The sequence below is a fragment of the Tenrec ecaudatus genome, chromosome 1, assembly GCF_050624435.1.
Source record: "Tenrec ecaudatus isolate mTenEca1 chromosome 1, mTenEca1.hap1, whole genome shotgun sequence".
NCBI lineage: Eukaryota > Metazoa > Chordata > Mammalia > Afrosoricida > Tenrecidae > Tenrec > Tenrec ecaudatus.
In genome coordinates, this window is record NC_134530.1 from 25098642 (window position 1) to 25220537 (window position 121896).

General features: G+C 58.4%; 9 protein-coding genes and 1 long non-coding RNA gene across 17 annotated transcripts; 4 read left to right on the plus strand and 6 right to left on the minus strand.

Moving 5' to 3' along the window:
• Window positions 1-12412: 12412 nt before the first annotated feature.
• C1QTNF12 (C1q and TNF related 12) lies at window positions 12413-16024 on the minus strand. The gene is made up of 8 exons (XM_075538005.1): window positions 15607-16024; window positions 14402-14518; window positions 14183-14294; window positions 13905-14056; window positions 13329-13437; window positions 12947-13037; window positions 12753-12831; window positions 12413-12605 (listed from the first exon to the last, which is right to left on the minus strand). Exons 1-8 carry the CDS (start codon window positions 15781-15783, stop codon window positions 12507-12509), a joined length of 936 nt encoding a protein of 311 aa, XP_075394120.1. The 5' UTR covers window positions 15784-16024; the 3' UTR covers window positions 12413-12506.
• A 3128-nt stretch (window positions 16025-19152) lies between these two features.
• Window positions 19153-29495, minus strand: UBE2J2 (ubiquitin conjugating enzyme E2 J2). 4 transcript variants are annotated; one of them, XM_075549691.1, is made up of 7 exons: window positions 29320-29495; window positions 25610-25740; window positions 23427-23467; window positions 20950-21052; window positions 20737-20875; window positions 20114-20281; window positions 19153-19806 (listed from the first exon to the last, which is right to left on the minus strand). In XM_075549691.1, exons 2-7 carry the CDS (start codon window positions 25738-25740, stop codon window positions 19522-19524), a joined length of 867 nt encoding a protein of 288 aa, XP_075405806.1. In that variant the 5' UTR covers window positions 29320-29495; the 3' UTR covers window positions 19153-19521. The 4 variants fall into 4 exon arrangements, with proteins under 4 accessions (XP_075405806.1, XP_075405815.1, XP_075405797.1 ...); XM_075549700.1 differs by lacking the exon at window positions 29320-29495 and adding an exon at window positions 28978-29175; XM_075549682.1 differs by lacking the exon at window positions 29320-29495 and adding an exon at window positions 28568-28922.
• A 13864-nt stretch (window positions 29496-43359) lies between these two features.
• Window positions 43360-58664, minus strand: ACAP3 (ArfGAP with coiled-coil, ankyrin repeat and PH domains 3). Of its 3 annotated transcripts, none has more exons than XM_075549731.1 (24): window positions 58507-58664; window positions 54761-54818; window positions 53683-53802; window positions 53462-53515; window positions 52535-52593; window positions 51672-51855; window positions 51306-51350; window positions 51108-51203; window positions 50947-51021; window positions 50140-50151; window positions 49277-49389; window positions 49125-49176; window positions 48801-48901; window positions 48608-48719; window positions 48194-48402; window positions 48037-48106; window positions 47844-47938; window positions 47502-47725; window positions 47219-47326; window positions 46316-46414; window positions 45989-46209; window positions 45594-45703; window positions 45405-45515; window positions 43360-45263 (listed from the first exon to the last, which is right to left on the minus strand). In XM_075549731.1, the coding sequence occupies exons 1-24, from the start codon at window positions 58551-58553 to the stop codon at window positions 45116-45118; spliced, it is 2523 nt and encodes an 840-aa protein (XP_075405846.1). In that variant the 5' UTR covers window positions 58554-58664; the 3' UTR covers window positions 43360-45115. The 3 variants fall into 3 exon arrangements, with proteins under 3 accessions (XP_075405846.1, XP_075405836.1, XP_075405855.1); XM_075549721.1 differs by lacking the exon at window positions 58507-58664 and adding an exon at window positions 57871-58114; XM_075549740.1 differs by lacking the exons at window positions 46316-46414; window positions 58507-58664 and adding an exon at window positions 57871-58119.
• Window positions 58665-59643: 979 nt separating this feature from the next.
• Window positions 59644-62733, plus strand: PUSL1 (pseudouridine synthase like 1). The gene is made up of 8 exons (XM_075549773.1): window positions 59644-59801; window positions 60032-60089; window positions 60225-60412; window positions 60521-60670; window positions 60759-60926; window positions 61712-61766; window positions 61856-62027; window positions 62180-62733. Exons 1-8 carry the CDS (start codon window positions 59728-59730, stop codon window positions 62269-62271), a joined length of 957 nt encoding a protein of 318 aa, XP_075405888.1. The 5' UTR covers window positions 59644-59727; the 3' UTR covers window positions 62272-62733.
• On the minus strand, window positions 62730-70837 carry INTS11 (integrator complex subunit 11). Of its 2 annotated transcripts, none has more exons than XM_075549751.1 (17): window positions 70565-70837; window positions 69374-69471; window positions 69138-69211; window positions 68405-68633; window positions 65828-65926; window positions 65715-65749; window positions 65263-65401; window positions 65024-65088; window positions 64717-64906; window positions 64436-64519; window positions 64166-64255; window positions 63921-64083; window positions 63705-63812; window positions 63542-63603; window positions 63308-63450; window positions 63109-63238; window positions 62730-63004 (listed from the first exon to the last, which is right to left on the minus strand). In XM_075549751.1, exons 1-17 carry the CDS (start codon window positions 70590-70592, stop codon window positions 62939-62941), a joined length of 1803 nt encoding a protein of 600 aa, XP_075405866.1. In that variant the 5' UTR covers window positions 70593-70837; the 3' UTR covers window positions 62730-62938. The 2 variants fall into 2 exon arrangements, with proteins under 2 accessions (XP_075405866.1, XP_075405875.1); XM_075549760.1 differs by having other exon boundaries at window positions 64169-64255; window positions 70565-70836.
• A 140-nt stretch (window positions 70838-70977) lies between these two features.
• CPTP (ceramide-1-phosphate transfer protein) lies at window positions 70978-74908 on the plus strand. The gene is made up of 3 exons (XM_075549786.1): window positions 70978-71058; window positions 73127-73260; window positions 73591-74908. Exons 2-3 carry the CDS (start codon window positions 73139-73141, stop codon window positions 74111-74113), a joined length of 645 nt encoding a protein of 214 aa, XP_075405901.1. The 5' UTR covers window positions 70978-71058; window positions 73127-73138; the 3' UTR covers window positions 74114-74908.
• A 1271-nt stretch (window positions 74909-76179) lies between these two features.
• TAS1R3 (taste 1 receptor member 3) lies at window positions 76180-79449 on the plus strand. Its single transcript, XM_075557371.1, has 6 exons — window positions 76180-76388; window positions 76547-76847; window positions 76965-77747; window positions 77873-78076; window positions 78250-78370; window positions 78464-79449. The coding sequence occupies exons 1-6, from the start codon at window positions 76180-76182 to the stop codon at window positions 79447-79449; spliced, it is 2604 nt and encodes an 867-aa protein (XP_075413486.1).
• A 766-nt stretch (window positions 79450-80215) lies between these two features.
• On the minus strand, window positions 80216-92715 carry DVL1 (dishevelled segment polarity protein 1). Of its 2 annotated transcripts, none has more exons than XM_075549799.1 (15): window positions 92401-92715; window positions 87111-87180; window positions 86723-86844; window positions 86418-86530; window positions 86054-86189; window positions 85546-85639; window positions 85385-85454; window positions 85141-85280; window positions 84911-84987; window positions 84769-84836; window positions 84493-84645; window positions 83260-83391; window positions 83014-83181; window positions 82720-82926; window positions 80216-81518 (listed from the first exon to the last, which is right to left on the minus strand). In XM_075549799.1, the coding sequence occupies exons 1-15, from the start codon at window positions 92568-92570 to the stop codon at window positions 81139-81141; spliced, it is 2100 nt and encodes a 699-aa protein (XP_075405914.1). In that variant the 5' UTR covers window positions 92571-92715; the 3' UTR covers window positions 80216-81138. The 2 variants fall into 2 exon arrangements, with proteins under 2 accessions (XP_075405914.1, XP_075405922.1); XM_075549807.1 differs by having other exon boundaries at window positions 84568-84645; window positions 92401-92709.
• Window positions 92716-95333: 2618 nt separating this feature from the next.
• On the minus strand, window positions 95334-100117 carry MXRA8 (matrix remodeling associated 8). Its single transcript, XM_075549820.1, has 10 exons — window positions 99689-100117; window positions 98626-98649; window positions 98251-98544; window positions 98064-98165; window positions 97415-97888; window positions 97040-97201; window positions 96752-96791; window positions 96596-96672; window positions 96428-96508; window positions 95334-96244 (listed from the first exon to the last, which is right to left on the minus strand). The coding sequence occupies exons 1-10, from the start codon at window positions 99735-99737 to the stop codon at window positions 96219-96221; spliced, it is 1329 nt and encodes a 442-aa protein (XP_075405935.1). The 5' UTR covers window positions 99738-100117; the 3' UTR covers window positions 95334-96218.
• Window positions 99704-104168, plus strand: LOC142448207 (uncharacterized). Its single transcript, XR_012784510.1, has 3 exons — window positions 99704-100096; window positions 100926-101033; window positions 103760-104168. It is a non-coding gene; the product is annotated as an uncharacterized LOC142448207 (long non-coding RNA).
• The last annotated feature ends 17728 nt before the right edge of the window (window positions 104169-121896 follow it).

Here is a 121896-nt window from a genome sequence, read left to right on the forward strand (position 1 = left end):
CGTTGGCGAGCTCACCCGGTGACCGTTTATTCCTCCTCACACAGTGATCCTTTCCGTAACTCAGAGACCCGTCTTTCTCTCCAGACTTCCTCCTCTAGCTCACGTGCAGGTGAGACCATGGGAAATGCCAGGCACCTCTGTCCTCCGAGTGACGCCTCTGCTCGTTAACTTGAACGAGTCAGCAGTTCGAATCTATCAGCAGCTGCAGGAAAGATGTATCGCCTTGGAAACCCACCGGAGCAGCTTCCACACTGCCCTGAAGAGTCCATGTGAGTTGGCATAGACTCAATGGCAGTGGTTCCTGTTTGGGTTTGAGTTCTTGTAGCGCTCTCAGTGAGTGAGCAGAAATCCGGGGTTTATCTGTGAATTCCTCATCTCGGCCTCACACGCTAAGGCCAGGGTGCTGTCAAAGACGAGTCTGCCTGGCTGGTCTTCTCTTCAGGGTCAGGGCTGATCTGCGTGTGGAGTCTTCTCTTTAAGGCGAGAGACTGGGCAGTGCTGTTTAGCTTGGTGTCGAGAGGCAAGTTTACAAGGATCAGTTAGGGCGTGTAAGCTTTCATCACAGCATGTAGGGCCAGGCCGACTTGAAGGTTGTTTAGCACGGTCCATTATCTTGTACTGGGGTAGCAGAAATCCTCCAGATGGATACCCTGAAACAATGTGCTCCTCCGAGGGCTGGCTCCAGGGGAAGGCTTTCTCTCGCTGGGTGTTGGCTCTAGACGAAAGTCCTGTCTCCTTCCCATGTCTAAAAGCCCAGCAGTCCTGGGTGATCGTGTGTCTTGGCATCTGTCTTCCCTGGGTCTAGGAGGTTCTCCGCTCAGGGGCCCCAGGTACAAAAGAAGAGCCCCCCACTCAGCCCTGTCGGGTCCCTCCTGTCCGCGCCCGTTCTTTCCTGTATCTCTTGTGAGATTAAAAGACGACTGTGCTAGTCTGAGTTGACTACAGAAACAAATCCATAGACACTCTTACGTGTATAACAAAGATACAAATGAGCTTTAAAAACAAAATGTTTGTTGGTGGCCTGAACTGGGATACCAGCAAAAAAGACCCGAAAGACCATTTTACCAGATTTGGAGAGGTTATGGACTGTACCACAGACATGGATCCTAATGCTGGACGGTCAAGAGGATTGGGGTTCATCCTCTTCAAAGACGCAACCAGCGTGGAGCAGGGACTAGACTGGAAGGAGCACCAGCTGGAACGGCGGGTTGACCCCAAAAGGCCATGGCCATGAGGAGGACCCTGTGAGGAAAATCTTCGTTGGAGGTCTGAATCCTGAGGCCGAGAAGATTGGGGCGTCCTCTAGCGAATTTGGGGAGATGGAGGCTGTGGCGCTTCCCGTGGAGCCAAAGTCCAACAAAAGGAGAGGCTTTGTTTTCATCACCTGTCAAGCAGAAAAAAGTTCTGGAGAGAGTCTCACACAGTCAGTGAGAGCAAGTGTGAAACGAAGGTGGCCCAGCCCAAAGAGGTCAGCCAGCAGCAGCAGTGCGGCTCTGGGGCCCGTGGAAACTGCCACGAGAGAACTGAGGCAGTGAGGGTCGGGATGGAAGTGGAGGTCAGGGTCAGAGTTGGAATCAGGGCTACGGCTACCAGCAGGGCTACAGGCCCGGCTATGGGGTACAGCTGCTCACCCCATGGCTGTTACGGCCCCACTAAGACTACAGTCAGGGTGGTACAAATCTCAGAAGAGGCAGTGATGTGGAGGCCATCAGAATAACTACAAGCCACACTGAGGCCGCGGCAGGCATGACACCTGACCACGCTGCTCCGTTTGGATGTCAGTGAACAGAAGTATGTACCGAATTTGGCACACTTTCTATAGCCTGTCTCGTCCACGTCTTATTTAAAGTTTTCCCCTGGAAATCACTCTCCTGTTTACTATTTCCACAGCCAGTTGTGTCAGCAGCGTGTGGTCTCTCAGAGCTGATTTTAACACCAGGTTCCCCAGAAGCTGGGGGGTGAGTGTGCACCCTGCTCACTCTGGGGCCAGGCCTGCAGGCCCTGGGAGCAAACTTGTCTCCTAGGAAACACCGTTTCTCACCTTTTAATGTTATATTATCTGTGCCATATGTTTCCTGTAATGGCAGTGTTTGTTTTACTGTGCTTTGGGCTCCTTTAGGGAGTGTGATGTATTGTAAAGTATCTTACAGTACATATCCTGATTTTGCCATGACCTAGATATTGAAGCTATCCAAGGTTTTGAAATAAAAATGTAACACCTCCCCACCAAAAAGAAAGAGCTTTATATACTAGAGCAATTGTATGTTGAGAAGACATCCCATCCCAGTCCAGATCAAGTCCATAAGTCTGATATTAACCTGTTTGTCTGATACCAGTCTATAAAGTCCTCTTCAGACTTACGCAACACATGCAATGACACCAAGTGCAGGAAGATCACAGGCCAGTGAGTGGAAAGTCTTGTGGATCCGGTGGCAGTGGAAGCATCTCAGCGCTGGCGTGGGTCTCCATGTGGCTCCTCCAGCTCCCAGGCTGACTCCTTGTCAACAAGAATGTCTCCCAGGGAAAGAGTGTGTCCCGCCTCCAGGGAGGAAGGCAGGAGTTCCCAGAATCCTCAGGAGAAGGCCATACCCACACAGAGGCCTCATTGGCTATGACCTGATTGACAGGCTAGACTCCACCCCTTCCTCAAGTGGACAGGAATGTAACTGCCACAGTGATCCAGGTCACACCCCAGAGGGAACACGCTCATGCATCAGCTTGGGGTTCTGACCTGAGAAAGCGTGTTGCATCCCCAATCCCCTTACAGCTGGTCGATCACATGAGACCCCATCCCGGGGTGATGGCATCAACACCTAACTGCCAGACAGCTGAGGATCACCCTCCCGCCAAGCTGGCGAGTATTTTTAGGAGACACAATTCCATCTTCATCTACTTCATTCTACTTTCTGTGTCTGAGCTCAGAAATTTTTTGCTTGTAAGTCACATTGTATCTAATTGTATGCACTTGTGGATTAAAAAGATTCATTAGGTGATACTGTTGCGTGCTCTTGGGTCCTCAAGGAGAAGGTGGAACCGCCCCTAGTGTCTCCTGGGTTACAGTCGTTATGGTAGCAAATCACCGGGTCTTCTCTCGCCCAGGGGCTAGTGGGTTCAAACCACCAACCTTTGGGCTGGTAGCTGAGTGCTTAGACATGGCTCCACCAAGATTCCTTGAAGTGGCATTGTGGTTTTAGTAGGGCCGCCACTCCTTCGTTGTCCCCCCCCATCCGGAGGCCACCTCTCTTTAGACAAACCTGTCTTTACCCAACCTGTGTCCCAAGGCCTGATGTAGCCCCACCCCTGATGTGTCCTGGGGTTCCTCATCCGTGAGTCTCTTGCCCCTACCCCCCCCCCCACCGAGTCCAGAACTGTTCTGCGATGGGTATGCTATGAGGTGCTCAGCACCGCTCCCCAGTCCAGCTCCCTGGATCCATCTCCGTGTCTGGGAAGACCCAGGGGAAGCGTGAGGAGAGAAGGCCGGCGAGGAGCAGGTGGTGAGGGCTCTGGGGGCTACCTGAGCTAGCCTCTGCTCTCTCTGGCCTCCTGGCCAGCGGCTGAATCTGTTCCAGCCATAATGGCCAGGACAACGCTGCAGCATGGCCTTGCTCGGCCTGGGCATCCCTACTTCCCTCCCCATTATCCAGCCATCCCCTTGGCCATCAGAGAGGCCTGAGGTATAACAGGAGACCAAGCGGTTTTTTTGCTGTTGTTGTCTTCTTTAAATGTGTGGCACATGTGTGTACACGTGTGTTAAAATACGCATGCAGTTCAGTAGTTTGTACGGACACTCACAGGTTATGCAACTAGTGCTTCTGTCTAACTGCAGCACACGTGTACATGTTCATCACGCCAACAGGAAACCCCGTGCCCAGGCAGTCATAGCTGCCACCGCCGGAGCAAGAGGACACAACCGTGCTTGCTGAAAGTGCCGAGGCCTTGAGGCGCTTGCTGATGAAGGCCGAGGACTGCAGCCCGCGTGACGGAGGACAACTCAATGCCAAGAACACCTGAACCTTCACCACGGGACTCACAGACAACATCGTGAGAAACGGAGGGAAGAGTGACGTAAAAGATGTCCGTTTTCTTGGATCTCCAGTCACAAAAGCAGCAGTCAAGAAATCAGGGGACACGTCGCACGGGGCACACCTGCTGTGCCAACGTGTTAAAGAGCCAAGATGCCCTTCTGCGGACTGAGGCGCGCCGGACCCAGGCCGTGGCCTATTCCATCGCCTCGGCTGCGCGGGGAAGTTGGACAGGGAGGACGAAAGGCTATGGAAGACTTAGCACACCTGAACGATGGGGTCGGGAAGAATGCTGACAGGACCACGGCCTGCCAGGAGAACAAAGCAGCGAGTCTCAGCCAGAGCACTCCCGACGGAGGATGGCGGACTTCTCTCATGTCCTTTGGACCTGTTTCCAGGAGAAGAGGCCGGTCCCTGGCAAAGGACACCCTGCTTGGGCAAGGGAGAGAGCCATCAGCAAGAGGAAGGCCCTCAGCCAGTGGGACTGACACAGCAGCGGCCGCAATGGGCTCACCCTGGGGAGGGGGCGAAAGACCGGGCAGTTGACAGGAGTCAGAACTGACACCATGACCTGGCGACAGCAGCTGCCAGCCCACTGACCACGATGCTCCCGAGCCAGGCTTCTCCTCCATGTGTCCTGGCAGTGGGCTCCTACGATCTTGCTGGTGGTGCCTGGCTTCTTTCACCAGTTTCCTCCACGTGGCAGTGGCTGTGCGGTGGATGTTTCATTCCGCATTACGGCGGAATAGCCTTCCACTGGACACTCCCTCCTCTCTCCTGTGGGGGAGCGCCCGGGCTGTTTCCACCTGTGGGCTGGCGTGAGGCACGCTGCCGTGAGCAGGTGGGTGCACGTGTTTGCTTCAATACCTGGCTTCCATTCTCGGGGGCAGGTACCTGGCGGAACCACGGGGACACATGGCGAGTCTGTGATTGACATTCTGAGGAATGACCAAACTGTCTTCCACCAAGGCTGCAGTTTCAACCCTCCCCGCAGCAGCAGGCAGAGGGTCCAATCCCTACTTTCTCCACAATCTTGGCACCATTGGGTTTTTTTTTTTTTGTTGTTGTTTGAAAAAAAGAAAAGCTGTCTTTAGAAGGAGAAAAGACAGCCAGGAACGTGTGTGTGTGTGTGTGTGAACTATTGAGGGGATTGATTCTCATGGAAACAGTTGACTCCAGAGTTAATGAGGTGAAAGATAACAACATACATAATGTACAATAAAATTTTTTTTTAAAAAGCTCTTTTTAGTGTGATCCTCCGTGAAGGTGTTGTTTGGGACCTGACTGCTTTCAAGTTGAGATCAAGACCGCTGAGCAGCAGGGCACCCCAGGGACCTACTCTGGGAATGGCCTGGACCTCCATTCGGAAGATGGGCCACCCCAAGCCAAGCTGGAGCCAGCTACCTTTGTACTTTGGCCTCATTGACTGTGGACTGGGCAGGGCAGGGATTGGCCACCAGCCTGGGGTGCAGGGAGGGGTGGTGATTGCCCTAGCCTGCAGTAAGCAGCCTCTAGCTTGACCCTGGAGCCCACCAGTGTCCTGGGTAGGGTCAGGAACAGGAAGGACCCTCCATCTAAGGGTTGGATCAGCCCCAGTTAGTTCTCTTCTGCATCACATGACTGTGGAGGACGGGAAGGGAGTGAGGGTGTGCAGGTCCGGCTCTGTGTTATGCGTGTCTGTATGTGCCTGACTCCTCCTATGCACACCTTCACCAGTGGGAGGGGCCCTTCCCATCCACCCTATCCAACCGCCACCGCCGCCCCCCAGCTGGCTGCCAACTGGAGAGGAGCAAGTCTAGGAGTGGGCTGGCACCCACGATGGGGCTGATGGATATAAGGAGTTGGGCACCGATGGGACCTGGGAGAGAGTGAGGGGATTAGTCAAGGCCTCTCTGGGAAGAGGGGAGGAGAGACAGTGGGGTACAGTCAGGGACCACAGCCAGGATCCAGAAGGGGGCTCCAGCTGCCCAGGGACCCAGTCATGGGGGTAGGCAGGCAGAGACAGTGGGGGCTGCTACTGGCCCCTCAGCAGGACAGGCAGGGTCCCCTGTGCCGCTCCCACGCCCTCCCCAGCACTTGCTCTCTGCACACAGGTGGTGACCACAGAAGCCTCTGGTCCAAGTAACCCCATGACCAGCCCAGCCTTTCTATAGTTAGCCCTTTATGCTGCCCGCCCCAGACTCCAGACGAATCGACAGGAGCCAGATGGAGGGGGGAGAGGGGAGAAGTGCCCTCCCCCTCCAAAAAAAGCAGGGCTTTCTTGGTGCCTGACTCTGCTGAGGCTGGGGAGAGGCCAGAGGCCACAGAGTGTGACCATGGGAGCCGCGGACTGGCCTCCTCAGCCTCCTGAGTAAACAGTGCGGGCGTCGGCCACCAAACCTCAAAGGCAGCTGTCGGGACAGGAGCCCAGGGCGGGCGCAAAGCCAGCTCGGGGATGGGGCCTTGGGGGCCACAGCGCAGCCAGCAGTCTCAGCCCCTCCCCGCCAGCCTGCTGACCCAAGCCTGACCCAGCCTGGTGACCCGAGGAGGAAACCCAAGCCCCAGCCCCTCCCTCCCACGGCGTCAGAGGGTCTCGGCCTGCCTAGCCATCCCCACTGGGCCCTGCATCCCTACCTCAGCATCCAGCCTGACACCCAAGCGCACAGAGCCAGGCTCCTGCTGGCCCACTGTGCCAGAATGCCGGTCACTGCGCTCCAGCCCCCTGACGGAACCACAGACTGGAGGACTTGTCAGCCACACACAGCCTCCAAACCAACGACCTTGGGGTGTCCTGCTGCGGAGGTGTGTGCCCACCCCTGCCCTGCTAGGGACAGACTTGGAGATAGGATCCCCCCCATTTCTGTGAGCCCACATTGAGGGGAGCCTGTGGGGGCCAGGGAGGCCACTGAGGCTCTGGAGAGAATGCAGGGCACTGATGGAGACGCCTCACTTCCAGACCGGAATGATGCTCTGTCCTGACAGCGGCCCCCACTTTCTCCTCACCCCACACTCAGGTCCCCTGAACCATCCTGTGACACCAGTCTCCCAATTTCTCCTCGCTCCATTGTGGTCTGGCAGTCAGGGCAGCCTCTGGGGGCCCCGGCCAGGCCCCTTCTGCCTCAATGCTGTGCAAGGGGGCAGCAGACCCAGGTGGCACCCCTGCCCCGGGCTCATGGCTCACACCTCAGCTATTGCTAAACCGATGTTATCACTCAGCTCCAAGAGGAACCCATGAGTCACTGCCCCAGAGCGGGGCTGCACCCCAAACCCTCCCAGACAAAAGCCTATTGTCCCTGAGTCCTCCTGTGTCAGGCCCACCTGGGTGCACTTCAAGAGACTCAGGCTGACAGGCAGAGGTGGCAGCAGACACAGGCTGTGCTGAGTGAAGGGGGCACAGGGACAGGCTTCCAGGCCACACAGACTCACCTCCAGGAGCCAGGCAGCAGACACCCCAGGCTGCAGAGATCTGGCCTAAGCCCCCATGGACCCTGAGCTGCAGCAGATCCCTGGCTGGGAGAGAGAGGTTTTCAGAGACACGGATGCCCAGGCCCACACACCTGCCCAGCACAGTGAATTATTATGTCCCCTTCTCGCTAGTCTTTGCAGGAGCCTCGGTGGCAATGTGGGTACATATTCGGCTGTTAACTGCAAGATCAGCAGTTCGAAACCATCAGCCGCTCCTCTGGGGCACGACAGGGCTTTCTACTCCCATGAAGAGTCACAGCCTCAGAAACTCACAGGGGCTATGCCTGCCTGTCCGATAGGGTTGCTGGGAGTCACCATTGAATCGGTGACAGTGAGATGGGTTTTGGTTTGGAACTAGTTTTTTCAGGAACCTGGTGGCCTGGTGGGTGATATGTCAGGCTGCTAACCGCAAGGTCTGGGGTTTGAGCCCACCAGCCGCTCCGAGGGCAAAAGAGGAGACTTTTCTACGCTTCTCAACAGTTACAGTAGGGCTGCCGAGTCAGAACAGACTCATTGGCCGTGAGTGCGCTAGTCTTTGCGACCCCCACCAAATGACTGGGGGAGGAGCCATTGCAAATGAGGTGCTGCGCCACCCCCCCAAGGGGAGTAGATAGCTTGTGACACCCAAACAAATGTAAGGAGCTCTAAGAAAGGGATTAGCAGCGTTGGTTTGGTTCAAAAGCAGCCACCCCAGGGGCAGGAGGGGCCTCGTGCCCACTCAGAGAGAGCCAGGCGTGGGGGCAGCCTCGAGCCCAGGCCCCTGCACGGCTGCCTTCCTGGGCCCACGAGGCGGAGTGGGAGAGCTGTCACTGGAGGCAGAGGAGACGGTAAAAAGCAGCGTCTGAGAAGCCGAGGTAGCATGAGACCAGGAGGAGACCTCGGGATGCATGGGCTTCCTGGTCCACAGTGCAAGAAAGCCGAGCACCTTGAGACAGGAGACTGTGTGGGGGTGAAAATTGGGGTGTCTCTGGGCACTCACTGGCCGAGCTCAAGAGCTTTTTAACATGTGTCTGAACAAGACAAAGGCCAAGGGGCCAAGAGACCAGGGGCAGAGAGGCGTGTCTGGAGCACCATTGAGAAAAGACGCTTCCGACCAGAGATCTGTATCCAGAACCATTCCTGATCCCGAATTGTCACCTGTTGCTTCCCTGATAAAACCCAAGACTGTAAGTGTGATAGAAGCCAGCAGAGAAGTCGGGTTCTGTGGGCGGATCGGCCGGCATCAGAGTTGAGCAGAGGCCGGAGAGGGGAGGCCAGCCTTGCCTTCCCTCGGAGGAACCAGCCTGGGGGGGTCCCTGATGCAGCCCCACTCTCGGCTTGTGAAGTTACAGGAGGACCTGCTACCACAACATTTTCACACAAGTCACACGGGGTCTCCCAGAGGACCCCCCAAGTCAGAGTCGCCCAACACAGCCTACTGAGAGTACCTCCTAGCTCTGTGGCCAAAGTGCAGGCCTATTGGTCAAGTGGGAAGCAGGAACTGAAGAAGGGGGGGTGAGGGTGGCGTGAACACCCACGTCAGACCCCAACACCCCAGATGTTCTCAGGCCAGCTCGGTCTTCAGAGTGCTGAAACGATCGTGGGGCAGCTCCCTCCCCCGACACAGGTCAGGGAATGGGGCTGGGGGCCAGACTCGAGAACCCCTAGGCCTATGCTTACTCCTGGGGAAGGGCCACCCTACTTTGAGCACATCCCAAGGTCCACACCTCTCCCAGGCACCCCAGGGCCCATGCTTGGGTGGATGGACCTCTTCGACAACCTCCCTCCACCCCACCGCCCACCTGGCATCCGGAAGGGAAGACCACAGGGAAGGGAGGGGCCCACCCAGCAGCATCAGAGCCCACAGGCTTCCTTGGCCCTGCCCCCGCCTCCCCAGGGTTGGCTGATGCTCCTGGCCAGCGAACATTCCAGCCGCCCCAGCCAGACAGTCTGTCTGCACCCAAACCCAGGGAACTGTACGGAGGGGGTGGGGTGGGGGTCCCTGGCTCTGACCCAGCACACTAAGGAATGTCCACCAAAGCAGGCCCCTGGGCCATGGCAGGCTGAAGGGGCTTGGTCAGCCTGGCCAGACTGCAGACCTGAGACCGGGGCCAGCCCTGGACGGCAGTGTCCAGCTAGATGGGTGAGATGGGTGGAGCCTGTGCAGTACAACATACAGCAGATCCACCCTCCAGTCCCCAGCTTGGCAGACAGTAGGGGTCAGACAGTGCTTCTGGGAAGTCAGCCCTGGGGTCAAGCGGTGAGGCCAATCCAGGCCCCTGCTGCTCAGGGGCGCAGATAGGTCAGCATGTCAACCTGAGGCCGCCTGGCGCCATGCCGGCCACTCTGGCTCTGAACTGAACCCAGTCATCCTAAAGCTTGGAACCTGGGGGTAAGGGGTGCTGGGAGCTGTAGGAGTAGAGGGAGGGGCTCCCCCCTCCCCTGGCAGCAGCAGCAGCAGCTTTGGCCTTGCCCAGTGGTCGGGCCCCCTGCTCAGACTGGATAGGTGCAGGGCAGAACTGGAAGCAGAGCCAGGAGGATGCCGGGGAGCCACCAGGCCTCGCTCTTCATTGGCTCCTGAACTAAGTCCTCTAGGCTGACCACTCTTGCCTGGCCCTGGCCCTGCTCAGGCCACGTTCCCGAGCAACTGCCCAGACAGGCCCACCAGGTGCCCCGCAACTACCCCTGAGATGGGATGGGAGAGGATGGGGTGGGGGAGGAGATGAGGCATTCCAGGGGAGCCACAGCAAAGTGGCTAATGACCCCAATTAGGAGGGTGGAGAAAGGGGAAGAAGGAGAGGAGGAGATGGGGATGACAGACAGGCTGTGCTGTACCTGGCCCCCTGCCCACAGGCACTGGGCTGGTCCTACACCTCTCTCCCCTGCAGCTCCTCTGTCTCTCCCTCAGCCTGAGCTGCCAGGCTGCTGAGCCTCTCCAGGTCCCTGTCCCTGTTACAAGTCATCCCCCTGGACACAAGAGCCCTGCCCACTTAAGGATGGCTGGTTTCCAGGGATGACCAGAGGGGCACCCCCCTCCCCCCACCATCTTGGGGACTGGCCCTGGAGGGTGGGGCTGTCAGGGACTGGCATCAGGCAAAGAAAGAACCCCTAGAAACCCCAAAGCTTTACCCAGGGTTTATGCCCCCCACTCAAAGTCAACTAGCACACGCACACACACACACACACACACACAAAATATGCACACACACAACATACACAAAATGTGCATACACAATACACACCAAACATACACAGATGCATACACACAAAACATGCACACACAATACCCACCCACAACACACAAAAAACCCATACACAGCACACACATACATACACAAAACACACACAGCACACAACCAAACATGCACACACATGCACACAATACATATATACATACACATTCATAAATATGACCACACACATGTATGCACACATACATCTCACACACATACATATATACATGCACATGCACATCCTGGGCTCCTCACTGCTTCAGCCCCTGCTCACTCTGGCACCTCCCCTGCAGCCCCTATCCCCCCCCCCCACACACACACCATTGTGCCCTGCTTCACTGCTCGGTGCAGACTCCATGTCCCCTCCTATGGAGGGCATGGCCCCACCCCTCTTACTAATGAGTGCAAAGGAGACACCAAGCTGAGGCCAGACCCCAACGCAGGGCTTCCCAGCTGAGGCTGCTCAGGCCCCTCGGTCTACATCTTGTTCTTGCCTGGTCTGGGAGTCATGATCATGGGGGAAGATAACAACCAAGAAACTCACTGCCATCAAGCCGAAGCCAACTCACAGAGACCCCAGAGGGCAAGGCAGAGAGAGCTGGCCCTGTGAGTTTCGGAGGCTAACTCATTCCCGGTAGAAAGCCCCGTCTTGCTCCCGAGGAGCAGCTGGTGGTTTTGAACTGCTGACTTCGCGGTGGGCACTGCGGCTCGTAGCCACTGTGCCACCAGAGTCCTCATGATCATGGCCGGATGCCAACATTGGGAGTGGCAAGGCCGGCACCCCTTTCAAACCTCTGCTTCCCCTGTGTGCCCCTGCTTCCCCTTTCTTGGGGACACTGACCCTCGGAGGTCATGTGGACACTCCCATTCAGATCAGGAGATCACACCCCAGCACCCGGTCCTGCATCAGCGAGCTGTGTGGACCGGACCCACCCTGCACAGCCTCAATACCCTCATTACACAGCAGCCACTTGGAGGAGGGCCCTCCTGTGCTCCTGGCAGTTAGGAGGGTGGGGGAAGGCTCCAGCCTGTCATCCAGCCTCCTCCTGACCCCTCTGGCCTGGCCCCTTAGAATCCCTGCACCCCTAGGATGATGGGTCTTGAAAGTGGGCTCTCCAAGCCCTCCTACTGCCCGACTCCCACTAACCGCCTTTTACCCCTGGAGTCCCCCAGCCCCGTGTGTCTGTCTGGGAACTCAGGTGCCAACCAGAGATGCTATCTCAGCGGCTGGAGACCCAGGATGCCCCTCGGCCAATTTACATTCTTTGTCTAAGTTTGCTGGAGCCAGGGGCAGGGGGAGGGGGCTTTAAACCCCAAGAACTTCAGGCCGCCATCCCAGCCCCAAACATGTCGCCTGCTGCTTACCCATGCCGTGCACCTACATGTGACCCACCTCCCCAACTACAGACATGGGCCTCCCAAGAGCCCTCCCACAGGCGAGCACACCCACAAACCTGCCACCTGCACCCCAGATAGGGGCATGTCACCATACCTGCATCTCAGGAACCAGGGGATCCCACCTCACCCCGGTCCTGCTGGCCTCTGTGCCCAGGCACAACAGCTGAGTTACGTCAGGTCACCTTTCTGCTGGCTGACCACTGTGGCCTCCAGGTGACATTGGGGCACCAAGTTCTCAGTATGAGCCCCAAAGACACAGTATGAGCATGGGACAAGGAAGTCCCCAGGGCCCCTAGGCTGTGTGTGCCCGAGGGTAGAACAATGAGCAAACAGGACTGAGGATGATGGGGCTCCGTCGCCCACTTTTTATTGTCAGGACCATGGGTGAGGACAGAGGACATTAGGGCAGCGCTCCTTCTCCCTCCTGGTGTCACACGCCCAAGAGCAGGCCGGAGAAGCTGGAGCTGCCCTGGATGGTGAGGGCAGCGCTGGAGCCGTTGTCCACGAAGACAGAGGCTGACTGCCCAGTCTAAGGATGACCCCAAGAATGTCATGGATGCCAGGGACCCCAGAAGTCAACCACCCCACCCAAAGGGGAAACCCTTTTGTGCCTAGCAAAGTTGCCCCACTCCCTACCAAGGAGCCACTCTCTGGGCACTCTCCCCCCGCTGCTCACCTGCAGCTGCAGCAGCCCCTGCACCTGCACCGTCAGGACCCTGCTGTTGCTCTCGAGACCCGAGATGGCCTCCAGGGACCTGGGGGGACCCCACGGTGGCACAAGTGAGGCACAGTGGCCAGCTGGGCCCCAACCCCCACCAAGAGGGCTGACCCCCACCCCTCCTGGCACCTGGTCTGGGAAGCCCCACTCACGCGTGACGGTGGCACAGGGACTCAATGCAGATGAGGACACGGACTGTGTCCCGAGCCCGGAGCCGGGGCTTGCCCCTCACCTCACTGAGGTCTGCGGAGATGGCGGGGGCTGCAGTGGGCCCTCCAGGGAGGGGTGCAACCAGGGAAGGGAGGGGAGAGGCTCCAGGGCCCACTGCCTGAGAAGCATCCCGGGAGGGATTTCCAGGGGGGACAGGAGGCCAGTGGCAGGGCAGAACAAGGAGGGCCGTTGTGCCCCACCACGCCTCCCAAAGCAGAGATATCTCAGGGGGCACTCCCCGTGGTGGGTGCCCAACCCGCCTTCCCAAGTGGGACTCCTGGGTAGTGCTGCCCCTCCCCTCTACGCCCCATCCCTCCCGCTCACCCACGTGCAGGCTGGCAGAGAACTGGAAGATGGCAGACACGGGGGCCGTGAAGCGCCCTGAGGCCAGGCTCAGACCCGAGCCCCGAAGGAAGGCACCCTGGGCTGCAGGCTGTGAGGGGAGGACACCAGCATTGGCTACAGGCCTGGCCTGACCCCTAGCCCTTGGCCCTCAGTCCCCATGCTCCAGGCCTGGCCCTCACCCCACACCCAGTCTTTTAGCCCTCCGAGCCTAGCCCCTGACCCACTCCTTCCTCAGGCCCTCACCCCCAGGCCTGGCCATCACCCAATACCCAGGCCCTTAACCTTCAATCTCACAGGGAGTAGGAGCCACCTGCAGGGTGTCTGTCCCCGGTTTTGAGGCCTGAAGGCGGTAGACAGGCCATAAGCCCCCACCTCCAAAGGGGGGTACCTGCCTCTAGCCACTGCTGGGTACTTTTCCTAGTCCTGCTACAAGGAGATGGTCTGCATAGGCAGAGCCCCTAAACCTGATTCAGGATGTCCTCACCTTCCAGGTCTGGTGCCCCACCCCATACTATATCATCCGATTGTCCCCAGTCCTCCAGCTCCCTCACTCACTGCCTGGAAGTCCTGCAGCTCCACCAGCGTCTTCTTGTCCACCAGGACAGGGGCCCTCAGCTGGCAGTGAAAGGCTTCGGCGACCAGTCGTCTGCCTGGCCCCTCGGGCAGCAGTGGGCCCAGCAGCCCCAAAAAGCGGCGCTCTGTGGCCTCTGTGGAGACAAGCACAGATGGTTAGGGCTTCCCAGGCCCTGTGGGAAAAGCACAGGTGGCCAGTGCGGGACAGGATGTCGTCAGGGCTCCCCAGGCCTGTGGGAAAGGGGCATCAGCAGCCTCACCTTGCAGCATCTCCTGAAACTCCTGAAGAAGAGCTTCCTGGGTGATTTCAGCACCTGGGGGCCCTGGAGGGCCAGGGGGGCCAGGAGGCCCTGGGGGTCCCGAGAGGCCTCGCTAGGAGCAGGCAGAGGAGAAAGTGAGGGCTGGGAACAGGACACTGAGCAGGCCACAGAGGGCCCGGGAGGGCTGGGGTTGGGAAGGGGGTACTGGACGGGACACACCGACTTCTTGTCCCGGGCGCGGCATCGTTTCTTCGAGGCTCCATCATCAGGCCGGCGCACAAAGTTGAGCCATGTCATGTGGGCGTCTGAGAACTCAGACCCGGAGGTCCCAGGAGGCTGTGGGGGGTGGAGGGGTCTAGTATGCTGCGCCAGCCGAGGGGAGAGCAGCATCGCTGGGTATCTGACAGCCATGGCGAGGCCAGCCTTCCTGACCCTGAACTTGTCCCTACTGCCTGTCACATGGCCCCCAGTCCTGGCCTGGCCTGGGCCCTGGCTGAAGGATTAGGCTGTTGGGTGGAGGGGGTTGGCGCTCCTACTGGCCCTGTTCCTCAGTGCTCAGGGGAAACTGGGAGCAGGAGGACCCAGATGATGGGGACAGGCAGGGGACAGCCCACTCCCACAGTGGGAAGAGCCTGGAAGGGCCAGCCTGGAGTACCAACTTCACATGACCTGGTGGGGCCTCTCAGAGAGACCTAGAGGGGAAACCACAGCAGGGTGGTGCTACTCAGGGGTCAGGTAGGACCAGGCCCTGGACTCTGATGTCCCCTGAGGCCCTGACCCTCCTCAACTTGATCCTTCTGAGGCTGCCTGTCTGGAAAACGTGGCCTCGGGCCGAAGGGCAGCGTGGGCCGAGAGGCAGGGCAGGCCGCCACGGAGACGCCCTGGGAGGCGGTGCGGGCGGGATCAAAGGCTGCCAGGGCTGGCCAGGACCTGCCAGGTGCCCTGGGGCCTGAGCTATTGGGGTCAGGGCCAAGACCCCCCTTATGAGACCCTGGTCCAAGGGGCAAGGGCCTAGGGTTATGGCCAACATGGTCTCTGGTCTCAGAAAGACCCCAAGCAGGCTGGGTACTTGATGTCAGAAGGGCGGGGGCTGGGCAACAGCCTGGGTGCTTCCCTTGTGGGTGAGCTGGGCTGGGTCAGCTTGAGGAACCTAGGAAGCAAGGTCCAGGCTGCCCAGGGTCTCTGTGGCCCAGGCTGTCTCTATCCCCCACCCACCCCCATTCACAAACACAGCTATAGCCACTACACCTTGTAGCAGGTGGTTCTAGGCACGCCTGGAGCTTCATAAAGTTAATGCAGCCCGAGTGGGAACCCACCCCTCACAGCAGGCTTCCCGGGAGGAGGGTGCTCCCTGCCTGAAGTCCCTCCCCAGTCCATGGGGGCTGTCAACGGGGTGTTCCTGGGGCCACGTGCACCCAGCCTACCTTGGGAGAGCTGAGTGGCTCCTGGCTGTTGGGGACAGTGGCGTTGAAGGGCATGGTGCTCTGGTCAGGCTGCCGTGGCCGCTTAGGCTCCCGTCGGGCCCCAACACCCCCAAAGAGCAGAAGCTGCGGCCAGAGGAGGGCCATGACCAAGGCCCACGCCCACACCCAGCCCCGCATGGCCTGCGGCTCCCCACACAGACAGACGAGATGGCGGCTGGTGCTCAGAGCGGCAGCACTGGGACCTGGCGCGGGGTCCACTCAGGGCAGCAGTGGCTGCAGTACTGGGTGCCCAGAGCCCCCTTGCTTGGGCGAAGGCCCGGGGCGCCCTTGCATGTCTGCGCAGAGCTGAGGTGGGTTCCAAAGGCTCCCGTCCCCACAGCCACACCGGCTCAGCCTCCTCTCTGCACACTGCCCTCCCCGTTCCACCCGCCAAATAAATCCTCCGCTCCCTCCCAAACCTAGCCAGCTCCAAGGGGGAGGGCTCACGCGCCAGTGATCCTCCGTCAGCCGCAGCCGCCCCCAGGCCGCCCCACAGGCGCCCCAGAAGGGGTGGGAACCAGAGACCCTCCCCACTGACCCAGCGCAAAGGGGCTGCACCTCCACTCCCCCATGCCCCCCTTCTCCTCCCTGAAGAACTGCCCTGCCCCCTACCTTTGCCTGGAGGGTCCTACTTAGCCAGGGACTTGGGCGGGATCACCAACAGTTAACCCACCCTGCCCCCACCCAGCCACACTCAAGGGTCCAATTTGCTAAGAACTTGAGCCCCCTCCGGCTGCCCCAGGGTGGGTGTCCTCCAGGACATGCTAACAGCCCCCTGCCCCAGCAGCCACCCACCCCCACCCGGCGCCACAGAGCAAACAGCCTCACAAGCCCCGCCCCTCACACACCCCACTGCAGGCTTTCCAGAGCCTTCCTGGTCTCTGGCACACACCCAGGGGTCCATCTTAGCAGGCGTGGGTGACACTGGGTGCCACCCCTCCACTGGGAAGACTGACTCACTGGGAGCTCAGGAGTGGGTGTCCGGGCTGCCCTCCACAGCCTGTCCTCAGACCCCTGCCACCCTGAGGCTGGCACAACAGGGAGAAGCCCCTGTTGCTGCCCTGGTAAAAAGCGTGGGCCTGGACAGTGCCTGGCCTGTGGGGTCTCCAAGGAGAACATAGCCCAAAGCAGCCACAGGTGATGGGGTTCCCTGTGCACAACAGGAGGGCACTTGGCTGTTGGGGCCGTGGCCTTGCAATGTGAAGGGTGGGGATTGGAAGGAGGCTTAGCCGGGCGATATTGCCGATGCTAGAGGCTACTGTGAGGTGTGCACCCCTCCCTGATGGTAAAGTATCTCCCTGACTGGCCCCCACCCACCCCATTATCAAACACCAGCCAGAGGGATGAAGGTAGTGAACTAGCTGTGTCCACAGGCCAATCTGCCCCTCTTCCGTCCAGGTTCCCAGCCAGCAGGCAACGCAGGGACCACATGTGGAACCAGCCTGGCAGTTCTGGGTCACAGCAAGACCCAGACCCAGCCCCGTCAGGAGTTGGTCGGCACCTCCACATGCCAGAGCCTGTGCTGGTAAAAGGAGCCCCAGTAGTTGCTTGCTTGGCCAACCTCGCATTCACCCATCCGCACCAGCCCCAGGGACAGACAGCAGCTCCAGGAAGGGGCTGGCAGGCCAGGCTCCCTGAGGCCATCAAAGCCCCAAACATGGACCAGCTAGGAAACCTTGGCTCTCAGTATCCGCTCCAGGGTCTGAGAGAAGCTAAAGGCCTGGATGGAACGGTCCAGTGAGGCTGGAATCCCCCACTCCGTGAGCAGTGCCTGCCCAGGCAGTACTCCAACCAAGCTAGGATGCACACCACCAGCACAAGTGGCACCCCCAGCTTGTGCCCAGGGAGCAGGACAGGGCCACCCTGGTCCAGGCCAGACACAAGACCCGATTCTCTGCCTTAGGCCCCTGAGGTCCACTCCTGCCACCCCAAGGGACTTAAGGCCAGCTGCTTGTCTTCTTCACTCATCCTCCCAGCCCAGCCCTAGCTCTACTTCACCCACCCAAACCTCCACCCTAGAGCCCTCCACCCCTCAACACCCTCACCCTACCCCAGGTCCACCAGCCCTGCCTCAGCTCTGGAGAAGCAGACTGGGTGTGTCCATCTCCTGATAGGCTGTCCATGGGGCTGGCACACAGGCCCCTCTTCTGCAGGATGGGCCAGGTGAGGACTAGCCCTACCCCCCCAGGTGACACCAGGCCAGAGAAGGCAGAGGCTCCCGCAAACACGTGAGAGGTGGATACAGTACCATTGGTCAGATAGCAGGTGGCCACAGGGAAATCCAGTCCCAGACAAGGCTAGAAGAGGAGGCCCATCTCTGACGGCCACCTGAGCCCCACGCTCAGCCTCCTGCCTGGAGTCCCAAGAAACACATGTGGACTCACCCTGACCCCAGAGATGGCCCTAACAAAGCTGCAGAGGGCTGGGACAAGGGGAAGGCAGTCACTGAAGCCACAGCTGGGGGAGGAGGGGGTTTGACACCCAGTGTCTACACATCCGACTTCCTGTCAACCATAGGCAGCTGTCCTTGGAACAAGGTCTCATGCTATGGACACACCACCTGGCATATGCCCAGCACCGTGGGCCAATCGAGCCCGGAAAGGGTTTTCAAGGCAGTGTAAGCTGGCCAGGGGCAGAGACAAATACCCAAGCCACGCAGAACCAGGTAAAGGCATGATTCTTTGCACAAGATTCAATCATCCAACCCAAAGACAATGATTTATTACAAAGACACCAGCTCCCTTTCCAGGGCACCGCCTCGAGGGACTATTATCCACTCGCCTCTCAGGTGGGGAAGAGTCCTGGACGGATCGCCATCAGTGCAGCCCGGAACCTCAGGGAGGAAGCAGCTCACCCCCCACCCACCTCCACCTCTGCATCCCTTTCTGGCCCAACCCAACCTTCGTACCCTGTAGACACAGCCACTACCACCTCCCCAGCCCTGCTCCCAAGTCCCCTGCCCTCCCCACCCTGTAAACACAGCGCCCTCCAGTCTGGGGACTGGACATGGTCAACACATGGCAGCCCACCCAAATCTCCTAGCCCTGGTGGGATGTAGAGGCCTGGGAGGGCGGGGGCGGGTAGGTGCCGAGCGCTATGTGTTCCCTTGCAGGGGAAGTGCACTCTTTGGGGAGTTACACCCCCTAGTGGTCAGAGTGGCCCCACTGACTGCAGACTCCTTTGGGAATCTTCTCACTCCAACAGCAAGGTCCCAGGGTCCCAGTCATGGGGTCAGAGGTGTTCCCAGGTGACTGAACCCCTAGCTCCCAACCTCATCCAGACACCATTTGGCAAACACTCCCAGGATGGGGCCCACCATCCAGCACAGCGAGGAGGCACCAGTCCCTTCACAGCCCATAGCCAGTGGCACTGAGACTCAGGCACACCAGGAAGATGTGGAGAACAGAAAAGAAAATGAGAGGACACGGGGGATCTAAGGAAACAAGGACATCGCCCTCCATCTGACCATCTATGAAAAGGCGCCCCCCTCCAAGATACACACAGAGCTTATGACAGACTTTGAGATTTGTATTTTTAAGTGACCAAATCTAATAAAATGAAAAACATGTTTACTAAAACAAGTCCAAAGACAAAACAGGAAATGTGCTATAAAAATCAAAGCGTGATGGCCCCTGTGGAGGACAGCGCACGTGAGGGGCCTCCCAAACAGCTCCGAGGTCGGATCCCGCTGGGAGAAGAGGGTTCCGCTGGCTCACTCCGCCTCCTCCAGCCACCTACGCTTTTGTCCTTTTTCCTGGTTGTAAAGAACTAAACGTGGGATCCAGGTGAGGCCCGGCACCCAGCTGCACGTCTTGCCTGCCGCGTGGCCCTGCTGCAGTCTGCTCCCGGCCTGGCCGCCCCGGGACACCGCTGTCGTCACTCTTGCGCTATGCTCCGCAGCACGTACTTGACTGTGTAGGCGAAGGCGGCAAACCCCACGATGACAAATAAGTTCGCCAGTGCACCTCCCAGGAGTCCGTGATGGCGGTTGGCCTGCTGCAGACCCGGGGGGTTTGGTCCGGCTGCTGGCACATGCCCGTTGAGTAGTGGGGCCCCAAGCTGGCCAAGGTGAGCCTCACCATCTGGAACCACGTCCGGCAGGGGCAGGGTTGGGGGCCTGCTGCTAAGTTCTTCCTGGGCTTTCTGTTTCTGCTTAATTTCCTGAGAGAGGAGACAGCAGTGGCGTGAAAAGCACCTGCTCACGGCCGCCTGGGGCCTCCATCTCGTGCCCTGACAGCCTCACTGACCCTGACCTGGTCCTGTGAGGTAGCCAGCACTCCTAACCCCCTCCCACAGACATAAAAACTGGAAGTATTCAAACTCCCTGCTGCTTCCCCCTCCCACTCTGGGTCCATTCAGAACATGGGCAGATCCATCAAGACAGGCCTGCCCCTACTCCTCTCCTTGCCCAGCTCCACACCGCTGTCTTCAGTGGTGCCTGGCCCCCATCTTTACACACATGGCATACCTGGCCCTCCTCTCCCATGGGCCTGTCACCCGTACACCCACCAGCAGGGACATGAGGGCGCATCCAGTGTCGGGAGGAGGCACTGACCTCCACAACGTCAGGAAACAGTTCACAGAAGACTTTGTCTTTGAGGTTGAACACTAGGCTCTGCACAGCCAGTTGTCTTTTCTAGAGAGAGAGAGAGAGAGGGTGATGCCGGACGGGAAGCAAGCTGAAACTCTAGAAGCGATGACATACATCTGGGGCTGCGGCTCCCACATCGCAGGAAGCACCTAAAGGGCTCCTGTGCCACAACCGGGCTCAGCCTTACAATGAAGGCACCACTCCCACCTGGTCCACTTGGATCCCATTGAAAACAAACACTCTTAGGAGGGAAGCCAATGCTATCACTTCAACAGGCCCAGTGTGGGTGCAAGGTTGACTCTGAAGGTGACAACAATCACGGTCATGCCCCCAGGACTAGCCTTCTACTGACTCCCCAGTCTCTTTAGCCCCTACTGGCATCAAGCAGCTAAGTCCAGGTACTCAGCCCAGCAGGGACCCCAGGGCATAGGTAGGGCCAGGGAACATGAAGACCTCCTGCTGTAGCCACCTGCTTGCTGCCAAGGGTGGTGCCTCCTCACCGTGAAGTCAGAGGTCTCAATGCTGCCCAGCGTGGGGCCCTTCTCCACCATGAAGCTGAGGAGCCCGGTGAGGATGGTGGAGACAGACCACGCTGGGTTCCACGTGTCCGGGTGGAAGTCCGTGATGGAGAGACAGAGCCTGCAGAGAGGGGCGTTCAGGAGGGACAGGTGGCCTGGGACCCCCTACAGCAGCCCCTGGCCCATAGACCTCACCTTGTGTTGCACTTAAACCTTCCATTGGGGGTGATCATATAAATACTAGGAGGCTTAAAGGGAAACTCGCGAGGGAAGATCAGTTTTCCATGATAGTAGCCCCCTGCGAGACAAAAAAGAAGCCGTCAGGATCCCATCCCCACAGCCAGGCCTTAGCAGGGGGCACTCCCAACTCCCTGCTGCCTTCCAGCATTCCAATTGACCCTCAAGCCCACATAGGATACACATACCCATCCCCCACTCGTCACTCCCTGTCACCTGTTTCCAGCTGCACATCACACTACTCAGGGTACAGGCCCCACCCTAAGTCCAGCCCAAGCCCGCTGGACTCCAACTCCAAGAACCCCCAGAGTTCCTTTACCCTCCACCCCCCTCCTCCCTCCCGCACTATCCCGCTCTTCAGACCTGGTCTCACCACCATTAACTACTGGTCACCCAGCGCACGCCGCTTGTGGCTGGGTCTCGGTTTCTCTTTTCCTTCGTGCTTTCTCATTAAGTAATGATATTTTATAAGTTTTGTAACCAAACACCCTCCCAAACCACCATCACACTCCCAGCCACGGTGCTGCCTGTCAAGATGCTAATGGAGGCAAGCTTTCACCCCTGGGTGGACACACGTGTACATGTGTGTAAACTGACAGATATGCACACACATATACATGCTCACACATGAGCCTGGGCATGTATCTCTGCCTGTTGGAGGTGGCTGAGGGGCCTCCCATGAACCACAGGGTGTGCAGCCTGGAGTGGCCAGCTGAGGCAGGGTGGTTTTGCAGCAGGTGCTGCTGGGAATTACTGAGGAACTGGGTGTGGTGTGGTAGGGTCGTGGACAGCGCTAGATGAGATTGAACCACTGGGCAGTGGTGGAGCTAACCAGGTGTGGGGCAGACGTGGGAGTGCTGAGTGGGCAGATATCCAGGGTGGACAAGCAGGACAGAGGAACATGATCTATAGCCACGAAGCACAAGGACCCCAGGAGAATGGTCTGAGGTGGGGTCAGCAAAGTGAAAGAAGGGGCTTAGCTGGCAGGGGCCTGGGCAGCCGAGCTATGAGATGTCCCAGGACACCAGAGGGGTCAGAAGGTGCACCAGGGGCTTTGGAGGAGAGGTTCTGAGGGGCTCTCGTGTGTTGCCAGCCTGACTGGTGGAGGGGGACTGGATCATGCAGGAGGGCTAGGGCAGGGCCTTGAAAGCAGGGGCCGAGGAGTGTCCAGGGAGGGGCTTCTCCAGGAGGTGAGGAGACGAGGTCTGAGCCAGGAGCAGTGCGTGAAGACGGAGGTGGAGGGTAGAGTATAGCTGTGAGGGCTCTTGGAGTTGGGGTCCAGCAGGCTTGGGCTGGTCTTTCAGGGGAGAGGTCTGTGCCCTGAGCAGTGTGATGTGCAGGGGACAAAGGTGACAGGGAGTGACGAGGGGAGGCTCTTCTTCTCGTCTTTTCTGCTGTACCCACACCGAGGACTTCTGCACAACTGTCCAAGTTGGCGGCACCCACCTCAGGCCCCCATCCTGACCTCAGCTACAGGACCCCAGAAAAAACAGACGCCTGCCTGTCCAGTGAGATCTGAGGGATGCCAGGATATCACCCCCAGCCCCTGCAGCTCAGCAGCCTGCATCCCCTCTTCCCAGACAGGTCACCCCACACTATGAAGATGGTCCTTCACACAGTAATTATGGGAGAGCCCGGGCCCCAGCCCTCCTGAAGACCCCAGCAGTGCTGCAGGCCAGCTCTGGAGCAACAGCCAATTCCTGAAAGGAAATCTTGAGCTGAGTTCCCCCAAGCAGAGGGCACTGCTCTGGCCACCTAAGGTGGGGACCTGGCTGGTAGCTTTGCCCTGCAGGACAGAGCCCATGCCCCTTGTCAGGGCTTACTGAGCCCAGAACCCCACAGCTGGCACAGGCCCTGGTGACACTAGGCAGCTGCACAGGTTCATAGCTGGTGGCTCAAGGTCTAGTTGGTGATCAGTGGGCAGGGCACTATACATGCCACCAGATCAGGTGGTTCAAGTGACAGTGGGACGGCTGTGGTGCTGAGCAGGTCAACCACTGGTGACAGCTCCTCTGACAAGCTCTTTAACCTTCCTGAGCCTGGCCCTGCTGTCGACACAAGGGCACCCTCCCTCAGCTCTGAGGAGAACACAAACAGTAAAGTGCCTGCTCGGGGACCAGCACAGAGCAAGCCCTGGGAGCACACCTTCCTCCCCTTGCCAATGCTAACTCTGGCTGAAGGGCAGCAGGACAGTGGAAACCCACACTGCAGGTGGGCAATCAACAGGAGCTGTTTGCCTAGTACAGATAACCCCGCCCTCCCCCTGGTGCCTGGGGAAGCACTGAGCAAACACTTGCAAGACCAGAGCAGCCCTAAGTTGAGCGCAATCTAAGTGCATGCTAACTAGCCCACTCTGGAGCCAGACTATCATAAAAGCAGGCGAAGCTGGCAGGCCCAGTCTGCTCAGACATGGAGATAAGGACTGGAGCACTCACCCTCATACGGAGTCATCTCAGGGCCTCGGACAACATAGTGCCTGAGGAAGAGAAGACGTTAATTGACATTTGGGGACTGCACATTCGTCAGAACCTACACACTCTAGACTGGGCTTTCGTCGACCAGCTAGACCCAAGAGCTCCTGCACAATGAGTGGCCAAGTCAGAGGTGGCTGGGAGTCAGGCCATGGCTAGTCTCCACGCCTGTGGGACCCGGACTGTAGCAGCACAGCCACTCTGGATGCCATGGTCAGTCCACAGCAGGGCCTTGAGGCCCAGTTGTTACTCAGAAAGCACTGAAAACGCTGCTGCTCCTCAAACACAAAACCCAAGAGGCAAATCCCCTCCAACCACTAACATCTGTTGAAATCTGAAATGAATTTCCAATTTTATAATATATTTGTTCGTGAACTTGGAATTTTCTATTTTCTGACATGCACATGTAGCCCAGAACAAAGGTGGGCTTGGCGGGCATGGTGTAGATGTGCCTGGAAAATCCAGAGGGAACCACTGACAGATAGCTGCCCGTGAGAATAAGGGACAAGAGAACACACAAGCCTCGCTGAGCTAAGGTGCGCTGAAGAACCTCCCCAGGCAGAATGCACACGCCCCAAAGCAGGGGCGGCCACATCTTGCCTCCACCTTCTCCCCGAGAATCGGGATTCCCACTCAGAGAGGGCTGGGCTTTCGTAGCCTTTCACACAATACAGAGAAGCACAGACAAAGTAAAACTCCAACCCACACGCCAGCCGCCTGGATCATCACTCTGGCTATCGCCTTTCCCCAAGACACACCCACCCACCAAAACCACAGGGAAACACATGCCAGTGCCACCTGCTGCTGCAGCTTTCACACCTGTACCAGTGGACTAGCACAAGCAAGGGGCACAACCCCGGTGAGGCCTACAGATCCAAATAGTCAGCTTCTAAGCAGGACACGCCAGATGGAGCCTCAAGTGTCACCTGAGAACATGGATTTCGGGAAGGCTGCCCCCACCCGAGGAGGGTGAGGCACCCAGTGTGCTTGCTACACTATGTGCAGGACGTGGTTGTTATGGGACACCTGCTTTCCTTTGGGGTCTGGGGTTCTAGGGTCAGGCAGAGGGTGCCCATAAACCCCAGGTTGCTCCCCGTACTGACAACCTGCCCCATGTGGGTGGGAGCTCTGACAGGTGTTCTCACAACTAGTGCGGGGGGTGAGGCCAGGCCAGGAGACAGGACTCTGGGTTCCCTGGGCCTCTCCCACATGCCTATTCCCTTGCTGATCTTGCTCTGTGTCCTTGCACTGTAGGTGGCCCTAGGCATCAGTATGACTGTCCAGTCCTGAAGTCTTCCTGAGGCTCCAGTGAGTTCTGACCAGATATTTGCAGGGAGGAAGAGCCCTTCCTGCCCAGAGGGCTCCCAGCCAGAAAGACGGAAAGGCATGGTGCAACCTACTGCTCTACCTGCCAACTCTGCCCCGGGGTCCATGTTTGCCTCTGCGGCACCTGGGAGCAGGAGGGCTCTGAGAGGTAGCCCACACACCTGGCCCTGCCTGCTTTTCCAGGGTGAGCCATTCTCTACCAACTGAGGAAGATGAACTCAGATTCATTAAATACCCGAAAAACATTTCTTCTTAATCCAGTCTCTTCTGGAATAGAAAGAACCTTAAACTTTTTGTTTTGTTTTTCCCTCGAAGAGTAAAACATGAAACACTTCTCAACTGCAGAAAGACAATGTGCAACAGCTCTGCTCCAGCTCTCCCAGTCACCACGCCCGCCACACATGGAACTCACAGAGCAGCAGAGTCCCCCACTCGGACCCAGCATAAGAGCAGCTGGGCACATGTCTACAGCTGGGGGCCTGGGCTAACCTGGTGCCAGGAACTGGCATTGAAGACCCTGCCTCTCGTGGCACAAATGCTCCAGGTAGGATGGTCAGACAGGCTCACTCCATGTGAGGTCGCCAGGCTGAAGGAGGGAGGGGCGGTCATCTGAAAAAGTTTCTCCTCTCACCATGGCCCACAGTGACAAGACCCTGAGCATCAGATCTGAAAATCCCTCCAGCAGCACAGGCTCTGGCCTTCTGCAGAGAAGACCAAGGGAGCGTGGTCCCTGTTGCCCACTCACCCCCGAGAAGCACGGGCACCTCTCTCCACCTGACCAGAACCCCAAGCCACCCAGCAGCACCGGCCACAGTGCTCACCATTCGAGGATGTTGGAAGGGAGGGGCTCAGCGCAGATGTAAGGCACTGGGTCCTTCTTGATCCGAAGGTAGTCCTGCTTTAGTCTCTGGGTGGCCGTCGTGGGAGCTCTCTTGCTGCTGTTGCTGCTCATCTATGAAGAACACGTGCACAGGTGACAAGGAGCAAGCCAGCCACAGCTCCTCCCTCCCCAACACCAGTTTTAGCAGCCCTGAGCCTTCGCCCTCATCTTAAATAAGTTCACTTCTTAATTGCCCCCTGATCCTTCAGGCCTCTTAATCCTAATGGATCCCTGACCACCCTCACCCCTGATCCATGACCTCCCCCCTGGCCTGTGTCCCTTGCCCTTCCCCCACCCCCCTTGCTGGCCTCCGACCCTCCCTCTCCACCTGACAACTGCCACCTTCATTATGCAATACACATTTACCAAGTGCCTGGCACCCCTCCTAGCCCATAGAGAAGTGCAGTGAGAGGCAGACCTCCGATGGAGAGGGTCCTGGATGGGGGCGCTCTAAGGCTAGCCAAGGGCAGCTCAGCTCTGCGGGGAGGCCACACTGAGGGACCCTAATGTCACAGAAACCACTACCAAGCACAAGCAGGGCCAAAGGCACACAACGGCAACAGTAGAGGGGGTGTGGGGGGGCAGCCACTTGAGGGATGGCACCAGATCAACTGGAAGGTGGGGCTATAACTGGCTCAGGGGCAGAACCTGGCTCACCCTAGGGGGCTATACCTCCCCCTTGAGGAGCTGGGGTGTCCAGGAGAGTGCAAGACCACAGGACAAGCACACAGACAGGACAGCACTCCTGAGTGGGGACTGGACAGCAGCCTGGATGGAGGGACCAGGAACCTTCCACAGCTGACAGGAAGGAGAGTGGTGGCAGAGGCAGCAGAAAGCCTTGCTAAAAATAAAGTGTGAAGACGGAGGACAGAGCTCCAAGGGGACATGTAGGACCAGGATCAAGGGAAGGAAGTGCAGATTTCAGCATCTAAGTTGAAGAGAGTGTGGGATGCGGGCAGTGAGCTGGGGCCACCCCCATCTCCACATGGCCTGCCCGCTGCAAACCTCCTACCAGCTCCTCTGCCACGCAGCCGCCCATGGAGCCCCACGCAGTGCGCTCTGGCCAAACACATCAGGAATAGCCCTGGACAGAACACCAGGCTGTCCGCCTGGCCCTCCCAGAAGGCAGACCTGTAGTCAAGTCAGTCCCTCTTCCAGTCACAGGGCCTTTATCCCTACAGCTGTTCCTTCCCTCTCATCTGTCCCCTGCATGCTCTCTGCACCCTGGCCCCTCTACCTGCTACGTGTCTCCTCACAACACTTTTCTAGCCAGTCTCCCTGACCAGCATGCTGCGAGGGACGCATTGGCCTGATCTGTGCACCACCTGTCCCCGAGCACAGAGGATGGGTCTGCTCTCCCTCCCCATTTCTTCCCCTTCCCACTACAGTCATCAATCACAGACCCACAACCGCCTCCCAAGTGACCCCCCAGTTCCTGGGCTCTTTTACTCTTGCTTCACCTTGTACACTCAGATCTGAGAAACTTTCTCCACCCTTTTCTGATTCATTCGTTCTCCCCTTAAAAAAAGTTCTTCAGGACCCGCAGCACAAAGCAAAGAGCACCAATGCCCACCTACCCCACCTGCTACACAGCACCCAATAACCTTCCCAGTTCCCAACTCCCCAAAGAGACTACCTGCTCCCCGCACCACCCTTTCTTCAAGATACCCTCCCCGCTGCAAATCAGCACAGCCCAGCTCAAGTCCTCGAGGCCTAGCTTTTGATCCAGCTGCTCAGAAGGCAGCCTGGTCTCCCTGGTCCAACACCTCCTGTGCCCTCTAGCCACCTTAGTCCCAACCTGCACAGCAGCCTTTCAGCCCCAGTGGCTACAGCTATCTGCCTGGTACTGTCCACACCTCCAGACCTGGCACCAGCACTGAGGACAAGGCAGGGACCTGTGTATGTTGTCTCCATAAATAGCTCAGCCCAGCTCTGGGCCCCAGAAGCCAAATGGACCATGTTACCTGCAGGCCAACACCTTGTAAGCCACACCGCACCCCACTGGCAGCATCACTGCAGGGATCAGCCACCCTGAGGATAGCTCATTTGACTGCATTTGTGCTTTGGGTCAACTAAGGACCAGGCTGGATGTTTCTGTGGCGGCCTGACAAAGCAAATCAATCAAGTGGGGTCACGGGGTCCTTGTCCAGTGACCTCTCTCTTGCCTTCTTTTCAGAGACATAGGTTTAACAAAATCCTACTTACAACTTAACCCCTCAGTTCAAAACCAGGAAGAGACTCCTCTAACTACCCTTCTTGGCCACATTCAGAGCAGGTTTCTCATTTCCCCTCTAAGTAAAGCTGTTTCTCCCACTTCCCCCCACTAAGAGCAGGAAGGAGAAAGGGGGCCCACAAAGGGATGCCATTGTGAAAGCAGAGTCCACAGCACCAAGTGTCTCAGGGCCCACAGGGGTTTTCATGACCCAAGACATAAGGTCAAAACAGAAACAGGTGGAGCACGGTGACCAACAAGGAGGGGGCGCCCAAAGGGAGTAAGAGCCCCACACATCCCAGCCTTGAACTCCCTCTTCTCCCGGGCACCCCACTCCCACGCTGAGTCCTGGGAACTCAGGTGACAAGATAGTGTGGCACCAGACTTTGGCCTGGCCAATGGGATGGCCACGTGCCACGCCCAGGATACTGAAGGAAGTCTCCCTCTCCCAGCAGAATTGCTTCATACCTGGAGGGAGGAGTGGGTTGGGGCAGGGGTGGTGGGACCCTACAGGCCACCACCACCCGGCTTCTCCCATAGTCAGAACCCACTTACCTAAGTCTCCCTGCCTGACATCCCAATGAAGTGACACTCCCAGACACCTTCACACACACACACACACACACACACACACACACACACACACACACACACAGCCTTTTCTAGAGTCCGGTAGCTGTCACCTACATGTAACCCTGTCATTTCCTGCTTCCACTGGACTGTGGGCTACCGGAGGCCGGGAAATGGCCAGATCGCTCGGTATGTCAGCAGGTCGAATCAAGGCTGGCTATGGGCGGGGACCGGAGGGCAGGAGGTTTCACTTGGTCAGAGGTTGGGGCCAGGCTGGTTAATTAGCAGATGGGCAGAGTTAGGGGTGGCGCCGGTTGCCGCGGGGGGGGGGGGGCAGGCCCCCGGCTTCCCACTCTCTGCCTGGGTTTCCTCTCGGTTACTTCCCCGGGGCACGATCCCAGGCACACTCATTAGTGCTGGGATTTATGGGGCAGTTTGAGGCGCTAACTGTTCCGTGGAGAAGTGACGGCTGGCCAAACGGTTGCCACCCGCGCCCCAACACGGAGTCCCAGGACGTGTTAACCAACCAAGACCGGTGCTGCCTCGTCTTGGAGGTCCCCGCGGGCGGCCCCGTTAACGTTAAGGCTGGTTCTCCGGAGACCCAAGGCTTATGGCCACGTCGAGTCCCAAACTGGCCGGTGGACCAGCCGGCCCGGAGCCCGGGCGCCCGCCGTAACCGACTTCGGGTTCCGCGCACCGACGCTCCGGGGCCGGGGACCCCGTGGGCGGCGGGCGCAGGCTGGGACGCGGCGGGCCGGCAGCCAGGTCGAGCGGCGCCCCGCGGCCCCACGCTCCCGGCGGGGGGGAGGGCGCGGGGGACGGACGAGCGGCCCGAGGCCCCGGCACAGGCCCGCGGCGCGCGCGCTCACCTCTCCCCGTCGCCACGCGTGGGCCGCCGCCGCGCTCAGGCTCGCCGTGGTCGAGGCCAGAGCAGAGTGCGGAAGAGTCGGGCCCGCACCGGAGAAGGTCGCCGCCGCGCCGGGACCGAGCCCACCGCACCCGCCGCAGCGCCGCCGCCGCCTCAGCTTCCAAGATGGCCGCGTGGGGGCGGGGCCAGTTTCACTTCCGCTTCCGGAGCGGTGCAGAGCGGCCTCTCTAGGCGGCGCTGGAGGACCGTCCGACGTCTCACTACCCTGTTAACGGCTGCGCAGAGTTGCCAGCGTCTGGACTTCATAATTAAGAAGGCAGGTGGCGGCGGCGGCTGTACCGCCGGGCCCCCTCAGACAGACGGACGCGAGCGGCGGGGCGGCAGCGAATGGCCAGTGGAGGCCCCAGAGCCGCACACTCATGTTTCCTTCTAGACGTCCTGGGCGAGCGGAGAGTGACCAAGCCAGGGCTCAAGTTCCCATGACATGTCCTGTGAGAGGAAACCCAGACTAAGGGTCAGCCCAGTCCAGCTTGGGGACCCAGAGTCCTGTCCCCAATTCCCATTTCACAGGAAAGCAGCGAGGTCACCCAGCCAGCCCATCAGTGAACAAACTCACTGCCCAACCTCTCAGGACCCCTAAGAGCCAAGTCTTGGGCTGTCTTGTCCGCTGCAAGCCCTGCTAGAAAGCCTGCCCCAGGTGGCGTCTGCGTGGGCAAGCCTACACCGTCCCAGAACCTCCGCGCTCTTAAACATTGTCGGCTGTTCCCCCACCGGTGGCCTTTTCCACCTCATCTGTGAATCGGGTCATTGTAAGCAGGGGACATGGCATTCAGCCTGGTTTCTGCTCCCACGGTTCCCTCCCTGGCCCTAGGGGAGAGGCACAGTGGGCTGTCTGACTTGGAGCTGGGCAGGGAGGTGGTATGTCGGGGGAGGGGGCGTCCAGGGAGCACAGGGGACTGTGCTTCAAGCCTGACATCACTCATGGGAGACTCTGACTGCCACAGCCCTGGACCCTGGTAGACCGGCACCAGGTTGGTTCATGACCTACGTTTCCCAGCTCAGACCAGCCACACTGAGCACCTCCACCCCTGCCTTGGCCCTATGGACCCTGGGGAGACAGAGGGTCAGGCACACAGCATAGAGCTGAGCAAGCTCCAGATATCGAATGATGTGTTCAGTGCCATGCATGAACACGCATGTTGAACACACGTGTTCATGTTTTGCATTCTGTACCACCTCCCTAGCAGTGTCCATCCCTGCACCTTTACATGCCGACCTCTCAATTCACCTCCGACGCCACCGGGATGCCGTTCTGCAAACCCACCCCCTACCCACTACCCACCCTCTAGGTTTGCCCATGGACTCCAGCCTCCCCAGAGCAGAGCACCCAGCATGAGGGTATCTGTCTTCTCCGGTCCTCAAGTCTGACTCGGGAAGTTTGGAAAGGGCGAAAGTGGCTGACAGGTGGGCAAGTAGACGGTGAGGGTGGCATGGTTGGCGACTGAATGAGAAGAGGGCTGGGTAGGTGAGCATACCACTTCCACCAGGAAAGGCCTCTGCAGGAGTAGAAATGATTATGGAGGGTGGGAAGTACTACTTGGCAGCCCCCATGAGGGGATCATTGTCCTGCTAGGCCCTGGAGAACTGGGCTTTCATCTCACCTTTAACCTCAACCCTACTTCTTCTTGGGGTCAACCAGACTCGAATGAGAGGTGGCTGACCATGTGACAGTTGGTGGACAACAGAGGGTCACCCTGGCCTCAGGACTCAGAGAAAGTCTGCGAGCCTACCTGATGTGCATACATCAACTTCTTGAGCCAGTCACAGGGAGTCCACTCCCAACCCCAGCCCCCACAGCCTTCTGGGTCTCAGGTTCTCTTCCTTCCTCCAATCCAGAGCCGGGCACCTCCAGGAAAAGTGGGGGGTACTGACTCGAGGTCACAGGAAATGATGTCAGGAAGCCACTAAGCGCAACCAGAGTAAGGGTAATGGGTGGGTCCCCATGACAGTCACACACACACACACACACACATACACACACACACCGGTAAAGCATGACCAGGTCTCTACACACCGCGGCCCACGATAAAGAATGGAGCAAGAGGCTCCTGCAGGAGTCTGGGGGCATCCTTCAGAGGGCATCTTTGCAGTGCAGTGAATGACAATATGGCCCCTCTGGCCATAGTCTCTGTGACACCCCCTACCCCCCGCCCCGCACAAGTGGACGGGACGATGCAAGGGAGGAAGCCCTTCAACAAGATGACTCAACACTGTAGCTGCACCAATGGGCTCAAGCACAAGAACGGTGGCACGGGAATGGGGGGTGTTTTGTTCGGTGTGGACCAAAAGGCACCTGGCAGCAACGACATGCAAATGAGATGGGGTGGCCCACCAAGGGATTGGACAGCTTGCTGTTAATGCAAATAAGATCTAAGGTCTAAGCAGCTGGTGATGGTTAAGGTTACGTGTCAGCCTGACCAGGCCATGATTTTCAGTAGTTGGATTCTGTCGTTTAGCTGTACGGTACTGATGTCATGATCCTCGGTGGTACCGTGCCTCTATGCCTGCGGTTATGGGTCCACTGGGGATTAAGTTGGCCACCGTATGAATGAGACTTAGGGGGCAATGCCTCCTGAGTCACTGCTTTGAGAGAGGCGGTCACTCAAGTCTCCTTCCTTTCCCGAGCCATCACTCTCCCCCGCCCCAAGTCAACAACTTCTACGTGTATAATTCAGTGTCATTGAATGTCCTCTTCTTGTCGGGCCACCGTCATTGATGTCCCTCTCCAAGCTGTCCCACCACCATCAAAATGAGCTCAAATCCCCCTGAGCAATGCTCTTCCTCCTTCACCCATGGTAACCATTGGTCAGGTTTGGTTTCTTTTTTCTTTTCTCCCCCTGCCCCGCTTTTTTAGTTTTCTTGATATGATAGTCACGTATCATACACTTCCATAGATAAATTGCTTTTTTAAAGGGATTTTTAAGAAGAAAGATTTCATATATCATCACAGTCTGTTCTGATGCTCCCTTCCCCATCCCAGTCCCTGCTCTTTGCCCCAAAGCTGGAGAACTTTGTTTCTGTCAAGGGCCATGTGGATATTTAGAGCATCATTCATGGCCCATCCACAATTACCAACCTAGAAATTAGCCTGCTGGATTTGGTCAGGCGAGGGAAAGACCAGGCTTTCCACTCCCATACAGAGTGACAGTCTCAGAAACTCACAGAGGCAGTTCTGCCCTGTCCAGTGGGGTCATTAAGCGTCAGCATCAACTCCACGGCAGTGAGTTTGAGTTTTATATTTGGTCAAAGGTTCAATCACCCCTAATCTGGTGAATCAGGAGGACTGACAACCGATGCGCTTGAACTGCAGTGCTGGAGAAGAACATGGAAAGAACCAGGAACCGCTAAAAAGGCACACTGATCTGTCTTGGGAGAAGTACGGCCAGGGTGCGCCTTAGAGGCGAGGATGGCAAGACTTGGTCTTACACACTTTGGACATAGGGTCAGGAGAGACCAGTCCCTAGAGAAGGACCTCATGCTTGGTAAAGGGGAGGGGCAGCCCAAAAGAGGAAGACTCTCCACGAGATGGGTGGACACAGTGGCTGCAACAATGGACTCAGGCATAGGAACCACTGTGAGGATAGGGCAGGCCCGGCAGTGTGCTCTGTCGTGCATAAGGCTGCTATGGGCGGGAGCTACTCAATGTCACCTAGCAACCACAACACGACGGCTGGTACTGCTTCTCTTTGGTGAGGCATGTGATGTCAACTGGTTGTGGTAGATATATAATCATTTGTCACTATGAGGATTAATAGTGTGGGGGTGGAGTCCAACTGGTCAATCAGATCATAGCCAATGAGGCCTCTGTGTGGGCATGACCTTCTCCTGAGAATTCTGGGAACTCCAGTACTTCCTCCCTGGAGGTGGGACACACTTCTCTGTCACTCCCTGGGAACCATTGCGGCTGACAAGACACATGCACCCACCCTGATGCAGCCAGAACTCTGAAGACGGAGAAGCCACGTAGAGACCCCTGCCAGCCCGGAGATGCCCACAACGCCACTGGACCCAAAGACTTTTTACCTGCTGGCCTGTGATCTTCTACACGCGGCATCATTGCATGTGTTTCGTGAGTCTGAAGAGGACGTTATAGATTCATATTGGACATATGGGCTGATATCAGACGTAAGGCCTTGGACTGGACTGGGATGTTTTCTCAATGTTCAATTGCTCTTGAATATAAACCTCTTCCTTATGCACGTATGTGTGTCCATGGATTTGTTTCTCTAGTCTACCCAGACTAACACACTGGGATTGATGATTTCTCGGGCCTTATTGGGCCCGTGGGCTGGATGTTCCCCACCTCTGCTTTACACGCTTGTACCACCTTGCTCAAGCGGGAGGACGTTCCTTGAGGGTATGGCCTGTATCCAGATGTGCATGCACTGGCAAATCTCTCTCTCTTGCTCTAGCTGCTGCCCTGGCGTGGCACCATCTGATCTTGTTCTTGGAACCTGCGCCAGCGGTATTTCCACTGACCTGAGTTGCCAGTTTGTGCAGCCTTGTGAACCAGCAGCCTATCTATCATCTGAACTGCTGATTTGGGTTTCAGTCCCTGCAGCCACAGGAGTCAGGGGAAGCCTCCAGACTGACACCTGACTCACACATTTGACAGCCTCCACACCCATGACAATTATTCCCTTTGGCGGTTCGTGAATCCTATGAAAACCCCACCGTGAATGAACCGATCCCAAGGGAAGGAAAGAGTACAGCAGGGCGGAGGAAGCATTCGTGTTAGAGGTGGAGTGGTTCCGCAGTTTGGGAAAAGTTGGACATTTGGGCTAGCTTTCATCTCCACGTCATAGGAACAAGCTTTATGCTGATGTTTATACAAGTAAACTATTCATGTCGCCTCCATGTGGAGGCTGCCGAGGCTGCTGCTGAGTGTACCTGACTCTCACCAGGCCTGCCTCTCACCCCACTACCCCGACTCCTGTTGCCACCTGGTGGGCAGATTCAGGTCCCTGGTCATGGAACTGGTGGCCCTGAGATCGGGATAGGGCCCAGGACACGTCCCCCTCTGGCGTTGGAGAGCCTGGCAGAACCCTTGGGAAGAACTTCCTGCCTGCCTGCTCTGCTGGCAGCGCGCTGGGGGAGCCATCTACTGAGACTGACTGCGAGAAGGGACAGCAGCAGACACTCCTCCCCCAACAGCTACCAGGATGAGAGTCAGATGCTAAGTCAACCCCCCTCCAACCGACTAGGCCCCTGCTCTTCAGGGATTCCCTTGGGCTGCACTGGACCCACCTCCTTGCCTGGGGCCCGAGGGCTTGCAGTCCCCTGCTCTCCTGGGCGCCCTGTTGTAACTCTGTGAGCCTGGGAGATGCTGACTGCTCCCGTTTTCACTGCCCAGATAGAGCCTGGGGGCCCGTCCTCTGCTGTCCCTGATGGCCCCCAGGGCACCATGCACCCTTGGCTGGGCACTATGGTCTATAATGCACAGACCCACCTCCAGAGGGCCAGGGCCAGAGACGCCGGGAGATGGGGTCTCCAGACCCTCAGCAGAGCTGGGCCCACCTGAGTTTGGTGCCTTTGCACGTGAGGAAATGGGCTCAGACAGGTTGAGTCACAATCTATGTGTCATGCAGCTCAGTCGTGATGGTGTTGTGATTCGCACCCACGTCTGAGTGAAATGAAGACCCAGCTCCCTACAGGATTCCCACTCCCTTTGCCTCACAGGGACTGCCAGTCGGCTTCCTTCCAGCCATGAGGGCCGTGGCCACAGCCCTCCTCTGAGCCCAGGCCCTCAGCCTGGTGTGTGGTGTCGGGAACCCAGAGTTAGCTGTGGAGGAGAAGCGGGGCCTGAGCCCAATACTCAAGCCTGGGACTAGGCTGAGGGCCTGATCTTTTAGGACGGTGAGGTGATTGTGTCCCCCAGGGAATATACGGGTCCATGAAATAGCATCAGAGATGGTGCGCAGTCCTAGAGGCCCGGGGACACCTAGTGGTTCTGGAGGTATGGGGACACCTGGAGTCCTGGAAGGGGGACAGGGGCACCTGATCCTTCTGCCTTCAGCACACGAGAATAGAACTGAGAACGTGAACCTGTGCCTGACATCTTGGCATGTGATTTGTAGACGTACTGGGTGATGTGTGAAACTCGTGCATGGACGGTGTGTCTTAGTGTGTGGCATGTCATCTCAGCATAGGACGTGTGGTCTTATAGTGTGTCATCTCAGCATATAACATGTCATCTTAGGGTGTGCTCTGTGGTCTTGTTAGATGTCACTGAGTTGGTTCCGACTCAGAGCGACCCTGTGGGCAACAGAAGGAACCACTGCCCGGGCCTGCGCCATCCTCACAAATGAGCCTATCAATGCAGCCCCTGTGTCATTCTGTCCGGTCAAGGGTCTTGCTCTTTCTCACTGCCCCACTACTTTACCAAGCATAATATCCTCCCCTAGGGCTGGTCTTTCCTGACCACACACCCAGAGTATGTGAGTCAAAGTGTGTGGGCTTAGCCTTTGGAGAAGGCCGCGATGCTTGCTAAAGTAGAGGGTCAGCAACAAAAAAGGAAGGCCTTCGAGGAGATGGATGGACACAGGGGCTGAAACCAGGGGCTCAAGGGCAAGAACCACTGTGAGGGCGGCGCAGCCCGCAAAATGTCTCTTTCTGTTCTGCAAGGCTAACGCTATGGGTTGGAACGGATTGACAGCACCGGATAACAACATGTGTACTTAGATGGAAACGCATCCCCAAAACACGCCTGGCAGAGCCTAGCCTCTCTGCCGATAGCTGTGAGCCCACTTGCTTTGTGTGAAGAAGCCTGGAGGAGTGTAGGGCGTGCCAATCGTCTGAGATGGAAAAGAGCTCGAGCAGACAAGCTTGGCTGCAGTGACGGGGACAGGAGATGCCAGGCACACGAAGACTGCTGAGGAGCAGAAGGTCCAGGGCAGACGGAGAAAGCCTCCCCACCGTGGGGCCATCTTGACCCTGGAAGCACTGGAGCCAATCAGCTTCCTGCCATCAAGTCAATGCTGACTTACATCAACCCTATCGGACAGGGTTGGGCTGCCCTGTGGGTTCCCTAGACTGTGACTGTTTATGGGGTCGAAGGCCCCATCTGTCTCCCAAAGAGCTGGTTGCTGACCTTGGTAGGTCATAGCCCAGTGCGTGACCACTAGGCCACCGGAAGGGCTGCCCAAGCAGCTACCTAGACTTTATCCTGGATCATGCACTGTAGCATGAACGTTTTTCATTGCCAGGTCAGGGTGGGAGTGGGGGTGCTGGGTAATTTTTTTTTTTGATAAGGGGGCGGTAGGCCAAATCAGTTTGGAAACTTATGTTCCAGAGCCAAGACCCTGAGCTGGACCTCCCCATGCCTCCCAGACAGCCGTGAGAAAATACGTCTCTGTGAAAGTCATCTGCCAGCGCATTTCTGTCACAGCCAAGTCCGTGGTCTGAGCGGGTGGCATGTCACTGCCGTGTGTGCTGTGCGCTCCTGGTGAGTCGTGTGATAGTTGCTGGTGGTCTCAGCTCCTGCTGGGGAGACTGGGCCACAGTCCCCATCTAAGGACACCAGCTGCTGTTACCCATTCGACAACCAGGGCCTGGTCCCATGGGGCAACTGGGTGCAGGGAGCAGACAGACCATGGCCACCATCCCTGACCCAGACTTCTTCCCAGGTTGAGGGGCTGGAAAGGGCAGGAAAGTGTTACATCTTCTAATCGAACGTGTGTGCTCCTAGGGATTCAGGGCCAACAGGGGCCGGGCAGGGCGGGCAAACCAGGCACCCGAGGAATCCCAGCCTAGCACATGCCTCTCCCCTGGAGTCCCACAGCCAGGCCAAGCTCAACAACATCTCAGGGCTCGAAGATATTCCCGTCCAGGTCTCCAGAACAGGTGTGGCCAGCGGAGGCCCTCTTGGCCCCTCTTGTGCCACCCGCTCCTGCCTGCCCGGCTTCTCATAAATAGAAGGCGGTCCCGTGGCCTCAGGCCACGACTCCGCTGCCAGCTGCTGAGCCAATACCACGGTGCCCCATGGGCAGGAGCATGGAGGTGCCTACTGCTGGGAGCTTGGGTGTTCAGGTCCAGGGGCAAGGGGTGGGCTCTGATGTGGGTGGGAGGGCTTGATTCAGGGGGGCCAGGCAAAAGATGGGGCTCCCCTTCTCCTGCCTGCCTCAGGCGTGATGTTGAGGCAGGATCTGGTGGAAAGATGGAACGTGCATCTTGGGACGCTGGATAAGTAGCTGGGTCCCATGTGGTGGTGCAGGGTGGGCTCTGCAGAGAATGCCCAAAGTTCAGCCTTCACACACACACGCGCGCGCACACACGAGGCAGCAGGGGCACACAGCCCCTACAGGGACATTGGTGGATGCCTGGTGGGTGTGGAAGAAGCACCCAGACACATATGCCTACATCTGCGTGTGCATGCCTGGCATACCCATGCATGAGTGAGGGTGTGCACAACTGCTCTGGCCCCCAAGAGCCGCTCTCCAGAGGTTGCTCTAGCAGCCCTGGTTTTAGGGGAGGGGTAAAGCAGGTGGGGGGGCGGGATGGCAAGCCTGTGTGGTGGAGAGGAACCAAAATTACAGGCGTCAGAACCTCCCTGAACCAGAACTTTGCCTCAGCTGTAAGTTTCGATCCTAATCACTCCTATCTCCGACGGGCTCCGTGCGGGCACGGGGATAAAGGTGTGGTGTGGTGCGGCTAGCTGGTCTTTCTGGGCCTACTGATGGGCCATGAGGCTGAGGGACAGCGGCCCTGTCAGCCTGCTGCCCTGTCCCTACAGGCAGGTTCCCAGTATACATAGGAATAGCCTGCTCAGGTGTGCATGACAGGACACATGTGGGCTGAAACCCAGCAGCTGTCCCCTGGGGAGGGGGCGCTCCATGGGGCCTGCCCAGCACTAGGGCTTTGGGAGGGGGCCAAGGCCCAGACCAGTCGGTGACACTCACCTGATTCACACCAAGATGAGGACACTGTGGAAAGTCCCTGGGCAGCACATACAAGAGACACAGACTGGGCTGGGCCCCCAGGCTCTTGCCTGTGTGCTTATGCAGGGGAGCTGAGCCTCAGCCCTGTGGCGGGTGGTCTCAGCCCAAGAGGGGACACAGCAGGCAGACAAGACACTGCCAGGGGACCGTAGACCCTTCAGGTCCCCACAGTTGGCTGGCCCCTTTACCTTTCTTGTTCTGAAGCCCACTCAGGGCTGACCTTTGGTCCAAGCCAGGTGGGAGACGCCTGACCCTGTGGGTCCTAAGCAAGGGAGATTGGGCTATGGGAGCTGAAGGGGTGGAGGCAGGTGCCTCCAGCCTGGGAAGAGCAGTCTCCCTCTTGCCCAAGGACCTCTGACATAGGCCCCTGGGCCATGGACACAGCACAACCTCCTCCTGTGCAAGGTCCCTGGACCCTGGATCTCCCGGAGGCCCTGTCAGCCACATCTCTGCCTGCCAACAAGGCTGGGTGGACACAGGATGCACAGTGTTCCTCTGGTCACACCCTGCCGTGGTCTTTGATGAGGCTGATCCAAGGCAGTGCCTGGCTCCTGACTAGGCATCCTGATGTCTGACTGTCCAGCCTGAGAGTGATCATCTTCCTATTCTGCTGAACTGGGGAGGGAGCAGCCTGGCCGGGCTGGCGGCCCAGCTGAGATGCTTCTCCACTACAGACAGGAGCTGAGACCCACACAGCCCGTGCTGGACCAGGGACATGGAAGTAGCCCCAGGTCGAGCCATTACCACCCCTGGCGCCCCTGCCAACGGTGCGGCACGGACAGCCGGAAGGGCTGGTGGAGCTGCACACTTCCTTCAGCACCTTCTTCTGCGCCAACACCACTATCCATGGCCCCCGCCCCTGCTCAGCCCCAGCCCCAGCCGCCTCCGCAGGGCCACCTGGTGCCTGCTGCTCCTGGGCGCCCTGGGCATGCTCTGCTGGAAGTGTACGTCACACCTGCAAGAGTACTGGGACCGCGGGGTCACCATGATGGTGTCTGAGCACTGGGGCAGCAAGCCGGCCCCGGCGGTCACTGTGTGTGACATGAACCCACACCGGTGAGCGAGAGGGTGGGGAATCGAAGGAGAGGGCTGGCCTGGGTCTGGGTCGGTCGATGAATACTCACTGCCATCAGCCCCTGTGCCCCGACAGGAACTTGGAGAGCTCTACCTGGGGGGTGGGCTGGCAGGGCAAAGACAAGGAGAAGGTTCAGTCTAATGTGATCAGTGTGTCACTTTCTAGACAGGCGTCTCCTGAGCCAGGCTGCAATGTCGGGGTGACTGGAGGAGTAGCAGTGCTGACAGCCTGGTGGGGAGAGGAGGCATGAGGGCAGACGGTGCTGGGCGGTCTGCCTCATCTGCAGCCCCCGGGAGCGGCAGAAAGTTTCTCTGCCTGCCTTCCAATTGAGAGCCCCTTCAGATGCCTAGGAGCCTAGGTGGCATTCTTGGGTTACCCACTGGGCGGCTAACTACAACGGTAGTAGTTCAAACCCAGCAGCCTCTCCTCGGGAGAAAGGGGAGACCTGGTGGCCCTGTGGTTTCTGAGTCTGTCCATCTTTACAGGAATAGAAAGCCTTCTCTTTCTCGCGGGGAACCGCCAGTGATTTCAAGCTGCTGGCCTTGCGGTTAGCAGCCCACCATGTCACATGCTCTGTGGCACCGGGGCTCCTGACCCACAGGGGCAGTTCTACTCTATCCTACAGGCTATGCTATGGCTTGGTGGCAATGAGGGGTTTGGCTTTGTTTTGTTTTTCAGGTGGGGGCAGTGGGACAGGCTGTGTTAGGGCAGCACCCTGGGGAGACTGGGGTAACAGCGATTTGTCATGGGGGTCAGTGCCATGGGGCTCAGCACAGCCTGACCCAGTAATGCCCCCTGCGGTCGCCAGGCAGCATCCTGCCAGGGACCTAGACCACAGTCAGCAGCACTGGTCCGAGGCTCTCACTCTAGGGCCACCTGTCTTACCCAGGCCCATCCGCCGGCACCTGGAGGAGCTGGACAAGTTTGTGCGGAAGAATATCTACTCTCTGTACAAGTTCAACTTCACCGAGGGCCAGGGGTCCCTCCAGGACCACCCTCACGGCCAACGACCTGAGCCCTGCGCCGGCCTTCCAGCCGAACCAGAAGCTCCGTCTGTGGAGGCTGAGCGAACCAGACAGCCAGCACAAAGTGGGGTTCACCCTGGTGAGCGTGCCTGGTCCCGATGGGGCGGCAGCAGGAGTCACCATGTCTTGACACCCTGAGCGGTAGTGCGACAGGAGAGTGTGGCATGAGAGTGGGGAGGCAAGTCAGGTGGGCAAAGGACTGACCCCACCCCCACCCCCGCCCCAGTGCAACAGCACAGGGGGCGACTGTTTCAACCGCACCTGCTCGTCAGGCGAGAAGGCTGACCAGGAACGGTACCACTTCCACTACATGAATGTCTTGGCCACCACCCAGGGGCACAGCCACCAGAGCCTCTTTGTCCTCTCCTGTCAGCACAACTGGCAGGACTGCCCAGCTAGGTGAGGAGTGGGCACACCCGGGGGCTGCGGGTGGAGGCTAGCCACACCCAGCCCCTGCCCTGAGGAGGCAGGCCATTCTCTCTCTGGCTTCTCCCCGCTGACCTGTCGATGGTATGGGCTGGTCTGAGCCCAGTCCCTCCTTTCAGGAGCTTCAAGACCTTCTGCCATGCTGCCTACGGGAGCTGCTACACCTTCCAGGACATCTTGGCAGCAGCACGCCAGGGCATTGCCCAAGGTGAGGGGCAGACAGGGCCTGAGGTGGAAGCCGGGCAAGCAGGGAGCCAAGGACCGGCTGGCCAGGTCTAGGGTGTGGGTAGGGCAGGCTGGCCTGGAGGGGCAGCGGGCACTATCCAATGGGCATCACCTGGTCGCCCCTCTTCCAGGGGTCAGCCTGTGCTCAGAGCGGAGCAGCAGGACCACCTGCCCTTGCTGTCCATGGAGGCCGGCCTCAAGGTTCTCATCCACGGGCGCAATCACACGCCCTTCCTGGAGGCCCGCTTCCTGGAGCCCCGCAGCTTCAGCATCCTGCGGGGGACTCAGACCACAGTCAGCATCCGAGAGGTGGGCGGGCGTGGCATGGGGCGGGGTCCGTGGGCGTGGTGTGGGCGGAGCCAGGAGGCCGCTGGCGGGAACTGAAACCGCCCCCCTCCAGGAGGAGGTGCACTGGCTCCGGAGTCCCTATGGGGACTGCGTGGACAGAGACAAGGGCACGGCCGTGCAGCTGCTGTACAACGCATCCTACACCAGGCAGGTGCGCCCGGGGCGGTGGCACTCACGCTGGCCAGAGCCCAGGGCCCACAGTCGGGGAGAGTGGGGGAGGGGCGGTGGCTGTGCCAGCAGGAGGAGCCCGGCGGGGGAACGGAGGGTCCCCGGGCCCCCAGCTTCCATCCTCTCCGGTCCCCCTAGGCCTGCCCCGTATCCTGCTTTCAGCAGCTGATGATCAAGAACCGCTCCTGCGGGTACTACCGCTACCCCTGCCGGCCGGCGCCGAGTACTGCACCTACGCCCGCACCAGGCTTGGGGTGAGCCCTGCCCGGTCCCACTCACCACTCGCCACCCTCCACCCACTACCTACTGACCTGAAGTGAACCTTCGCCCACCGGCCTGGCAGCTGAAGGTGGAGTCACATCCTTCACCGCCACACCTCCCATCCCCCTTCCAGGCCCCTTCCTGAGTGAGTCTCTGTGTAACTGTCTCCTTCCCCAGGGTACCCCCTCTACCAGGAGTTGGAGACTGGGAAGCTCTCCTGCTTCTCTCTGTCCCAGGCCCTGCAAGTGAGTCGGGGGAGGGGCACTGGGAACCTGGGGGCACTGCCTTGGACACTGCCGCAGGGAGCTGACACAGGGGTCTGTGTCCCAGGGAGACCTTGTACAAGCTCTCCATGGGGACCTCCAGGTGGCCTTCGCCCAAATCCGCTGTGAGTGTGCCCGAAGGGGTGTGGCTGGGGGCACCTCTCGGTACTAGAGGTTGGGGGCTGAACAGGAGCAGCAATTCCATGGAGATTTCTCTGTGCAGGGCTGGATCCTGGCTGTATTTGAGGGAGCCCGGAACCAGAGCCAGAGTTCAAGGTGGGGTGGCAGCCTTCCACTAAGGGACAGTGCTGAGCCTCAGCCCCTAGTGCTCCCAAGGAGGTGTCCCACCATGCAGGCCTGGGCCCAGCCCCCTCATGCTTCTGTCCCCCACCCAGGGGCAGCATTGCCAAAGTGAACATCTACCAGGGGCTCAACTACCTCAAGATGAAAGAGACACCCCTTGTGAGCTGACAACGGGGGCAGGCCAGGCTGGAGGGCAGGATGAGGGCTACCACATGCCAGGATCCTGCTCAGCTCACCCAGGGCCTCACCATAGGTGGCGAATCTGTTCTCAGAGATGAGCAGCCTTCTGGGCCAGTGGTTCGGCATGCCCCTGCTTTCCCTGCTGGAGCTGCTGCTTGAGGCAGGGGCTCTGAGCGTGCTGCTGGGCTACCGCTGGCTCTGTGATGTCTGGTAGCCCCCGCTAGAGCCCAGTATGGCACCAGAGGTGCCCCATATCCAGCCGGAGACTGACCAGCTATCTGTCGGCTGCCAGTAGGAGGCCAAGCATTGGAGAGCCATGCCAGGCTCACACCCCCCAGTAGTGTCTAGGGGAAGTCTCAGCTCCCAGACTTCCAGCACCGGAACCAGCCTTGCAAGGGCCACAGATCGCTTGGCTGTCCTGACCACCCAGGGTGGTCCAGGGTGCCCCTCCCCCCCTGCCCAGGGCCCCTTTTGGCCACTGATGCAAACCAAGGAGGCTGAGGGAAGTAGGCATGGGGCTTCAACACATCCAGGCTGCCCGTGGTCCCAGCTGCCCTCCCTGGAGGGGCCGCCACTGACCTCAAGGAGACTGAGAGAACAGAGCGTCCTTCCACTCTGGGCTCATGTGTGTGCATGTGCAGGTGTGGGCGTGTGGGGAGGGCATGTATGGGAGCCCCCCCTCCACCCCCAGGAGAGCATCTACAACCTGCCCCGCTGATGGAGCAACTTCCAAGGAGCAGGCTGGAGGAGGGACTCGGCTTGGCCAGGACATTTGGTGACTTCAGGTTATTTTATAATACAATCTCAATTCCATCTGGTGGCCTGTGTCTCTGCACATTCTTCTCCCCGCCCTCTGTTACCCTTTGACACTACCTGGGGCAGACCGGAAGTAGCATGGGAGTGGGCTGGAGTCAGAAGGCCAGCTTGCAGGCCCAGGAGTGGAGATAGGACCAGCCTGGGCCATTCACTCCTGTTGGTGTCACCCCCATCCCACTAGAGGTGTCAGAAGTCTGTGTTCATCAAAGCCCCAATCCTCCCTACTCACGCATCTGGCAGGTGGGGCCTGGGCTGGCCAGCTCAACGAAGCCTGTGTGCTAGCACAGAGAGCAGGGCCAGAGACAGTGCAGAGCATGAAGGCAGCCAGTGAGCAGGCGGCACAGCAAGCGCAGAGGTTTATTAACAGTGTGTGATCCGGAGTGGTGGGCGGGCTCAAGCAGGGAGGAAGGAAGGAGTGGATTTTCTGTTTAGGGTTCACAGCCATGGGGCGAGGGAGGTGGGGGGGCCCCGGGTCAGTGTTGCCACCCACTGAGCCTCTCCGGACAGCATTTTGCATAATGGCCAGTTGACTGGCCTGACCAGGGTCCATAGTTGAGGAGGGGGCCCAGCCGCTGTCCTAGGCCTTCGTCCAAAAAGGGGAAACAGGGCATCATGGGGTCCCGAAGTGGCTGAAAGACCTCAGGACCCAGGGAGGGGAGGGCCCAGCCCAAAAGGCAAAGCGGGCAGGGACAGGGGTGGGGCTGGGCTGCAAGCAGCGCCTGGACAAGATGCCCTCAGGAGTGTCCACAGAGAAAAGATGCACAACAGTCCGAACTAGGGCGTCATAGAAAACCCGCTCGGCCGTGACAAAGGGCATGGGGCGCGGGTGGAAAGTGCCAAAGTGGCTTTACGCAGGCATCTGGGGGGCCGAGGACCGGAGAAAGTGTCTCCAGAGGGGGCAGGGACTGGCCTGGGGCAAGCCTGCACCTCGGGCCTTCGTGGCCAGCCACGGGACCCAGGACGCCAGCGTCCAGCAGGGGCTAAAGCCCCAGGCCAGAGTCCCGTCCGCTCAGCACCCTCGAAGCCCAGCCTGGATACTGGGGTTCCTAAGTGAGGTACACGGGGTTGACCCTTAGATGGGCCGCCCCTCCCTGCCCTGGTAAGGCACTGGTGACCAGCCACCGGCCTCTGGGCCTAGAGAAGGGGCTCTGGGGGTGTGTGGGGAGGAGGACTCAACTGGTAGACCAGTGTTCTGGGGCAGTAAAGGTGGGCACACGGTGACATAGGCTCTGAAGACAGAGAGAGCACGAGGTGACACCGGTCCCACAAGGTGACCAGGCCTGAGGAGCACGCATGAGTTGACTCAAACCCCAAGGGCAAAGAGGGCAGGAGGCAACATGGGCCTTGAGTGGTCTGCGGTGTGAGCAACCCAGGCCCAGAGGAAGGCATGGCTCACTTGAGGACACAGGGTCTCAGAAGAGGCAAGGGCACCAGGGGATGGAGTCTCCCTCCCCAAGATACCTTGAGCTTGGGAAGACTCCGTACCATTCCCTCTCTCCTCCTGGGGGGTATGGGCAGTTTGGAGGAGGGCAGGGTGGACAAGCCCCACCCCAGGAGTGCCCGGCACAGGGGCTTGTCAGAAGTGGGCCCAGGTGTCGTCATAGGCAGGGCCGGGGACGGGCAGGGCTGGGGTCTCCAGAGGCATGCGGGGTGGCCAGGCCGGCGGCCGGGTGCCAGGGTAGAAGCCCATGGCTGCCCGGCCGGCCCGGCCCTAGCTCTCCTCCAGGTGGAGGCCAATGAACTCCTGGATGCACCGGCGGTACTGGAGTTCGGTGGGGCTGCTGCCGGTCAGTGGGCCAGGCTGACCGGGCAGCGCCTCTGCCTCACGCATCTCCTCTGTCATGCGTGCCAGACGGAGCCTGGGAGTGGGTGAGGAGACAGGCATCCTGTGAAGCGGCTTCTTGGGGAGACCCCGCCTAACCTGCCCTGTCTCTTCTCTCCACTGACCCTCCTTGGCATCAACGTAGGACCCGCCCTGCAGACCCTGCCCACATGCTCACAAGGTGACGATGTCTGCGTTGGCCGCCTGCACAGCAATGCTCAGCGGATCCTGCTGGTCATGGTCCAGGGCGTGCTGATCAGCTCCTCGCTTCAGGAATAGGCAGACCTGGCTGCAGGGCAGAAGCAGGGAGTTAGGGCTGGCTTGCCTTGCGATCCAGGTCCAGGGGTGGGGTGGGGCGGGCACTCACCCAGTGCGACCCAGGAGCGTGGCGTGGTGCAGAGGCGCTCGTCCCCGGCTGTCTCTTTGGTTCACGTCCGCCCCGTTTTGTAGAAGAAATTCACAGACAACCAAGGAGCCCTGCGTGGCATGGGGCAGGTGGGGGGGGGGGATGAGTAGCCGGCATTGTAAACAAATGACAGCACCCCAGCCCTGCACCTATCAGCCCCTGCACTCCACCCGGAGATAGGCGGTCAGCCTGGTTGGAGCTGGAGGACAGAGGCCCTAGATCCGGTGCCACAGAACAGTGAGTCTTCAGTATACAAATGCAGCCACATTATGCAAATATGCCCAATTATGCAAACGTAATCTCTGCTCTCCTTTTGCAATGCCCATCCCCAGGCCCCACCCCCACCCCCAACTCACCCCGAGCACGGCCTGGACCAGAGGCGTCTTGCCTTCGTCTTCTGAGTCGGCCCAGTTGACCTCAGCCCCGTGGGCTAGCGCCGCGGCCAGCGCGGGAAGGTCCCGGGTGCGCGCCGCGCGGTGCGCTAGGAGCCCCGGGTGCAGCTCACGCAAGTCGGCCAGGCCCCAGGCCTCACTCTCCCCGTCTGCCTCGCCGCTGGACGCCTCCGACTCCCCGGCCTCTGCAGGGAGGGGCGCGGTCAGCGGCCGCGATCTCGCCAGGGGGCGCTCCGGCGGCTCCCGGGGACGGCAGGGCACGGCGCGCGCGGGGCGCAGGCGCACACCCACCCTCCTCCGTGACGCTGTCCACCACCGAGCCCGCGCCGAAGGCTAGAACGTCTGAGCTGCCGTCGGAGCTACCGCCCAGGCCGCTGTCGCTGCTCAGACCTGCCGAGCCCACGGGGAAGAGAGGTTCCTGCGAGCTGCAGAACCTGCTCCTCCAGCAGAACCAACCGCAAGCCTCCTGGCAGCTGCCAGCCAGCCAGCCCTCCCGCACGCCCCAGGCTCTGAGAGGGTGCAGCTGGGTCCTCCGCCGCCGCCCGCGCTCACTCCCGGCTGACCCCCATCAGCCCTTCCAGCTCCTGGCCCTATCCAGTCCGTACTGCCCAACCTGCCCGGGAATGCACTGTCCCGGTCAATGGGTGCAATACATGCTTAACCACCGGTCCTGGGGTTGGGGGTGCTGTGGCCTGGCTTGTGACTTTTCTCCTTTCTGTGCCTTAAAGATGCTCACCAGCCCTTTCCAAGCCACATTGGGAAAAGATAACATAAATTGTCTTGCATGAGCTGGCTCCTGCACCCGCCTGCCCAGGATCCGCAGCATACGTTGGTGCATGCTTACACCAACACACACCTACTTAGGTATTTATCATTCAAACATACACACCCGTGAGCCCACATGCATGCTCATGGATATGCTCACATACACTCCTGTGCACACCACAGTACACATACAAGGCATCTTCTCTACACACACACGCGCACACAGCTACACATTTCCGCACATCGTTTTCATCAGCCCCAGCCAACAGACCTCTCGAGAAACTGTTCCAGCCTCAGCTCCACCTACCCCCAAATTCTCTGTACCCGTAGGCTGGCCTCTTTGGAACACCTGCCTCTCCAGCCCACAGTACTGGTGGGCTGTACCTGAGGGGCTGGGCTACAGGAGAAGCGGGGCTCCCCAGGACTTACTGCGTGGACCTGCCCCAGCAGCCCCTGTGTCAAAGTATGAGAAGAGGGAGTCCAGCTCGTCTGGGCAAAAGAGGGAGTCTCGGCGGAACTTGCGTTCCAGAATGCTGGCTGGGGGAGGGTGGAGAGAAGGGCAAGTTCAGCTGGAGAAAGTGAGGCCCTGGTGGGATGGGCTACCCCAGGTCATGCTGGGAGCCCCTGCCCTCCCAGTTTGGGCCTCCCACCTGACCACGTGATCTGAGGTCTGGGGTTTGGTAAACATGCCACCTTCTGGTGACCCTGGTACCTGAGGACAGGGCTACAATGGAGGGCAGGGCAGGCTCTAGCCGGACCTTTCGGCGGGCAGCGGGGGCCCGGGGGGAGCTGTGGTGCCGCTGGCACTTCTTTGCCCTCCAGTGCCGGGGCCCCGCCTCCCTGGTCCCTACTGCCTCCTGATCTGGTGCTGGTGGAAGTTTCCGCAAGAACTTCTTTTCCACGTATTTGTCCTTGATCCAGGCCTCTTTGTCCTGCCTGGACTCAGAGCAAGCAGAGGAGGTTTCAGGCAGGGCTCCCCAGCCCAGCAGGCTACACTCCCTCCCCTGCAGTAGCACCCCCAAGACCCTTGGCGCAGCCTGCTGCTCCCACTTACCTGGGACTGCTAGCCGTGGGCTTCTTGCTGCCTGGCCCCTCGCACTGGGCCTCATAGATCTGGTTCACAGTGCTGTTGCCGAGTTCGCACATCAGCTATGGGAGACAGACTTACAGCATTAGCTGCAGCTTGCAGGCCCTGACACCCCGCCTCCCAGTGGCCCAGTGGTCTGTGCCCAGCCCCCTGCACCCACCTTCAGCAGCTCTGGCTCCCACGAGTCCAGTGTCAAGGACCTCACCTTGGAGCAATGAACACCCAGGCTCCTGGAGGGCAAGGAGCAGGCTGAGTCAGGGTGCCCCCCTGCTGTACTCCCCTTAACTCCCTCCCCCACCCTTGGCACCAGTGCCCACCTGTGGATGCCCGAGCACTCGATGCAGAGCAGCACACCCAGGTTGATGCTGGCCCAGCGGGGGTCCGGCTGGCCGCAGTCTCCGCACTGGCCATTGCCCGCCACGTTCTGCACACGCTGTAAGGTGCTCTCCGCCTTGGTGCCGCGCTCCCTGGAGTCCGAGGTGGAGTCAATGCTGCTGGTGGACGGGGACGCCGTGCGGTCCAGCCTCTGGGGACCAGGGGGCAGTGGGGAGCCCTCAGCCCAACCGGGGCCTCAATGTCCCTAGTGGGACCCTTCCGCCTCCCCCACCAGAGGAGCCAGCAGAGGTCAAAGTCTCTGTGTGCTCCACACCCAGACACATACACAAGCATGTGCAACCTGCAGGGGTCACCTCACTGCAGCACATGGGCTGCACGACGGGAAGGGGGCTCACCTCACTGTGGCAGCTGTCCGGGCTCTCCCGGTAGGCGGAGGCGATGCTGGCCTGTACGGCTTGAACCCAAGCCTGCCGGAGCTTCTCAGAGTCGGCCTGCAGCATGCAGCTCCTGGGGGTGGGGGGTGGGGGACCATCAGGCCAGGCCAGGCAGCTGCCTCCCACCCCCCACCCTCCGGCTTCCCCTCCTCACTTGGTGGGTGACACAACCTCGAAGCAGAACCTCCGCTCAATGTCCTCGCAGGGCTTCACGGAGCAAAGGCGCAGGTCGTCCACCACCACGGTGAGCACGTCCTGTGAGTGGCACCCCCACTGTTGACGAGGCCCCGCCCACAACCACTGACTGACCCTGAGCCCCACGTGCGCTCGGCCCTGTCTCTGGCCTTCTGACCCCTTGGCTTTGGCACCCACAGGCTTTCCTCGGCCAGTGCTGGCCTCCCTGACCAGACTTGCCTCGGTCCAGGTAGGGGGGCATGGAATGAACCAGGGGTGACCCCAGGCCAGCCCCGACCCTCACCTTGAGCTTCTTCTGGTAGACCAGCTGGCTGTTCTGAATGGAGAACCAGCGCCTGGTGGGGTGAGAGGCCAAGGTGAGGTCAGTCAAGGCCTCTCCATTTCTCCCCACCCCACCGGAGCCCACTTCCTGGCCACGCCTGCACCAGCCTTTACCGATTCCACGTCTTGAAGGCGTTGCTGGCCCTCTTGAAGAGGTAGCCCTCCATCACCACGCCACTGGGCGCGTCCACGTCAAATTCCACCTTGGACTCGTCGTAGGAGAAGTCCTGGGGAGGTCAGGCGCGGCCCTCAGCTGGCATTCCCCGCCACCCCCACCCCACCCCGGCCAACCCGTGTGTGCAGGCTGAAGCGGGCACATGTTGGGGTGGTGATACCAGTCGCATGCACAAACGTGACCATCTGCTCCCAGACACAAGGCCCCTTGACACTGCTTGCCCTTCATGTTTGGGCTCTGAGACCCCTAGGGGACGGACTCTGCTCCCTCACAGCTGTGGCTTAGCACTAGCCTGCTTCCCCCCACCGCACCCCACCCCCAAGTCTCTTAGAGACAGACAGACTGGGAGCAGGAAGGAAGCTGCCCCCCCACATCCTGAGCCCATTCACGCCACCAGCTGGGCCGGTCTAGTCCAGCGCCTGACAGAGCTCCATTTACACCAGGGCCACTGAGCAGCGTGTTGGGGCTCGCGGGGCCAGCAGCCTGGATGGAGGAGTGGATGACCCGCACCTGCTCCCAGCCTGGGAGGGGGGGGGGAGAGGCAGGAACAGCTGCTGCCTCGCCCCCATGGGCCATGTCCGGGCTCAGCCCACGTCCTGCTAGTGCCAGCTGCCTCTCAGCCTGGGCACACAGGCCTCCAGGGAATCCTGGCAGAGGCGCCCCGAGCTCTGGGGCCAGAGGAGGTGTCCTTGGTGCTGAATCTCCTGAGGGGTAGGGGAGGCTGGAGGCCCCGCCCGGCGTAGTGTGCGCCCCTCACCCACAAACCCAGAGGCGGGGGCGGGGAGGCGTGGCGCTCACTCACCTGCAGCAGCGTCTGCGGGGGCCAGAGTCGGGGGTGGGGCGACGAGGAGGAGGTGGGGAGAGAGAGAGAGGACTGTTGAGTGGCCGATCCCATCCACCCACCCCACAGGATGAATTGCCTGCGGAGTCCCCAGCCCCGCCCCGGGCCCAGGGAGCAAAAGCCCCGCCCCGAGAGATAGACAGTCCCGGCGGGGCTTCTCTGCAGCACTGAGATAGCCGCTCCCGCGGCTGCCGCCCACCTCTCCCCTTGGTAGCTGGGGGACAAGTGAGCACAGGCCTCAGAAGAAACCAGCGCCTGAGGCCACCATTGGCCTGCAAGGAGCCGTGGGGTGAGGGGGTTGAGGAGGCGGGCAGTACAAAGGGCAAACGGACTGCTGTTATAACTCACAGACCCTGGGACTGAGTGGCCCTGCCCCTTGGGCTTTCCAAGGCTGGAAGTGTTCAGGAAGCCTCGTGCCACATGGACCTCCCTCAGGGCAGCGGGTGGGTGTGTTCAAACCAGCACCTGCTCCCATAGCAAAGGAGCTGGACCCCTGTACCGCCAGGGCTCCTTAGGATGCCCACCAGCGGGCATGGCCTCTGCCCAGCCCAGGCCAGGCCACGATGTACCTACATCCTTCCTCCCAACTCCACCATGTCAGGGGGCTTGCAGGGGCCCCTCCCTCTGACACCAACACTCTCCAGAGGAGCGAGGCAGAATGGATGTGACCCAGGCCAGGTAGGCAGGACTGGGCCAGGCTAGGCCATGTGTATGCTGGGGTCGGCCTTCCCCAGGTCAGGGGTAGGTGGTGGGTGGGTTGGGCCTCACCCTCTGCTGGATGGCAGCGTGCTTTCTCTCCATCTCCCGCTTCTCCACAGCAGAGTCAATCACCAGCTGGTCCAGCTGCGGGCAGGACGGGCATCAGTGCAGGCAGTGGGCAGCTGCTTTCCAGAAACCCTGGCCCCAGCCCTGCCCGCCCCTGGGCTCACCTCGGTGGCCAGCTTCTTCATGTAGGGGTCTAGCTGATGCAGGAGGTTGTAGCCTTGCTGGAAGAAGCTGTACTGGGCGTGCATGAAGGACAGCATCTGGGGGGTGGGGCACAGGTGAGGCCCCTCCTCTGCAGTGCTGGACCCTTGCCGCCTTCCTGCCTGTCCCACCCCACCTCACCCCCACCAACCCTTACTCACAGAATCCAAGATCTCAAACTTCTTCTTGGCTTGAAGAACGTTGATCTGCCAAGAAAGCGTGCGAACAGGTCAGGGGAGTAAGGGCTTGAACTTGCCATGGTCCACTTGGGCTGCTTGTGGTTCCCTGTGAACCCCCCCTCACCCCAGGTTGTCTTTAGCTCCCTCTCCCTGTGCCAGCCCTTTCTTCCTGTGGTCCTGGGAGGTGGGAGAACCATCCCCACCTCCAGCCTGGACCTGGGTGTCCCACAGGAGCTGACCCACTGCCTCTTCTGGCCCTGCCCATCACCTCCTGCAGGAAGCCCTCCTGCTGCTTCCAGAGGGGCTCCTGCACAGCCGGCGGGGGTGGGGTGGGGGGGTGGTGCTGACCTGCAAGACGTAGTCCAGTGCCAGGTGGCGGAAGCACTTTCGAGTGAGGGTCAGAGCACCTGTGGCCTCCTCGACCTCATGGGGCCGGTGACGGGGCGCCTGGGCGTTCCTCACCAGGGATAGCTCCATGTCCTCCCGCACCTTGTCAAACTGCTTCTTTGTCTCCTTGAACTTCCGCACGTCCCTGGGGCCATCGGGGTGAGCATCAGAGGTGTGTGTGTGTGGTCACACTTACACCCTGGGTTCTCCCTTGTCCCCCTCTCCTCCTGGTCCTTCCAGGACTCCCCCTGCCAGTGCTCTGGCCCAGGTCTCCTCAGCCTCTCCCCGAGCCTGGCCTTCCCCTCACTCAGCCTCCTCCTGCTTTTCCAGGGACTGATCCATCCCCAGTCATTCCCAGGGCTCCAGGCTCTCCTACTCCAAACCACCTCACCACTTAGGTGCCCCACAGATGCCACCACACACACACACACACACACACACACACACACACCCATCACATGATGCTGTAAGTGCGTACCCACCTGGCCCACCCCTGCTCAAAGCCCTGGCTGGCCTCCGTAGCTGCCCCACCCCCACCAGGACCACTCTTTCCTCACTTTTGCACCCTTCCCAGCCTTTGCCACTGCTGAGCCCCAACCGCTCAGGGTAGTCGCGCCACCACCCCCCCCCCACCAAGAGCTGGTGCCCTACCACATGCTGCTCCTCCCTCCAGTGGCCCCACCCACCTCCCCAGACAATAGCATAGTCTCCTGGCATGTGCCATGGTGCCCCTTTCTCTGCCTTACCAGGCAGGCCTTGGCCTAAGGGAGGGTCTCGGGCAGGGGGGGGGGAGGCCTGGGGTGGGAGGTGCAGGGGTCACTCACTCTTTGATGAAGTTGTGGAGCTGCTGCCGCACAGCCCTCTGGGCCTGGTCAAACAGGATCTGAGAGTGTGGGAGAGGAGGCATTACACGCCCAGCCCTGCCTGTGCCCCCAGCTGAGCCACGTGAGGGTACAGCCACCCCCAAGACAGCCCTACCAACCAAAGGACCTAAAGGGAATGGGTTGGTGCCCAGAGGTGCCAGCTGCGACCACCTGCCAATCTCCCACTGGACTCTCGGCCAGACTGAGACCAGCGAGCGCTGCTCAGTGGGCCCCTCCTGCCAGGCCCACCTCCCCGTCCCTGGGTGGGGACCTCCATGAGATTCCTCCCTGCGGGTGGCTTTGAAGGTGAAGGTCAGCTGCTCTCTGCAGCTGCCAGGGGAAGGCCGAGGAGGGGTCAGGGAGAATGGCAGCGAGGTGACCGCTGTGCTGCCTCCAGCACTGATTAGACCGAGCAGCAGGTTGGGGCCCTGGGCCCTGGCAGTGGTGCAGGCGGGCAGGCGAGCACGCAGACAGAAGGTTTGTTTCTAAACTTCCTTGGGTGGGCCTGTTTACTCTGGGGCTCTTGGTTCTCAGGCCAGATTTGGACCACAACTGTGCCAAGTCTGCACTCTGGGCTTCAGCAGGCGGGGTCGCCAGCCCTGGTGGCAGTGGGTCCTCCGAGGCTATGTGGTCTGCTAAGAGAGGCTCTGGGCCGGAGCTGTATCCCCGCCTAGCACTCCAAGGGTCCAAGCACCACCCACTGTCTGGCCCTTACTGGGCACACAATACCATCCTTCAGTAGGCCCCCCTGCCCCTCCCTGGCTCTCTTGGGGGCTTAGACCCATACGCCAAAGCTGTGGACACAGGCCCCCACCTTCCCTCACCCCCTGCAGACATGTGGAGAATGGCCCCTGCTGAGAAGGACCTGGGGTGGGTAGGGGGGCTCACCATGTGGTAGTTGACCATCTCCTGCAGACTGTCTCCAAACCTCTGTAGACATTCCTGGGGGAGGTCCAGGGAGGAGGCTCAAACTAGGCAGCATACCCCCACCCCAGGCCACACCCTTGGTTGGGTGCCTACACCCACCAGCTCTCGGGACTGCGCAGTCCACGAGGGGCTAGAGATGATCCTGAGAAGCCCCCTGACCCCACCCAGGCCAATGCCCTCACCGAGATGACGCCGTCGCCCTGGCACTGCCGGGACAGGTCTCGGACGCCACCCAGGAAGAGCCTGTTGGTGGTGACGTAGGTCTTGCCAGCCTCAATCATGCTGCTGCAGAGCCTGACCAGCTGCGGGGAGAGGGGAGGTCTCTGAGGTCCAAAGCGACCCCAGTCTACCCTGGGCCATCTGCCCAGAAACCGCGGAGGGAACTGTCCCTGCACCCACCCCTACCTCCTGGCCCTGCCAGCTGGCCCTGATGTGATTGGACGCACGAGGCCCCTTGTGCCCAGGGGCTGGGCTGCGAGGGGCTACAGAGGCCTGGGCTGGGACTTGAGAGGGCCAGGCCTGGGGTATAAGGACAGTCTGGGCATAGGCAGCAACACCTGGGCCTCAGCACCAGAAGCAGAAGGTTGCGCCAGGGGCGGGGCACCAGTCAGGAGGCCCAGGGTGGGGTGGGGCAGCACCAGACTGGCAGTGTGGAGTCGGGGTGGGTGGCAGTTGGGAATACAGAAGGATGGGACCAGCAACCATGTGAGAGTGCCCAGTCAGGGAGCCCGAGGTGGAGGGGGAACCAGGCTGGCAGCATGTAGTCAGGTGGAGGGAGTGCAATTGGGAATCACGGATGCAGGGATGAGACCATCAGCAGTAGGTGGGGGTGGGAGGCAGTAGGGAGGGTGTCTAGGGTGAAGGGTGACCAGAGACAGCAATGTAGGAAGGGTCCCACTGGCTAGCTGCACATTCCTGGAAGTACTAAAGCCTGCCCCTACCTCCCTGTCTCCTGCCTGACCCTGAGGGCTCTACATCCCCTGCCCCAGTCACATCAAGGCAACATAGTGGACAAGAGGACTGGATAGCAGAGTACCTGGGGTCTGGAGATCCCCCAAGCCCACCACCACCCCACCCCACCCCACTCCGTCCACAGAAGGAGCCCAAGGGGCAGACAAAGGTGGGTGTACATGGCAGATGCACCCAACCCATGTGTGTTGACACCACACAGGGGCAGGAGCACACCAGTTCCCATGCCCCGTAGCCCAGGGCTTGCTGGGTGTGGAAGTGGAGACACAGAGCCCCCAGGGCCCCCCATACCTTGTCTAGCTTGGCTTCGATCTCAACCACATCAGTCTCCACTTCATCGATGGTCGCCCTGGAGCAAGACAGGTCAGTGAGTGGCAGTTGGCGGCGGGGGCTTCATTGACCCATGCAGGGGCTGAAGTGGGGTGGGTCCATCATTCTTCCTGCTATCCACCCCCACCCCCTACCACTGCTCTATGACCCTGAGGGGGCAGGGGGCAGATCGGGAAACTGAGGAAGATACCAGAGAGAAGGTAGGGGCAGACTGTGACCCAGGTCTGGGACTCTTGAGCTGCCCTGGCTCAGCGGCCACAGCCCCCACCCCACCCCACACAGGAAGAAGATGGATTTGGCTGTGGATATGTCGTTAGCCTATAAGCCCCTGGGAAAGTGGCTGGAGCCCCATCCACAAAGAGGAACACACGACAGTGACCCCAGCAGCCCCCAGGGTTGGACACTTCCATTGCATTGAGGCTGGTTTTTTTGGGGGGGCTGTCATGTGGTTACTCTCTCTGCCCAGGCAGCACCTCAAGACCCCAGACTAGCTGCAGAAGAGGCTGTCTCCCAGACCCACCCAACCTCAAAACCCCAAGCAGCACAGAGCCAGCCCCCGGGAGGGTCTGGCCAGGCCTCAGGCCCCCATGGCCCCCAGGGCCACCTGGCAATGGGCTGCCTGGAGAGGGAAGAGTTAATATATGACATCAGTGGAGAAGCCACGAAGGAGAATCCCCGGAAGGAAGGCGAGAAAGCAGATGGATCAGGCACGTGACATGGCCCCCCTCCACTGGCTCCCGAGAACAGGAAATTGGGAAAAAGGGCCAGACTCCCAGCCACTCCCCGCCCCCCTGGCTGCTCAGCTGGCGATCTGGGCCCATGTGGCCTCCTGGGGATCAGGACTAGGGGTGGGGCGCCAGCCCAGTGGCTGCAGGGTACAGGGTAGGGGTCTGGCAAGAGGTGAGCCCCCCACCCATTGCTACCCTCAGATTTCCCAGTCTCAGAGGGAGGAGCTTGGGGTCACGTGGGTGGAATTCAGCCTGACTGGGGAGCCGGACAGCATAGCACCCCAGAATGACCTAGCTGCCCTTCCCGAGAGATTCCCCTTTCTGGCAGGCGCCACCACTTCTTAGGTCAGTGCCCACCATCCCTGAGGGAGTAAGGGGACTGGAGTCCCCTCTGGGGTGAGGCAGGTGGGACCTGAGGCAACAGGAGCCCCAGAGCTCCTGCAGGACTTCCCTGAGGTCCCTACCACCTAGGAGAAAGCTTCCCCTATCCCCAGCAGTAAGCCCAGCCTGGCCTATCACCACCCCCAAGCCCTCAGGGTTGGGGCAGGGGAGGGGCCATTACCCCAAGTGGGAGCCACCCCTGGAGCCCCCCCCCACCCCCTACCAATGGGCGGCTCTGGACAGAGTGGTAAACTCCCAGGACTGCTGCCTCCTGGGCTGACGGCGCCTAGGGCCCTGGGAACAGCTGGGCCAGGCCACAGTGGAAACTGGGGACGTGTGGGCCCCACCCTGAGAGCCCTGTGCCCTTCTGTCTCCCTCTCCCTAGTCCCAGAGACCCTAGGCCTGCAGTTACAGTCCTTGAATTTCCCCTGTGCCAGAGGGGGCAGGGGGTGATGTGCTGGTACTCTCCCCATGAAAGCTGCCATGACTCAGAGCTTGAAGCCCCACCCTGGGGAGGGGTGGTAGCCCCAGCAGCTGACCCAGGCCCAGGACAGCAGGGAGGCAGTCAGGTTCTACCCAGGATTTTCACAGCCCCCTCCCCTGCCTGGGGTAGGGCTGAACCTCCTGCGCAAACCTCCCCCACTTTGACACCGCTACCTCACCACCCCCCCTCTACTGCCCAGAGGCCAGGCTAGCAGCCTCCTCAGGGCACTGCTTGAAGTAGAGTGGAGGGGACCCCCGTATGGGGTCACTGGGGCGCTGGTCCTACTCACCTCCCCATCCCCCACCCTGTTCAGATGGCAGCCACAACCCTGGATTACCCCAGCTGGCTCCTGCATGCTGCCTGGGGACTGGGGTCTGAATCATCCTCCCTCTCCCCCTCCCGCTTCCCAGGGGCCCTTTCCCAGGCAGCCCCTCCCTAAGGGAGGAGTAGAATGAGGTGTGGTGTGTGACGTGTGCATCTGACTGGTCCCTTCAGGTTTACAGCTTACCAGGTAGGTTTCAGATTAGGTGTGGGGGAACCAGAGCAAAACTAGGAGCAGAGCCCTCACCAAAGGGACCTGGCCACCCACCCTCAGACTGGGTTCTGCCTAGATGGGGACCAGTCAGCCAGGGACCACAGGATGCCCAGGCCCCTCGCCTGATTCACCATTAATGGGAAGATGGGAGACTTTAAGAGGCACCCCCAGCCTCTCGGCTTTGTAGTCTGGGGCTACTCTGTGTTGTGCCTTGTCCCCCTCCCTCCCCACTCTGCTCCCCACTGTCACAGCCTCAAGAGGCTTGCAAGGCAGCTGGAAGGCAGGATCTAAAGGGTTCTCCCTGGTGCTAGTGACCAAGGTGCATTCCCACCACCAGGGCCCTCGCCATATGTGTGCATGACCAAATGGACAGAAGCACGGTGTACACACGCACGACCACACGCAGCGGCACAGTGCAGGTGCGCACCAGTGGCGGGGCACACACATGAACATGGGAACATGTGTCTTCAGTGACACACTGACATTGTGTGTGACAAACATGCCTAGTGTGTCTCACAGAGCTGGCCTGTGCACATACCCGCCGCTCCTGCCCATGGGTGTGGAATGCCTGCCTGCCTGCCTGCCCTGCGGCAGCTCCCCTCCATCTTCATGCCCTCGATAGAGGACTTGTCCCTCACCACGATGTGCACAGAGGGCAGAGCTCAGCTCCGGCAGGGGCACACCTGTGAACTCACTGCACTCGGCACCAAGGGCCTCCTTACATTTGCTGCCTGTCCTATAAAGAAGGCCTGGCCTCGTGCACACTTGTACACACGCCTGTGGAGATGCGGTGCACACGGGAGTACAGCTTCACGCTCAGGAAGGGTAAATCTGCAAACCCCCCGGTGGGGACAGCCCCTGGCACTCCCCACAGCAACCTTCCCATCCAGTGGGCTTGGGACGCCTGACCCCTCTAGGTCTTGCGGCCCAGGCCACTCCTCACCCCAGCCAAGCTGCCAACTCCAGGCCCAGGATCCACTTCAGCTGCCAGTCTCCCATGCACCAGAAGGGGACTAAGACCCATTCGCTCTGGCCAGCGGGCCAGGGCCACAGCAGGCCCTGAGGGGGTGGGTCCTCCTGCTCAGTCCCATGTAGGTGACTATGACACGAAGGGGGGGGCGGTTGGACACTCGCACGGAGAGGTGGCAGGCGTGCCCACAGCTGCCCAGCGGGACAAAGATGCAGCCAGGGGATAGCTGGTCCATCCCGGGGCTGTGCCCCGCCTCCAGCACACACCCTCTGTGTGAGGTGACCAGCAGAGAGACAGCTTTTGTTCCGGCCCCTCGGGGCTTGTGGGGGGCACGGGTAGTGGGGGTGCAGGGCAGGCCAAGATGCCCGTGGGGCTGCGGGCTTTGTCCGACTCCGAGTGCTCAGCCTCCCAGCCACCAGTCTGGTCGGTGGGGCTCTGCCCAGCTCAGCGCTGGCCCCCTCCCTCCCCTGCCAGGCACAAAGGCAGCAGCGACGACCCCTCCCCCGAGGCCCCTCCCCCGCCCGCACCCCCGTGCCGGGAGGGAGGCAGCTGGGGTGCTGGCCATGGTCACAAAGAGGCCACGCGCGTCCTGGGCTCGGGCCCGCGCACCTGAACCGCGGCGAGTCCTTGATGCACTCCTCGAACTCCACCGTCATGGCTGCGGCGGCCGCCGGCTCGCTGGCTCAGGACCGCGGCGCGCCGAGCGGCATCCCCGGCCCGCCCGGCCGCCGCCCGCTCGTCCCGCCCGCGCTGCTCTCGGCGCCCGCCCGCCCGCCCGGAATGAGGCCGCGAGCCGCCCCGCCCCGCCTGTCACCGCCGGGGAGCGTCTCCAAACTCCGCCGCCTGCGCGCGCCGCCTGCTGTCACTGCCGGGGAGCGTCGGCAAACTCCGCCGCCCGCGCGCGCCGCCCGCTGCCACCGACCGGGAGTTGCGCGCGCCGCCCCTCCCTGTGGCCTGTGCTCGGCCGCGTCGGACCCAGGTGGCCGGCACGGAGAAGTTAGGCGGCCACGGAGCAAATCGGGCCTCGGGAGCTGTGGGTGGGGAGTCGGAGCCGCCCTCGCGCGGCAGCAATCCTCGCCTTTGCGCAGCCATTGCGCAACTCTGGGTGGTTGCAAAAAAAAAAAAAAAAAAACCAACCCACAGCCGGAAGGATTGAGCCAGAATGATGTGTCACAGGGGAGGAAGGGTTAGAGGGGGGGGGGCGCGGTAAAGGAGTTAATGAGTGAGTGAATGAATGCACGAGTGGTGAAGGAGGAACTGCAATGAATACAGGAGTGAAAGCATCACTGGTAGTGGGCGTTCCACAGGAGGTGTCACTTTGCACCCGCTTCCGAACCTGGTGGCACACTGGTTAAGTGCTCAGCGGCTGAACCCAAAGGTCGGCAGTTCAAACCCACCAGCCGCTGGCTCCACGGAAGAAAGGCGGCGGTCGGCTTCTGTAAGGTTTCTGAGACGAAGCGGACCACCCCAGCTGTCTCCCTTAGACCTTGCTTTTTGCAGAGCAGCAGGGCGCTTAACGCACGGCGCCACCGGGGGGGGTTCGTTTTCGTGAAATGGCAGTCTTGGAAACCTGTGGGCCACTAGGACTCTGAATCCACTACAAGGCGATGGATTTAGTTTTGGAGTCTCAAATGTGACCCCGCTCCCGCTTTCCCCCTCCCTCCCGTCTTGGGCGGCTCTCCAGGCGGGGGCCAGTACTCTTGCGCAGGCGCGCCCGGGGGCGGGGCTCGAGTACGTGCGCGCGCGCTGCGTGCGCGCGCTGTCCCACGTGCGATCCGCCTCTGCGTCCCGGGTCCTGCCTGGTTCGGTTCCGCTGGGCTTGGGCTGGCCATGGGCTCGGCCCCGGCGGGTGCGGTGCGGGCACGCTATCTTGTATATTTCCAGTACTTAGGCACTGCCTTCAAGTATGTCCTGCCGTCCTGCTGTCCCGCCGTGCGCAGCCACAGCGGATGAGCCCCGGGAGGGACGGGGCGGGGGGTGGGGTGTGAGATGCTAAATTTAGCGTTTGGGTGTGCCTCCGGACACGCGATCCAAAGTTTTGGTGGGAAGGAAGCGGCTTTGTTTGGCGTTGGAGGGCTGGTCGGGCTGGACTGCGGGGGCCTTGGCTGTGACCTCGGCCTGTTTCTTTCCGCAGTGGGGTCGTGGCTGTCAAGGGCGCTCAACCCGCTATCGGGGTCCAGAACTTCCTGGAGGTGAGTCCTGTCCGATGCCAGAGGAGAGATGGAAGCCCCATGGGTGCCTGAGGGACAGGGAAGTGCCCCCTGGCCTCGAGCCCTTCATTCGCTGGCCCTACTGCTCTCCCGGTGCCCAGCTGCTGTATCCTGCAGGAGGCCGCCAAGGGGCTGAATTGCGTGGAGCCAGTCCGATTTACCATCTCCAGCCGCACGGATGCTGGCGTCCATGCCCTGAGCAACTCTGCTCACCTGGATGTGCAGCGCCGCCCTGGTCTGCCACCCTTCTCCCCTGAGATCCTAACTAAAGCCCTCAACACCCACCTGAGACACCCGGCCATCAGGTGAACCACAGTACAGGCTGAAGAGCAGTCCGGAAGGATTTTGTGTGGCCAGAGGCCCTGGGTGGGATGGCCAATTCCTCTCCCCCTGAATCCCATTGTGTTTCCTAGGGTGGTACAGGCCTTCAGGGTGCCCAGCAACTTCCACGCCCGATACACAGCCACATCAAGGACCTACCTGTACCGCCTGGCCACTGGCTGCCCTCAGCTAGACCAGTTCTCGGTGTTTGAGCGAAACCTGTGCTGGGCACTTCGGGCTGAGTGAGTGTGTGTGGGGCGGGGGCTGGTAAGCCCACGTGGCTGGCTGGCCAGCCCACCTAACTGCATGCCCATCTGCCTACTGGAGCAGCAGCCTGGATGTGGCCGCCATGCAGGAGGCTGCCCAACACCTTGTGGGGACACATGACTTCAGTGCCTTCCAGTCAGCCGGCAGCCCATCCCGGACTTCAGTGCGCACTCTGCGGCAGGCCACTGTGTCCCCTGGGTTAGCCAGCCCCTTGGTCAGCTTTCAGGACAGGTGAGGAAGGGGCTGCACCTCAGCCGTGTCCCCTCAGCCCACTGGCAGGCAGTGCAAGGGTGGCAATGGAGGCTGGAGAGCAGGGTCACAGGAACCTCCCGGCTCTGACTAGGTGGCAGTCACTATCGCCAGCTGGAGAGTCATGGCCCAGATGGCCGTGCGCCTGCAGCTGTGGCCTCCCTGGGTGGGGTCCCTTGCCAGGCTGGGAACAGAGAACAGAGAATGCTGTCTTTCTCTGCATGTCCCCCCACCCCCAGCCCCGAGCTAGTGATCCAATGATGGGTTTTGGCAGCTGCTGAAAAGGTCCCATGGGGGGGAAGAGTGCTCAAGGCTACTGGTTCCGGCCCAACCCAGCAGGGCTGGGTTCCTTGGCCCCTGCTTGCTTGCTCAGTGTGCCCCTGGGCAGGTGGCAGCTGCTGGAGTTAGTTCTGAGGGAGGAGGGACTGCTGCAGGGGACTCCCGGCTTTCTGCCAAGAACACTGATGTCATCCAGGGTCTCCCGCATGAGCTGGCCTGCCCTCCCTCTGCTGCTCTGGACCCCGGGGCAGGACCTGTCCCCTCAGCAGTGCCTCCTGGGAGCCCTGAGGCTGGCTGCCAAGTCCCTCACCCCCTGCTGTCTGGCCTCTCCCCTCTCAGGAGCGTTGGGGTAGGGGTGCTGTCAGTGAGGGCTCCGGGCAGCTGGAGTACTTGGTCCTGGCTGACCCAGTGCCCTGCTGGGTCTCACCTGGGGGGTAGGGCTGCCTCCAGTTGGCCACCTCAAGCTATCACAGCACCTGTGTCCCCAGGGGGCTGCGCTTCTGGAACCTGGAGTTTGAGAGTCAGTCGTTCCTGTACCGGCAGGTGGGCTCAGTCTTGGGTGGGGGTGAGGGTGGCGGGTGGGAGAAGTAGAGATCTTGGGTCATTAGAGCAGCCTCTGCTTGGGCTGGCAGGTACGGAGGATGACAGCAGTGTTGGTGGCTGTGGGGCTGGGAGTGCTCACCCCTGCCCAGGTGAAGGCCATCCTTGAGAGTCGGGACCCCCTGGGCAAGCACCAAACCCGCGTGGCCCCAGCGCAAGGCCTGTTCCTGGTGGCCGTGCGCTACCCAGGCCTCGGGAACCTTGGTGAGCTACGGGACTGGGTGAAGGAAGGGCCTGCTGTGTCCCTCACTGCTCAACCCCTCCTGGGTCCTTGCTGGGGGGGAGGGGGCGTGCAGAAGGTGGGGAAATACTGTGAGCCTCTTGGTAGTGGTGTCACAGCTGTCTTGTCTCCCTAGCCGATGGGACTCTGGACTGTGACCAGCAGGAAGGTCCAGGAGTCTGGGACGAGGAAGCCCTGAGCCAATGGAAGGATGAAGGTTCCGGGTGATGGCTCTGGGTGCCTGGTTACTGCCACATTCCTGATGGCGAGGGCAGCAAGCCCCTTTCTTGCACATACAGTGTGTGTCCAGGGCCCATCTCCTGGCAACCTGGCCTCTGTCTACTGGCGGATGGGGACCGACCCAGCAACCTTGATACTCAGCTGGGGTCAGGGCAGCCTGGTGTGCTGGCCTAGCTCTGAAAGGCACCAGGTTCTTGCCTGCCTTGGCCTCCTGACTCAGCCATATCCATGCAGGGGTGCCCTTTGTCTCCGTACACCTCCTTGGGGCTCAGTGCCTACAACCTCCTGTCAGTCTGTCACCCACCCCCGCGGTGGTGAAGAGCATCAGGAAGGGGTCCTCTCGAGGCCATGGCCCCCTGAGACCTGTGTTTACTGGAAACTGTGGGGACCTGTTTCCCCCTCTACCCCACCCCCAGACCCAGAGACAAATAAAGACCACAAGGAAGTAGAGCCCAGCTGTTTATTTAGCCAGAAATGCTCTCAGCAAGAGTGCCCACATCATGGGCTTGTTCCTGAGTCCTGGGAGGTGTCTGGCCCCACTTGGGCTCTGCTCACTCAGGCGGATGCAACAGGCTGACCCCAGGTGTGGGCACTATCCCGGCCGGAGGGGCCCTCTGGCACATGGATGTGGAGGTTAAGGCAGGGCTGAGGAGTCTCAGCTGGGGGCCTGGGGGAGCCCCTTCTTCAGCAGAGACGTGAGGTAGCTTCCCAGCTCCTCATCCTGCAGGGAGGCAAGGGGATGACTGCAGGCGAGCCCCACCTTCCCACCGCCACCCACAGAAACTGCACCCCACATACCAGAGCACTGATTCAGCGGCCTCCTACCTGGTAGGTCCAGGAGACCAACAGCACCTTGGTGCTGGGGTCCTCGGAGTGGGCGGCGGCCTGGATGAGGATGGACTCCACGGTCACGGAGCCGTCGGGCAGGCTCTGCACACAGCGGTCCTTCAGGATGCTGTGAGAGGGGACACGTGAGCCCTGGCCCAGGCCCTCGACCAAGGGCCAGGCCAGGGCTGTCTGTCACCTCTTGAGGTGGTTGTAGACGCGCATCACCGTCTCCTGTTCTTTTCGGGTGTCGTGCAGGTGTACCCGGCAGGTGAAGCGCAGCTGGTGCTCAGCCAGTCCCAGTTCCTTCAGGGCTTGCTCAGAGGACACCAGCCGGAAGTTCTGTTGGGGTGGGCGGGTCAGGGATGAGGGACGGTGGGAACAGGGACGGGGACACAGAGCTCCCTCTGAAACGTCCGCCCCACGTACTCACACTGTCCTTCATGATCAGGGTCCCCTGCAGCAGCCGGGGCTTCTTGGCATCAGGGAGCAGCCCTGTGGGCAGGAAGCACAGCCGTTAACAGGAGCAGAGGGTGGCTTGCCCGCCTCCTGCCTGGCATGCCCCACCCACTTCACCACCTCGATGCCCAGCCTACCCTGCGCCGTCTCCCGCTTCAGGAGCCCCAGCGAGATTCCCACGGGGATGCTAGGGCTCGTTGGCAACGTCACGGTCTCACCGTTGGCCGGCATGTAGCAGCTCACTCCTGGGGGGATGGGCAGAGGGGGCCTCAGTCCAGGCTTGGCCAACCCCCTCCCCCACTTGCCTCCTCGCGTTCCCTGGGCACCAGGCCCTCGCCCCAGCCGGTGCCTACGGAACTCCTGCTCGATCTTCTGCTTCAGAAACTCCATCTTCTTGGCCTCGCCGTGCACAAGGAGCACGTGTTCTGGCTCCGCCTGCCCGATGAGCTGCATGATGCCCTTCGCGTCGGCGTGCGCGCTGAACGACATGTACTCCACCTGCATCTTCACCTCCAGCTGCAGGGCAGACCACCGTGTCACCCAGGCACAGCTCCACGGGGCCCTGCCCGCCCCACCAAGCCCCAAGGGTGACCCTCACCACCTGCCGGCCCTCCATCTCCAGCTTGCGCTGCCCGCTGAGGATCTTGTGGCCCACGGTGCCTTGCACGCAGTAGCCCGGCATGATGACCTGCAGGGAGGGAGGCTCAAACTGCTCCGCCCACCCTGTCCACCTGGGGTGGGCGCTCCCCCCACCTCACCGGCAGCCCTCATCTGCACTAGGAGCCCTGCCTGGCCGTCGGCCCTGCCAGGCTCAGGGTCTTGGTGATGGCTGGTGTACGGGAGCCCTCCCTGCCGGACCCTCACTTACCATGTTCTTCTCATACCCTGCCCACTTGCGGAAGATCTGCAGGGACTGGCCAGCGTGCAGCATCCCTGGTGTGGCAAATACCACCTAGGCATGGGGGTGGTCGGCATGTGAGGGGCATACCCAAAGGGTCTGGACCCCCGCAGAGCCACACCTGACACCCTCTGCTGTACCACGGGCTCCACCTGGTTGTTCCCAAGCACAGGTGTCCCTTCCTTCCCCAGGCATCTGCAGGCAAGACCCACTCCCCACCTGGCCACCTGCACTTGGATACCCGGACCCACCATAGGGCCAGGATTGTCCGCAAAGGCCCGGTCGAAGGCCTTGATGTGCTTGAACTCAAACATGTTCCTCTGCACGAAAGTCTTGCGTATTTTCTGGTTGGTCCAGGTGATGAAGAGCTTGTAGTAGTGGTTGGCCTTCTCGGTCAGGCCCGTTGAGAAGTAGATGGGTGCCTTCAGGTTCATCCGCTCCCTGAGGACCCCCGCCCAGCCCCATCAGGGTGTGCTGTGGCCCGTCCGCCCGCCCCCTCTCCACCCCCACCCTGCACGCACAGAGAGGCACAGGGACAGCAGGCCTGGCCACACCTACCAGAAAGTCTCCAGCAGGATGCAGAGCTCCTGGGCCCGGCCCAGCGCGAACACAGGGATCAGCACCTGGGGAGGCAGGAGGGGCTCGGAGGGTGGGCTGGCACCAGGAGGTGCTCCCTTGGGCTGTCCCCAGCAACGGGTCTGGGGTCTGATAGCTACAGGTACTGTGTCCCAAGAAGGCCTGGAGTGGGCGGCATAGACCCCAGGGCCCACCCATCCCAACACCCAGCCAGCGGTCACCTTCCCGCCCCGCTCGACGGTCTCGTGGACCTTCTTGAGGAAGTCCCTCTCTCGGCAGCGCTTCGAGTCCCGGATGGTCGTGGCGTACGTGGACTCCGTGATCAGCAGGTTGGGGCGGCACCTGTCGATCCAGGCGGCCCTGGGACGAGGTGGGAGAGACTGTTTCCCTGGAGTAGGCCCTGCCCTTCTCCTCAAACAGATGAGCAGGGTGGGGGCAACAAGCTCCCGCAGTCAACCAGGCCCCTCACCGGGAGCCTGCTTCCTCGGCAAAGGTGGGCCAGCTACCCAGAGTGGGAGAAGGCAGCCCGGGGCAGAAGTGACACGGAAAGGATGCCAGTGTGGTGTCAACTGGCTGGGCAAGCAGCCCCCCCCCTTTGCCTGCTCCCACCCACTTGCAAGCTGGGCTTCCAGGGAAAACCCCACTAAGGGAAGCAAGTGAACAGGCCACTCACCCCAAGTGCCGGTCTGGGGTCATGTTGTAATCGCCCTGAGGGAGAACAGGGGTGAGAGGGGGGCCGTCCCTTGGAGAGCCCATCGCCCGACCCTGGCCCAAGCCTCCACCGACCGTGTACACCACAGACTCCGAGCCCACTTTGATCTGGAACATGGCTGCTCCCAGCACGTGGCCGGCGTAGTAGGCCTTGATCTCCAGCTCACTGTCCACCTATGGAGGGAGCGGGCGGAGTTCAGGCCTGTGGGCTGTGCTGGTCAGCTGGAAAGAGCTGAGGGGCCGCCGAGGGCCCAGCGGTGGGAGGGAGGGGGCTGGCTGCTGAGCCCATCCCTCAGAGCCTCAGGATAGCTTTATCAAGCACTTCGTCCAGTCCCCGGAATCAATCAGGCCCAAGAGAGAAGACGTGATCGAGGAACGAGAAAGGATCAACTGAAGAAAGCAAGCAGCCCTCAAGTCTCCACCTGGAAGAAGCACACCAGCAGGGGTGACCCAAGGATCGTAACTAGCCAAACCCAAATCTGAAGGAGGGAATGGGACCAGAGAGTAAGTTGTGAACAACCGGTTTGCAGAACATCACACGATGGGTGACGGTGGAAGCCCAAAACCCATTTGCTGGGTGCCCAGAGATTAAGCCTCTGTGACTGCCCTCTGACCATGGTCCAGGGATCTGAACAACCTTCAGATCAGGCAGAGGGCATCTCAAGTTGCTTACGGCACATGCAGTTGGGTTAAAAGACGACAATACCTTGTCATTTGAACTCCTGTTGACCCATTCTAAAGTTGTTTTCAGATTGCTTTTTTAAAATCATTTTATTGGGGGCTCGTACAACTCTTATCACAGTCCACACATACATCCATCGTATCAAGCACTTTGGTACATTGTTTCCCTCATCATTCTCAAAACATTTGCTTTCTGCTTGAGCCCTTGGTATCAGCTCCTCGTTTTTTCCCCTCCCTCCCAGCTCCCCCCTCCTGTTTTGAGTTTTTGATAAAAAATAATAACGGGACTCCTGAAATGGGAATGATCAGACATGGACTTTAAAATTGCTATGGTTGGTATATTTACAGAAATTGAGGAGAAGATATTTTTTGGGGGGGGGGCCGGGAGGAGCCCAAACAACCACCCCCAACACATCAAAACCAGACACTGTTTTCAAGACACTGGAAACACCGAGACCAGTCTGTGTCACAAACGGGTGCTGTCCAACGCCGGAGAAAGTTACTGAAGCTCGAGTCCCAACGCCACATGCAGCTCGCAGCACAGACGGCTGGCTGGCAGTGCCACGTGCAAACGGGGATGTGACCTGGGGGCTAAAGAAAGAGGGCCCACCAAGCTGTGGTCAGAAGCCCTGAGGAGGGGAGCAAGAATGAGGCAGAAGCAACAGCTAAGGAGAGCTCCGGCCACTCCAACGACAAGTAAGGAGTCCGGCCCTAGAGCCACCTCAGAGCAACTGCTCTGAAAACCCAAGAGATGGCGCCACCCTCGTCTCCACGCAGACTGGGCAAACACACTTCCAGCTCCAAGGCAGCAGGTGAGAGCGCTGTCTGGGCAGCCTGATGGAAACAGGCTTCGTCAGCTCCAGGGAGGCTGCGAACCATTCCTGGGAGAAAGCTGAAGAACACGATGCGGGGGAAGGGGTAGTGGGGAGCAGTGACGAGGCAGGCTGAACCAAAGGGCCAAATTCTGCCCATGAGTTGATTCTGACACATAGAGACCCTGCAGGACAGAGTAGAGCTGCCCCTGTGGGTTTCCGAGACAGTAACGGTTTATGGGAAGGGAAAGCCTTGTCTTTCTCCTCTGGAGCAGCTGGTGGTTTCAAACTACTGACCTTGCGGCTAGCAGCCCAACCCTCAACCACTAGGCTGAAGGGCTCCTCTGAGGAGCTGGACAGACGGACAAGACTGAGCCAGCACTGACAGCCCAGTGTGACTGACTTCTGTCCCCACCAGGCTTGGAAGGGCCCAAGTAACACTGAGTCCTGGTGAAGTCTGGGTACACTTTGTAATCTCAACCAATGAGCAACTGTCAAAGAACAGGACCAGGGAGAAATGGGATTCTGAACTAAGCAAAACAATTCCTTCGGAAAGGAAAGAGAAACAGAGCCAGCAAGACAAGTAGGAAGCAGATGATAAGCCGGAACTCGGGGTCCCAAATGCATCTGGCTTGTGTTGAACAATGAGTCCAAGTGCTCCTGCTGAAAAGAGAGGTCACATGTAACAACCAAAGCCCAACGACAGTGTTATTTGGAAGAGCCAAGCCCGCAAACAGCTGAAGGTGGAAAGATGGAATAAGGTAAGTCATGAGATCCTGATGACAGCGACATCAAAAACGCCGGGACCGTAGTACCAAGAAAGTTGAGATCAAGACGCCACTGCAGTGACAAATTCAAACCAGACAGATACAATCATCTAGAACACGTAAGCGCTCACAGCCCAGTGTCCCCTTGTGTGAGTCCAGAGCAAAACCCAAGACCATGAGAAGAAGACAAGCCCACGATTAGGGGAAACGCTACTGAATCTGCCCCATCCTCTCTGGCTTTTGCACACCCCCTAGGCCATCCTGGGTGCCCACTCTTCTCACCTCCAGAGCTCCCACTGGGCCCTGGCCCCCATGTATCCCAAGCCCCACCCTACTAAATAGTAAGCTGTGGCTGAGCCTGGCGGTGGCCCGGGGCGGTGTCACGGGCTGACCTGGACCGTCTGGTGCAGGTGGACGGCCACCACCTTCTTCATGCAGTCCTTGATCATCTGGGAGGTGAAGAAGTTGGCCTCGCCCTTCTTGTCCACGGCAATCTTGCGGTAGTCCTCCAGCAGGATGGGGCAGATGGCCTGGGTCGGGGGTGTCATGTAGATGGGCCCATCGTAGCCCACCATCTCGCTGAAGTAGGGGAGTGCCCCACAGTGGTCCAGGTGGAAGTGGCTGTGGAGGGCAGTGGGGTCAGCCTGGGGTACTCCCACTCCTCCCTGTCGCCTGTTGTGCAGCGTCACAGATCGGGGTCAGGAATGAGCACAGCTGAGGGTGGACGTGTTTAGCAGAGCAACACACTGGCCACTGGGTTTACAAGGAGCATGGATGGACACTGGCTGGGACAGTGGCCAACTCTGATGGTGTCAAGGAGCCCTCAGGACAGAGGTTGATGCGTGGCCGGGGAGGCAGGCAGTGGTAACAGGGCCTGGGGCAGCAGGAAGGTCCCTGTGCACGGTGCAAACACGGAGGCTGCAGGGAGAAGTGAAGGCCGAGGGGAAACCAGGTAGAGCCCGGTCTTCTTGGAGGGAACCACCACCAGGCTTTGTGGACACACCTCAGGGTACAACCCTTGGACGCATGTTGCACAGGGAACCCTAGAGAGACCACCACCCCATAAAACGTTCTCCAGCATAGCAACGGGCAGACGAGGGACTCTTTGGGGTGTGGCCTGCTCACCTGATGATGACGCAGTCCAGAAAGTCGGTGAGCCGGCCGTTCTGGGTGATGTAGGAGAAGTCCGGGAAACGCCGCTAGGGAAATGCCGACGAGAGGGGTCAGGACACAGTAACCCAAGATCGGGGGCACCCTCGTGGCCACTTTTCTGTGCTTCACTGCCATCCAGGGCCCAGGAGAGCTGGGTGAGGGTGCTGCTGCCAGGGGGCCCAGCCCCCAGATGGACCCTCGGGACTCACGTCATCGTTGAAGCCCATGTGCATCCCACAGTCCAACATGACATTCTTGCCGGCGATGGAAACCAGGATACAGCTGCGGCCCACATCCTGGCCAGCTCCTGTGCAGGGATGGGTTATGAGGAAGCCTGCTGCACCTCCTCCTCCCTGGGTCCCTGCCCCAGGCTCTAAATGCTGCCCACTATCCCAAGACCTTGGCCTATTGCCTGCCCCATCTCCTCTAGGCCCCTCGGAGAGCCTCCAGGCTTCACTTGGGCACTGATGCCCATGAGAGAGGCCATTGCTGGGCACTTGGCGGCCCATCTGGTGCAAAGCCTTCACCCCTGGAGGTGGGTGCACCAAAAGCTCTGCAGAGGGTTGGGGAGGGGGCACCCAGGCTGGTAGTGAGCATGCAGGGGCTCCAAGCCAGGTAAGAGGCCTAGGCTCGGGGTGTGGGTTGGGGGTAAGATAGGGAGGGAAAGGGGGTTTGGGGAGTAAGTAATAAAGACAGGAGTGGGGAGGGAGCACCAGAATGGATTGTGATTGCATAAATCATTTTAAAGGCGATTTAATCATGGAGGAGGGGAAAGGCTCTAAAACTGATGTGGAGGTGATTGTCCAATTCCTAGTAATGACTGAACTGCTGAATTACATATATAAATTACCTGCCAGTAAAACTATTGGGGGGAAACACACACAAAGAGATTAGGGCTCACATCCACCACCATGGCACCAGGGGTGGCAGGAGGAAGCCCCTTGCCAACTGCCCACCGAGGCTGGTAGCGAACAGTGCTTACAGGAGCTGGCACTGAGGGCCCCAGCACTGTTAGAATCTCTCACAGTGACACGGGTGTGGGTGAGCACTGAGCCTTTCTGAGAGCAAGCCACCAAATCGTAAACTAAACACTGCCATCGAGTGCGTGCCGACTCCTGGCGGCCCTGGAGAGCCGGGTAGAAGTGGCCCTGTGAGTTTCCAAGACGGTAATTTTTTTTACTGGAGTAGAAACCTCGCTGGCAGCTCAATGCGTAACCACTACGCCACCGGGCGTGCATGGTCCCCGAAGGCTGCGGGGCCTTCACCCAACGCCCAGGGCCGTGGTGAAGATGAAGAATAAGAGACGACGGGCTCCCGATGAAGGGTTGGCTGAGCCGCCATCACCCACTGGAGCAACAACTTCTTCTAGCAGGCCCCCTTGACGGCGGGTTCGAGCTTACCCAGGGGGGTAACTCTGATCTCCGGCATCTTCACCGGCCGTACTGCGTCCCCGGGGTCGCGCGGGCCTTCCTTCAGCAGAGGAGACACCCCGGAAGAGAGGCGCCCGAGGGGGGCGCGGGCCCCAGGCCCCGGCGAGAAGCGCAGGCTCCGCTCCTGGGCGCTAAGTCGACGGCACCCGGCCCCTCAAGCCCACGGCGGAGGCCCCTCGAGCCCGCACAGTCGGGAATTCTGGCGGCGCGGGCGCCGTGGCACCGCACTGCGCAGGCGCAGCCCCAAGAGCGCTGCCTTCTGGTCCGGAAACACAGGCCCGTCGGGCCTCCTGATTGGACGCCTCGCAGCCAATCGCGGAGAGGCGGCGGCGGCGGGGAGCCAAGCGGGGCGGGGCTGGGCGGAGCGGGGCGGGGCGGGGCGGGGCTGTCGTACTTGAGGAGGTGAGGGGGTCCGACCAGGATCGCTGAGGCCGGACGTGCTGACACTAACCGAGGCGATCGAGGTGGGTCTGGAGCCCTGGAGGAGTCGGGCGCGGGTCCACGGGGTGGAAGAGAGGGCTGCGGCGGGACGGACGTCTTGAGTCCTGGCTTCCAAGACGGCCCCCCACCATCGCCCAAAGCCTCCGTCCCATCCCGGGGCCCTCAGCTGGAGCAGGAGCCTCTCGGGGACTCGACACTGCCCCCTCCTAATCGCAGGACCCAGCTCCATAACCTCCTTCCCTGGGGAGACTTGCTGGCTCCAGGGGACAGGGACCCCACTCCCATACGTAGGCCTGGACACCAGGCTGCCCTCCCTCCTGCCAGGATTCTAGCCTGCTGTCCATCACAGACCTCTGCGCCCAGGCCGTCCTCCCCCACCCCCACCTCAGCCCCGACCTTGGGGCTGGAAATGCCCCCAGGAGATCCTGGGTGGGGCCCGGCAGTCACCATCCTAGAGCTGGCAGGCTGCCCACGGTTTCTGTTAAAGACAGGCCTAAAAGGCTCCTTGGCAGCTCCTTCCAAGCTGCTGGCCGGATCCTGGGCAGGAAGCTGGCCAGATCCTGGGTAGGAAGACGTAATGGCAGGGAAGTTAGTAACCAGGAAGGCCTCAGCCCATCTGTTTGGTGGACAGAGAACTGAGACCCAGAAGAGGGCTTTGCCTAAAGGCTCAGGGCACCATCTTCCCGAGTCCAGGCCTGACCTTCTCCCCTCTTAATCTGTAGATATAGTGAACTCACCTACTGGAACTCCACCCACAGCCAGGTATGCCGCCAAACCCGTGGGGCCTGCAGGGCCTCAGCTCCTCCTGCTGCCCCTGAAGGCTCCCAGCAGCCTGGCACGAGACAGGCAGGGTGTGCTGACCTCTTTCTCCCCAGAGCACTGGATGACCAACCCACTGAATGAAAAACAGAACAGGAGTCCAGGTGCCCTCCTACCTGGGCTCTCAACACAGGTAGCCAACACGGCTCTCTCAACACAGCAGAGGCACCACTAGGGCAGGGGTGGGGACCCACACTGAGGTTGCACTGTAATTCCCAGGAACATGTTTGTCCTGGACACAAGGTGCCATCTGGCAGAGTCCCCAGGCTCTGTTGCAGTTGGCCTCAAACATCAGTCGGAGGGAGGCCTCTGGGGCAGTGCACCCAGGAAGGCACCCATTCTTACATGCACACTGAATGTTGTGAGGTGAGACGTGAACGTGCACAGGGCCCAGAGCAGTACCTTCTTCACAGCTTCTGGCCTCAGTTGGCAGGTTCCCTAGGGCTTCAAGGATTATAGGGCAGTATTGGCCTTGCTGCCCTCCTACACAGAACATGTACAATTTCAGCAGCAAGAGTAAAAGAAGGGGGTCTGTCTGTCTGGCTAGTGGTTCCACAACCACTGCTCCTGCACTAGTGGAACTGTGGTGACCCAGGAAGGCAGAAGGTTGCCCACCTGCCTTCCCCTGCCTCCTGCCTGGCTCCCCTGATCCTCTACCTAGGAGACTCATCACCTCACACAGGACATCAGGATCTCCAGTGCTTACTGCCTGCGGTCTGCCCTTCCCACTAGGTCACCTTGACGGGCTCAGTGTTTGTCCACCAGTCCAAAGACACACTGTGCTGAGACACAATGTCTAAGAAGCACATGACTGGGACAGCAGCTAGAGAGCTGCACAGTGGGGTCTGAGGAAGCCTGCCACATTGGGTGGGGAGCGGGTAGCAGGACTTGTCTGGAAGGCAGACCAGCCAGCCTTGGGAAGAATTCTGTTCTAGGGCGTGGGACTCCAAGCAGGGCAGGGGAGATCCCAGCTCTCTTCAACTCTGGGGTCCTCAGACTTTTTAAACAGGGGGCCAGTTCACTGTCCCTCAGACCATTGGAGGACCGGACTATAGTTAAAAAAAACTATGAACAAATTCTTATGCACACTGCATATATCTTATTTTGAAGTAAAAAAAAATAACGGGGCAAAAACACCCGGCGGGCCGGATAAATGTCCTCAGCGGGCCGCATGTGGCCCACGGCAGTAGTTTGAGGATCCCTGCTCCAACTCTTCCCATCCCTTCTGATTGTGGGGAAAAGAAACTTAGCAGAGGCCTTTGTGTATTTCAGTTCCTCTTCGAAATGGATGACTCAGAGACAGATTTCAACCTGAAAGTGGTCCTGGTCAATTTCAAGCAGTGCCTCAATGAGAGAGAGGAGATCCTGATAGACCACTACCTCAGTGGCTGGCGGGGGCTGGTGAAGTATGTGCCCTTGGGGCACCCTGTGGTTGGCGGCATCACCTGGCTTAGGGATGGGGAGGGATTTTCCCGGCCAAAGATCCCTGCAGTTCTGCAGGGCCTTGTGAGCACCGGCTAACAATACCTGCCTGCTGGGGACAGACCTGGGTGCTACAGCTGGTAGCCTCTGCCTTCCTTAGAGTGGGATGCCGGGGTCCCTTGCCTTTGGATAAAGGGGTCAGGGCGGGTGGGGCTCCAGCCCCCTCAGCCTGGAAGGGAGGGAGGCAGGCTCTACATACCCCTTCTCGGGACCCCGGGAGACACAGACTGAGCCCAGCCTTTTCCCTGGAGCAGGTTTCTGAACAGTCTGGGCACCATCTTCTCCTTCATCTCCAAGGATGTGGTTTCAAAGCTGCAGATCATGGAGCAGCTGCGCCGCAGCCCGCAGGGTGAAAACTACATCAACCTGCAGTCCATGGTGGCCTACGAGGTGGGCCACCAGCTGGTGGACCTGCAGCGGCGGGCCGGCCACCCAAATTCGGGCTGCCGCACCTTGCTGCGGCTACACCGCGCCCTGCGCTGGCTGCAGCTCTTCCTGGAGGGCCTGCGGGCCAGCCCCGAGGACGCTCGCACCTCCACGCTCTGCACCGACTCCTACAATGCCTCGCTGGCTGCCTACCACCCCTGGGTCGTGCGCCAGGCCGTCACCATGGCCTTCTGCACCCTGCCCACGCGCAAAGTCTTCCTGGAGTCCATGAAGGCGGGGCCTCCCGAGCAGGCTGTGGCAATGTTGGACGAGGCGCTGCCCTTCCTGGAACGTGTTTACGAGATCACCCAGCAGCTCTATGCGGACCATGAACTGCTGGACCTGCCCTAGTGCATGGGCGGGGGTGCACGGGACCTCGCGCTGTATCCTCCCTCACGCCTGGCAGACGGACTGAGAAGCAGGTGCTGGCCATCCACTCCCATCCTGTCCTGGTTAGGTTGTGGATGTCTATGTACCCTGGCCATCTCAGCAGGCACCTGGTTTACACTGACTGACAGAGGAACAGAACGGCAGTCCAGGGTGGAGGAGGGATCTGTTCGCTACTGCAGCCCAACAGTCCCCCAACTGCCTGTGTCTGTGAGGGTCCCAAGAGCTCAGAGGCTTACCTCCCCAGCGCCCAGGTGTATATGTGCCCAGCCCACTCCCACCCCAGGCCACAGAGCACACCACTGGCCACCTTGTGTCTGCCAGGGCCGGCACTTGGCCCCCCAAGCCTGGTCTGTCTCCCCAGATGCTCCACAGGCCTGGGGCCCAACACCTGGTGCTGAGGCACCTGCTGTGCCCTGCAGATGTATCGACAGGCACCTCCTTTCCTTAGCATCTTCCTGTGGTCTGTGCAGCCCCGAGGCTCCTGGGGAGCTGCTTGTGGCTGGGCCAAGGCGCCCCTCCCTGCCCCTTGCTGCCCCAACACAGTGTTCTGCAGGCTAGCCTGCACCTGGCCCAGGGACAGTTTTGGACCGACTGTCCTTGGGCCGGGCCTCTCGCACCAGCTCTGTTCGAGGTGGCCCAGGACTCAAGGCCTCGGGACAGTGCACACAGAATAGACCCACTCCACTGAAGCTTGGGATGGACTTGACCTGAGGAAACTGTAACATGTGGTGGGCCTTCCAGTTTGAATAAATCATGTTTACTGGACTGGCTAGTTCTGCAGATGGCATTGGTGGGGTGTGCCAGAAGCTTGCCTACCATGTGGGGAGGAGCCTGGGAGTGTCAGGGTGGACAGGCAAAGGGTCTAGTGGTGGGCAGCCCTGGAAGGGTCCAGGGTGGGTGCTGCCCAACTGGGAAAGGGTATATATACAAGTGTGTACACTGTCATACACGTCTGTAGGCTGGGACACGGTGGTGTGCATGTGCACTGGTTCATGTGTGCACATGTGTCCGTACCTAAACTAGAACAGGGGCCTCTCCCACAGGGCAGAGTGGAGGGGAAGTGCCTAGCCCAACCCCACCAACAGCTGCCGGAGACGGTCGCCTTCCTCTCAACAGCGTTGCCTCACCTGCTCCTGTGCTCAGGGCCTGCTGCACGCACACTGGGGCTCCTGTTTGGGGGTTCGAGGATATCCCCCCCCAGACCTAGGTGGGGAGGGAGCAGTCTAGAGGCCCAGAGACATCGCTGCATCCCTTCTCAGTGGTCCAGCCTTGCAGGGGCATGCAAACACAAAGAGCGCACATGCGCGGGTGCTTAACCTAGCCCCACTGCCCTGCCCCAGCTCTGACAGCTGCATCTGCCCATTTGGTTGTTGCCTTTCCCCTCTCTTTTGCATGGATTCTTCAGGCCCAGCTGGGAACTCTGCCCCAAAAGAAATGGCCCGGAACAGGCCGGGCCCCGGCCACAGATGAATCCAGGCGTGCTGTGCCCAGGCGACCTCCTCAGGTTCCTCCAGATCTGGAGGGACCTCTTGCTTCATGTAGAGATGGAGCACACCCCCCCCCCCAGCAGCCCCCTGACTACAGAGAGCATGGCCTCCTGCCAGGCTCAGGAGAGGATGGTCCCTCTCCATCCCCCGACAGCACCTCAGCCCGTCCCACAGGCTGAGACTTACGGCCCTCACTCTGAGGCACCCCTGTGCTCCCCCTCTTCTTCCTAGGCCCCTTTGAAGTCTGCTGGGTGGCTCCAGTACTGGGGATGTGGGCAGCTAAGGCTCAGAACCTGCCTGGCCAGCTCATCTTGTGTAAGCAGCGCCAGCCTAGAGCCATCAAGTGTGCAAATGTGCAGCAGGGTCAGCCAAGTTAGTATGAAATTGCCTACGCCCCCACCCCAGGCTCCTGGGGATTGGCAGGTGAGGACAGCAAGGGTTTTGCTAAACAAATCTGCTTCCCCTCCCGCCACCTACACTCCCTATAGCTTGGTCTCCACCAGAGAAGGCCCCCGTCCCTGCTAAAGCTGGCCCGCCAATATGCCTGGGCTGCCTCCCCTGGGCTTCCACCTCTCAGCCTTCCTGGGCCTCCTGGCTTTGCTGGGCCTGGCTGTGGGGGCCCCTCTGTGCTTGTCGCGCCAGCTGAAGATGCACGGTGACTACATACTGGGTGGGCTCTTCCCCATGAGCTCGGCTGAGATCTCTGGCCTCGGATACAGGACACAGCCAGAAAGCACCAGGTGCAAAAGGTACGGGACGGGGATCCAGGACTGGCCCGGGGCGGGGCCCTAGGAGAGTCTAGGGTGGGAATGAGATGAAGCAAAGGACAGGCTGGGTGCCCAGGTTGCCTGGGCAGCCAATGGGGGTAGCCCTGTCTCCAGCGCGTCCTCAATCCTGCATGCCCCAGGTTCTCGGCCCCGGGCCTGCTCTGGGCGCTGGCTGTGAAGATGGCCGTGGAGGAGATCAACAATGGGTCTCACCTGCTGCCGGGGCTGCGTCTGGGCTACGACCTGTTTGACACGTGTGCAGAGCCCGTGGTGGCCATGAAGCCCAGCCTGCTGTTCCTGGCTAAGGCGGGCAGCCTCAACCTTGCTGCCTACTGCAACTACACTCAGTACCAGCCTCGTGTGCTGGCCGTCATCGGGCCCCACTCCTCCGAGCTGGCCCTCGTCACTGGCAAGTTCTTCAGCTTCTTCCTCATGCCCCAGGTGCGCACACTGACCGGTCCGAGACCCCAGCCTGGCCCGGCCACCCCGCTCCTCCCCCACTGCACCACCACCACCACCACCACATAGCACAGCCTGATCAAGGCCTTTGACCTACAGGTCAGCTATGGAGCCAGCACGGACCGACTGAGCACCCGGGAGACATTCCCCTCCTTCTTCCGCACAGTGCCCAGCGACCGCGTGCAGCTGAAGGCCGTGGTGGAGCTGCTGCTGGCTTTTAAGTGGAACTGGGTAGCGGCCGTGGGCAGCGACGATGAGTACGGCCGCCAGGGCCTGAGCATCTTCTCCAGCCTGGCCAGCACCCATGGCATCTGCATCGCCCACGAGGGCCTAGTGCCGCTGCCGCGTGCCCACAGCACACAACTGGGCCAGGTGGAGAAGCTGCTGCGGGCGGTGAACCAGAGCAACGTGCAGGTGGTTGTGCTCTTCGCCTCGGCCCGAGCCGCGCTCTCCCTCTTCAACTACAGCGTCCACAGCCGGCTCGAACCCAAGGTATGGGTGGCCAGCGAGGCCTGGCTGGCCTCGGACCTGCTGCCCACGCTGCCTGGCATGGACCAGGTGGGGACCGTGCTTGGCTTCCTGATGCGCGGTGCCCAGCTGCCCGAGTTCTCGGACTATGTGGCCACCCGCCTTGCCCTGGCCGCCGACCCAGCCTTCTGTGCATCTCTGGAGGTTGCGCAGCCAGGCCAGGAGGAACCTGAGGTGTGGCCGCGCTGCCCGCAGTGCGACCATGTCACGCCCCAGAACCTGACCGCCAGGCTGCTGCACCACCAGACCTTTGCTGCCTACGCAGCCGTCTATGGCGTGGCCCAGGCTCTGCACAATGCGCTGCACTGCAGTGCCTCCGGCTGCCCCCCACATGAGCCTGTGAGGCCCTGGCAGGTGAGGGCAGCGCCCACCGAGTGCTCAGGGCCCACCAGGAGCAGGGGTGGCCCCAGGGAGCTGGGTAGAGGGGGCGGGACGGGGTGGCTCCGGACTCCGCCCACCATCTCCCTGCCCTGGGCCAGCTCCTGGAGAAGATGTACAACATGACCTTCCGGGCCCGCGACCTGGAGCTGACTTTTGACGCCAGCGGGAATGTGGAGATGATGTATGACCTGAAGCTGTGGGTGTGGCGGGACCACAAGCCTGAGTTCCAGACCATGGGGGTCTTCGACGGCCAGCTCCATTTTCACAACTCCCAGATCCCGTGGCACACTCCAGGCAACCAGGTGAGGCAGGCTCGAGTCCCCATCATGAGGTCTCAGGCCGCTGGGACAGAGCACCCTGCTGCCAGGAGAGCACAGGGGGGGCACCCTGCTCACACTCCCCCCTGGTGGGTGTGGCTGGCGTCCTGGGGAGTGAAGCAGTAAGCCAGGGGGCTGAGACTGTGCCATCGCCCCAGGTGCCAGTGTCTCAGTGCTCAAGACAGTGCGCCCAGGGCCAGATCCGCCGCGTGAAGGGCTACCACTCATGCTGCTACGACTGCATGGACTGCAAAGCAGGCACCTACAGGCAACACACAGGTGAGCCGCCCCCAGGGCGGGGCGGGGCGGGCCCCTCGGCTGGCTGCGCTCGCTGCTCAAGCACCCTTTTCCCCACCACCGCCTCTGCTCCAGATGACCTCTGGTGCTCCCCGTGTCGCCAAGAAGAGTGGTCCCCGGACCGGAGCACGCGCTGCTTCCCCCGCAAGCCCAAGTTCCTGACGTGGGGGGAGCCGGTCACCCTGGGGCTGCTGGCGCTGCTGGGCCTGGTGCTGGGCCTGACGCTGGTGGCCCTGAGGCTCTTCCTACGCCATTGGCACAGCCCGATGGTGCGGGCTTCGGGTGGTTCTCTGGCTTGCTTTGGCCTGGCCTGCCTGGGCCTCGTCTGCCTCAGCGTGCTCCTATTCCCCGGGTGGCCCAGTCCTGCCAGCTGCCTCGCTCAGCAGCCGCTGCTGCACCTGCCCCTGACCGGCTGCCTCAGCACGCTGCTCCTCCAGGCGGCGGCCATCTTCGCGGAGTCAGAGCTGCCACCCAGCTGGACGGGGCGGCTGCAGGGCTGGCTTCGGGCACCAAGGGCCTGGCTGGTGGTGCTGCTGGCTGTCGCACTCGAGGCGGCCCTGTGTGCCTGGAACGTGGTGGCTTTCCCACTGGAGGTGGTGACTGACTGGCAGACGCTCCCCCGAGAGGCCCTGGTGCACTGCCGTGTGCGCTCCTGGGTCAGCTTCGGCCTGGTGCATGCCCTCAATGCCACGCTGGCCTTCCTGTGCTTCCTGGGCACCTTCCTGGTGCAGAGCCGGCCGGGCCGCTACAACCCAGCACGCGGGCTCACCTTCGCCATGCTGGCCTACTTCATCACCTGGGTCTCCTTCGTGCCGCTCCTTGCCAACGTGCACGTGGCCTACCAGCCTGCTGTGCAGATGGGCGCCATCCTCCTCTGCGCCCTGGGCATCCTGGTGACCGTCCACCTGCCCAAGTGCTACCTCCTGCTGTGGCACCCGGCACTCAACACCCTCGAGTTCTTCCTGGGGGAGGGGCCTGGGAGTGCGGGGGAGACACAAGGGAACCAAGGGGCAGTGGCCCCAGACCTTGGGAATTCACCCTCGGTGACCCCAGCCCAATAGAACCCCAGAGCAGGAGTCTCTAGCCCACAAGCCCCAGTCGGTGCCCAGACTCTTAACACCCCTCAGCCCGTGGTTCTAACCTCAAGGTAACAGTTGACCTTGACCCCCGTGACCCGAAGCCAGTGTAGTACACATGGGACTCAGGTCCCCAAGTCAGCCTCTGCCCCAGTCTCTACTGAGTGGCCTGGCCCCACATTCCAAGAGAGGCCCACCTGTCCCACTGACTCTCCAGGGCCCTCCAGATCTGGGGGCTACCCACAGTGGGAAAGCCCCCAGCCGGGCCCCTGGAGGCAGCTTCAGGCAACACCTAGCCTGTGGTTCACACAGCTTTGATCTGGGAGCTGGTGAGGTGGGCGCCTGTGTGGTGCAGCCCCACTGGAGGCCTGCCGCCCCCCAAAAAACTAGGGGTCCCAGAGCAGACGCCACTCAGTGGAGCCTCGCCAGCTTCCCCTCTTCCCAGGCCTGGACTAGGTGGAGCAGGGATAGGCAGCCGCCAGCACCGCGGACAGAGGCCCCGCAGTTGGGGTCAGCACCGTGGCCAGCGCCAGCAGCCGGGACCCCTCGGGCAGGAAGCCAGCACGGGTGACAGCTACCTGCAAGGCCCCCAGTGACTGCCAGCACAGGAGACACCCTCACACAGGCAGGCTCCTGCGCTGGCCCAGGCCTGGGTTCAGTTCCCCTGGGCCCTGGGAATGAAGATTGGTGCCCCAACCCCATCTCTTGCCGCAGCCGCGGGAAAGAGGAACAGGACCACGTGTCAGTCCCATAAAATTAAACCTTTTTAGTGTTTAAAATAGCATTTACATGGGAGCAGCATTTACACGGAGCAGCTATATATTAACTATGCAGGTTCTCAGACTCTGATACAGTATCTACAGCATGGCCTGTGCGGACTGGGTGCCTGAGAATCGGTGGCTGGTGTGGGGCCCACCTGGGGACTGCTTCCCCTCCCAGGCCCCTGCCGGCAGCCTCAGGATCCTGTCGCCCCTCTGCCTGGGGCCAGCTCAATCCCCTCACCCACCCCGCCACCAAGTGGGGCTTACTCCTCTCTTCCTCCACGCATTCTCAGACACCTGCGGGCCAGGAACAGGAAGCAGAGCATGCAAACCACGGCGGGGCTGATCAGGGCCCACCCCCCACCCCCCGAGTGTAGGACCAGGCAATAAATAAATAAATTAGATCTTTGCTCTGGGCAGCCAAACACACGGGCTGATCCCGAAATGCCCTCTGGCCTGGGTCAGGTGGGCTGTGCGGGGAGGGGCCTGTGTTGCCTCTGGGTGAGTTGAGGCTCAGCTTGGGGACTGAGAGGAGCTTCTTCTTGGGGAGGGAGCGTCACACCCTGGTGGGCAGCTAGACTTGCCTGAGGTCTGGTGGCCTCCCAGCTCTGGCTAAAGTCTTTGTGGGTCGACTAGGCCACCCTCCCACTAGAAGGGGCCTGCAAGCAGACCAGGCACTGAGTTTTGACCCTAGTGCCCCACATCCAGCTTGCCCCTCCCCTGTCCCACAGACTGAAAGCTCCAGTGGCCACCTCAGGCCTGGCTGTCACTAAGGCAAGCCCCAACACACAGCCCCTGTGAGCCGCTACCCCCTCCCCCTGCCCCCCCTACCCTCCGTGGGTGGGAAGGTGATGTCCATGCAGGGGCAGGACCGCCCCTACGGGGCCGGGGCTGAAGGCACTTTCTCCGTCAGTCACATGATGTCAACAAAGAACTCGCAGGGGTTCCCCATGGCCTTCTGGAAGGACTGGCGGCTGCCTGTGAGCTCCGGGGGCACGGAGGCCAGCTCCCGCACGGGCGGCCCCCCCGGCGGCCCACCCACTGCTGCATACACCTTGGCCAGGGGACACAGGGGAGGCAGCCCAGGAGCAGCCGAAGCCTGGCTGTGAGGGCTGCTGCCGCGGCTGAGCTGGCTGGCTGGGCGTTCCCGCCAGCTGCCCACGCCGCTGGGCGCTGTGGGGTCCAGCTCGCTGCCGCTGCCCCCTGTACCGGCTGCTCGGAGCTCCTGCTCACGGCCCAGGGCCCGCCGGCTGCTTCCGCCAGTGCTCCGGGTGGACCCGCTGCTCTTGCTTCCTGGGGGGCGGTAAAGGGAAGAGCCAATCAGGGCCAGGTCCGGCCCCTCCAGCACAGTCAGGGGATCCAGGCAGTGGCCAAGGGAAAGGGTCCCAGCCATGCAAAGGCACGGGCATGCCTCACCAGGGAGGCAGGGTGCACTCAGCGGGGGTGGGAAGCAGCAGGGGTGGCGGGCACACTCTAGGGTCCGCAACCCGCCCCACCGCCCCAGCCCCACCTGACTGCTCAGTCCTGTGGCTGAGAAACTGGGGAAGGCCCCAGCAAACCTGATCACCCCCCAACCCGAACATCCCCCCATCTCCCTAGCCCCTGGGGTCCTGGCCAACTACTCCCCGCCTTGCTCAGTGCCTCTTCCCGGGCTCCCAGGGGCTAGGGAGGGACCAAGGACATGGGCCAGCTGGGGTCATGTTGACGGGGATGCCGAAAGGGACACCGGGCGGGCCCCTGGCTTACCGGCCCTGAGGGTCCTGTCCTCTAGAGCTTCAGTCTAACGCTTGCTCAGCACAAAACAAGGGATAGCAGGAGTTACACACCGCAGTGGCCTGGTGCCCGCTGACCTGGGCCCCCCCCCCCCGAGACTCTGCACACAGCTTATTGGCCTACCCCTCAGTTGCACACCCTCAGCACCTCCCCCCTTAGCCTCTGTCCCACAGACTTTGACCTCCTCCACCCAAGACAGGGCTCTTTTGGCTCACCCCTCGTGCCCCCAACCCTGGCCAAGATGGCCATGCCACAAGGAAGTGGCATTTTTGCCTCTGTGCCCTAAAGTCAGCTAGGCAATGGCTGGAGGGGGCTGTCCTCCCACCCCGGCACACAAACTGTGTTCTCTGTCACCCCCATATACCGTTCCTTGCGTGGTTCCTGAGCCCCCCAGACTGCCCTGCCCGCGAGCTGACTGCCAGTCTCCAAACCTGGGCCACCAGCCCTCTGTCCCCTGCCCTTTAAAGTCCACCCTCCACCCCGGCCAAGCTACCACTGCCTCCGATTCTTCCTCGTCCCTCCCCTCACCCACTGACAATGGCTGCAGAGACCCATGCTTCCTGGGCATGGTGGTGCTCCACCCTTCCTGAAGGACCCTTGCCCATGACCCAAGCACAGAGCTGCAGGAATTGGGGGGCAGCAGAGGGAGGCAGGGGCAGAGCCAGGCGGTGGGGCAGCAAGGGGACATCGAGGGGCTGGGCGGCCCAGGCAGGGGTCTCACCTTCACTCTGTTGGCTGCCAGCGCTGCCACTGCCGTAGCTGAAGCCAGGGTCCTGGTAGGCGGGTGGGAAGCAGGGCGGGGGCCCCGGGTACTGGTAGGGGAAGGCCTGGCCCAGAGGCCAAGGGGCAGCTGGGTGGGGCAGCGGGGCTAGGGTGTCCTGATCTGAGGTCCCGCTGGAGCCGTTGTTGAGGTTCAGGGCCGCCAGGTCTGCCGGACAGAGGGGCAGTGAGGGTGCGGGTCGGGGGTAGGGGGGACAAGTCCCAGCCTGCCTCCCCTTCCCCCAGGCACACTTACTGCTGCACAGGTCACCGAAGACGTAGTAGCACTGCTCCGAGAAGGTGACCTTGTTGACCGTGTGCCGCAGAAAGCCATGCCTCAGCATGGTGCTGGCATACCTGCGGGCCTCACGCCGCTCCTTGAAGCCCTCCACGTGGGCGTACAGCCAGTCCACCACGTCCGCGCCTGTGGCACCGGGCAGTGCTCAGGGCTGGCCCTGCTGGGCAGCTCACCTCCCGCCTGCCCACCCACCCCTGCACCCACCAATGACAGCATTGGCGATGGTGATCTTGAGCCACATGCGGTCTCGGATCTCCAGCCCCGAGTCCGGCAGCCGCATAACCCGCACAATGGCACTCATGTCGCTCTTCACCGTCAGGGGCACCTCCTCCAGCTCTGTAAGGCACCCTAGGGTTGGGAACCAGCCTCTGGGGGCCAAGGGGAGGGCCACCCCCTTCTCAGGGGGTGGGAGGACCACAGCCAAACCCCTTTCTGAGGCAGGGAGCCTCCCTCTTGGGGGCTGGGCTGATACCCTGTCCTGCATGGAGGAAATTATCAAAGGGCACACAGTGGGGGGGAGGGGAGCTGCATTTCCCATATTTCCAGGCATGTGGACAATAGGATGTGGACAATACCCAAGGGTGACAGGCCGCATCCCCCATTCCTACTCCCGCTGAGCCCCCCCGCCCCCGCTAGCTGTGGGGCTGTTAGTCCTGTTAGTGGCAGAAAGCAGAGGGCAGGCCACATCCATGCACCCATCTCTTCCCACCCCACCACAGCCCACCCAGCAGGCACCCCAAGGGGCTGGCCCAGCCCTTCCCATGTCACGCCCAAGGCCAAGTGCTGAGAGGCCAAGTGTAAGAGGTGAACAGAGCTATGTGGGGGTGGGGGAAAGGAGGAAGGTGAGTGTTCATGCGGGAGATACACAGAGAGAGGAGGGACTGTGGGGGATAAATGGACCAGTCCCTGGAGAAGAGCAGCACAGAGGGTCAGCCAAGAAGAGGAAGACCCTCAGGGAGGCGGACTGACACATCCGCTGCAGCCAAGGGCTCAGGCATAAGAACCACGGTGAGGCCGGCGCAGGCCTGGGCAGTGTTTCGTCCTGCTGTGCACCGGGTCGCTAAGAGTCGGCCCCGAACAACCACAGCAACAACAGGATGACGGGAGACAGGAGGGACATGAGGGCGGGGCACACAGAGGAATGAAGGGGTGCAGGGGACATAGTGGGTATGAAAATGTAGGAACATGACGGTGGCCACGTGGGGGTACATGGGGTGCAGTTAGGAGCAGCTGTGTGTGGGTCTGAGCCCCATATCAGCAGTTGCCCTGCTGGGAACTCCTGGGATCTAATAGGTAAGGCCAGGCCAGCCCCGGGTGTGTCTGTGAGGGGGTGGCCCAGGAGAGACCGGACCCTGGTGGGGGCAGCCCCATGCGAGGTGCTGGCGCAGGTCTGGAGGCTGGCGCCTGGGTGAGTGGTGCCCGGGGCCGGGCACTTACGTGGAGCACCGGGCACAGAGCTGGTTAGTGAGGAGGAGCTGGTACGTGTGACGGCGCTGGAGCAGGGGCTCGTACCGTAGCGGGGCAGGGCGCCTGTCAGCGCCGCCGTGTGGGACAGCCATGCGGCTGGATCGATGGGCCTCACTGGGTCAGCTGGGCACCACAAATGACAAACAGAAAAGGTCAAGTGGAGGAGAGGGCACAGCAGAGACAGCCCTCCGAGCCCCTGCTGTCCAGTGTCCAGTGACCCTGGCCCTGCCCTGCAAGGTCACTCACCCCTGGGGATGGTGAAGTAGCTCCGGGGGGTTGGATCCCAACACTTGGCCACGGTGAGGCTGATGGGCCTGCAAGGGGGGCAGGGTGGGTCACCCAGACTGTGAGGTCCCCCAAGCCAGCCCCTCACTCCAGCGAGCCTCACCCCGTCTGTGACACGATCTCCCGCAGCACGCGGACAGCGTCATCGTTGGTCATGTTCTCGAAGTTGACATCATTCACCTGGGGGCGGGGCGGGAGGGAGGCGTCAGTAAAGGCAGGGGGTCTTGGGAGCCAATGGGGTCTCTGGGTCAGCAGTGTTAAGGGTGGAGGCCAACAATAGGGGCGAATGAGAGGGGCGGGGTCAGTGTCCATGGCAGGGCTGGGGCCTCCCACCTGCAGCAGCATGTCCCCTGGCTCGATGCGGCCATCAGCAGCCACAGCGCCCCCCTTCATGATGGAGCCGATGTAGATGCCACCATCGCCGCGGTCGTTGCTCTGCCCCACAATGCTGATGCCCAGGAAGTGGTGCCGTTCTGCGGATGGGACCGGTGGGCAGGAGTGAGGGGGGCGGGGCCATCAGGGCCCAGGCAGGATCCAGACACAGGTGAGAAGCCAGGCAGTGTCCCTGGGGCCTCACCCATGTTAAGCGTGACGGTAATGATGTTCAGGGACATGGTGGAGTCCGTGATGCTGCTGAAGGACGAGGCCTGGGAGAGGGGGACAAGGGCAGGGTGAAGGGGGGCTGTACCCCGCCCCCACCCCGATCCTGGTCTGTGCATTCCAGCCCCGGGCGCGTACTCGGTCTGTCTGTCGCATGCGCTGCCTCCGACGCCGTCGCTTGTGCTTTCGGATCAGCCGTGAGGAGGTGCTCTGCTCCGTGGAGCTGCTCAGCCTGCGGGTCACGCGGGGGATCAGGGCCCTCCCAGGCGAGGGAGGGAACCGTGAGCCCGCCCACCTGGTAGGGGCGTGGAGGCGGAGCTGAGAGCTGGCGCCCTGCCCACCCAGCTGGCCAGTGCCAGGGGTCAAACTAGCTGAGAAGGCGCGCGTACACACACACACACACACACACACACACACACACACACACACACACACACACCTGTGTTCTCACAGCAGGTACACCATGTGGGTGCGCTCATCACAGGGAAACAGCGTACATGTGCAGACATGCGCATGTGCGCGCGCACGTGAGCACACACGCGCACGTGAGCACACACACGCGCACGCACACAGTGCACAGGCTCGCGCCTTGCTGCGCAGACATTCGGTCACTTTGTGGGCAGTCCCCACCCTGCGGCCCGCGCACCGGCTGGTGTCCTCTTCGTCGGAGTCAATGAAGCTGCTGGACTCTAGCTCGCTGCTCATCGCGGTGGATGCGCTATCATGGGGCAGGCCCAGGTCTCGCCGCCGCTCTGCCCGCGGGTGCCCATTGGTCCGGGAGGCTGGGAGGTTGGGGGGAAGGGGCTGGGGTGAGCTGGCTGCCAGGCCTCGAAAGCAACAGGGTCACAGGAGGCTGGAGGGCTACATGAGTGGCCCTGGAGTCGCAAGGGCCACTGGTCTAGGATGGGCAGGGGCAGTATCAGGGCTCCAGGGGGTCACGGGGGTTTAGGGTGCCACGGTGAGGCCACCAGGCTCAGGGTCTCAAGGGTGGCAGGCAGCAGCCACGCTACCGTCCTCTCTGCCCTCACGGTTCCGGCGCCGGGCTCGCTCCCGCCGATGGCTGAGCAGGGACTCTGCGCCCGTCTCGTTGTCCATGCCGTCACGGCTGCTGGCTGCATTGGGGCTGTGCCAATGAGAAGTGGGGTTGCTGGGGCCCCACCACAGCTCTCTGCCCTCCCTCCACTCCCAGGCCACTCACCACGCCCTCCATCCCCTTTACGGACATGCCTGCTGCTGCCCGCCACATTCCCAAGAGGCCACAAGCCTTGTAAGAGCACCAGGGCCCACCCCCCTCCATATCTGCCAGGATCCTTACTGGAAGGAGGGGGGCCGGGAATCCCCGATGCCACCCATCCGCTCAAGCGGTGGGGGTAGGTCTGTGTGACTGTCGGTGCCCTGAGACCCCGCGTCTGAGTGTGCACCCTCGGCCAGGACCAGCTGCAGGAAAAGAGTGGGCACTGAGACACCCTATCTGCCCGCAAGCCACCCTCAGCTGGCTTCTAGGTCACCCTCCCACCCGCAGATCACCCCCACTCACCCGAGCTCACCCCTGCCAGGGCCCAGGGGCAGCCTTCTCCTCTATGACCTCAACCTCCCCATACTCTGTGCGGAGGGGATCACCCCCACCCCGTCAGGTGAGTATCATTCTTCCCACCAGGCACCCTGGCGTGGGGTAGACAGGTGGGGGGCCACCGCAGACTCACCCAGGAGACCACTCTGCCATTGAAGCAGGGCAGCCTGGCATTGTCATCTGAGATTTCCTCCTTCACCACCCTGGGAGAGGAATGAGACTGTGGGTGGGACCCCCTGAACCCCACTGTACCGCCAACAGACTGGCTCTGGAGACAAGACACCCCCTCCCCACTGACCTTGCCCAGAGCCACCTTCCACATCTTGATTCACAACACCCTCAGAGGCCTGGCCACACCCCAGAGATGCATCTCCGTCACAACCAAATTCTTTCTTGGGGTCCCAATCCCACTGTGTCCCTCCCCTCCCTCCAGCCCAGTGATGGCCCCAGGGCTTCTGTCTCCTCTAGGGTCTGCCCCTGGGTCTCCTCTGGGTACCACAGCTGTACTACTGGCCTTGGTTCCAGATCTAAAAGCTGGGGAGAGATAGCTGGCCCTCAACAGACACCTGCCACGGAGGCCTTGGCCTCCGACCTCCAGCCTGCGGCCCCAGGCTCCGCCCAGGCCCGGTCCCTGTGAGCTCCAAGAGCCCCAGCTCTGCTGTCCAACAGTCACCCCAGGAATCTGGAGTCAGGCCAGCCCTCCCACTCAGCCTCGTCAAGGACACCCGAAGGCTCCTCTTTAGCTTTGGCCGGGCTTGGGGCTGAGTCGCAGCTGGCCGCTCCTCAGTGACTTGCCCCCGCCACACACACACACCTCAGGGATGGTAACTCCACCCTCAGGTACTGGGGACTCACCTTTGCCCTCTGTCCCCTCCTCCCCCCTTCTACCAATCACTGGGCTCTACAACTGTTTCCTCCCATCCCTTCTCTGCATGCACCCACAAGCACACACGTGCACACTCATGCACTTAAACACAACACACACACCCAGTCATCCACACCTATGGATACACATGTGCATTTACACACTCACCTATGCCTACCATGTGCACAGCCAGCTGGGCAGCCTGCCGCCCTCCTGGCTCACCCACCAGGGAGATGGAAGCAGATCCCACTTTGGATCAGCCCCCAGCTCCCAGGGGACCAGGGCCTCCCAGCTTCACGGGCCTGGAGGGGCAACTAAAGACATTGTCAGTGGGGCCCACTCAGTAAGAGGATGAGGATCCCACTGCCCCACGGCCAGGTGCCCACCCACCTCAATGTCCACAGATGGCTGCGGGTGGACAGAGAGCCAGGGAGAAGCTAACAGGAAGGAAGGCAGCTGACCCGCAGGAGCTGGATATAAGTGTGGCCAAGCAATAGGGCTTGAACGAGTGAGAGCAGTGGCCAGCCTGGTCCAGGCCAGGCCATGCTGAGGACGAGGGCTGGGGTCTGCAACACCCCCCACCCACACATACACACCCGCCACGCAGGCTGTCCAGAAGGCCCTGACATCCTGGAGCTGGTGCCCAGCACTGGGGATCTCCAGCCCCAGGACTTGGACCAGGCAGAGATATGGGAGCAAGAACCGGTAGGACCTGGATACACACCTGGCAGGAATAGGCCCAGATGCAGCTGTGGACAACCCGGCTCTATCTGCTGCAGGGGGTATAAAACTCTGGTGACCCTGCACCCTGGGGAGGGCCCCACACCTCCTCTAAGCCTCCCCAAGGCCACCATGAGAGTACCCAGCACAGGGACTGCCACCATGAGCCCCCAATCTGGGTCTGGCTCATTCCTGGTGAGCTGAGGAGGATTTTCATGACTCTGGGCTGAGGGAGCAGGGCAGAGAGGGCTGGGTTCACAGAGGGGTCAGTGGGACAAGAGCACCCCGCTCAGTAGCCAAGGAAGAGATTCCAGAAGGGCCTCGATTCTGCTTCAGCACCCCGGCAGCACCATGAGGTGAACTGGGTGGCAGCCCTTCCCTGACACATCCCAGCCCTCTGAGCCACCCATGGGAGGGCCTGCCCTAGGAGCACCCTGTCCCATGCCACCTGGGGGGAAAACCCCAGCTCAGGGAAGCCCCCCTGCCCACATTAGCCACTTGGGAGATCATTACCCCTGAAATGATCCACTCACCCAAGGTGGTCCAAGAATTCTGCCCCCCACCCCCGATTCTTCAAGGGGCCTGCTCCAGTGAGCCTACTCTCTAACCCAGGGTCAGGTCTGGAGAGGCCACAAGTCTCAGGTGCAGCCAGGTGGGAGGAGCAGGGAGGGAGGTGGCTGGGCCAGCCTGGCTCCCAGGAGGCCAATCCTCCGATTCTCCAAGCTGAGGAGCAGGTGCCCAGTGCCCTGTGGCCCTCTTCTCCTCTGCTCTGTGGGGGTGGGCAGTGCCGGCCCAGCATAATATGGGGGAGAGACCCCTGACAGCCTCTTGGGCTAGGTCTCGCTGAGTTGGAAACACAGTGTCAACTGACACTCGGAGCTGGCCACCCAGGAGATCCCACCCCTTTCAACCACTCCCCTGCTCATCCCCAATGTCTGACCCTTCCCAACCTTAGGATTCTTGGCAAGATCCCAATTAACCCTGAACTTGTGGCTTTGAGGCCCGCCCACCACCTCCGCAGACCCACCCAGGTAAGGAATCTGCTCTGAGAGGCCACAGGGAGGCAGCGGCCTAGCTCTTGGGGACAAAGCAACTCCAAGCCAGGCCTCCCAGGTGGTACACCCCTACTGCACCCAGTGTCCACTCCACTTGCCATAAAGCAGGTGGCCCTGCCAGCACCCTGTGGACAGGGGGTCCTCTGCTCCCAAGTTCTGGGGATCCTCAGAGCTAACCCCACAAGGCTGAGGGTCTGTGTTCTCCCTGCCCAAGCCTCACTCAGCCTGCCCCCAAGACAGAGGATCAAGAACCACTGCAAGGCACACCAACCCAGCTGGCCTGGAATCTGGCACTCCTGGTGACAGGAGACTCGCAGCCTCCCACCAACACCTCCCTGGTGCCTGCCACTCACAGAGCCCGAGAGCTCGCTCAGAATCCCCCAGCCTGCGCCCCAGCCAGTACCCCACCTGGCCGGCCCTCTACTCATTCCCCACCGGCCATTTGGGCCCTTAGTTCAGAAGCACAGAGCACAGCTTGCAGAGAATTCAGGCCCATCCAGGTGTGGGGAGGGTGGAAAGAACTGCACCCAACTGGCCAAGAAGGCACTAGAGGCAGGAGGCCCAGCCCCTTTATTCCTCACAGGCTGGATCTAGTTCCCAGCTGAGGCCACACCTCTTAAGGCGGGGGCCACTGTGGCCAGCCCAGACAGGACCTGCCCTCCATCTCCTAACCTACAGCTCTGCCCACTTGGTCACCAAGTCCTCATTTATACTAAAGTGTGAGGACTATAGGTTCCATCCCAGTAGAAATGTATTCTATTGAACAAGTTATTCTGTAGGATAAAATTCAGTTTGGAGCTTTGTAGGCAAAACTACAAGAAAGGGGTGAAGCAAATATGGGGTCTCTGAGGATCCTAGGCTGGGAATAAATATTGGGGGTGAGGGAGTTTTCCCTGGGTCTCTGGGGGTATTAGATTGACAGCCAGTTATCCAGGAAGAGACAAGATGACATCTACTTGATGCATTATGCCCCCATCTGTCCCCCCCAACCCCACCCCTCATCCTGGCCCAGGCCCTACAGCCTCTCTCTGCAGTGTCCACCTTGCCTCCTGGTCCCCCACCTGTGAGCCTGAGGTCACCTTCATAGCTGACCTCCCCAGTCCCCCCAAACCCACGCGTTTCCAAAATGCTCTCTCCTCACACCAACCAACCTAAAAACACTTGAAGATCTTACATCCTGGGCCAGAGCACCCAAGACCCGCCATCTCTCACAGTGGGTGGGTGTCAGGGGCATGGGCCATGGCTTTCTGCAGCCTGGTGGGATGCACACAGTGGTGTTGACAGGTGCTTTCAAGACATACCCCAGAGTCAGGGCAAAGGTGGCCACTGGGACTACCCCAGCTGCATGCCACCCTCTGTGTGACCCAGGAGCACTGTTAACTTCGGGATGTTTTGTTAAATCAATGAACTATGTGAAAACCAGAAACGCCTTCTCAGATCAAAAGAAACCTAGGCCCAGCGAGGTCGAAAGGCACCTAAGGTCACCCAACGGGGCTGCCTGCCCCAGACAAGGCCCTTGATCTAAGCAGACAGGAAGGTCAATAAGTGGGAGCAGCCAGCCTTCAGGGCTGCCAAGGACATATGTTCCCTCTACATTTCTCCTTAATGGCAGAGGAGGTTGTCCAGTTGTCCCCATGTCCCTCCGGCCCCGCTGACTGGGGCCTGTGCAAACGCGAGTTACAGGAAATGGCTTCAATGTCAAAATCCTGGGAGGTCGCTGCACACAAGGGCTCGGGCTGTCCTGAGGGCAGCCAGCGTACACCTGCTCAGCCGGCGGGGCCTCTATGTGCCCCTTCGCTGCACTGCTGAACTGGGGACTCAGGTTACCCAAGGCTGTGCGGGCACAGTCCCAGAGGCCCAGAGGAGTGCAAATGGGAAGTCCCCTGGCCTGGGACAGTCACCACGGAGACAGGGACCCAGAGGCTGGGAGTCCGCCGATGGCCTGGCTGCTCAGAGAACAAGGCTGTGTGGCCGAGCCGGACATAGGACCCTGGCCAGGAGCCCCAGGCAGGAATAGGTGAGTGAGTGGTCACCTATATCCCCAGCCACCCTTGACCATTGCTGGCTCTCAGACCTTGAAAGGGAGTGGGCAGGGGGAGCCTGTCTTGAACCACCAGAAACTTCTGTAGGCAAATCCCTGTCCTGAACCAGCTCACTCTCCCATTCCCCCCATTGGCTGGTTGGGTCCTGCCCTCACTTCCATTTCCTTCTACCTTGTCCCTTCCCTGTCCCACCTTGTCCCTCCCGTCCCAGGCCCACGAACCACAGGCCAATCCTCCAGACCACCTGTCCCAGTTCAGGTGTGCCCCTGAAGAGAGGCAGTGGATCTGAAGTCCCAACAGGTGTCAAGATGGGGCTTTGGGGAAAGACGGCTCCCTGGCTGGCCCGACACGCTTAACACTGGTTGAACAGGCCTCTGGGCCACAGGTGGTGAGGTCAGGATCCTCACTAACCCTCAGCGAGAGCTGACAGTTGGGGTCACACAGGGAGATCAGAATGCCTCAGTGAGTGCCCACAAGGCCCCCCAGGGGCAGACGCAAACCCAGGCCCCCGGACCCATGACCAGAGAGGGTCAGGGGACAGGACCAACGCCGGTGGCACCTGTGGGCATGCTCCCCACCCCAAGGCCCCCAAGGCCATGCCAGCATAGACAGGTGCGGGTACACGCGAACACGCCCACAGGCGGACACCAGGCACCAGGCCCTGGCCCACCCCGGTCCCGCAGGTCCGGAAGGGCGGCCCGCTGGTCTGGTCTGGCCCTGCCCGGTCCCGAGCCCACTGACCCGAAATCCTGGTCCATGGACTTGAAGAAGAATTTGTAGGCGTGCACGGGCCGGTTGCTGAGCACGTTCTTGAAGTCGGCCAGCGTGACGCGCTCGGGGGCCACGGGCAGCTTGACCAGGTACGGCGTCTCCTCCTCGTCCATGTGGTAGATGATCTTGGTTTCCGCCATGGCGCGGCGGCGGGCGCGGGCGCGGGCGCGGGGCCCGCCTGGCGCTCAGGGCCCGGCCCGGGGATCGGACGCGGGCCGCGCTCCCCGCCCGCGGGCCTGAGCCCCGCCCGGCCGCCGCGCCGCCTCCTCCTGGCCCGGCCGCACCGAGGCCCCCGGGCGCCCCCGCCCGGCCTCGCAGGCCCGGCCCGCGTCCCCGGCGCGCCGCCCCCGGCTCCCGCTCGCGCCCCGGCTGCTGCCCAACAGCCCGCGCCCGCGCCCGCCCATCCGCCCCCGCCGCCGGGGACGCGAGCGACGGACGGAGTCGGAAGGAGGCGCGCTCGTCTGCCCACCGCGCGTCCTGCGTCCGCCCGCCGCCGCCCGGCCCGCCCCGCGCCGCCGCCGCCGCCCCCTCGGGCCGCGCAGTTAAAGGTACCGGCCGGCCCTAGGTCTGCGCACGCGGCCGCCGGGGGGCGCCCGGGAGCGAGGGGTGTGGCCTTGACATCACCAGGGGCGGGGCATGGGCTGCGCACGCGCGTGTGCGTGCGGGTCGTCGCGAGTGCGCGGGGCAGTGGCGCGCACGAGTCTCGCCAGGCCTTGCCAGCGGCTCTGCCGAGGCTGGGGGCCCTCGGGTTGATTGGGGCGTGGCTTCGCCACAGGGCAGGTGGGTGGGCCCTCGGCAGGCCTCGCCCCTGCCCCCACCTGCCTGTCATTCCCGCAACTGCCAGGGGAGACCCGAGATCTGGGCCGTGCTGGGAGGAGTTTCGCTCCGCGGAGTCTCAGTCTAGCGCCCTTTTCTGCGGACTCTTTCTAGGGGAGGACAGGTGCTCTGGGTCCAGATTCGCCCTGCCCACATTTCTCAGGCATTCCTGAGAAACTACTCTGAGCTTGCCCACCCTCTGCAGAGTCCCACGGAGCTCTGAGAAACATTCGAACTTGTATACGGTGACCCAAAGCGACAACTGGGCAGCTGTGGGCTCTTATGGACAGATGTGTCCGAAAGCCCAGCTTATGGGTGACGGAATTTTTATCCTGTCCACCCACATTCTCATTGGCCCCAGGCCCTTCCCAGGAGGAAGGAGACTTGAGGCCACTAGAGGGAGTCCCACCATTGTGGGAGGCCATAAGATGCTGCCCTGGTGAAGGTGCAACATAGTGGTGTCCAGTGCTGGTGGGTCGGTTAGGATTCAAAGCAAGCCTGTGTCCAACAGGACACTGGAGCGTGGGGTGGGGGCGTTCCTGTGCCACCTTCACAGTTGTTAAGTTGGTGCAGCCCTGTGTCAGTCCATCTCGTGGAGGCCCTTCCTCTTTGATGTTCTACTTCACAAAACAAAATACCCGTTTCCAGGGATTGAACAATCCCTCTTGAAGCTCGTAGAAACTTGGGGCCCTTCACCTTTCCGGTCATGCTCATCCTGGGCTCTGAGCCAGCACTGGCCAGAGGGGTCCGAGGATGACCATAGCCAGGTGAGACAAGGCTGAAGGTCATGACCCCAGCTCCTCTGCTCTGATGGGGAGGGAGAGTGGGCAGGATTCTGCTAGGCAGTAACTCAGCAGTCCCTTGGCCAGTCCAGACACCCTCCCTTGTTGGACCCAGAGCTTGGGCCCCCTACAATCTTGGCTTCTAGGAGGTAAAATGAGGGCTCTGAACAGAATGTCCTCAGAGGAAGTGTGTGCTACAGCTCTCTGTTGGGTGCTCAGGAAGGAGGAAGTGGCATTGCCCCAAGGAAGAGCTGGTGACACAAACAGATGCAGTGTCTGAGACATTTGGCTGCCCTTGGGCCCCTGAGGTGTCCCTCTCACACCTGGTACTTGGCCTAAGCCACAGTGAGTGGCGGATAGTGGCCAGGGGGCAAATCCCAGCACTGACACTGACATGATCAGGCAGTGGCCCTGCCTAGAGAGGTGAGTTCGCGGGCAGTCTGAGCTGTGACAGGAGACCGTGTCCAGTAGCAGTGCAGCCCCTGGTGGAGCCTGAGGTCCTTTGGCTGGGTGGGAGACCCCTCCTTGTACAGACCACACACACACACCCAGCCTGGCCTTCTTCCCAGCCTTTGCTGCCCTGGAATCCCTGTGGGTGTCTAAGCCCCTACCCTGTTCCTGCTGTCCTGGAAAGGCCTGGGAGGCGTGTCAAGGGTGGGAGGTACCCAGGCTTCACTAACCGGCACTTACTCACTGGTCTGCGGTAGCCCTTAGAGTCACCACTCAGCAGTCCTGCCACCTAGCTGTTGCCCCTGGCCCCACTCAGATCCATGCCTTGCAGCTGTTCCCAGCCAATGAGCAAGCAAGGGACTGAAGCAAGGACCCAGTCTCAGGGTCCCTGGTCACAGAGCTCCCCCCAACCCCCACTCCCCCTCCAGTTGGCCTGCGGGACTTTCTTAGGTCCTGGGCTGTGATTCCAGCTTCTTCCTGCCCAGCCAGCCTGCCCCCTCTCCTTTGAGCGGTGTTGGACCTGCATCAGCTTCGGAAGGCTTGGTCTAGCCCTGCCTCTACACCCTTTATGGGCTCATCTTGGCCTTATCCCTTCTTGACATCTGCTTCTCAGAGGACCTGCACTGACCACTCTGTCCTCGTAGCTGCACCGTCCCTCTCCCTTGTCCAAATGAGCCCTTCCAAGACCTGAAATGCATTTGCATGCAGGCACCTTCCTCCCCATCCTTCCCAGGGTGCTGCTTATAGGAGGCCCGGACTGGACCTTCCACGAAGGAACAGGAAGGAAGGTGAGGAAGGCAACTGGGCTTCCCACTGGGAGAAGGGGAAGTTGGCAGAGGCACACCTGGACCAGGCTTTACAAATCAGATGTGGCCTTTATTGTGACAGCCGCAATTCCTCAGGAGGTGCACACATGGGGAGCTGGCATGGTGGCAGAGATCACCCGTCATCCTCACTCCTCCCCTGTCCTCAGCCCAAAGCAGAAGCCATATGTGGCCGCAGCCACCAGCCCGGGGAGAGGCTGCGGGAAGGTTGTCAGTCAGAAGTCACACGGAGCCCGGTGACTGTCAAGGCACTAGGTTGGCAAGAAGGCAGGAGCACGGAGCCCAACGCAGGAGAAAAGGGCAATGGGGCACCCTGGGGTGGCCCCAAGAGGGACAGAGGGCCATTAGCCCTGAGCCTGAAGGGTGCTGAGGCCTCTGGTCTCAGGTGGAGTAGATGGCAGCCCAGATGGTGCTTGGAATGACCCATGGTGAGATCTAGGGGTTGTCCTGGGAGGCTAAGACTACAAAAGCAGCCACTTAGAAAGGGCAGAGGACACCAGTCTGGGGGCACCCCGCCTCTGCTGAACCCCCTCCATCAGTGGCCCACAGCTTCCAGGGGCACAGCAGGTTTGGTGAGCATTGGAGGAGTCTTGGCTGATCCAATGGCAGTGGGGGAGAGGAGAACAGGGTCCCCCGTGAGTCCAGGTGTCCGCCAGGGTTGGCTGAAGGAACAGTGGCTACCATGCCAGCCAGGATTATCAGGGAGCCCACGGTCCCATGAGAGGACCATGGCTTCCGGGGGAGGGGTGTGAAGACAGCTTGCTCTGTACCAGTCCAGGTCAAGTTCCAGGAGAGCGGGACCAGCCGCTGGAGATGGGGCCAGGGGCACCCAGAACTCAGAGGTGGAAGCATGTCCTCCGAGGTGGGTGGGTGGGGGGTGGCGGAGCTGCTGGTCTAGCCAGGAGCTCAAGCCGCTTCATTTGCAGTACTCCTTCCTGAACTCTGGAAACCAAGGGGCAAGGCTGAATCTGGGCTCCTCCCCACCCTGAGGGCGATTCAGGGCAGACATCCCCCAGGATTTCCCAGGGGAAGCTAGGTGCAGTGACTTTGGAAGCCCCTGGAAAGGGGTGGAGGGTGGACTCCGAGGTGGGAGGCGGGTGGGGGAGGCCTTCACCAGACACACACCTTTGTCCAGGTCTATGTTCTTGGCCGGCGGGGAGCAGTGGGCCAGCTCAGCTTTCTCCTTCAAAATGTTGTTTTTGTAATCTGTCACGGAGAGATTACACAGAGAGTGAGCGCCTGGGCTCCCCAGACACGGACTTCCCCCTGGCCGAGGGCTGAAGCCCACCTCACCTAGTTGGATGTCATCGCCCCTGTGAGGAGCCTGGTCTCCAGGGGCCACAGCCAACTCTGCCATGTTCACATCCTTCCTGGAGGAGGCAGCGCGGGGCAGGTTAGGGCTGGGCAGTGGGAAGAGATGGTTCCCCCAGGAAAGCCAGGGATACTCACCCCATTGCCATCGTGGGTTGCTTCTCTGAGCATTCATAACCTGAGGGGGGTGGGGGCTTGTATTGCTGCTGGTTTGGTGCCGCGGGCCCCACCCCTACCCTCCCAGGCCCTACTAACCCATCCCAGGCAGTGCCCCCCTCCAGCTAGCCACTGGGCCTTTGGGCTCTTGCTCATCTCCTACTGAGCATGCCTGGCATTGCACCGGTCCCTCCCTGCCCCGCGGCTAGACTACTGGGCAGCCTCTGCTGAAGGGGCGCCTGTACCCAGGGCCTGTGGCCCAGGCCTCACCTCCGCGGTGGCGACGCTGCCGAGTGGCCAGGACGACGGCGATGAGCAGCACAATGAAGAGCAGCAGGGTGACCAGCACGTAGACCAGCTGCTGGAAGAAGTGCGCCTGGCCCTCGGGGACAATGACGTTGATGACACTGCGGCCACGAGCCAGCGTGGGGTCTGCAGGGACAGGGAGGGGCAGGCAATGCACCCCTCTCTGTCATGATTGGCGTGTGGGGGGGGGCGGCGGGGGCGGTCTATTCAGGGCAGCCCAAGCGGGTGAGTCCCTTCCCCAGGCCATCCCCGGATTCCTGAATGTGGTCCCTGAGTGAGACCAGGAAGTGGTCCCCGTGATTCACAACGCCTTCTCCAGGGCCCAGGGCCACTCCTCACCTGGCCCCGAGGCGCCGGCACGGCTGGAGCCGTTGACGGGCGAGTCCCTGACTCGAGGCTCCCCAGCGGGCTTGGTGACCGTCAGGTGGAAGACGCGGCGCTCGTGCAGCCCGCAGTAGTGGTGGTGCAGGTGGCAGGAGTAGGTGCCCTCATCAGCGGGCTCCAGCGGGTCAATGCGCAGCGAGAAGTCACCGCGCGCAAAGGCGTCCTCGCCCACGCTCGTGCGTTCGCGCAGGAAGGGCGGCCCGTAGGCTCGGCGCTCGCCCGATGCGTACAAGTCGAGCAGGCGGTCGGCGCGGTCGTGCGGCACCCCCGGCGGCTGCCGGTCCCAGTGCACCACCTGCTGCGCCTCCTCCAGCAGGTGCCGGTCGGTCCACACGTGCGCGCGGTTCACGCAGGTCAGCAGCGCGGGCGCGCCGCGCTCCACCGCCAGCACCTCCTTCTCGCCGTCCCAGCGCGCGCCGGCCGCCAGGGCTGGGGGCGGGGCGGGCCGGAGGTGAGGGCGGGGCGGGCCGGGCCCGGGTAAGGGGGGCGGGGGTGCAGGACAGGGAAAAGGCGCTGGACCAGGTGCCTGGGTGCCAGGGCGGGCGTGGGGCGGGATGGGGGGACCGCCAGGAATGGGGGGGCGGGGCGGGAGCTGAACACTCACGGTCGTCGGTGACCTCTAAGCGGATGGCCAGGCTCTCATAGAGGTGGCAGTAATGATGGTGCAGGTTGCAGGTGTACAGCCCTGCGTCCGTCTCCTCCGCCGCTGCAGACGCGGAGAAAACGGCCGTGAGTCCCGCGGCCCAGCGCCCTGCGCGCCCAGCGTCCGCGCCTCGACGGCCCCGGCATACCGCGAATGAGCAGCGAGAAGTTGCCGTCGTGGAAAGCCGAGGGCGACAGGAAAAGGCGACCGCGGTCGCGGGGCTCGTACACGCGCTGCTCGCCCGCTGAGTACATGTCCACCAGTCGGCGCGCAGGGCCGTGGCTGCCTCCGCTGAGGTCCCAGTGGACCACGCGCTGGCGGTCGTGCAACCGGTCTTGGGTCCACACCATGCGCGGGCTCTGGCAGCGCAGCACCGCCCCGGTGCCGGCTACCCAGCTCTCCTCCACCTCTGACACCACGGAGCTGCCAGCCATCGCCGGCCCTGGGGAGGGAGGGGGCGAGTCAGGGGCTGGGGAGGGAAAGGGGCTGGGGAACTTCGAGCACCCACCGCATGGTCACCAACCTGAGGATGCCAGGGCAGCAATGCCTGCAAGGAGAGAGGGCAGAGTCAGACTTCGCAAGGGTCACCCTCAACCCTGATGTCTGGTGGGGTCCCCCAAGATCCCTTCCATCATCTTCCATGAGGGAGGGTGTCACCCTCATTTCCCAGATGGAGCATAAAGCTGGGGAACTCAGGAGGACCCAAGGTGGGGGCTCTGATGACCTCCTACTGAAGGGATTGTGGCCCTGGCCAGGACCAGACCCAATGCAAACTGATCCACAGCACCCTTCCCAGAGAGCCAGAACCATCCTGGCCATCCAAAGCATCAAAGCCTGGCACCATAGCGGGCTCCCTTGGCACTGGTTCTGGGGGCTGCATCCTAAGGCTCCTGCCCGGTTTCTTCTATTAAGGGCCTCTCAGGCACAGGACCACCGTGGGGAGGCAGCTTCAGAGCTGCAGAGGTGGGGACTGACCCCACCACTACCCCTCCCTCACAGGCTCAGTTCCGCTCCACAGATGTGGCTGGGTGCCCAGGCGAGAGGAATGTGCCCGGTCAGCGGCAGCCAGAGGCGGGCTCAAGGAGCCGGGCATGCAGCCCCCCACACCCACAGGCCCTCGATGTCCCGCTACCCCGCCAGGCCCCCTCAGTCCTCAAAACCAGTCCTTCCTCCTCAGGCCCTCTGGCTTCCTCCACTGGGCATGGGGTTCGCCCACAAGGTGCGGGGGTGTGCGGCCAGCTGGAAGAAGCCCCCTCCATTGGCTCCCTTTCCTGGTTCATCTGCCCTGCAGGGGTCTCCGGGCTCCTTATCCTGGAAGGGAGGCTCTAGGGGTGGGGGACCCTTCTCCCTTGGGCCCTTGGTCCGTCTCCCAGTGAGCTCCTTTGTCTCACCCCCACCCCAGACCGGACCCATCCCTTGCGGATGTCCCACCCTCTCAAAGCTTCTGTTCACACAGGCGGTTTTGCTCAAAACTCGCAAAAGTGAACCCACGCAGCCTACTCACCCTGAGCCCTCTCTCACCCCCAGCGTCGTCCCCCCCACCTCACCTAATACCCCCTGCCTGCCCCCACCCCAGGCACACGTACCCTGCAACAGCACAAGTTTCCAGAGCAGCACTCGGGACAGCGGCTCCATGGCGCTGCAGACTCACTGGCTTCGCTTTGTCTCTTCCGGCTTGAACTCCAGAAAAACAGCCTGTCCCCTCCCCCTCTGCAGCACCCGCTCTGACATCACGGAGCCCTGGCTTGGACAACTGGGGCCAGACACCCCTCCGACTCCGCCCAGACTCTCAGCCTCCCCCAGCCTCAGCTGGCCCCGAGGGGCGGAGTGGGCTGCCCACTCCTGCCTCTGGCTCAGGTCCTATGGGTGGAGGGGCAGGAGGCCTCCAGGATTCCTGCAGGACTGGCCTCTGTGGTGAGGCAGCCCCTGTCCACCTCTGGGGTGGGGCCCCAGCCTCAGACAGAGAGCCTGGAAAGGGGCCGGAGCATTCTCAGGTCAGCAGGCTGCCAGGGCTGGGCCTGGTCCATCCTCCTTCTACCCACAGAAAGGCGGCTCAAGCAGGGACCCCTAGAGAATCTTTGCTGCCTCTGACCGCGCCCCCTGCCCTGCGCCTCCCCCACCCCACCCCCCACCCCAACCCGGCCAGACTGGGAGGCTCTGCCTTCTCCACCAGTTAGCTGTGGCAGGTCCTTCCCTCTCCCTCCACCTGGGAAGTAGAGACAGAGTAGCACCTGCCCCATTGGGTCCTGGGCTGGGGGGTGGGGAGGGGACTGCCAGGAGAGCACAGCTGCTGGGGAGACCTGGCCCAGAAGCAGCCCCCTCCCTTCCAGGCTGGGCCATCAGCCTCCAGGGTCAGCTGAGCCTGGCCTTCCTGAAACCAGACCCCAAGTTATACAACTACCGAGAGCTCTTACCCCACCCAGAGAAAGGGGAGGGGAGGAGGATGGGAGCCCCAAAACCAGAGATGTAAGCCCCCCTCTTAAAGAACAGGACCCACTCCCGGAATGAGAACCCCTCCACCCAAAGGAGGGGAGGGTAGAGAGAGGGACCCCATCCCAGAGAAAAGGGAGAGCAAGGGGGACGTAGAAGTCCCCCTCCAGGAGAAGAAGGGGGGGAGGCGTAGGAATCCTCCCCCTTCCCTCCACGGAAGGCACAAATTTGAAGCTCTGGGAAAACTTACAAAGTACCATAAACAAATGGGAAATAACAGGGCTCACAGTGTGTCCCAAACCCACACCTTGTAGTTAAGCAAACCTCAAGGAGGAAAAGCCAAACAAACCCCAAACCCTAACAACCACAAAAAATCCTCTGTGCATTTTTTAGACTGCCCGTTTGGATTTAATTAACACCACCAGCCCAGTCTCTCCGGAACTGGGGTCTCGGTCCTGGGACCCTGCTCTGCTCCCCAAGTCTCCAGCCCAAGGGAAAGAGGTGAGGCAGCAGCAAGAGGGAGCGAGGGGGGACAACTGGGAGGACTGATGGGGAGAAGCAGGGCTGAGGTAACTAATGGACCCATTTCCCCAGCAAGATCCACCCCGTTCCAAATGGGAATCCAGACTGGTCCAGGGCCTTCTTCTTTGAGCCCCTCCCTGGGGCCTTTCATTCTGGAAAAACAAGCCCCTCCCAGCCTGGTGGCCTAAGGCCTGGCCTCCCCTCTGTTTCTCTAACTGGTTTCTATTAGGGCTGCGGCTAACCTCAGTCTTGCTTCCTCCTCCTTCTGCCTGGCCGGTAATGGTTTGCCCATCCCTTTCCCCCTCATCCTCTGGTCCTGGCCTCTCACTGCCTCGCAGACAAGAGTCCCTTGGCTCAGACTCCTGGTTTAGCTGCAGAGAAGAGCATTGGAGAGGGCACCCCAAGTTCCCTGGGGGCGTCCCTGGCTTCAGACTTGTGCAGAGGTCCAGTAGGGCTACAGACGCAGCCCCCAGTTCTGGCGCTGGCCCTGGCTGCAGGCTGAGGGAAAGCTCCTGGGGGATGCCTTGAAGTGCTTCAGCACCTTGTCCCCGGTCACCCTAGGACTGGTGGCACCTACATGAGCAGCAAAGGACCCCTTGACACCCCCCACCCCCTTAGCTTTCCATCCTTGGCAGGAAATAGGGACTAGCAGAGGCCAGCAGGCAGAGGCGGTCCCCATGCCTCAGGCCCTCCCACAGCCAAGTCCTAGGCTCCTCCAATCGCTTTCTTGGCTATGCAGGGGCTCAGGGCTTGAGACTTTGCTGTGAACAGCGGGGCTCCCTGAAACAGGATGAAGCAAGACAGAAGCTGCCCCAGACCTGGCCAACGTCCCCCTACAGCTCTCACTAAAGCCCCACCACCCAGAGCCCCAGACCCCTCCCCACAAGGAGGTGTGGCTCTGCAAGGGGGTCAGCCAGCTTGCTCAGCTCAAGGACTGAGAATCCATTCTGGCTCCTGTGCCTGGTGACTCGGACATTCCAAGCAGCCTAGTCACTGGAAAGGAAAACCACAGGCACTCGGAGAGGGAGACTAGACACATACACACACACACACACACAGTCACAAGGACACACAGACACAACCACATACACTCAGATGCACACACACATACACACACAGTCACAAGGACACAGACATAAATACACACTGAACAATGACACAGCCACAAGGATACACTCACAGATACAAGCACAGACACAGACACATGCACCCAGACACACAAACATACCCACAAACACAAGAACACACGACAAGCGCAGACACAACCACATGCACTCACACACAGACACAAGAACAAACAAGCACACCTATAGATACAGACACACACAGAGACACGCAAATGTATTCATAGACATACACTAAACACAACCACACTTACATGCAGCATGAATTGGGGGGCGCCGCCCCCCAGCACTACCCATGGGTTCAGCAAGCACAATTGTACAGTTGAGATGTATATATATTATTATTAACGTCATAGAGAGCATGAGATAGAAGAGACATTACAATAATGCAGTCAGACACATTTCATGGTAGCATGCTCACCTCAGCCCCGCTGGGTGGTCCACGTGGAGAGAGGGGTAAGGGAAGGATGACAAGGGGAAAGGGGGCGGGGAGAGGGAACTGAGGAAAGAGGAGCCTAGCAAGAGAGAGAGAGATCTCCATCATTAACCCAGGCCTATATACCTTTAGGGGCGTGCAAGCCCACTAATTACTGGTAAAGACTCCCATCACAGGAAGGGGTTTCACTATAGGTTATACAGCAATGAGAGGGGGTGGGCTAGGGACATACATGCAATAGGAAGAGGAAGGATTGGGGGTATGCATGTGACAAGTTGGCGGATCCTAGATTCAGGATGGCAGCTTAACTTTGGTGTCACTGAGCAGTTTGACCTGTTCTCTGGATCTCCATGGGAACCATTAGCAGTAAGGTGTAAACCCCACCAAGTGAATGGTTGCAAGCTTCAGGGAGAAATAGTCCATTGTCCCCAGCAGCAGGGAGCAGGCCCAGCCCTGTGGTGGGGTGAGACAGCAGTCTGTCTCCAGGGAGGATGCCTGTAAGCATCTGACCCCCCCTCCACACACAAACATAAGTACACAGACAGACATTAACAGACACACATGCTCAGATACACATACAGACAACACAGACCCACCCTCAGACTTATGCACACACAGGTGCACATACAGACAAAATCCTACAGACACACACAAGAGTCAAAGTAAAGTATGGCTACAATATAGTAGAAACGGTTGTTAAAAATATCAAAATGTGAAGCTACTGTTTCTTTTTTTATTATGAATAAATCATTTTATTGGGGGGGCTCTTATAGCTCTTGTAACAATCCATACATCAATTGTATCAAACACATTTGTACATATTTGCCATCATGTTTTTTAAAAACATTTTTTTCCATTTGAGCCCTTGGTATCAGCTCCTCTTTTTTCCCTCACCCACCCTTGTGGACCCCTGATAAATTATAATTATTTTCTTTGTTGAATCATTTTATTGGGGGCACATAAAACTCTTATCACAATCCATATATTATTATTTTCATATCTTACGCTGTCCGCTGTCCCCCTTGGACCACGTTTCTGTTGTTCGTCTCCCTGGGGGTGGGGCGGGGGTGAGGTTTATACGTTCATCATTGCAGTTCGGTCCCCTGCAGAGGCTACTGTTTCTTACACATCTTCCTTCCGTCCAGGTCTGGACACTTCTGAAGCCAGTGTTTCCATCTCTCATCCCTCCTCCAAGAACTCCCTGCTTTCTAGGAATCCAGTCAGTGGTTCTGATATCCTCTAGGGACTCCCAGCACGTTCCATTGAAAGGAGCTTGAGTCTTGGGAACAAAAAAGGATCTCAAAGGGGCAAGGTCAGAACAGGAGGGGTGTGGGGAGTTGGGGAGGAAAGGTTTCCCAACAAAATTCTCAGAGTCTGAAATTCTGCCCTTGGAGAATGAGCAGGCGCATTGTGATGAAAAACAAAGAAAGATTCCTTGGCGGGGGAGGGGACGTGGTTGTTCTAAAATTGACATGATAAGATTGGGTAGTTCTCCTGGATATGACTGAGTTACTGAATTGTATGATATGTAAATTATGTACCAATAAAATTGCTGGGAGGAAAAGAGAACAAATGACTCCTTGGCTCAACTCTCCTGTCCTTTTCTCCCCATGACCCGTTTCCATTTTCTTAAAACTTCAAGTCCGTGACCACCTGTGTTCATGGGGGAAAATCTCTTCAGATTCCTCCCTTTGAGGGTGTCGGAGGTCTGGTGAGCTTGATCAAGGGCAATGTAATTGAGAGGAATGACTGAAACCCAAATGAAGGCTGAACACGACAGTGGGACAAGAGGAAAGGAAAATGAAATAGAGGAGGCAAACAGCATTTATAGAGGTCTAAATCCAGGCATGTGCATATGTAAGTATATTTATGTATGATGATGGGGAAATAGGTCTATGTACCTGTATTTTTAGGTTTAGTATTTTTTTTAAAAAAACTTTTATTGGGGGCTCTTAGATCTCTCATCACAATTCATACATTCATCCAGTGTGTCAAGCACATTTGCACATATGCCGCCATCATCATTTTCAAAGCATTCTCTTCCCACTTGAGCCCCTGCTATCAGCTCCCCATTTCCTCCCCCTCCCTCCCCAACCCTCCCTCCCTAGCTAACCCTTGATAAGTTATAGATGATTCTTTTCATATCTTGTATTGTCCTCTGTCACCCCTCACCCACTTTTCTGTTATTTGTCCCCCTGGGAGAGGGTTATAGACTGATCCCTGTGATCAGTTCCCCTTTTCTCACCGCACCCTCCCCTAGTACTCCTGGTATGGCTACTCTCATTGTTGGCCCCAAGGGGTTTATCTATCCTGGATTCCCTGTGTTGCCGGTTCTTATCTGTAGCAGTGTACATGCTCTGCTCTAGTCCTATTTGTAAGGTAGAATTGAGGTCATGATAGTGGGGTGAAGGAAGCACCAAAGAACTAGAGGAAAGTTGTTTCATCAGTGCTATACTGCATCTTGACTGGCTCATCTCTTCCCAATGACCCCTCTGTGAGAGGATGCCTGATTGTCTACAGATGAGCATTGGTTTGCCATACCATGCCCCACCCCCATTCACATTAGGTATGATTTTGTTTTGGGTCTTAGATGCCTGATATCTGATCCCATCGACACCTCATGATCACACAGGCTGGTGTGCATATTCCATGTGGGCTTTGTTGTTTCTCAGCTAGACGGCCACTTGTTTATATTCAAATTTTTAAGACCCGAGACACTATATCTTTTGATAGCCAGGCACCATCAGCTTTCTTCACCACATTTGCTTATGCACCCATTTTGTCTTCAGAGATCATGTTGGGGAGATGAGCATCACAGAATGATGGATTGTTAGAACAAAGTGTTCTTGTGTTGAGGGAGTACTTCAGTTGAGGCCCAATGTCGATTTGTAACTTTAATTTTTTTCATTTAAAAAAATTGTTTTATTAGGTCCTCACACAACTCTTATCATATTCCATACATACATCAATTGTGTAAAGCACATTTGTACATTCACTGCCCTCATCATTCTCCAAACATTTGCTCTCCACTTAAGCCCCTGGCATCAGCTCCTCATTTTTCCCCTCCCTACCCCCTACCCTCTCCCTCATGAACCCTTGATAATTTATAAATTATTATTTTGTCATATCTTGCCTCTCCGATGTCTCCCTTCACCCACTCTTCTGTTGTCAGTCCCCCAAGGAGGAGGTCACATGTAGATTCTTGTAATCGGTTCCCCCTTTCCAACCAACCTTCCCTCTGCCCTCCCAGCATCGCCACTCACACCTCTGGTCCTGAAGGGATCATCTGTCCTGGATTCCCTGTGTTTCCAGTTCTTATCTGTACCAGTGTGCATCCTCTGGTGTAACCAGACTTGCAAGGTAGAATTGGGATCATGATAGTAGGGAGCGGGGGGCAGGGAGGAAGCATTTGGGAACTAGAGGAAAGTTGTATTTTTCTTCATTGCCACATCACACCCTGACTGGCTCGTCTCTTTCCCAAGACCCATCTGTAAGGAGATGTCCAGTGGCCTACAAATGGGCTTTGGGTCTCCATTTCGCACTCCCCCCTCATTCACTATGATAAGATTTTTTTTGGTCTGATGATCCCTTTTGCTACCTTAATACTAACCCTATAAATATATGCAAGTAGATCTATTTCCCCATTCTCATATATAAATATATTTTCATATGTACATGTCTTTATCTAGACCTCTATAAATGCACTTTGCCTCCCAGCTCTTTCCTCTATTTCCTTTGACTTTCCTCCTGTCCCTATCATACTCAGTCCCCACCAGGGTTTCAGCAATTCCTCTTGGTTACATTTTGTGTTTGTCTATTGTGTAGGGTACCACCTTTTTGATCTCCTCTTCTGTGGTCTTATCCGATCTGTATAATAGTCCAATGGTTACATTACCAGGCCTCCCACACCCTCCTCAACACCAATTTGGATCACTTGTTGTTCCCTTGTCCCTGGGTTTGTTAACACCCCTTCCTTTGCCCCCACCTTCCCCTCTCCCATGTCCCCCCCAGAACTGTCGGTCCCATTGTTTTCTCCTCCAGATTGTTTATACAGCCTATCTTATTTAGAGAGACCTGTGGAGATAATAACATGCACAAAAACAAGACAGAGCAAAACCAAGGAACAATATACACAAAACAACAACAACAAACCAATGACAAAAAAACACACACAAGAAAGAAAAACTTGTAGTTAGTTCAAGGATTGTTTATTGGCCTTTAGGTGTGTTTTCCAGTCCAGTCCAGCACCATGCTCTGGCCCCAAACTCCACCTTCAGTATTCCCTGGGGACCTCACCGCTCCGTTCCCTTGCTGTTCTATTGCACTTCCTTAGTGTTTTGCCTCAGTGTAGGGGGATCAGACCGGGTACAATTCCCACACTGTGTCTCCAGTGTTGTCTCCTGTATGGCTATTTTCAGTCAAGGGCGTCATGTCTCATAGTGGGGCCAGCCATGTGGTCCTCTCTGTCGACTGGCTGCTCTAATTGAGAACATCGTCCTCACAACCTGATTGGCCATGATGTGGTCCACTCTCTCCTCCTCCCCCTACATCTGCTCCCATGTGCTCCAATCAGATATGTCCCTCTCCCGGAGCTACAGATTCAATCCCGTCCTTTGAAATAAATTCTTCTGGGGAGAGGGGCAGGTGTCCACTTAGTAGTTGGGATTGGGGCTGGCCCCCCAGACCTCTCCACTGATTCCCTATTCCACGCCGGCATGTTGCATTCACATCTTGGAGCACTGGGTTGAAGTCTGGTCCCTCTTTCCTTGTGGAGATATAAACAATACCCTCCCCTTGGGTGGGTTAGTGCCCTGTGCCCCCGCTACCCATTTCTTTTTAAATATTTTTTTTTTCCTTTTCCCCACCTCCGTTTTAGTTGTCTACCATGTTTATCCCTGTGTTTGATCTGGTTCCTGCCAGGAATATTTATATACAGTAGCTTTTTCCCTATGTCCCTTTTGCTTTTTGCTTTTTTAAAAGCTTACCTCAGTGGACTCATGTTGTACTTGTCCTTTTGTGCTTGACTTATTTCGCTTAGCATGATTTCCTCCAGTTCTTCCCATGCAGCAATGTTCTTCATACATTCATCACTGCTTTTTAGCAATAAGTAGTACTTCATTGCATGTATATATCATAGCTTTTTAATCCAATCATTAGTTGATGTAAATTTGGGTTGTTTCCAACTCCTTGCAATTGTGAACTGTACCGCAATGAACATTGGGGCACAGATATCTGGCCTCGGTTTGTTTCTTGCCTGTTCTGGGTACATGCCCAGTAGGGGGATTGCTGGGTCATATGGTAACTCGATTTGCATCTGTTTTAGATATCGCCAGATCGATTTCAATAGTGGCTGTACATACTTACATTTCAATCAGTAGTGGATGAGAGTTCCTGTTTCCCCCACAGCCCCTCCAACACTTGTTGCTTTTTGATTTTTTGAATTGGGCTACATTTGAGGGTGTTAGGTGGTATCTCGTTGTTTTAATTTGCATTTCTCTTATGGTTAAAGATAGGGAACATTTTCTCATATGTTTGTTGGCCATTTGGATTTCTGTCCCTGTGAAACTTCTGTTCAGGTTCTTTGCCCACCTCCTCATTGGGCAATTAGTTTTTTTCTTTTTGGAAGCTAGCAGAATATTGTAGATTTTAGTAATAAGGCCTTTGTCTGATGTGTCATTGCTAAAGATGTTTTCCCAGTCCATGGACTCTCTTATTACTCTCTTGGTGAATTCTTTGATGTACACAGGTGTTTTATCTTCAGTATGTGCCATTTGTCAATTTGTGCCTCCTCTGTGTTTATGTCCTTCCCCATTTCTGATAGCCTATGTATTCCCTGTACCAAAGTTCTCAAGTTGGTCCCAATTCTCTCATTGATGGCCCTAATAGTTTGGGGTTTAACTTCAAGGTCTTGGATCCACCTTGAGTTTATTCTTGTGCATGGAGTGAGATAAAAGTCTTGCTTCATTTTTCTGCAGGTCAATATCCATTTTATCCAGCACCACTTGTCAATGAGGGCATCTGCTTCCATTTTATATTTTTGGGCCCCTTATCAAAGATCAGTTGTCTGTATGCTGATGATTTTATTTCTGGGTTTTCAGTTTTTTTCATTGGTCTGAGTATCTGTCATTGTACCAATACCATGCAGTTTTGAGAACTGTGGCTGTATAGTATGTGCCAAAGTCAGGTAAAGCAAGCCCTCCCAAGGTGTCCTTCTTCTTGAGGAGTTCTCTGCTAATTCTGGGCTTCTTCCCTCTCCATATGAAGTTGGTAATCAGTTTTTCAATTTCTTTGAAGAAAGACGAGGATAATTGTATCGGGATTGCATTAAACTTATGTAGCCTTGGGCAGAACTGACATCTCTACTATATTGAGTCTTCCAATCGATGAGCATGGGATAGTCTTCCATTTGTTGAGGTCGCTCTTGCTTTCTTATAATAGTGTTCTGTAGTTTCACCGTATAGATCTTTTGTTCTTTTAGTCAGGTATATCTCTAGATATTTCAATTTGTGTTTGTCTGTTGTGAAGGGTGCCACCTTTTTTATCTCATCTTCTGTGGTCTTCTCCGATGTGTATAACAGTCCAATGGACTTCTCTTTGTTAATCTTGTATCCCACCACTCTGCCAAACTCCTCTATTGCTTCCAGTACTCCCCTTATGGAGCTTTTGGGATTTTCCATATATAAAATCATATCTGCAAATAATGATAGTTTCACCTCTTGTTTCCCCAGACGAATACCTTTGATGTCTTTTCTTTGCCTTATACTGTTAGCTAAAACCTCCAGTACAATATTAAATAAGAGTGGGGACAAGGGACATCCTTGTCTGGTCCCCATTTTCAGTGGGATTGTGTTAGTCTTTTCTCCATTGACTACCACGTTGGCTGTTGGTTTTTCATATATAGCTTGTATTGTCTTGAGGAACTTTCCTTCCATTCCTATCTTCTCAAGTGTCTTAAACAGGAATTGATGTTGGATGTTGTTGAATGCTTTTTCTGCATCTATCGTTATTATCATGTCGTTCTTATAGTTTTTCATGTCAATGTGATAAATAATATTAATGATCTTTCGTATGTTGAACCATCCCTGTATCCCTGGTATGAATTCCTCTTGGTCATCGTGAATTATTTGTTTTATATACTTTTGTATTCTGTTGGCTAGTATTTTGTTAAGGATTTTTGCATCAATGTTCATTAGGGATATTGGTCTGTAGTTCTAAATTCTTGTGGGATCCTTGCCCAGTTTTGATATAAGATTTATACTAGTTTCATAGAAGGAGTTTTGGAGTTTTTCATCTTTTTCCATGTTCTGAAAGAGTTTGTGTAGGATTGGTGTTAGTTCTTCCCTAAATGCTTAGTAGAATTTTCCTGTGAAGCCATGGGGATTTTTTTGTTGGTAATCCCTTGATAACCTTGTCTATTTCTTCTATTGCTATGGGTCTATTGAGATTCTTGACGTCCATCGAGGATAGTCTAGGGAGGGATTGATTTTCCAAGAATTTGCCCATGTCTTCCAACTTGTGGAATAAATTGGAGTTCAATCCTTTGTAGTAATGTGTAATTATCCTTTTAATTCCATGAGGATCTTTTGTAATGTCCCCTCTATCATCCCTTATTCTTGCTATTGAAATTTGTTCCCTCCTTCTTTGGTTAAATTTGCCAGCGATCTTTCAATTCTGTTTATCCTTTCAAAGAACCAACTTTTAGCAGCATTTTTTCCATAGTTTTCTTATTTTCCCTCTCCTGAATCTCAGCCATGATTTTTGTAATTTCTTTTCTTTTGCTATTAGTAGGATTGTCCTCTGCTCTAGTTTTTGTAAATTTTGTGCCAGCACATCAATCATGAGTCTCTCTTCCTTTCTCAGGTGTCCATGTATTGCTATGAAACTTCCTCGGATAACTGCCTTTACTGTGTCCCATAAGTTTTTGTACATCATGTGCTCATTCTCATTGGTTTATAGAAATTTCCTAATTTAATCTCTGATCTGTGCCAGTGTGCACTCCTTTTGCAGTAGAGAGTTATTCATACTCCAATTGTTTGCTCTTGTTTTCTTCATCTTCCTTTTGTTGATTTCCAGCCTTATGACACAGTGGTCAGAGAGAGATGTTTGTATGATTTCAATGAGCTTAAATTTATGTAGATTCGCCTTATACCCCAGCATGTGGTCTATCTTTGAATATGTGCCATGTGCGTTTGAGAAGAATGTGAATTTATTGTATTTGGATGAAAAACTCTGTAAATATCTATCAGGTCAAATTGTCTAATTGTAGTGTTTAGATCTCTAGGCTCCTTGTTTAGTTTCTTTTCCTGTGATCTATCTTTCTCAAAGAGCAGTGTATTGAAGTCATCCACTATAATTGTTGAGGCTGTGTTTTTTTTCTCCCATTTTTTGGAGTGTTTGTTTGTCTATATTCAGTGAGTCTCTCATTCGGGGAATATATATTTGCAATGCGTAGTGGTTCTTTGTCTACCATTCCCTTTAGTCCCTCCTTATCTCTATTTATGGTTTACACGTTGCGATCAACTTTATCTGAGATTAGGATTGCAACCCCTGCTTTTTGTGAATTGTTGTTTTCTTGGTATGCCTTTATCCAAACTTTTCTCCGTCTATTTTTGTCTGTAGCCTTGAGGTGTGTCTCCTGTAGGCAGCAGATTGATGGTTTGTGTTTTCTAAGTCAGTCTGCTAGTCTCAGTCTTTTAATCCCTGAGGTCAGGCCATTGATATTCAGGGTTATTATTTCCATCTGCGGACTCTGTGATGTCATCTTATACCTTTTGAGTTGGGTGTTTTCCTACTCTCCTTTCTCATTAGTGTGCTGTGTGTGTGTGTGTGTGTGTGTCATTCTTGACTTCTTTCCATTCTTAAGAGAATTCTAAAAAAAAAAAGAGAGAGAATTCTATCTTGGCATCTGTTTTCTCTTTGTTGCCCTCTAGGTAAGGTTGTTCTATGTAGCGGTCTCTTATTTATGCTTGGTGAGTGTTGTTCTTCTGCCCATACTGGGTCGGCAAGGGTCTTTTGTAGGGCTGGGTGTCTTCTAATGTATTCGTTGAGTTTTTCCTCATTTGGGAAGACTCTTACTTCTCCCTCTATCTTGATCGATAATTTGACTGGGTAGAGAATTATTGGGTTGGCATTGTTTTCTTTCAATTTTTGGAATATGGTACTCCACTCTCTCCTCTTCTTCATAGTTTCTGCTGATAGGTCTGAGCATATTCTTATTTGGGAACCTTCATATGTGACTGCTTGTTTTTCCCTAGCTGCTCTCATGATTTTCTCCTTTTCTTCAAAGTTGGATAGTTTAACTATTATGTGCCTTGGTAACTTCTTGGGATTCAGTCTAGCTGGTGTTCTTTCAGCCTCCCAAATGGTTGTCTGGTTTTAATTCATTAAGCTGGGGAAGTTTTCCTCCAAGAATTCTCGCACTATTGTTGCAGATGACTTCTTTGTTGTGTCTTCCTCTGGTAAGCCAATAATTCTAATGTTGTTCTGCTTCATAGCATCAGACATAGCTCTTAGGTTTTCTTTAGCTTCTCTGATGATCTTATTAAATTTTTGTTCGCGTTTGTTAAAGTCTGCTTGGCTGTCCTACAAGTCATTGATGTGGTTCTCTGCTTCCTCCAGTAAATTCTCAAGGTCCGTGTTTCTGCTACTGGTTTTTGTTATCTCCTCCCTAAGCTCTTGTAGTTCCCTTTGGTGTGTGGCCTTTATCTCCTCTATCATTTCATCCTTTTTCTGTATTGTTTCCCTCATATCCTGTATGACTCCAAGCAGAATTCTAAAAATTTCTTTCTGTGGCAGCTCAATGTCTGCTTCTTCTATGCATGTCATTATGTTCGGGACATCTTCTGCCATTGCCTTTTGTTTCTCCTGTTTTTTTCATTGAGGTCGTTGGGGCTGATGGCTGTTTGCCTTGTGTTGTTTTAAAGGAGCAAGGTGCCATTTTCCAGGGAATCGAAGAGCACTGGCTCTCTCTGAGAGACTTGTAGGAATACTTCTTCGAACTTCCTAGAGTTAATTTCACTATGGAATTAACCTACCACTTTATCCTCCTGTGGCTTCCCTCTCAGGGGAGTGTCCCAGAAGGCTCATGGATTGCATGCTTTGGTGTTGTGGAGGTTGGGCAGAGGTTCCTGCAGTAGCCTGGAATGTTGATGAGTGAGGGATAAGCTGCCTTAGGCCCCTAGGCACACAGGAAGGAATTCCCACGTAAGAAGTTGGGCAGAGTATCCCCTGGTGGAGGTCAGCAGGGCTTTCCCCAGCCTTGGGATAGCTACACAGGATGGAGCTCACGTAGCTGGGTGTGGTGTAAATTCCCTAGGCTAAGGGGAGTGGTCTGGAGGTCAGCAGTGGAGTGTGAGAAAACAGGAAAGAGACAAAGAGGAGAAAAAAACTTTTAATAAGCCCCCTGAGACCATGTGGGGATATAGAGAAAAGAGGGAAACAAAAGCAACAATGTAGCTAAGCCCTGATCCCTGAATGTTCAGCTGCAAGGGTTTAGTCCCTGCCCCAAGGCAAGCAGCAGCAAACTGTAGCTGTGTTGAGACCAAGCCCTCCTATGGGCTCCAAATGATCCTGGCTCTGGCAGAGACAGTGGTGGGGCCAAGGTCAACCACAGCCAGCCTCCACTGAGGTAAGCTAAAAGCCCCAGCCCCTCAAAACGCTGTGGGTCTGTGCCTACCTATCTTTATGATTCTCCACCTGCATTCCAGCAGCATTGAATTTCCCTCTAAGCAACTCTCCTGGGTTGAATTCTGCAGAGTCCCTCTGGTATGTGTCACTCCATTGCCTTCTTCCCAAAAGTCCAAGCAACTTTAATTCTTAAAATATAGCTATAATTACATAGTTCTATTTTCCTCTCATTATCTATATATTTACATGTGTACATGCCTGTATTTAGACCTCTATAAAATATAGACCTCTATAAATGTCCTTTGCCTCCTGGTTCTTTCCTCTATTTCCTTTTATTTTCTTCTTGTCCCACCATCATGCTTGACCTTCATTTAGGTTTAATAATCCCTCGCTGCTACATTGCCCTTGATTAAGCCCCACTAGTCACCATTTTCCTTTCCTTCCATTGATTTTAGTTCATTTGTTGTTCCCTTGTTCCTGGGTTGGTTCCCTCACTTTCTTTCTCTGACCTCCCCTTCTCCTATCTCCCCCAGAACCATTGGCCCCATTCTTTTCATGTCCAAATTATTTATCCTGCCTATCTTTTCTAGATAGGCATGCAGAGACATTAATAAGTGCAAAAGCCCGGCAAAGTCAAATAAAACAACAAGGGAAGTCAAAACCAACAAACAATAACAACAACCAAAATACCCCCCCCAAAAAACAAAATAACAATGATAAAAGGAAAGGCACTGACACAAAAGGAAAAGCCTATAAAGAGCTCCAAGTTCTGTTTGTTGGCCTTTATGAGTGTTTTCCAGCGAGTCTGATGGGGCGCCACACTCGGCCTCCCAAGTCTATTTTTGGTATGTCCCGGGGGTTTCATCACTCTGCTCCCCCTGCTGCTCTGCTGCATGTCCTCAGTGTCTTGCCCCAGCATGATGGGGTTAGACCGTGCACTATTCCCGAACTGTGTCTCCAGTGCTTTCTGTCACAGTGTTGTGGTTCAGTGAGGGCGCCCTGTAATGTGGTGGGGCTAGCCCTATGATCCTCCCCATGCGTTGTCTGCTCCAAGCAGGAACATCATCCTCGGGGCTTGGTGAGCCAGGATGTCCTATCCTCCCTCTCCATCCCTTCTCATTTCTCCCGTGTGCTCTAATCCGATGCACCCCTCTCCCCAAGCTGTAGCCCCAGTGCTGTCCTTTGAATTTCGTTCTTCTGGGGCGGGGCTTGTTTACATAGTTGGGATTGGGGCCAGCCCCGCAGACCTCTCTATTGGTTCCCTGGTATTAAGGTAGCAGATGGACATTGGGCCTCTACTCAAGTACTCCCTCAATGCAAGAACACTCTGTTCTATTAAATTGGCATTCCATGAAGCTCACCTTCCCGACATGATTGCTGAAGACAAAGTGGGTGCATAAGCAAATGTGGTGAAGAAAGATGATGGTGCTCGACTATCAAAAGATAATGTGTCTGGAGTCTTAAAGGCTTGAAGATAAACAAGAGTCCATCTAGCTGAGAAGCAACAAACCCACATGGATGAAGCACACCAGCCTGTGTGATCATGAGGTGTCAATAGAATCAGATATCAGGCATCAAAGACCCAGAACAAAAAAAAATCATATCATTGTGAATCAGGGGGAGTGTGGAGTGGAAACCCAAAGCCCATCTTCAGGCAAGTGGACATCCCCTTAGAGAAGGGTCACAAGGAGGAGACCAGCCAGTCAGGTGTAGTGTATAGCACTGATGAAACATACAGCTTTCCTCTAGTTCTTGAATGCTTCTCTCCCCCTCCCCCCACTATCATGACCCCAATTATACCTTACAAATCTGGCTACCCCAGAGCAAGTGCACAAGTACAGATAAGATCTGGAAACAGGGAATCCAGGACAGATAAACCCCTCAGGACCAATATTGAGAGTAGCCATACCAGGAGGAGAATGGGAAGGTAGGGGGATAAGGAGGAACCGATCACAATGATGTACCTCTAGCCCCCTTCCAGGATGACAGACAACAGAAAAATGGGTGAAGGGAGACATTGGTTAGTGTAAGACATGAATATATATATATATATATATATATATATGATTTATGAGTTATCAAGGGTTCATGAGGGAGGGGAAAAATAAGAAGCTGATACCAAGGGTTGAAGTGAAAAAATGTTTTGAGAATGATGATGGCAAGAAATGTACAAATGTGCTTGATATAATGGATGGATAGATTGTGATAAGAGTTGTATGATAATATGATGTAAAAAAACAAAAGATTTCTCCATTTGGAATCCCAAAACAGCACAACTTTCCGAGCTGATGTGTCTTTCTAGAATTTAGCTGGCAAGCACCCTAAGGAGAGTATGATAGGTGCATTCCAGAGAGAACATGTCCCACCCTGTCCACCGAGAATCGCAGTGTGTGAACACCTTTTGCTCAAATCACAGAAATGCCATATGACCCAGCCATCCATGTACTTAGTATCTACTTAAAAGAACGAAGGAACAAACCATGAGCAGATGTTGGGGCAGATGTTGCGGCACTAAGGATAACAGCAAGAAGATGGAGACAATACAGGCGCCTGTCAGTGGAGAAATGGATACATAAAGTGTGATTACCTGCACACAAAGGAATCCCATGCCTCCCTAAAGAATGAGGATGGAACTGTCAAAAAGTGAAGGAATGCTGGAGTTCATTAACCCATTCTGTGTCTCTTCTGAGTCCAGCTTGACTTTCTGGCAGCTCCTGATTGAGGACGGACAGCTGCCACTGCTTTTCAGTTCTTTCCGGCAAAGTCTGACTTGCCACATTGAAAACCGAACTTCCCATGAGGAGAGGAGATAACTGCCCTTTGGGGTTTCCAAGAGTGAAAATCCTGACGGGAGTAGAGATCTTGTCTTCCTCCCACAGAGCAGCTTGTGGTTTCAAACTACTGACCTTGCGGTTTGCAGCCCAACGTGTAACCATGATGCCACGAGGGCGTGTGATCTTGTCCCATAATCTCCACGTTCTTCTGGGTCCCCTTTGTTTGGAACGGGCACACACGGATCACTTCCCGTCTGTTGGCTGCTTTTATTCTGTGATGGTATTCACACCTCTGGGGCCTGTTTGCCAGCGCCCAAGCCCAGGAGCAGACCCAGGTCTACGGTGTGTGCTATGCACCCAGACCCTGATCAGTGAGATGTTTTATGCGTTGAGAGAAGTACCACCGAGAGAATGAAACCGGGGGAGGGGGCACCTTCCCAAGGACCGAGAGGATGTTCCACAATGATGGTGAATTGCCAGGCCGGGACGGGGACAAGCTCTGAGTGTGAAAGAGAAAGCAAAAACACAGCAGCGGGTGCAAGGCCGAGGAAGCCTCCCTGGGGCTTTGGTCTGGCTTTCCTGGAAGGGATGTGGGGAGCCGTAGAGCAGTTCAGTCAGGAAAGCCAGGATCCCACTGGCACAGGAAGTCGCTGACAGGACCCCGCTCTGGCGGCGAGGATGTACAGGAACATAGGAGGAAAATGGGAACGGTGGGGAGTCGGTGGCAGGATTCTCAATGCCCATGCAGACGACCCAGCTTCAGTTCCCGGCCAATGCATCATATGTGCGGCTGCCGCCTGTGTTTATGGAGGGTTGCCTATTGCTCTGGTGCTGAACAGCGTCCAGCAAAACCTCCCAGGAAGAAAGGCCTGGAAACCGGCCAAGGAACACCCAATGGCTCACAATTGTCCGGCTTACAAGCGGTCGCAGGAGATGTGCAGGGCCTGCGGTGCAGGACGTGTTAGGGAAGTGGGGGCCCTCGGCATTAGTCAGCAAGCACTCAAGGTCAACAGCCGTTATGATTGCCAGCAGCTGGGCTGAATTCTAAGATGGCCCTGGATTTCTGCCCTCTGGTTGGAGTCCATATTCTTTAGCATAGCCTCCCAAGCATGGGCAGGAACGGGGATTATGAAGAGTGGCTGGTCTCTCAATGGGGGTAGAATGTCACCCCTCAGATGGTGACGTCTCTAGGGGAGAGGCCTCCTCCCACCTCGGAGGGGCAACCTGCCATGAGTCCTGCAGCTGCTGGGATGTGAAAGGATCTGCAGGGGCAGCGACATGACAGGGCCATGAGAGTGGTCACAAGGAACTGAGAGCAGCCCCGGCCAACAGCCAGCAGGGAAATAGGGACTTGAGTCCCACAGCCACCAGGAACTCCACTTTGTCAACCACCTGGAGGAGCCTCAGATGAGACCACAACCCAGATAGCCCCTTGATCCAGCCTGGTGAGCAAAGGACCCAGCCAACCCACGTCCATTCATGATCCTCTACCGTGACTACCGTGGGATCATGACTGTGCTGTTGTAGCCGCTGAGGTCATTAGTTCATTGTGCCCACCTGGCCGATCAACACAGGTGGGGTTTATTGAAGGGCGGAGAGATAAATGGCTCAGTGAGCCTCGCCTTTTGAGTTCTCTGGTCTCTTGCTTTGTGATCGTTGGACCAAGGTGCAGCTGCCTTAGCCAGTTCCCTGCTTCAGCTGGTAAGGCTCACTGCCTGCAAGGCATCCCAAGGAGAAGCCGCATGGACCTACCCCGATGCAGCCCTGGGTGCTGGAGCAGCCTTGCCAGGGCTGAGAGGCTTACATGCTCACTGATTCGGCTTTCCTCCTGAAGTTGGCATCATAGTGTGTGTTTTGTGAGATGGAGGAGGACTTTGTGGATTGGTGTAGGACATATGGGTTAAAGTTGGACTAGTGGGCTTGGGATGTTTTCTTGATGTGCACTTACCCTTTATATAAAACTCTCTTATATATAGGAGTTTCTGTAGATTTATTTCTCTAAAGTACCCAGACGAACACAGCCGCTGTGTGTGCAGCAACAGAAGACGAATCCCACTGCCTCAGGACCAAAAGGCAAGGCATGATGTGGAAAGTCAGAAGCCATGATGTTTCATGACCCTCCTGAAAGTGATTGGCCAGTCAGAGTGCACTATAGCACCGAGGAAACACACAACTTTCCTCTAGTTCTTTAACACTCCCCCCACCCCCTTATCATGACTCCAATACTTCCTTATAAGTCCGGCTACACCAAAGCATGTACACTGGTACAGATAAGAGCTTGCAACACAGGGAATCGAGGACAGATAAACCCCTCAGGACTAATAATGAGAGTAAGGGGGGGTGTGGAAGGCGGGGAGAGAAAGGGGGAAGGGATCACAATGGTAGACATATAACCCCCTTCCATGAGGGACGAACAACAGAAAAGTGGGTGAAGGGAGACAATGGTCGGTGTAAGACATGAAAAAAAAAAAATTTATAAATTATCAAGGGTTCATGAGGGAGGGAGAGGGGGGGGAATGAGCAGATACCAAGGGCTCAAGTAGAAAGAAAATGTTTTGAAAATGATGATGGCAACAAATGTACAAATGTGCTTGACCCAACGGATAGATGGATGAATTATGATAAGAGCTGGAAGATCCCCAATAAAATGATTTTGAAAAGAAGAAAGCGTTGATCGTAAGAGTCGGCATCAGTTGGACAGCAGTCCGCTTGCTCGCTTGGTTTCTCCCCTGAGGACACGACGCTGGCAGCAGGCATGGTGGGGGCGCATTGCTGACCTACAAGGTTCACTGAGGAGCCGTGCTGACTCTGCACATCCTTGAGCCTGAAGTCAGCGTGGCCCAAGTTCTCTGCAGATATCTTCTTCCCCCTGCTGGTTCCGACCATGTTCTTGGATGTCATCACTTACACATGTGTTGGCCCTTCTCTGGAGTTCCCGAAGTGGTGTCCCACCTGCCCAGGCAGGGATGCGCTGCTGTGGTACCATTGGTTCGGTTCCGACTCAGAATGACCGTGTGTGTAACAGAACGGAGCCCTGCCCGGTCCTGTGCCATCTCACAGCCCTGTCCCTTCTGACATTGTCCCCATTGTCGCAGTCGCTGTGTCCCCCCATCTTGACGAGCCGCGATGATAGGGACAGGGTCTCCCTTTCCCTGTGGACCCCACCCGCTGGCCCTTTCCCCACAGGCCCTGTGCTGTCTGTCATCCTGGGCGTTGGCGTGGGCCTGCTGGGTGTCACAGCTGCCGCACTTGCCTTGGCCCTGAACCGCCAGGCTTGGAGACCCCAGGTGGCCGCCCCCCAAAACCCCCCAGTGAGTGCCTGTCTTGTCCAGCTCCAATCTCCCGCAGGAGGGGACCCCACCATGCCCCACTTACCCTGCCCTCTTCCTCAGGGGGCAACAGCTTCCGGACCCCCATCCAAGAGGAGCATGCTGATGAGCACTCCGTCCTGGCCAAGGTCTGAATGGAGCCTGTGTCCCCCGCTGCCCTACTCCTGAGCCCCGTGCGCTGTTTTAGGCGCTTCTGAGCTGGCCTGGGATCCAGTACGTATATTATTCATACTCCTGCCCAGAGCCACCCCAATAAAGACGGTCACACACAGGGTCTCCTGTGACCACTGAGGGCTGAGAGTGTCCGCCTGGGGCAGATGGACACCTGGGGGAGGACTCTGAGGGGCTCGTAGGGGTTATTAAGTATTGCGGAGTCGGTTGGCTCCGGCCCATAGCGACCCTGTGCACCAGAGAACCTGCACAGCCCGGTCTGGCGCCATCCTCACAGTGGTTTCTCTGATATCATGGGCTCGAGTAGAAGGAAAATGTTTTGAAAATGATGATGGCAACATATATACAAATGTGCTTGACACAATGGATGTATGTATGGATTGTGATAAGAGCTGTATGAGCCCCAATAGAAGGATTTTTTCTTTTTATTTTAAGATTTTTTTTCTTTCTTTTAAAAAAAATCATTTTATTAGGCTTAAAATGATTTTTTTTTTTTTAAAGAAAAGAACTCCTCTGGTGATCCCGGAATAGGTATCTCACCGGAGCAGAGACTCTGCATTATTTCCATGGCATTTATGCCAGGCCATTTCATATAAACACTGGGAAGATAGAAAAGCATGTCTTCATTGTCAGAACCATCCATGTGATCCACTCATTTGGACACACACACACACACACACACGTGATAACTGCATCTTTACAAAGGCGGCAACTGGTAGGACTTCTAGAGTCAGGAGACCTCTGGCCGTTCCTAGGAAATCAGGAAACACCAGACTGGAGGGGCCTGCTGCTGCGTTCAGCACCAGGAGAAATGACCAAGGCAAGAGCCACAGCCCCGGTCATTGTCTTTTCACAGGCTCTGCTGACTAACCCTCCTCGCCAAAGCAGAATCACCACTCGGGTTGGCATGGTCACATCCGTGCCTGAAGGTGGAAAGAAAGTGCAGGGAGGGGATGAGGCTGCGCCCCACCCATGAAAGCCTGCTCTGTCACCCTCCCCCAAGGCTCTGCTAAACTCCCACTGGGGGCCTGATAAACCCTCCCTAGGGAACCAGCCGCAGCCATACCCAGACACCTTAAAGGAGGTGTTGTATGAGTGGAAGATGCCTTGGGTTTGTGCCTTAAGGTTCTCATAGTGGTGATATATTTATATATACAAAATTTGCCCTCTTAACCATTTTTAAGTGTAAACATCGGTGGCATGAATTACATTTAGCATTATTTGTTTCCAAAACTTTGTATCATGCCCCCCCACAAAAAGACTCTCTACTCCGATAGAGATTTACAGTCTCAGAAATCCACAAATGCAGTTCTACCCTGTCCTAGAGTCGGTAGGAGTCAGAATCAACTCAACAGCAGTGAATTGAGATATGTGTTGTAAGTGCTGGCCTCCCTGTGTCTGTTCGTGAGGGAGGACTGTGGCTGGAGGGCCTGGCTGCTTACCAAAAGGTTGGCAGTAGAACCCACCAGCTGCCCCAGGGGGGAAAGGTGCCAGTCTTGGAAGCCTTGTGGGGCAGCTCCTTGCTGCCTACTCAGTTGCGATGAGTCATAATTTAGTATAAATATCACGTGGACACCGGGATACATCAGCACCTGCTAAGCAGCTTGGTGGTTTTCTCTCTGTCTGTTCCACTTGGGGTGGTTATTAATTCGCCTCCACGCTCCAGGGCCCAGATCCCACACTTGGGCCAACCCAACTGTCTTTCCGTCTGTTCCACGTAAGCACAAGGGCATGTTCTGAAATTCCCTTTCCTTGCCACGTTGACCACCCTCTGCGATGATCCACACAGTCACATGCCCTTGCACTGTCCATGAAACAACGGTAAACATATTCCAGTATTCTCTCCTTTCAGCCGAGATCCAGCAACATCAACGATATCGTTCATGCCGCATCCTCTTCGGAATCTAGCTTGCATTTCTGGCAGTTTCCTGTGGGTGTAATGCAGCTACTATGTTTTCAAAAGATCTTCAGCGAATGTTTGCTTGCCAGCAATGATAATGATATTGCTCCCGAAGCTCCCCATTCTGCTGATGCATCTTTGGAATGGGACACGAAGATGAGTCCCTTCCAGACAGTGCACCCGGCAGCTGTTGTCCACAGTCCCTGGGCCCAGCCCAGGGAGCGCCTTTGGCATTGCATGCAAGTGCCAAGACATGGTCATGGGGTTCCCTCGGGCCCTGAAGCCTTGGTTTCGACCACTGTGCTTCCTGATTTGACTGGATGTGGATGTTATTTCATTTTATTTGGGGGTACAGCAACTCTGTGTATCTTCGTTTGACGCCAAGGATGCTGCTTGCATCCACAATAAATACAGCGGCAGACCAGACATCAAATGACACAGTGCACAGTGCGAAACTGCCGCCAGAGATCTGTTTAAAGGGT

Excerpts from the sequence above, each read along its gene's own strand:
- CPTP (XM_075549786.1), top strand. The coding sequence starts at position 73,139 with ATGGATGACTCAGAGACAGATTTCAACCTGAAAGTGGTCCTGGTCAAT. Across the intron at positions 73,261-73,590 it reads GGCTGGCGGGGGCTGGTGAA|GTTTCTGAACAGTCTGGGCA; the intron begins GTATGTGCCCTT and ends TCCCTGGAGCAG.
- MXRA8 (XM_075549820.1), bottom strand. The coding sequence starts at position 99,737 with ATGGAGCCGCTGTCCCGAGTGCTGCTCTGGAAACTTGTGCTGTTGCAG. Across the intron at positions 98,650-99,688 it reads GAAACTTGTGCTGTTGCAGG|GCATTGCTGCCCTGGCATCC; the intron begins GTACGTGTGCCT and ends CTCTCCTTGCAG. Across the intron at positions 98,166-98,250 it reads CTTCTCGCTGCTCATTCGCG|CGGCGGAGGAGACGGACGCA; the intron begins GTATGCCGGGGC and ends CCGCGTCTGCAG.
- TAS1R3 (XM_075557371.1), top strand. The coding sequence starts at position 76,180 with ATGCCTGGGCTGCCTCCCCTGGGCTTCCACCTCTCAGCCTTCCTGGGC. Across the intron at positions 76,848-76,964 it reads GCTTCTTCCTCATGCCCCAG|GTCAGCTATGGAGCCAGCAC; the intron begins GTGCGCACACTG and ends TTTGACCTACAG. Across the intron at positions 78,371-78,463 it reads CACCTACAGGCAACACACAG|ATGACCTCTGGTGCTCCCCG; the intron begins GTGAGCCGCCCC and ends CCTCTGCTCCAG.
- C1QTNF12 (XM_075538005.1), bottom strand. The coding sequence starts at position 15,783 with ATGCGGGGCTGGGTGTGGGCGTGGGCCTTGGTCATGGCCCTCCTCTGG. Across the intron at positions 14,295-14,401 it reads GCGCCCGGGACAAGAAGTCG|CGAGGCCTCTCGGGACCCCC; the intron begins GTGTGTCCCGTC and ends GCCTGCTCCTAG. Across the intron at positions 12,606-12,752 it reads AGGGGCTGCTGCAGCTGCAG|ACTGGGCAGTCAGCCTCTGT; the intron begins GTGAGCAGCGGG and ends GGTCATCCTTAG.
- DVL1 (XM_075549799.1), bottom strand. The coding sequence starts at position 92,570 with ATGGCGGAAACCAAGATCATCTACCACATGGACGAGGAGGAGACGCCG. Across the intron at positions 85,640-86,053 it reads GACGAAGAGGACACCAGCCG|GCTGAGCAGCTCCACGGAGC; the intron begins GTGCGCGGGCCG and ends CGTGACCCGCAG. Across the intron at positions 83,182-83,259 it reads CATCGCCAATGCTGTCATTG|GCGCGGACGTGGTGGACTGG; the intron begins GTGGGTGCAGGG and ends CCGGTGCCACAG.
- PUSL1 (XM_075549773.1), top strand. The coding sequence starts at position 59,728 with ATGGGCTCGGCCCCGGCGGGTGCGGTGCGGGCACGCTATCTTGTATAT. Across the intron at positions 59,802-60,031 it reads TACTTAGGCACTGCCTTCAA|TGGGGTCGTGGCTGTCAAGG; the intron begins GTATGTCCTGCC and ends TTCTTTCCGCAG. Across the intron at positions 62,028-62,179 it reads CCCAGGCCTCGGGAACCTTG|CCGATGGGACTCTGGACTGT; the intron begins GTGAGCTACGGG and ends TTGTCTCCCTAG.
- UBE2J2 (XM_075549682.1), bottom strand. Across the intron at positions 23,468-25,609 it reads CCTTCCAACATCCTCGAATG|GCACTATGTTGTCCGAGGCC; the intron begins GTGAGCACTGTG and ends TCTCTTCCTCAG. Across the intron at positions 19,807-20,113 it reads CCATGGGAGAGGAGGGCCAG|GAAATTAAGCAGAAACAGAA; the intron begins GTATGCCATGTG and ends CTCCTCTCTCAG.
- INTS11 (XM_075549751.1), bottom strand. The coding sequence starts at position 70,592 with ATGCCGGAGATCAGAGTTACCCCCCTGG. Across the intron at positions 69,472-70,564 it reads GATCAGAGTTACCCCCCTGG|GAGCTGGCCAGGATGTGGGC; the intron begins GTAAGCTCGAAC and ends ATCCCTGCACAG. Across the intron at positions 64,256-64,435 it reads CAGGGTATGAGAAGAACATG|GTCATCATGCCGGGCTACTG; the intron begins GTAAGTGAGGGT and ends CCCTCCCTGCAG.
- ACAP3 (XM_075549721.1), bottom strand. The coding sequence starts at position 57,926 with ATGGGAGACTGGCAGCTGAAGTGGATCCTGGGCCTGGAGTTGGCAGCT. Across the intron at positions 45,704-45,988 it reads TGGTCCAGGCCGTGCTCGGG|GGCTCCTTGGTTGTCTGTGA; the intron begins GTGAGTTGGGGG and ends CATGCCACGCAG. Across the intron at positions 45,264-45,404 it reads AACGCAGACATCGTCACCTT|GCTCCGTCTGGCACGCATGA; the intron begins GTGAGCATGTGG and ends ACCCACTCCCAG.